This window comes from Botryllus schlosseri, chromosome 16 (genome assembly GCF_051294905.1).
Source record: "Botryllus schlosseri isolate E-star chromosome 16, Bs_hap1, whole genome shotgun sequence".
NCBI lineage: Eukaryota > Metazoa > Chordata > Ascidiacea > Stolidobranchia > Styelidae > Botryllus > Botryllus schlosseri.
Genome location: NC_137251.1, coordinates 10,540,522 through 10,684,101, shown reverse-complemented (window position 1 = coordinate 10,684,101; position 143,580 = coordinate 10,540,522). Strand labels below are relative to the sequence as shown.

At 41.1% G+C, this 143,580-nt stretch overlaps 6 protein-coding genes across 7 annotated transcripts; 2 read left to right on the top strand and 4 right to left on the bottom strand.

Moving 5' to 3' along the window:
• Window positions 1-13,935: 13,935 nt before the first annotated feature.
• On the bottom strand, window positions 13,936-17,458 carry LOC145459308 (uncharacterized). Its single transcript, XM_080337954.1, has 2 exons — window positions 16,270-17,458; window positions 13,936-15,285 (listed from the first exon to the last, which is right to left on the bottom strand). The coding sequence occupies exon 2, from the start codon at window positions 15,269-15,271 to the stop codon at window positions 14,354-14,356; it is 918 nt and encodes a 305-aa protein (XP_080194080.1). The 5' UTR covers window positions 15,272-15,285; window positions 16,270-17,458; the 3' UTR covers window positions 13,936-14,353.
• A 12,301-nt stretch (window positions 17,459-29,759) lies between these two features.
• LOC145458414 (pecanex-like protein 1) lies at window positions 29,760-67,428 on the bottom strand. Of its 2 annotated transcripts, none has more exons than XM_080336778.1 (50): window positions 67,118-67,428; window positions 65,648-65,922; window positions 65,541-65,583; window positions 63,823-63,865; window positions 63,685-63,765; window positions 62,444-62,698; window positions 60,363-60,518; window positions 58,957-59,034; window positions 58,317-58,384; window positions 58,152-58,216; window positions 57,701-57,773; window positions 56,331-57,015; window positions 55,856-55,898; window positions 55,739-55,787; window positions 55,502-55,568; window positions 54,843-55,035; window positions 54,102-54,253; window positions 52,894-53,014; window positions 52,733-52,831; window positions 52,185-52,290; window positions 51,796-51,929; window positions 50,878-51,064; window positions 50,609-50,783; window positions 50,432-50,542; window positions 49,637-49,734; window positions 49,482-49,579; window positions 48,993-49,131; window positions 48,839-48,931; window positions 46,216-46,359; window positions 46,010-46,152; window positions 44,075-44,252; window positions 43,415-43,653; window positions 42,231-42,380; window positions 42,044-42,168; window positions 40,723-40,862; window positions 40,108-40,218; window positions 38,853-39,083; window positions 38,388-38,491; window positions 37,061-37,230; window positions 36,851-36,992; window positions 36,188-36,414; window positions 35,366-35,492; window positions 35,136-35,263; window positions 34,159-34,235; window positions 33,985-34,094; window positions 32,756-32,908; window positions 31,987-32,143; window positions 31,423-31,563; window positions 30,652-30,781; window positions 29,760-30,193 (listed from the first exon to the last, which is right to left on the bottom strand). In XM_080336778.1, exons 1-50 carry the CDS (start codon window positions 67,274-67,276, stop codon window positions 30,006-30,008), a joined length of 7,161 nt encoding a protein of 2,386 aa, XP_080192904.1. In that variant the 5' UTR covers window positions 67,277-67,428; the 3' UTR covers window positions 29,760-30,005. The 2 variants fall into 2 exon arrangements, with proteins under 2 accessions (XP_080192904.1, XP_080192905.1); XM_080336779.1 differs by having other exon boundaries at window positions 32,756-32,905.
• Window positions 67,411-72,767, bottom strand: LOC145458416 (mismatch repair endonuclease PMS2-like). Its single transcript, XM_080336780.1, has one exon. The coding sequence runs from the start codon at window positions 70,521-70,523 to the stop codon at window positions 68,091-68,093; it is 2,433 nt and encodes an 810-aa protein (XP_080192906.1). The 5' UTR covers window positions 70,524-72,767; the 3' UTR covers window positions 67,411-68,090.
• On the top strand, window positions 72,767-74,906 carry LOC145458424 (CCR4-NOT transcription complex subunit 11-like). The gene has a single exon (XM_080336787.1). It carries the CDS (start codon window positions 73,494-73,496, stop codon window positions 74,847-74,849), a length of 1,356 nt encoding a protein of 451 aa, XP_080192913.1. The 5' UTR covers window positions 72,767-73,493; the 3' UTR covers window positions 74,850-74,906.
• Window positions 74,907-76,996: 2,090 nt separating this feature from the next.
• Window positions 76,997-80,484, bottom strand: LOC145458418 (polyubiquitin-A). The gene is made up of 2 exons (XM_080336781.1): window positions 80,330-80,484; window positions 76,997-79,413 (listed from the first exon to the last, which is right to left on the bottom strand). Exon 2 carries the CDS (start codon window positions 79,411-79,413, stop codon window positions 77,128-77,130), a length of 2,286 nt encoding a protein of 761 aa, XP_080192907.1. The 5' UTR covers window positions 80,330-80,484; the 3' UTR covers window positions 76,997-77,127.
• A 7,529-nt stretch (window positions 80,485-88,013) lies between these two features.
• LOC145459498 (uncharacterized) lies at window positions 88,014-142,349 on the top strand. Its single transcript, XM_080338157.1, has 59 exons — window positions 88,014-88,194; window positions 99,972-100,123; window positions 100,180-100,301; window positions 100,627-100,767; window positions 100,831-100,948; window positions 103,585-103,713; window positions 103,839-103,921; window positions 104,427-104,533; window positions 104,981-105,116; window positions 105,460-105,542; window positions 105,974-106,096; window positions 106,164-106,262; window positions 107,936-108,097; window positions 109,260-109,342; window positions 110,282-110,420; window positions 112,877-112,915; window positions 112,974-113,064; window positions 114,753-114,841; window positions 114,901-115,053; window positions 115,923-116,043; window positions 116,918-117,085; window positions 117,841-117,961; window positions 118,030-118,155; window positions 118,215-118,357; window positions 120,590-120,717; window positions 120,791-120,870; window positions 121,333-121,455; window positions 122,189-122,333; window positions 123,226-123,387; window positions 123,951-124,073; window positions 124,463-124,648; window positions 125,184-125,334; window positions 126,454-126,639; window positions 127,210-127,418; window positions 127,474-127,563; window positions 128,235-128,385; window positions 128,451-128,568; window positions 129,373-129,500; window positions 129,562-129,661; window positions 129,949-130,078; window positions 131,010-131,054; window positions 131,121-131,308; window positions 131,425-131,593; window positions 132,007-132,122; window positions 132,246-132,387; window positions 134,267-134,412; window positions 134,476-134,584; window positions 135,194-135,331; window positions 135,388-135,503; window positions 136,233-136,428; window positions 136,490-136,576; window positions 136,667-136,819; window positions 137,283-137,453; window positions 137,521-137,658; window positions 137,961-138,101; window positions 140,834-140,986; window positions 141,045-141,182; window positions 141,922-142,112; window positions 142,178-142,349. The coding sequence occupies exons 1-59, from the start codon at window positions 88,137-88,139 to the stop codon at window positions 142,223-142,225; spliced, it is 7,581 nt and encodes a 2,526-aa protein (XP_080194283.1). The 5' UTR covers window positions 88,014-88,136; the 3' UTR covers window positions 142,226-142,349.
• Window positions 142,350-143,580: the final 1,231 nt, after the last annotated feature.

Below are 143,580 nucleotides of genomic sequence, written 5' to 3'. Positions count from 1 at the left end.
CGCTGGATCAAAGAAAGGATAGCGGGATACCATAAAAGTAAGTGACAAAATGAATGCTGCATGCTCGGAATGCTAGGTCGATATGTCAGGTCGTGGTCCGGTAATCATTGAAGACCAATTTAGAGAAGACAAAAACGTACACACTGTGTTTAGAGTTTTATGCAAGAATGAATCAAAAAGTAGTTATTTACAGAAGCGAAAAACCCAATGCGGAACCGTTATATGCGGGTCCGGGTTACGGTTATATGGATAAATAATATGTCGGTTTCACAAATATCTGTGGCCTCACTGTTGTGTTACTACCGACTCAAAAGGTCCTCGGCCTGCAGATCAAACCCGAATCTCGATTAAAATAATAATAACCCGAATTCCATTGTCTGCGTTTACAGTCAAATCTTTGTATGCTTATTCCTTACGAAGCATAGGCAGGGTTAACGCCAGATAACGACTGAAACCAATAGTAGAGAGCATAGAAATATGGCTTCGCCGTTAGCGCCACCGTTTTAGCGATTCATGACTGCCAATCAGCGTGTTTTGCCAATCCGATTGTTCGCGAATAAAGGTGTTGCAAGAATAGAACTCTGCAATGAAGAACAAGGACATGAGGTAATATTTTGGAATTATTTGACTATAGTCCGGTCGCGAGTGATCTCAAGTTCGATTCCGGCCCGCAACGCAATTCGAGTTTGACACCCCTGATTTCAGACATTGCACAACAATGTTACAGAAATCAATGCAGAATTCCAAACTCGTGCATTGTGAATTTATCGTGACAGTTCGACTGTTGTGATCTTCTTGCGGAAAAAGACAGTGAGCAGTTCAAATGCATCGCTAAACGTGCCTAATAAAGTCGTGTGATTAAACAAAATATCCAACTCTACAACAGATCTACTGTAAACAACCACGTTGGGGTCGAAACCCATTTCCATAGCTGTGGCGGCTACAAGGTCAGATATACCAATTAACGCCGTACACACAGCATAACGTTTGATCTTTTTCCTTATTTTGAGCCTGCTCCTGCTATTACTGTTTTCAGCAATGCGAGACTTCGTCATTCGTACGATAGGGTAAACGAAAAGGCCCAATAGACTGAATTGCAGAACAGCAGTTGCGCTAACAACAACATACATCCCCCCGGGAAAAAGAAATTGCCCGCCCAATTTCCCCTGTCTAGCTGAGTAGCAGCCGTCTCGGTCAAGGTGGTAGGAGTCCGGTATCAGCAAACCGATACCAGTTATGCTGTAGACGACTAGCACCAAGATTAACAAAAAGTAACTGAAATAATTAATACATTTCGGCGTAACGGCAAGAACAAATTTGTTTTCGTACATAATTCGTTGCCTACACCAAAGAAAAATGCCCGAGCACATCATCGCAAAGCAATCCGTCACAACACTGAGGTCTCCCCAAAGCTCGCAATCCTCGTCGGAGCTTGCTTGGTACAGCATAAAATCGGCGGCATATCTTGGAGAAGACAAAGCAATCGACAGGAAGCACATGACGTATATTTTTCCCTTTCTGGTACGCAAATTCCATTTTTCATGTCGTCTGCCATGCTCCACCATGCATGAGAGTATCCACACAGTAAGCGATACGTAAACACACAATGATACTTTCGTAATCACGATAGTCGTGTAAATGATCCCAGTTTCGTTGCTTGAGGTTATCTGAGTTGGGGATACGGAAGTGTTCGACATATAGATATCGTTTTGACTGCTATAAGGTACAAAATATAAAAATATTTATAATCATTATAATCTCTTTCAAACAATAACTAGCACCGTAAATTTGGATCATGGCGAAATTCATGAAATAGCGATTCCCGATACTTGTCAATAGTACTTCAAGTGGAAGTAGAAAATGAACGCATGCAAAGTATATTCAAATAAGTATAGTTTCGAATAACTAGGTTTGATCGAGGGGGTCGCATACTTTTAGCGGTTTCGAAATATTTCGTCAAAGGAGATATATTTAGCTTATATTTTCAATTGTCAATGTCAATCCAATATGACGTCACGATAGAAAATTCGTGACGTCTTGGCTTTAAAAAAACGATAAAAAACATGCTTTGAACAAGGGCCTTTCTTTAAACATGTTTGTTTTAAATTGATTTTAAATACAACCCTACTTATACTTGACTACTCCGAGGTAGTAAAAGTACTTCGTCACTGACTACCTCTGTCGATAGATATAAGTGCTGTCCCTTTTCTAGAACGGACAGGTGGCGATATCGTGCCGCATATACGTACATAATTGTACATCATACGGCACTGCATTGGCTGACTAGACTGTATGTCTTGATATGTTTGGCGCACATAACGAAGGGTTACAAATAATGATCATTATACCATACGGGCCCATAGGTTTGCATTGACAACGTTGTTGTTGTTGTTGTTGTTGTTGTTGCTATCGTTATGGTATTCATGATGCTTCGATTACATTCGACATTTTGAACGCAGGCCCATATTCTTTATCATGACTCCGCATCTGTCGACTTATACAGCAAGGCCCATTTCTGGGCTTGTGAAGACACCGCTTACGCCAGGGGTGTACAACCTGCGGCCGTAGAAGGAAATTTGTTCTGCCGTCGACATGAAAATTGAATTAACGAAATGAATACCGAATTTTTGAGAAATTTTCAACTAAACTTGAAATTTTCTTCTCGCTGGACGCGATTCAATGTGACATCATTTTTCGATTTCAATGTAGTACCGCCCTTTGCAATCTGAGCCCCACGGCAGACGCGCACAGCAGAGTAAAATAATGCGCCCCATATAGTAATACCAACTTGGAATCGTGTGCTCCTCAAGAGAAAAATTGTTTCTGTTACGTTTTAACGATTCCAATACCGGCAATCTTGTTGGGAGGTAAAGAAATTACAGCATATGCAAGAAAGTCACTTATACCAATTGGCTCACCCAAAGATGCATCATCATTTATAACTTGCCCTAATATTCGAAAGCACCCCCTCCATCAACTCTACCCGCGAATCTGATCACATAGGCTGAGAAGGGATAAATATTTGATACTAATCTGTGAAACTACTAATATTCATGACGAAATTTATCCGTGAATCTGAAAAATATTTCGCGCTTCACGCGATTCCAAGTAACTATATACATATCATGGCCACTCGCGATTTCGGTGTGTATATGGTAAGCCCATATGAAACAGTAGATTAGTTTGGAGTTCACCAAAAATGGGCAGTTTAACATGGGAATTTGGCGTCCAGTTAGTTCATTACGGTCATGACCTGGAATGCGGCCGTAGGCTGTAATCGAAATTCAGCTGTAAATAACACAAAGGTTGGCCATCCCTGGCTTACCCGGATCATATAGCGAGAAGGAGCGTAGGTAAACCTCCTACAGTTCGGTTATAAAGCTGGCGTCGACGTTGGTCGGACTCAAACTCACAACCCATTGGTGTTGTAGCTGTGGAACGTACTGTTCACTATCTCGCCTCCTTGCCGGACAACGTCTTACTGAAACTGAACGAGTTACATATGGCGTCCACATGCATTGGACGTATACAGACCTCATTAAATATACATCAGTGTTGGACAATGAAATAACTCAAGTCAACGCTGTAAAATAAGGGGTAATCGGAAGTAAAAAATGACACCTAATTCATAATCCTATAGGATCACAACGGAGTGACCACGAACGAACGCGAAATTCTGTCATGACAACAAACGAGTATTGCCTTTCGTAACGAAACAGAGGTATAGGGTGACTGCAATCCACATTGATGTTTTATCAGTCCTTGTTACAATTTAGTAAGGCCTGGGTCTACCGTTTGCTTCGCAACCGTTAAGGTATGACGACGATTTCATACCTACGGGGCGATTCGTTACGACGTCATCAGTGAGCACGGGCATGGATTTAATGCCTGTAATGTAATGTTATTGCAGTGGCGTTTCTATTGTCAAATTCATATTGCTTATGTATGGCTTCTGTCATTGACCTCGTAAAACCAGAAAATTCTGCAATAATCATGTTATAAAGATTATGAAATTGATTCGATGAAATGACAGCAAATCAAATGCATGATAAAAATGCCTCGTTTTATATCAGCAACTTACCCGGCGTAACCTACCTGTTAACAATTCAAGCTTACAGGTATTCACTGTCAGGCGGAAATGCGTAGATTGATCGCTTGTATGCTCGTGGAAACAATACCACATTGATCCTACTCATCTATGTCATATTCGTCCAGCATTAAATATGAATATCCCAGCATTGCTGTCTCGAATTCTCTACTTACAGACGCTTAATAGGTTAACATAAAGATTGCAAATTTGATTAGCCGGTTTCATGTGCAATTGTAACCCATTAATCGTCGTATATGTCCCTTATCGAACCGTTACACGACAATGAACAACCAGCTTGGTTGTGCACTAGAAATTGGTTTATCTTATCTACCAGTGATTGAAGAGGTAATTACGTGTTTCCAATCCGGCCACCATATATTATGTATGAATATCCCTACGTAGAACCCGTGTTCAGCGTATCCACCATTTCTTTTGTGTAGAGTAGACCATTGGTTCTCAATCGGTACTGCATGGAACACTATAGGGCAGGGGTTCTCCAGCCGCGGCCCGCAGACGTACATATTGCGGCTAGCGTTGGGACCCCGGGAAATCCCGAGCCCGGGATCTCGGGATTTGAAGCAATCCCGAGCCCGGGATTAACCCCGAAGAAATACCGGGATTTGTAAACAGCATCTACCATAGGCTTACGTAGCGCCATATCTCTTATATTGGTAGTAAAGCAGTGTCACAAACTCGACTGATTGTCAAACTCTGAAATTTTGTTTCTTAACCTTTTTTTCCTGCAGCACCCCTTTTTGAAAATTGCCTAGGTCTGGCGCTCATACCCATATTTTAAGGATATTTCGGCAACAAATTACGAACCGTCTAAACGACGATACTCTTGATCAGTGGTTCCACCATTTTGGATGTCGGAGCTGAATTTCAAACTTCAGAGTATACGTAGGGCGCCGCATTAAAACACGCGAGTAGGCTATACTTATGACGAACATTTAAAGGTAGCTGGTAATAACATACCTCTGGATCTCACCATCTAGCTATCTCAAAAGTATGCACCTGCACAATGCACATGGACTTCTATTGATTCTATATCGGTTATATTAGCATCCATTCATAGACGCAGATTGGCAAGTTCTATACATTGGAATAAACTGAAAATGCATATCATTAGTATAACTTAATATTTTGTCGTTATGTGATAGCTCCTCAATCCTCATACATTCCAGCACTTGATACACAAGTTTGCGGGAGAATTATTCGCTGAATAATATTGGACTAATTGCAATTTATACTCGACTATGAGCCGTTATTTTGATGTTAGTAAAATTGTGTCGAAGTTTACTATTCACAAAGTCGATATATAAAGGTGTACGATCAGCAGAACTCGAGATATATCGTTGTCTGGCGGGTACTATTCATCCACGCGTTTGACGCTAGTCTGCAAGAATTCTGTTTCCCTGTTTTCACAAGCGGCCTTGGACGGCTTTAGGCATAACAAATATGCCTCATTTCAGCATTCAGATACATAAATTGCCTATATAACTATTCATAGGCACAAACAACAACTGTCGTCCATTTTATTTTTGTGCCATATTTAGAGGTCACTCAGAGTCGCAAGAAGGCTACCTTGGAGCCACGGTTTGGAATTACTGCTCTTGATGCTCTCATGTTTTGCGTCGATATTACAAGGGATAAATGTTATTCGTGTAGCTTAGCGAGCGGCGCAGTTGGTTAAACACTGTAGTCACGACATCGATGGTTGATGGTTCTAGTCTCGGCTCTGCCATGTTTCTATGTGTCGGAGGTTTATCTGGGCTCCTCATCGCCGATCCCGCTGTAATACAGCGTATTGAAAAGCCCAGACGAAGAGAGAGCCGAACTCGTGAAAGGAGGCAGCAAATGAGCCGAAAAAAGACTGAATTTCATGAAGACATGCCATTATGCGATTATGAAATTTACTGTGTGGGCGCAAATAACCACGAGTTGCAAGCGCCAATTATATGCGTTAATAAAACCAACAACAACAACAATAGTAGCCAACAAATACACGGTCTGCTGCCGCAGCGTATTTTGATGTTAAAATGAGGCCCGTTATCAATGTTCCCTCTAAGCTGCGCACGTGCGCAAATGCGCAGCGCTGACATGGTCTCTGCGCACAGAAAATCGAAGTTGCGCACAAAAAATCAGAAGTGATGACCTTCTTTTTAATCGTTACGCACTGTTGTCAAAAGGTCTGCGCCGTGAGTTGCTGAGTGTGCGTTTGCGCAGACTCGTCAAAAATGTGAGGAAAAATTGCCCCTGATACAAGGGAAGTTGAGAGCCCATGTCCTATAGCATGAAAATACCATCATAGAGAGAAAAAAATTGTCCGGGGCAGACAAGGTCGGAAACGGCCAAAGGTGTCACTTCAGACTCACGAATAATAATGATAATCAATTCAAGTCTACTGGCGTAAATGCATAAATCCATCGATTGTGTGCCCATGAGAACAATAGCCCATTGATCCTAGTTATCTATGGCATCATATTCGTCCAGAATTACACATGGATATCTCGGCGGTGCTGTCTCGAATCCTTTACTTACAGAAGCTCTACTCGATTAACATAAATATTACATTGCGCGTTTCATGCGCAATTTTAAAACAATAATCGCACTATTTGTCGCCTTATCGAACCGTTTCGTGACAACGGAAAACCAGCTTAGTTATGCACTCGAAATAGATTTATCTTATATTATATAGGGATTGATGACCACCATTGACCAGTTAAATACGTGTTTCCATCCGAACACCATTTATTATGCATGATACTTGTTTATCTACTCAGAACCCCTGCTCATCGTGTCAACCATTCCTTTGTGCAGACGGTTCGGTAAGTCATAAATTCCAATGATCAGCCGAAAAAGGTTTCATGCAATCACCTCTACGTGCCCATTGTTGAGTACCATATTCTCAGAGGTGGTCAAAGAGACAAAGTAACATTGAATAATGGCCAAGCTTACACATGAAAGTGATCCCGTAGAGCAGGGGTGGGCAAACTACGGCCCGCGAACGGCATGTGACCCGCGACACCGTTTTGTGCGGCCCGCGAAAGGCTCAAGAATCGTATTTAAAATATTTCAAAAATGCGCAGTAAAAATCTAATTTTTGCGAGGACTCGATTAAACTTTTTCTCATTATATTTCACCATGATAATTATAAGTTATATTCTGACTAGTAGATATTTTTATTTCATTGCTGGTGCGATAGCCCGAACTCACGCCCACGCATTTTAAAAGGTTTCGATTGCTAAACATTACAGAAAGTGAAAATGGGAATGACTTTCGGATCACGAGTCTAATTTTACATCGGCCACTCCAGCAAGTATATTACTTTTAGTGCTGTACTTGGGAAAACCGATTCGTGCGTGTGGTAGGTAGATTAGTTCTCTGTATGTGCAGAAGTATTTATATTCATAGCATCTATATATAGCATATTTGGAGCTAACATGGTTATGACGCTGTCACCATCGTGTGTCCTGGAGTTGAACAAAGAGTAGAATCAGCAAATCTATAAACAGATCACTGCTCACAGATTCAAATCCCCATCCTGTTCTTCCGACTTTCATCTCTAGTTTTGAATATTGGTTATATTGAGGTTGACCAGAAGCTTATGAAATCTCGCCAATGTTTCTGACGCTTGTACAATATCCTCAAATCAATGGTTGGTTTGTTTTAAATAAAAATATATATAATTTCCACATCCTCACTATATAATCAAATACTATTATTGCGTTTTGGTTTATAATCCCATTCTATATAGTGCGGTAGGCGAATGGATTTAGATGTTGAATGATGCTCGGTCCACGAGTGTTTTTCTTTACAACTGGTTACTGATGAAGACGATCCACTTATAAATTATCTCCATATTTCTTCGGTCACTCTATGACAGTGGTTCTCAAACTAGGGGACGTGAGAGCATCTGAAAGGAGGCGCGAAGCCGCAGTAAACTGAAAACATTTTCGCGCTCGGCGCGATTTGACAGTTCATGGTTATTGCTCCGTCTATTGTCCATATTTCACATATGATAATTCTCTCGTCTACAGCCATAACCTTCAAACTATCCGTTGGGATTGCTAGCAATCTGATTTCTCTCTTGTATATTTTGTGATATCACGATAAAGGAGGCGCGAAATTTCCCACTATCATAAAGGGGGGCGTGTCTAATAAAGTTTAAGAACCACTGCTATATGAATAAATAACAATATTGCCTTTTGGCTAATTTAATATAGTGCGGCCCGCGAATGGATTTAGATGTTGAATGCGGCCCGCGAGCTCAAAAGTTTGCCCACCCCTGCCGTAGAGCATTGCGACAAGTACCTACAAGATAGCGTAATGGTTAAGCGTCCGGCTTCTTGAGCGATAGGTCGTGGGTTCGATCCCCGGCCGGGTCAGACCAGAGACCTGATTAGTACCACTGGTATCCATGGCTTCCCTGCTTGGCGCTCATGCATTACTGGGATAGCCTGGAGGGGTGGTGCAAGACTTAGAAAGCCGTACAAGGCTATATCTGCACCTTCCTTGCCCAGCGGCATATGCACATCATCAGCACCGTAACTGCCGCACCCCAAACCCCCCAATTGGGGGGGGGCGAGCTCGAAGGGGGCCCAAAGTTATTTCGTGAATTAGCATAAATTATAGAGTATTTTTTTATAATTTATGCAACTTTTCAAAATTTTTTCGCGCCAGGCGCGATTTCAAGGTGCCAAATATCATGATTATTTGGTACTCTTCCCCCAAGAAAAGAACACGCAAGATTTTTAGAAATGGACATATCGGCGTTGGCCAATACCGCAACACGACGCACCAAGACATATAACGATTTAGGACATATTACATGCGACTCCAAGAAGTGTGCCAGAACGATCGGCAGCGTAAAAACTTTGGCCGGAAAGGACTGCCCTTACGCTGACCGAAAACTTCGTTATATATACAAAATACATATAGCTTTAATTGTCCATAGCCAAGGCGCCTGAATGACTGGCGCCGAATGTTCCTGTCTTGGCAATCTGAACCTCAGAAGACGAATTCCATCCCGCAACGAAAAATTATAAGCCAGTGAAGAAAAACCAATTTAAAATCGTGTGCGTTAGTTAGGTCCGTTTGCCCGATTCTATATTTTTTGATGTAGCAGACAGGAGATCACGAAATAACATCATGTAACGAAGTCATACCAACGGGTCCGCCCGCCGAAGATGTTTAATTATTATTTACGGGCCCTTCAGTTTCTAAGACACCTCACTCAGCTCTACGGGTAAATTTAATAAAGTGAGCAGAGAGGACAAGAAAATGATAGCAATATATATGCAATTCCCGATCTTATTGACCGATTTTATCATTAATTATGGAAAATTTTTGCGCTTCGCGCTGGCTCCCTAAACTGCACGGCTAATTTCGTGGAAAAAGCGATCAACACCATGGGGGGGTCGGTTTATCACCCTATGGGAGCCCCAGACCCAAGTTTTAGGGGGACCTGACGAAGTGCTGTTTCGTTCCTGCCAACGGATATACGCCCGAAGATGTTTAATTATTATTGAGGGGTCCTACCTTTTCAAATACATCTCACTCAGCTATACTGGTAAATCTGATTACGTCAGTAGATAGGGGATAAAAATTGATAGCAATATATATGCAATCCCCGATGATACTGACCGATTCAATTATAAATTCTTGAAATTTTTTGCGCTTCGCGCGTCTAGGCGAGAGTGGGAGGCCCAATACAAACGTTTTTGGGGGGCTGACGAAGTGCTGTTACGGCCCTGCACATCATGCGCTCATGGTATGCATATGCACAGATCGTGTGTATGTCTATCATGAGTCGGTAATATGCCGCAAAAACGTCAAGGACAAAAATAAACTACGTCCTTTCCTTTCCTTTCCTTTCCTCTGCTGTAAGCAGAAGCAGCGAATTTCGAGACATGACATGACCACATGATGTTGCTGTTGTTTTTTGTGGTACCCATGGTATTTGTCGACTGCTATAGTCATTTAGACCATGCCAATTTTCTTCATCTTTATTCGGGGGCTGCCGACTTACAGCACCGCCCATTTCTAGGCTTTTATAAGTCACCACTTACACGGATGTAATAGTGTAATTATAGTGTCCTATATGGCGTGGACACAAGTAAATCTCACGGCTCAGTGAAATTGGTCTACGTCACACTTTCGATTTGGTCAAAGGCATTTTGGCGGTAATTTTTGACCGGCTTGCCGAGCATTAAATTTGATAAAACGGGTATCAATTGAAAGCTACCGCGGTACCGATTGCGAAAATATAAATGTTATTCTGCTCGTGGACCTGGAACCCTCCCAAAATCATCCTCGAATGTTGCATTGTAACGGAGTTTGGTATTGTGACGCAACCATGCCGTCTGGTAGCAGATGAGGAGCGGCATAAATCGCAAGCGTATTGGCCATTGTTGCGCAACCGAGTGAGCATTCACATTCTCACTCTCGTGCGCACTTGCTCCTGAGCTGGTCAGACGGCATGGTTGCGTATGCAGTGAAGTAGTAAAATCTACTGGAGCACCCCAATTAAGTAATAGTACTTCATTACCGTTTGTATCAGTCCTTGTGGTCTTTAGTTAGCTTTATAAACTGGTTCTAGACAGTTGATACGTCTCCACCGTTGGGTGGTTGGTTATGTTATACAATTCGTCACGAAAAAATAGGCTTTTTTCACATATAAAAACTGACATTGCATAACCGTATGTTTATTGCCTTAACCTTTGATTGAAAGAGCGGCTTCGTCATACATGTCAGTCATCAAAACTGCTTTCCTTTGGCAATGAAAGGCGTTTGAAGCAGGTTGCTTTAAATTACTTTGACGCGGCGTGTCTTGTTATTTCTGTTCGCTTTCGATAGTGGGTTCTGTTTCTATTGATGTCTCCCATGGGCGAAAATGGATCTTGGTGATAAACTTGATTATTCTGTTACCAACGTTTGTTGTTCGCTGTTCAAAGAGCACAATAACGGCTATTCCGACCGAGATATAGAGACAGATTGTAAAAATCCAACTAAAATAAAATATAACGTCTCAGCTACACAGGCAGTCAGGCATGCACATTGCACAATGCACATTGCACATGCACACGTATTGCTGATGCTGCTAATGTGCTTTTCAACCTTACAGCTCTAATTTGATACCTATACCGCTAGGATAGAACAGGAACCCGGGCAAGGAAATCCGGAAATAATGCACGTGCGTGTGCGTGTGCGCATCACCCATGTGATCGAATCGTTTATCGCCATTACAGGCAAATAAACATTAATCGAGTCAATAAGGAGATTTATACATTTTACACGGGTGATTTTGCTGCGAAAAGTAGCTTAAACGTTATGCTTCATATTCGGATTTTTAAACGTTGTGTCTATATAATATATACTTTGCTCACAATTTCCGTCGCCCCTTCAAGATGGTCTGAACCCCCAATTCCTGTTGTACGACGTATGATAGGCCTACAGTATCAATTTCCTAATTTGATATGATACTTAATAGGATAAAACGCGCAGGTGTGTTATCTACGCCAGTGCTCTTCAACCTTTTTCGACGTGGTACACCCTTTTAACGTTTGCTCAAAACTCGTACACCCCTGTTCATTAGCGGTCTTCAAAAATGACTTTTTTTCTCAAATCGCATACTGGCTACTTGATAAAATTGTTAGGTTACCTAACTTAAGCCTACACACCAAATTTGGTTCAATTCCAACCAGTAGCCGCATTGCTAAGGGAGAAGAAAGTTTCTATTTATTATATAAAAATAAATAACGAAAAATTTGAAATTTTTCTGTTCACCCCATGAAAGTATTAGGTTGTCTATAAAAACGATGTTCTTCAAATTTGGTTCAATTCCAAACAGTAGAAGCGGAGTTATTGCCGTCAAAAAATTTGGATTTGAATAAAATAGTATTTGGTCAGAGTCTATTCGCAGCCAGTTAGGCCGCCCGCCACACAAATTTGAATTTCGTGTCAGCCCAAAAACAGGATAACAGTACGAACGATACAATGCTGTCTGGCTCTTTTTTTCTTGAGCTACTCTCTCGTTTCACCAGACAGCATTGTTGCGTCCTGTGCTACTCTCTCATTTCGCCGAACAGCATTGTTGCGTCCAAATGCCAATCTCCATAACAATGACAAATTTGAGGCTGATTGTGGGAGTTCCAGGGCCACGAGCCGAATAAAATTTATATTTTCGTAATCAGTGCAGAGTCAGCTTTCGATTGATATCCGTTATACCAAATTTAATGCTCGGCAAGCCGGTCAAAAATGACCGTCAAATTGCCTGTAGCCAAATGGAAATTGTGACGTGAATCAATTTCACTGAGGCGTGAGATTTACTTGTGTCGACACCATATAGGACACTGTGGTAATACACTTGAGATAAAATCGTACCATATTGCTCATTAACCTGTGCGTCAACCTGTACTGACCCATAAACCTGCCTTTGTGATAGCTAGCCATCGGCTCATTGTAATTCGGATCTGGTACACCCCTGTACACCCCATCCGAGTGGTACACCCTTAGCAAATTCTGGTACACCTTAGGGTGTACGAAAACCCCGGTTGAAGAGCACTGATCAAGAGCACTCAAGATTACCGAACCACGACTGACCTATCGATCTCGCTTCCCATGACATGCCGCCCTATTTCTTGTCGCATTAATCTTCTATACTATCTTCTTTACTTTCATTCAGTGTGCATGCCTCCTCTTTACATCGCCTAGGCCAAGGTGGGTGTCAGATTCCATAGACTACTCCTTGTCGCTTCGACATCTTCCTGTCTTTTCATTGTATCGCAAATTTGTGGTGTATTGAACTGATAAAATTGCTAATAAACCAATGATGATGATGATGATCTACGCTACTCCGTTTGTCTGGATGATTTTCGGGGTTGTTAATGTGAGTTAAATTTCCCTGACAGTCTGAAATCTAAAATGCAATTTTTTTAACACTAAAAGCCACGAATGGACTATATACATCCATTATTCCATCAGATGTCAAGTTTGACGTCGTGCCGAACTGCCGAGACACCGGTCTATCTCGTATCTTTTCGCCGAAATGTAGGCCTATTCGTCTTCAATATTGCCTTCGTACAATGCAATTATGTGCATCTTTGACCACACCGCGTACGTTATCTGTCCGAACAAACCCATCGAATGTTAACGATTCAATTATGCTGGTAGATGATGATAACGCTGTCGTTATGGTGTTCGTGTTTATATGAACCATGCCACAGCAATCTGAAGGTATGAATATTGGACAACAGTAGTGGACCACAGTATCCTTCTTGCTTATCTTCTACTGTTTTTTATTGTTTTTTTTTCTACTCATGACGCCACGGATCTTAAATTGTGACGTCACTGTGGATTGGCATTGGCAATTGAAAATATAGGGTTAATATGGCTCCTTCGACGAAAAGGGCTTCCGACTGTCGTCATAAACGGACCAAAAACATTTTTTCACCAGGACTACATCGTTATGCAGCATTTTTACGGTCGGCGGTCATCATCATCAGAACACCTATTCAGCACCAATTATCCATATCTACTTGCTATAACTGTCGAACCAACGACAATTTCTAAGGTTACAGCCACTCCATCGTATACGTCGACTATATATTGAGTGCAAATCGTCCATAGGCTCATACTACATGATTTTCTGAAGTTTTTGCACAATTATGGCCTAATTATACAACGTATGAAGCAAAAAATTCCTAAAGGCAGTTGTTTTAAACACTGTTTGTTTTAAATGCAACCCTAGATTGGGCTCTCTATTTGAGGGTGACCAATGACAGGGCAATACCGTGGAAATCAGTATTACCTGCATAAGCCTACTGAAACCAACAAGATGATGTCTTTCCAACATATTTATTAGAAAATAATATCATAAATGAAGATCAAAGCGTGGCAGTTTTATGTTAATGTCACGATGGTGAACTCTGACAATCCAAGCAAAGTAAATATGAGGCTTTGCAAAGCAATGGACTGATTCATTTAAAAAAGAGACTGAATGATTTTGTTAATCATAAATCCGAAATACATCTGCTGATCACAGTCACAGCGGAAGGAATGATTCATAAATGCAGTACACGGCACACCTAAATAGGTGTATGGTGTGTAGGCTATATACAAAAGACTTGAATGACCAAGTGGGAGTATTTTCGGCATTCCTCAAAGAATCGGCAATATCCTCGTAGGTGATGACATTCCTACGAACTAGAGCTGTACCGTAGTTAGGCTATGCCGAAGAGAATCGAAAATTCACGGTAAAATCTAAACTGCAGTTTCTCTCTTGCGAAAAAATACAGTGAGCAATTCTAGAACATCTCTGAATGTGGCCAATACGCAGACGTGGTTTAGCAAAATATCAAATTCTACTGCAGTTCTACTGTAAACAACCATGTTGGGTTTGTAGTTAATCTCCACACTCGTAGCGGCCAGCAGGTCTGAGACACTGATGACCACAGAGCACACAGCATAGCGTTTAATGTCATCCCTAATCTTTCGTCTTCTCCTACTGCTACTGTTTTCAGTGAGCGGTTCGGTCATACGTATGATCGGATGAACGAAAAGGCCTAAAAGAGTAAATTGCAGAATGACGGATCCGCTAGCAACAACATACATTCCGCCGGGGAAGGCAAATTGCCCGCCAAATTTACCTCGCCTACCCGAGTAACATCCGTATTGGCCAAGGTGATACGAGTTTGGTAACAGCAACCCAATACCAGTCATGCCATAGACTACTGCTATCAAAAGTAACGAAAAGTAGCTAACATAAGGAATATATTTTGATGAAACGGTATACACGAATTCGTTTCTATAAACAAATCGTTGTCTGCACCAAAGAAAAACGCATGAACACATGAACGTAAAGCAATCCGTCACAATGCTAAGGTCTCCCCAGAGTTCGCAATCCTCTTCGGAGTTTGCTTGGTACAGCATAAAAACGGCAACATATCTGGGCGACGATACAACGATCGATAGAAAGCTTAATGTGTAGATCTGGCCTTTTTTGGAGCGCAGATTCCATTTATTTTGACGCCTGCCGTGCTCCACAATGCACAGAACCATCCACACAGTAAGCGACACGTAAAGAAGAAATGCAGCTTGTGAAATCACTATCGTCACGTCAATGATTTCTGTGTTGTTCAGTAACGTTGCCTGATATTGCGATACGGAAATGTTCGGCATGATCTCTGTAGTTTCTGAAATGTATTAAATAGAACAAAATTACCAATATTTGATATCGTCTTCGTCAACTAATATAGGCAATCTCTTTATATAGAATTGGTCACGGCAACGCTATGAATTTCAGGCATTGCATTGACCAACGACCATGAGCTGCAACTACAGTATTAAAATAGTCTCATCTGTAAAATGACGATATAATGTAGACTACGTGTAGTTCTAGTATGTAAGTAGCTATTATTTGGGTGCGACAAGCAGCCTGCACACCTAATCTACGCAATATGGATATGACATTGTTAATGTAAGATGCAAGATTTCAGTCACAAGACTGAAGGACAACGATTGCCTTTTTAATCTCGAGGCACCCTCTGAAACGGAAAATAGTTCGCAGCACCCTAGCAATTCGAGCACTCTGAGTGCAAAATTTGGAAAACTGATGACTAAATAAAAAGGTCAATTTATGAATATATATCATGTAATATCATATGTTCGACCTCATATTCTGATGGTTTTGGCTGAATAAAGTCAGCACATTCAGCCAGGCCTCCATATCATGGCCTCATTGCCGACGATGACCATTTTAAATATATTTTTAGTCATCAGCATCCCAAATTCTAGTGTCCTTAGTCTTCGGTATGTATCAGCGGCAAGCCTCTTTGACCTCATATTCTCGTGGCACCCCCGAACAGTCCAATCGGCATCCCCGGTTGAGAACCACCGATATATTGTAAGATTCGAAATAGACCAGAACACGAATTGACAACTAAAACATCGTACATCAAATGAACATCAGTCCATTCCGTCGCAATCGTGATTTTTAATAATACTTTTGCCTTGCAGTGATATGTCCTACAACGCAACAATGAACCACGACTTCATTATTATAGATAGAAGGGGATGACAGTATATGATACAATAAGAGTGAAATAGGTATAGTCGTGTAAAAGTACTCTAATCCATCACGTTTTACTAGTTGCCAGAACCACAGAAACACAACTTACCTGTCCACGCTACCTATGTCTATGCTCCAACAGAATATATCATTTCATCCGGGAACTTGACATATACATTTGAAAATCTACCATCATGGTTATACTCGGTACGTCATCACCAGTTTACGACGCCGTATAAGGTAACGAGCCATTTCGAACGAGTAAAAACACTTTCCTCCGCAATAGACGAAGTGCGACGTAAAGCAAAGGAGTAACTATGGAGTCGAACTTTTCCAACTCAATATCCAATTTAGCATTTCGTGAGGACATAGGGCGTGACATTTGCTGCCCGTGACATGCATTCATGCGGTTGAATCGCACATTTATTTGAATCCAGTGTTGGGAACAAGTCACTACCTGCAAGTCGCGAGTCGTCATTGCACATTTTGACTCGAGTTAAATCATTTCAAATCAAGTCAATCCGGTACAAAGCATGATAAAAAGTCATTGTACTTTGCAAGATGATCGAAGCACATATTGCATGACTCGATTTATTCTCAATGAAGTAGCGAATATAGGGGCGATCATGTATCCAAGAGAACGTTTTATCGCTCACGCATGCGTAGAACTGCTCAACTGTGTAGGAAACTGGCTATAGCCTCAGTCTGTAATTGTTATCAGACAACATGGAAGATAGATTACAAAACATTGGAAAGTTGAAACGAATTAAATGATGCAAACGTACACAACCCAGCTACACATCCATAAGATAAAATTTAAGATTATATAAGACCAACTGCTACTTAATATAAACGTCTGACGTATGTACTGTATCCGTTCGATTCAAATCATAGAATAAATTCAGGAGTCCATAGAATAGAAATACATTTGCTATAAATAGATTACTACTTTAGTATACGACGACCTAAGCAGCGCTAATAAGTCGATATAATAATCATTTCGTTTACGCTCAATTTATTTGCGACATAGCAATGAAGAAATCAGTAAAACCAGGCTACACACTCTTGAATGACCGGTTGCTCACACAGATCAGGAACATGTATTTGTATACATTGTACGTACAGATGCAACGCGATTTAGTCAACACCGATCACTTGATGACTTGAAATTGTTTCGAAAATTTCCACATTGTTGAAACACCGAATCAAGTCAAGTCCAGTTATTTCTGCAAAGTGACCCAAGTCAAGTCAAGGTATGTGAATACGTTGACATGTGTCATCCCAACACTGTTTGAATCCCATCCGGTAGTACACTTGCCTGTATATCATATCAGCAGAGCTGGTGGGCCTAAGCAACAGCAACATGATCGCTGATCAATATATTAATCTGTCTTCTGACATTCCAGAGAGGACAAACCTGCGGGAATTAATCAGATTATCGGGAACTTTTGACGCGGTATTTTAACATCCTTAACGCTACTCAGGGGCGGGCAACTTCTCCAGTCGGCGGCCTGATATGATTAAATGATACATTAAATCGATACATTAAACGCGTATTTTTCCATCTATGGGATTACTCGTATTTAATGTAAACTTCAAGTTTGAATCATAGATATCAAAACAGTATTCAATGAATTTAATAATAACGTAATGTACTGCAAAAGCTGTTAAAGTCAATGAGACATCTGTGGTCGATCAAAGTTGTTAACAAGTTCTTTGAACTCTTGCTGCATGTAGGACACAAAGAAAACAAAGAACTAAAGAATAATTAGCAATCATTATTATTTGAGTCCGAATAAAGAAAGAATAACATAGAGTCACTATAATTTGACGGAGTAAGCAAGTATGGAGAATTGCGGCAGACTGTGACCATATTACCACGTGAGACCGAAAACTGTATATGCGGGCCGCTCTAAATCCCTGCGCGGACCGTATGTTGCGCACCTCTGGTAAAATGTATTGTATACGAACGACGAGTTTGGATTTTGTTCAAATTTACCAAGATATCAATTCATTAGGATTGAGTTCATGCGTCTTCCCGTGTAGACGAACATGCGCGTAAGATCCACTCTCGTAAGCAATACACAGTACACACACGTACGCTAAAGAATAACATACAGTCACTGAAATTTGACATAGTAAGCAACTGGTCCGGGCTTGCGGCAGGCTATGGTCGCGGGCAACAACATCATGTACGACCGGAAACTGTCCTGCGGGCCGCTCAAAATCACGCCGCGGGCCTTGATGAAATGAATGATAATGTATATCCCGTAATAGTTCTATAGCTACGTAGACACGGTGGTATTCAAGAACTCAAGACTCATGATAGATATACACACGATCTGTGCATTTGCAATGTGCAATTGTGCATACCATGAGTGGATGATGTGCATATGCCGCTGGACAAGAATGTACATGTGCAGTGCAGATATCGCCTCGTACGGCTTTCTCCGTCACCCCTCCGTGCTATCCCGGTATAGCATGAGCGCCAAGCGGGGAAGTCATGGATACTAGTGTTACTAATCAGGTCTTTGGTGTGACCCGGTCGGGGATCGAACCCACCGATCCACCGATCAAGAAGCCGGACGCTTAACCATTACGCTATCTTGTCGGTAAGCGACATGTGTCACTTACTTTTACACGTACTTCATAGAGCCTGAGTTATGCGATTTCTGGGCAATGTACTGATATCTTCCTGTTGTACCTGATTCAAGTGAAGTGAAATTTTGCATGATTGAAAATGTTTATTCGTTAACTACATATTCGATTCGTTTTCATAGCCATTTTTGCCTTGCGCAATTCGAAATAGCGCGAGCAGTATTTTTGGAAAATCATCAAATGTGGCTAAAATCGATATATGGTTGAACAAAACATTACACTCTACGACCGCTCTACTTAGAACCACCAGATTCTGCGAAAAATACGGTACCTCCATAGCAGCCGCGGTCAGAAAATCAGTAACAACAATGGTGACGGTGCACGCAACGTAGCGTCTGACCCTTGTGATTATATTGGTTCGCTTTGCTGCAGCCTTTTTGTTGGTCGGTAATTTTGTCAATTTGATCATGGGATATACAAACAGGAATAGCAACGCAGATTGCTGAAGCGTAACCGCCCCAGCGATTAGGAACATTCCACCAGGGAGTACAAATTGCCCCTTACCAAGTGTGTTTGAACAGCATCCCGCATCGCCGAGACTGTATGTATCTCGACACACTCTTCCTACGATTACCATAGCATAGACTGCTATTATAAACGGCAAGGAACCATTGCTAACTGCGACAACCCATCGCGGTATTGCCGCGCGGTCGGCGCGGACATATTGATCGGCATAAACTGCATATTGTCTGGCCCAAAGAAACGTACACGACATCAAAAAGGAGGAACAGGCCGTTGCGGTGGTCACGTCTCCCAGAATTTCACATTCGGAGTCCGTCTTTGCTTCAAACAACTTGAAGATAGCGACGTATCTTGGTGCTGAGATAGCGATCGCGATAAAGCAATACGAGTACATTTTCCCTTTCTTGGTTTGAAGTTTGAGTTTCGACCGTCTTCCGTGTTCAATCATGCATAAGAGTATCCATACGGTAGCGGACAGGTAAATGCCGAAAAGGACTTTCAACGATGTGATCGATGTGAATGTTGCTGATTCGTTGGACGCATTCCGAGATACTCCGGACGTAAAGTTTACTTTAGTCATATAGAAATTTTTCGTAACGCGGAGAAGATAAACCTGTCGTGTTGTGAATACGTTGAGAAAGAAAATGAAATAACACGACGTTGTGGTGTTGGATTTCCGGAAACAATGTTATCTTCTACTAAAGACTCGATACTGGATCATCATGAATCAACACCTGGAGTGCAGTATTGATGAAATCCAATAACGATATGATAGGCCCACCTTCGCACATATAGTCACCAGGGATGGCGTACCTGAGCAGTTCGAGCCGCGAGCATAAGCGCAAATGATTGCTAATTCGGAGTACTATTTGAAAGAAATTTCTCAGGACCAAGGTGAAGATGTCAATTTTACAGTGTTACATAACGATACACGATGATGAGCTTGATTGCGAAGGCGAACCGTAAAATCACTGAGGTTCACATGCCGAACACGAATATACAACAGCATTGTACCATCCTCATTAAGCAACCTATACCGCCCGCATGCGCCTACTCCTTCGACGGTGCAAACAATAATGAGTCATCTACAAAGTACCAAACGTCGGTGTAACGTGTTCTGTCAGATATGCTCTGACAGGAAAGGAGCACCTTATTTCGTCTGCACCACCGATGTACTTGAATGATGGAGATGCGAAGGAACCACAAGGCTATTGAATTAGCACCACTATCTTCCAGTCATTTGATATTCAGACCATTTGGCCTTGTTCCAAATGTATGAATACCCTATAGTGCTACGCGTAGCAGATTTTAAACCACTTGCACCGGTTTGAACAACGAGCTAACCTCACACGATACGTCTGCCACGGAGCGTCTCCGCAGCGTGAATGCAACACATGCTTTCCTAGTATCGAGCCGGAATTATTTGAGACAAACGGAAAAAGGTTATATGACGGAAAATTGTTTAACCTATCAAAAATTCGCATTCCACATGTCAGCAGACCAGGATAGATCGGAACGAGAATGTGGAGCTTTCACCCATAACGAAATTGCTATACTATAGCTCTATTGTGTTTGCGATTTCAAATTAAGAAAGCGAAATAGTTTTCCTGCCAACCCAGCCAGCATCCCGAGCGTTCTAAACTACGAAACAACCATTTCTGCTTACTGCCGTATGAACCGAGCCCCCGCCCTTGGGCTTACGGAGCTTGGCGGTGGCGATAAATTTACCGCCTGAGTCTGAATTCAGCATCGACATGTACTACATCTCAGTGACGTGCGGTCAATGGAGGCAGGTGAGGCATTGTCTCACCTGTCGTCAGGGTGAGTAAGAGAAAATTGTGAAAACCCTCAATGATGATATATTTTATCGATGTTCATGAATAACCAGATTCGAACATTTTCACCCAACATAACCAATTTGCAAATTTATTATTCAAAAATACGGCGCGAAAGGAGTGGTGCGGCACACGTGAGGCGCACGTGAGGCACGGGAGGGTCGTCCTCACCTGCGGCAATGCAATTCATGATATACAACTCAGAATTCAAAATAACTGGTATTAATCAAATAGTATTGTCGTGCTGATTCTGAAAATACGAATATTATTAATGTCAGAGCACCAGAACCCCTCAAAATCGCCAAGGAATGTTAAATTCGGGTTTATTGTTCACAATGGAATCGCACAGAAACAATAGCCAGGTGAGGCACAAACGAATGTGCCTCATTCATTATTCGCTAACAATCGGACAATCGCAGCACTGTGATACGTGCTATCGATTTCGGAAACCAACAATGTTGTATGAATTGTATAATGTCTATAGTAGCGAGAGCGACGACCAATGCGTAATGCGGAGCAACACAGTCCCTTGCTGATGTCGCTGTTATGTATTTTCCAACCATATTGTCGTATGTGATAGCTACTTACAAAGCCTGCGTTATCGTTTGTCTGTGGCCTTTATGGTGTTTCCGACTGCATTAGTCATTTACACCATGAATCTCATCCTGATTTTTCACAATCTGGCTGATGCCTAACCATTTAGATTTGATATATCAAGTTTTGCTGACACAGGGTGCAGAGAAAATGTTTTCACCTACCCGCTTTCTCTTGCTGCTGCTGCTGCTGCTGTTGTTATCACCATCCTTGTGCAATGTGCATCTATATCAGGTAGCCTACCTTGCGCGTGTGTGAGGTGAAGGGGGGGGGCAATGCCTCACCAACCACGAACCTCACCGCACGTCACTGCTACATCTAAGTCAGAAGGACAACTACGTTTCGCGGTTTACCATCTGGAAGCGAAATGCAGACCAAAACTACCCCGTATGTATTGTATACTGACATTGACAAGGACTACGGTATGTAACACACTGCTGCCCCGCCTCGATAACTGATATCTGTTACATTAAATCTTATCCAAACTGGACTGAACACAGCAGATAATTTCAGAAGATAGGCACACTTACGTGGGTACGGGTACTCTGGTACCACCACCGTACAGTGTGCATGGTACTTAACAATGGGCTGGGCATGGAGAGGTTATTTCAAGAAACCATTTGGACTGATCATTGGAATTTATTAGTTACCGAAATCTGTGCACAAAATACGATGAACACGCAAAACATGGGGTTAACGTAGAGAAAAAAAACAAGTATCATACATAATAAATGGTGTCGCGGATTGGAAACACGTATTCAACCCGCTAATCACTATAAGAGAAAGCAAATTTATTTCGAATGCATATAAATATTAAGCTGGTTTTTCATTATCTTGAGACAGTTCGGTTACGTTATAGAATATACATGGAACGATTATTGGTTCGATTTGCACAATAGATGCGCGGTAATCTACAAGAAACCCGCTAATAAATGTTGCAATATTTATGCTAACCGAGTAAGCTTCTGTGAATAGAAGATTATAGATACAGCACTACCGGGATATTCATGTGTAATGCTGGGCGAATAAAATATTAGAGATAAGCATGATCATTTGATCAATGTACTGTGTATTCACGGACACACAAGCGAGCAATTCATGCATGTTATTGAATATGCCCGTATCAATATTAATAATCTTCAGATTATATTTTCATCTTATCAATACATACACAATGTATACAATGCGATAGGACACAATGCGAATAATAAACAGATAGGAGGATGCCTAACGACCAGTTGCTGTCTCTTAACTATGGCATCCACTACCCGTAAGCCTGAATTGGTAACATGAAGGTTACACCGGTTGAGTTGCTAATACAAAAAAAAAGTTTTTTTCTGCAAAACTAGGTCTGAAATGCTTACTTTTAACTTACTTGTAGATCCCTACTTCTGCTTCTACTTCAGTAGACATCGAGGGCGTTACTTCTTCTTCGAGTTCAGTACCGACTAAAACAAACAAACAAGTTTAAAACGTACTTTTTTAGCCGCGATTTTCAACAGACGAAAATTAACACCTGAAATTACAATACAGTGATACGCGTCACGTGCAACATGGAATGCTAGAAAGGTGGTTCTTGTATTCAGGAAATATTTTCCGGTCACAAAATCACTGGGAGGAGTATACGGCAAACCGCTTGACCTTTCCCACATTCTCGTTGTTGTTATCCAGAAATGGGTCATTCTGCGCCATGAAGACAAATCGTCCCCCTCATTAAGGTGATTCAAAACACTATCCACGCAACTCAAAAGTGTCGTAGTGTATATATCATCGTCTATTTACTTTGGTACTTCTTAGGGTTCACCGATTTATCAATAATTTCACACGATTCTTCCTCAGCAATAATTCGATTCAATTTCGTAAGTATTGCGATTTCTGCGTGTCCATGCGCAGGGTGACCGTTATCAAGATCGTATAACCAACACTTTTGACTTGATTATGACGAACCAATGGAGCCTATAAAACAGTCAAGTCTTGTAGTAAAGCAGCAAATAGATAGAAGCTAAATAGGCGACAACACGGTTAGGCAATAAGATGTAGGCCACGGCATTTCAGGACGTTTCGTAAAATATGGCAATTGTAAATATAACTGGCGACCCCTACGAAAGATTTACTAAAACTGGCCTTAAACGAAAGCAACTATACCGCTCTTATTCCGGAAATTGTCTGGCGAGGGCACATGAAGTCCCCTGAAATCGTGATCGAATTCAAAAATCGGCATTATTATTCCGGGCAATCGGAGCGCCGCAAAACAATGACCTATTAACGTTGATTCGACGAGAAGTTAAATGACGTGAACAGGACCGTAACAGCATTTCGTCACCCCCCCCCCACCCACCCTCCCAAAAAAGAACGTTGGTCTTGGCCCCCCATTGGGGAATTAACCGAACTTCTGCCGGCTTCGCCCCCGTACTTCCCTAAGGCTATACGCTTTCCGACGTCACTTATCACCTGAATTTGGTGTGTTGTTTAGTGAGGTAGCTGATGCCGCCGAAACGCGCGAACCGCGAAAAAATTATATAATTCATGATTAAATCGGCCAATATTATCGGGAATTGCATATATATTGCTATAAATTTTTTGTCCTCTCTCTGTTCACGTAATCAGATTTACCGGTATAAAGCTGAGGGAGGTGTGTTGGAAGGGTAGGACCCCTAAATAAGGCTTGCTCAAAATATTCGTCTTTCCGTTTGTTAATAGTTTGTGACTCTCTGCTGCGAGCTTGACCAACAATCACATAACATCAAGAACAAAATACAATACATGTAGGATAGGAGGACTGTAGGTAGTCAGCGAATGATGCTTTTTCAACCAATCATTCAAATTGATATAGAGAACATCATGTCGTTGTCTAATGTAAAAAATCAAGCAGCCGTAAGGGATCGATCAGCTCAATATAAATGCCGCAATAGTCAGACGCTGAATACATTGTGTGGTCTGGCCTAGACCTAGACCTCGCCCGTTAAAGCGTAAACCAATGATATATATATCATGATATCATTGGCGTAAACCTACATTCCGTTGCAAGTCGTCGTCGAAATTGTAGGCAAGGCGACAGAAGATATTGATTTCATGGGGGTAATTATAACATTTGATTGCTTCAGTTGATGTATTTTGTGACGTTTAAAAAGTCAGCATGTACTTCGGTATTGTAGCATAATGTCATCTGAGTCGTTTCTAGGTATTGTGTAGGACTGTAGGCCTACTGTACACTAATATATCACTAAACTGACATCACGTGACGTCATAAGGTTCACGTTCGCGTTCACCCATAACCTTTCAAAAAGGTTCGCGTTCGCATACGAACCTGAACCTTTCAGGGGTTCGCACCATCCCCACTAGATACGTCTTTCACGTCTATCCGTAGGTTTGTTATCGATATAGTCTTCCATGGACCAAAGAATATATTTGATTATCACTACTTCATCATGCAGCATTTTACGGTCTGCAATCATCATCGTCAGAACATCCCTACAGTTCAAGTATAGATAACTAACCTACCGTAGGTTAATTATCTATACTTCAAGTCCTATGTAACCTGCGTGTAATAACTGGTGAATCGACGACGATGTCGAGAGTTCCAATCACTCACAATCAGTTCATATCGTATATGTCGACTATTTCCAGTGCATGTCGTCGGGAGGCAAATGTTAAAAGTTGTTTCGAAAATATTATGTAGTTAACTAACTACAATTAATGATACACAATTTTTGTAAAAAAAAATTATTTTTGAAATGACTTGTTTAAAACATTGCCACCCCGTGTGTTAAATGCAATTCTGATTACAGGCACCCTATACCGGTGTTTTGTTACCAGAGACATTATTCGTCATGCAAGACATAATCACGCGTTCGTTTGTCCCCATTCTGTTGTGATCGTATTGGCTTTTGAAGTGGGTATCATTCATTATTTGCGATTCCCTTTTTTCCTGCTGCGTTGGCTTCGGTTTTATTTCATTTTTCTACATTGATGTATATTTAATGAGTTCGATATTAAATTGAAGGCTCGTGGACGCCATATGCCCATATAGTTCGGTTTCAGTCAGACGTTGTCCGGCAGGCCAAAACATTCAACCTAATTTGTAAGCCTTCGTCATCTGTGCTAGCACGGGACATTTAAGGTTTAGGCTTGTCAGCCCACAGTAGTACCGTACGTACAGTATATATATACCTACTGACGGACAATATTCAACACTGACATTCTAGAGAAGGACGATAACTCATGTCAAATCCAGTGCGAGGTATTATTTGACACAGATGATACTGACCCTAAACATATCAGTCTATTACTCTATTTTGTGCCTTACAGAAATCATAAGAGCTATGACGAACTTTTCCGCACCCCCAACTGAGGTGGCAACATCACCGAACGAAACTGGAATCAGTTACACGGCTACCGTGATTACAAAAGTGGTGTTTTGTGTTTACGTATTGTTAACTGTGTGGATGATCTCGTGCATGGTGGAGCATGGCAGACGTCAGAAGAAATGGAATTTGCGTACCAGAAAGGGAAAAGTATACATATTGTGCTTCCTATCGATTGCTGTACCTTCGCCGAGATATGCCGCCGATTTTATGTTGTACCAAGCAAGCTCCGATGAGGATTGCGAGCTCTGGGGAGACGTCAGCATAGCGACTAGGGCTGGGCAAAATCGAGTACCTGAGTGATTCGATTCTGAATCACGTAATATGCTTCGAGTCGAGTCGAGTAATCGAGTATCACTCATTATGACGTCACAACAGGATGTACTATGTCGAAGTCCAAATATGAACCTTTTATGCCACCACAAAGAACTTAATGCCTGTTATTCATCACATTAAAGATACTTTGGTATTTTTTCGACCATACCGATTTCATTGCACTTCTTAACAATTTTGTTGGATGATAATGACTTCGGACTTCGTCAGTAAATTAACTTTCAGTTGCGAGGACCGTATAATTTCAGTACTCGAAAAAATCGTCTTTTACTACTCGACTCGAATCATTAAAATTACTACTCGATTCAGATTCGAGTACTCGAATCATTTTGCCCAGCCCTAATAGCGACGGATAGCTTTGCGCTCGTGTGTTCGTGCGTTTTTCTTTGGTGTCGGCAACGACTTATGTACGAAAACAAACATGTTGTTGCCGTTACGCCGAAGTGCGTCAATTATTTCAGTAAATTTTTGTTGGTCTTTATAATAGTCGTCTACGGTATGACAGGTGTCGGTTTGGTGATACCGAACTCATATTACCTTGACCTAGACGGATGTTACTCAGCTCGACAAGGGAAATTGGGCAGACAATTTATTTTTCCCGGCGGAATGTATGTTGTCGTTAGCGGAACTGCTATTCTGCAATTTAGTCTTTTAGGCCTTTTCGTTTATCCTATCATACGAATGACGATGAAGCCTGACAATGCTGGAAACAGAAACAACAGGGGTGTCGAAATAAGAGAAAAGATCAAACGATTTGCTGTGTGCACGGCGTTTATCGGTGTCTCTGACCTTGCAGCCGCTACAGCAATGGAAAGGGGCTTTAACCACAACGTGGTGGTTTACAGTAGAACCGTTATAGAGTTGGATATTTTTGTCAATCACGCTTCTGTACTAGTCACGTTTAGTGATGTTTTTGAAATGCTTACTGTCTTTTTCCATAAGAAGATCACTACAATCGAAATGCCACGGTAAATTTGCGATTCTCCCGACTGTTATTTAGCTGAAACAATACTTGCTTGCTAATTAAGAAAGCCATGGTCATTGCTCTATCAAGTATGGCGGACCCCAAATGTGAAACAGCATCTCGCTAACTATCCGACAGTCGACGAGCATATCGGCATTCAAGTCGAAATATAAGCGATTTCATCTAAATGAATACTAGTCTAGTCACCCTTCAAGATTACCGGACCACGACCTAACGTATCGATCTCGTATTCCGCCACATGCCACCTCATTTTGTCGCTTGCCTTTTATATTCTCCTCATTCAGTGTGCACGCCTCTTCTCTACATCGCCTAGCCCAGGTGGGTGTCTGATTTCAAGGACTACTCCAAGTCGTTTCGACACCTTCCTACCTTTTCATTGTATCGCAGTTTTGAAATGATGAACAGATAGTATGATCACTTTAATCGATGTAACATTGTGATATCACTTTGGAACGTCAAAGATGACACCGATTGATAATTAAAATTCAAGATTCGAGGATGCAATTTATAGTATACCACTGCTTATCTATTTGCGTCGCATTTATGATTCTGTCTGTACTGTATGCTCTGATCAAGATCGAAATGAACATCGCTGTTTCTATGCTTCACAAAAGATACTCTGCTAGCCGTGCATTGGTACAGTATTCGAAAGATTAACTCCTTACTAGTAATCTTGCTGACAGGCAGATACAACTGATTATTATATTTCAGTAATGGACTTGTAGTGCACCTATCCCGCAACCTAATATTAACACATACGCTTAGCGGCATGTGTAAACAACGTAATTCACTGCTTTCAATTTAGAAACAAAATTTCACGCTGCAGAATATAGTCTAACCTTCTGTCTCGGGCCGCCAACGTATTTTCTGCAGAGGTGGTCAAAGTAGTCAAGAAAGCTACTCAAGTCGAAGTAGAAGTAACCACGAAAAAAATCTAGTCAAGTACGAGTAGAAGTACTTATTCAATAAGCCACCTAAAACTACTTGAAGTAGAATTGACTGACTTTAAAAGTACTCAAGTAAGTAAGAAGTTGTGAAAACCATCCTAATTCGTTCACATGGATTGTAAAGAGGTGCAAACTGAGCTATGCGAAAGGTGACGAGCTTGTAAGTAAGTAGTTTTGAAAACAGTCCTAATTCGTTCGCATGGACTGTCAAAAGCTGCGAATTGAGCTATGCGGAAGGTGCAGAGAGCTTGACTCGTATTGATGCATCCCAGGAGGTATCAATTTTCGACAGAATGAGCATTTGTCGCATCACGGGATGCAAATTATAGTATTGATATGGAAATGCGATACTAACCCTTGGTTTACTGGAAGAATATCATGGCATTGCGCCCTACCCCATATTATAAGGCCCCAAGTTTAGGCGAAGAGCAATACATAGAAGTTTTATCGAATACGGTTTCATCACTTTGCGCGATTAGTATACGTTTGTAACAAATATTGTGGACCGTAAAAGTTATATTTAGTGTAGCTTTATTTTCGGAAAATGAGGCATTACTACACTTGCTTTTATGCTTCAACATGTATGTTCTGCAGACAAAAGAACTGAAACTAATCAGAACTCAAAGTATGATACTCGCAATTGAAAGTGAAATAAAAACACCACTTTTAAAAAGCGGAAACTATATTTCATGTCTTTTGTCCATAAAGATTCAAAGGTGATCTGCTAAAGCAGGTGTAACTTTCAAAATAGCTGGATTTTCCAGATTAGCAAGACACGTAATGGGCTGCTAGATTACGATATGATTGGTAATTGCTAGATTGCGAAATGGTAGTTTCAAACGTTATGGTGGGCCATATTTACAGTGATGAAATATTTGATATGGGCGACAATGCGGTGTGAGCGGAACCAAGCAATCCCGTACCTAAATTATATTCACTGATACTCTCCTGAAAGCATATTTGTCGCTCCATAACTACTGTGCGCGAAGCACGAACAAATTTCCTGGCTTTACTTGACTTTTATGAATATGAAATGTTGGTACTCCGTGAAAACAGCCCCGAAATTCCTAAGGCTATCTTTCTTATTGGGGGATTAAACTACTTCTACTTGACAAACTGAAAATAGCGAAAAGTAAGTAAGTAGATCACAAAATATTACGAAGTAGTAGAGAAAATCAGGTCTACTTGAGTAAGTACCAGAAGTAGAGGAAAACTACTTGAGTACTTCCAAAAAGTAGAAGTACTTCGTTACTGACCACCTCTGATTTTCTGTTCCACATTTGGCCCACCGGGAAAAATAATTGCCCAACCCTGGATCACCTTATTTAATACATTGCCCCGCCTGACAGCCGCTGCCTCCTTCATTTACTCTTACCCAGCCCAGACTTAACACAGAAGGTAGGTGTCGGAAAACAGACATATTTCCCATGTCAATAACGAGCATTGATCATTCACATAATAGTCGATAACAACAAAAATCACAGAAAGAAATTGCGCGCGATTTTAAAAACACAGCCAGCCGGCCCACAAAAATATTGCTAATGCGATACAGAACCAAGTCGCCGATCGCGGTCGAAGGCAAAAAGTACCATAAAAAAGAGAGAAGAAAGAAACAATGAGTACCATAGAGGAACACGAAGTCGAACGAGAGAAACGTAACAACAGTGTCAGAGCTGTGTGGTCTCGATTTCGGGTTTGTGCGGCTCGGTGCATTTCTCCGGGATTGGCACGTAAAACGGCGCCTTACCGCCCGGGCTCTTCATACGTAGCAGTAGTATCACTTCTCCGATGTGGGACCTCAAGTTTGGGTCGCGGTGATTAGGAAACCACCGAAAGACCACTTCTCCCACGGCACCTGTAACAACAGAGAAGATTTGAACAACTAAATAATTCCAGTTGTCTAGTTCCACTAATTCGTGAGTAATGCCGGCAATCGAGCTGTAATGCTAATTTGTGAAATCTTTCTATGTTCTGATTTTTATTTTAATCTAATCTCTTGTTTCCCTGATATGCTACAGAACTGTACGGTGCGAAATGAGCAAAGCCTGGCGAACAGACATTTGTAATTCTCATACTTACAAGAATGATCTTCGATTTAATGTGAACTGAACTTCATTATAGTTGTATTTCTTACTAAATTGGAATTTAATTCAATTCAATCCCCAAGTTTTTGCGAAATCTGCAATTCTAATACTAATCTAATTTGGAAAATCTGAAAATTTGATAGTTGTCAACTATGCAATAGGGGGGGAGACTTTCATTCATTTCCCGTGACGAAATCTTGAGCTCGCAAGATCTAGCGTAGCGCCGTACCATTCTCCGGATTCCAATCTTCCCATTTGCTCCTGCCTCCATATTTTCTCCACTCGTCATTCGGCCACTTGACACGGTCCGTGGCACGGCGTATCTCGAGGGTGCCCAAGACGCGACTCACGTCCACGATCTGTGGTTTAAGGTTTGCGACGTGAAATTATGTGCCAGCCTCTCGCTGGCCCAAGCAGAACGCGGTAGGCCGAGCCTAATTCAGCGAATACGTTGAATGGATAGAGGCAGGATACAGAGAGGTCTAGCGTATGGCAAAGTCTAACCAGAGGTGGTCAAATAGTATTCAGCAATAGAAGTAGAAGTAATACTGAATATTTCTACCCCATTAAAACTAGAAGTAGCGATTTCCAAGTCAAAACTACTTCAAGAGTAAGTATGAAATAAAACACTCGAATGCAGTTTAAAAAATTGATTTGGTCTAAAGGTAGCATACTTTTAACAATTGACTGGTATATTCAATATTCATATTGAAATGAACCCGAATATTTTCAGCTGACACTCGTGAGGGGTAATCGTCAGCAACTAGTTGAGAATTGGAAAGAGCATTCTATATCAACAAATTTATCACAAAATATGACGTCAACGGCATGAAATTTCGAATAAGAGAGCGTTCAACGTACTATTTTTAGATGGTACAATAACTCCTTCTGTTCACACAGCCATGGGTTGGTATTAGGCCAATCTCCGCCCTTGAAATACGCTTAAACGACAAGAGCCAAGTAGCAGACCCGCACCGTCGCCAGAGTAGTGAGAACTTACTTTTGCATATTCCCTCTCGGCTTCGTCTGGCGTTCTTTTGGACTGTCTTGATCTGTGCTTCCGGACTCGCTGCGACTGAGACGACAAACGGCCAGACGTCGACGCGTCTCCCTCTACAGCGCCTGAAGATTTATGCGGGGCCTGAAAGCAGAGTAGAAAAATTTCGATGGAGCCACGAACAGACATGACATGGGGGCAATCGTGATTTGTAATAGTAAACAATCACGGCGAATGAAGCATTACAGTAATCTTAACAGCAATAAATTACATTTGAATAATATATTAATGTAGACGTATATTTGTAATCGACTACGAGAATTTGCAGGACAATTTTCTGTAATCGCAATTAGAATTTAGATGTAATCACAATCAATGGCATTGATGCAGCAATCACACAAGTCTGTCCACGAGCACCTTCGGGAATTGAATAACACTGCATAACTCCAGATTTTAACAGCCCATATCTTCAAGAGCAATGACAAACGCTGGCCAGCGGCAACGTGACTCGGGAATTGCTAGCACCAAATCAAGCGAATACCCGATACCTTAGAAAGGATCGCTCACCTTAACAGAAGACGACACGGCGCTGCTGGTTGATGCGCTTTCGGCACGGGTAATCGTCGACAAGGAACCAATTGATCCCTTCTGCCTCTTTCTTCTTTCCTCTCCCAGGGCTGAGGCAGACAACGCACCCATAGCGCCTGCGTCTTCACTAGTCACACTGAAATTAACATCGACACATGAAGGAAAGCAAGCGCTAGTACAGTACAAGCATGACAGAATAAATTGCTAGGTAGTTTTCAACAGGTTTATTGTATACACAAGGGGGCATAATAATCTTTAAATGGTGTACCACTCCCTGGGATAAACTGGGGTGCAAATGATACCTCATACCCACAGGCCAATGACCAGCACCGACTTTTTTAAAGTCATTATTTTTTAAAGTCATCTCCTTCCTAGGCTGCTCAGGGTCAATTTCGCACACTTGCATTTTATGAAGACTGGTCCGTGAAGCTATATTCATTCATTTATAAACCGTTCCGGAGTGCCATTCCGAAAAAGGTGCCAGTGTGTGCCATTCCGAAAAAGGTTTACATGCATGCTGTAACACGCGCCCTGCAGGCAAATGAGGAAATTACACCCGAAAACAGATCTGAAAGTTGTCTCGGATCAAAGTGGCACTTTTTAACCAGTCTTTTCTGTGGCTATCATACTAACATTGTAATGCGTATCTACGCTTTAAAATTTCCGAATTGGACAAGATACATTTCACAGGACAAAGTTTAAGATCAGTTAATCTGTCAAACGGTAGAACCGTAGTACGGTATTCAACCTTGGTCTTGATGATTTCCGGGTCCCGTCTCGTCTCAGGGAGTCTTCAGATCCCTCCCTCCTCGAGTTACCGGACGATCTCGCGCTGTAGAATCTGATCGCGGGCATCTCGCGTGTGCCGTAAGGCGGCATACCGTGCTTCGACCATAACCTGCTGCAAAACACACATAGGTTTGTAATTCTAAGGATTGATTACTTTGGGAGGGGACGTCATTCCAACATAATCACAAGGTTAACGAAAAAAAGGCAAAGGTGGTCAGTTACGAAGTACTTGTACTGTTTCCGAGTACTCAAGCAGGTTGTGTCTTCTTGTAATACTTCCTCATTCTTCATACTACTTCCATACTGTACTAGTTTATAAGGCAAAACTACATATGCCGGTAGCTGAATATATTTTCGTAAATCGAGCCTGTAGCACGCTCCATTGACTTTTTGCACCATGCGATTTCCAATGGCAATCTCTGAGTAACTGCTAAAATTATACTGACCATTGACCTAATATCTACCACTACTAACCAGGCGCGTAGCCAACCACGAGAAAAGGAGGGAGAGGTAATACAAAATGGGAAGAGGAGGGATGTTTTAAAAACATACAATGTTCTAAATAACAATTGTTTAATCGTGTTGAATCGATGCACAAATGCCGATGCAACAAGAATCAGATCATCTTGCTCCTGTCTCTATACGCAGAAACACACCCCAGTAACGGTATATTAAATATAGATTTAGATATATTTTTTTCAATTCTATGAATTATGACCTACTCACAATCAGGGGAAGCAAATCATGAACAAATTTCGGTGCTCTATTGATGGCTGATTGCAGGGGGAGTATTTTGCGTGACGAATGCTTAATCATAAAGATTTAGGTTGATAAGACAGTGCGTGAAGAAACAATATGAACAATATGCATTCAGAATAACATATAAGCAGATTATTCTCTCAGAGAATAATAAGGGATTTTAAAAGGGGAAAGCGGGTTCACCAATTCTACCCCATGTCAATACCACTGCAACTAGCCACTTAAGATCTGAGTAGAGATTTACAGCTTCAATTCTACTTCTGCTTGAGTAGCAAATCTGAATACTTGATCACCTATGCAGAAAACTGAAGTCAGTGTGCTTCACCAAATAAATATATGACCGCTGAATAAGTGTCTGACAAGAGGTTATCAATATCAAGTTGTCGGTATAGCTAAAAATGGATTGCAGTAGCGATCGGCACGTGATACCTTGTCGACATATGCTCTGGCATCTCTTCCGAGTTTGCCCGTGCAAACCTTCCCCTCTCAATGGTTTCGGATACGAGCGACCTGGATTTCGGCACTCGGCTTGAAGAAAACTGAAAAATGCGCGACGTTTAGCTGTGCGCTGTTCGGCAAGGTCATGTCGCAACTAAATTTTACTTGGTCGCTGTAGTCCGATCCCACGACTTGGCTTACGCTGGACCCGCTGCTGCCGGTGACAACGCTTTGGCGAGATTCTGTATTTAAAAAACGCCATCCAGAACACGAGTAGGAATGATCAGGGGTACAGTATTTAGCAACCTCAAAATTCTCATCTTTTTCAAATTCGATTAGTATTAGAATTATAGCTATACAGTTTTTCATGAATTAGAATAGAATGAGACTTATAGCTAAATGTTTTTTTTTTTCAAATTAGATTAGAACTAGGATCAGGTACACAGTTCTTTCTCCAAATGAGATTAGAATTGATATTAGCTACACAGTTTTCTTTTTCAAATTAGATCAGAATTATAGCTATACAGCTTTTTTCCAAATTAGATTAGAATTAGACTTATAGCTAAATAGTTATTTTTCCGAATTAGATTAGTATTAAGATTAGCAACACAGTTTTCTTTTTCAAATTAGATTAGAATTATAGCTATACAGCTTTTTTCCAAATTAGATTAGAATGAGACTTATAGCTAAATAGTTATTTTTCCGAATTAGATTAGAATTAAGATTAGCTAAACAGTTTTTTCCCAAATTATATTAGAATTAGAATTATAGCTACACAGTTTTTTCCGAAATTAGATTAGCATTAGACTTATAGCCAAATAGATTTTTTTGTCGAATTACATTAGAATCAAGATTTGCTACACAGTTTTTTACAAATTAGATTAGAATTACCAAATTTCGCGAAAATTTGGATATTGAATAAGTTCAGCTCATATCAAATCAGAATTCAACCTCATAAGCATGGTTATTGCAAATGTCTGTACAGGAATATATATATATATATATAATATGAATATGCTATCCAATTGTATATCGAAGTTCTGTACCTCCGTGAAGCTCAACAAATGTCACTAACTGTCAGAAATTTCGTTTTCGTGTCAAAATAATAGCCCTACTCATATCCAAACAGAATACAAACTTACCAGAAACAGGCGGGACAGTGACTTGAGTCGGCTGGGGTACAACCGAAGTCCTACCGGCTTGCTCGTTACCGAAATGGATCCCTGCACTTCCCCCGCTGTTACAGCCGGCCCCGCAGCTTTGCAGGATCCTAGTAGAACAGGGTTTATTCAACTGGTGTCGTTACAACTATACAACTACATTGTCCCTATTTATAAGATCTGTCCTTATTCTCGATGTATATTAAACCCACCAGTTCCAACAATTGACGAGCGCGTTCCCGACTCCCTGCAAGCTCATCGGCCGGCCGGTAATCTCTCGGTAGCTCGGATGTGTGTTGGAGAAAGACGTGGTGACGGGCGAGACGTAGATGGGATATCCTGTTGAATTTGCGCGGGTTCAAGTTACTTTCATGACAGGCTACTAAGCGGGAATAACATGTTAGAGATATAACATTCTAGTTTTCAATATCCAAATTGTAAAAAGATTGGTGTAAAAACTGTTCGTGTGGCAGTAGTCTGAAGATATAACCAAGCAGGCAAAAGCTATTTGAGCACACCGACAACAATAGAAGTTGCTACTTCATTATAGATCACTGCAGCACGCTGTGTCCACACATTTTCACGTCTAAGCTACATATCCTATCCTGTATTGTACAGTCGCGTAGTGTAATTACAGCAGTCACAGTATAGTCTACGTAAAAACGAATGTTCAATGCAAAATAAATTCAAATGGATATTTAATTCATCATAGGAATAGGACGTTACGTATTTTCATCCTTATGCGGCATATACATCGATTCACGATATACATACACACGATCTGTCTATATGCATACCATGAGTGCACGAGTGCCGCTGGATAAAAAATGTGCCTAAATAGACCAGTAAGGCTTTTTAGGGCTTGCGCCACCTCTCCATGCCATCCCGGAAATACGGACTGTCAAGCGGTGTAGCCACAAATACCAGTTTTACCAATCCGCCCTTTAGTCTGACCAAACCGGGGATTTAACCCACGACCTACCGATCAAGAAGCCGGATGCTGCACTATTAGGCTATCTTGTCTATTAGCTCACCGATCGGCTGATCGCACGAAGAGTTGATCATATTCCGCAGGACCTGCTTCGCGTTTTGAATGCTGCCCCGTTCAGGATTGCTGTTCCTCAGAAAGACCAGCTCCTGCTGCTGCCCGGCCCAGAGGCCCTTGACGCACTCCTTGTTGACACGGACAACGCGAAATCCCTGGGATCGTTTCCGTAACGTCACAACAAAGTAGGTGTCGACAGCTTCGCCTGCCACATGCCTGGAAGCAAAACATCGTTAGCTAACACAGCATAAGTTAACAACAGCCAATCTTGTGGCTAGACTAAAAATTCAAGTCGGCAGGTGGAAACACCTATTATTGAAATGCCCATTCCATCTCCAATACTTCTTAGCCCATTCGCTATTCAGCAATTCGTAGTACACTGTTTCGACCAAAATATACAAAGGGCTTTGCTCGTATCATTCTCTCGTATGCAGGAACTCAATCAGCCATAAGAAAACAGGAAGAGTTGCAGTGGATTTCTCATTAGAAACACTCGTCAGCGCTGCCAATTAGCGAGCATCCACAACTTACCGCGGTCCGCTATCTGCTGACGCACCATACTCCCATGTATTTAATTTATCACAGAATAAGTTAAAAGATTAATAAACCTAAAACTTGATAAAACCAAATACTTCAACTCCAAGGAACGAACCTTAAAGCTAGCAGGGACTCTCGATTCGCTAAAACTGCCCGTCTCCATTCCGGGTCTCCTTCGTGAGTTATCACCATCCCTTCGGCGTTGGTCGCTATCCTGTCGTAGAGCAGGTTCCAGTTCTGTTCGTCCTCGTCCATATCTGTGAGAATGAAAGGCATAGCCCGTTAATCTCCCCCCTAAAAATCTCCAAAAACGCAGACTTCTCACTTTGGAAATGGTCTTGGTGCAGTTTGATCGCCATTCTGACTCCAGGCACGACGACATTGTGCAGCAGGTCCATGTCGCTAAATATCCATTCGTCCTTTTGAGACGTTATTCGAAAGTCACCCTTGAACAGCGAGTGCAGGCCGTACATGAAGGATTCCATGGCAACGTGACTGAAAATAACAATGAGAATCAATGAGAAGCTATTACTATCATAGCATAGTGTCCTATATGGTGTCGACACAGGCAAATCTCACGCCTCAGTGAAATTGTATCACGTCACAATTTCCATTTAGCTACAGGCAATTTGACGGTCATTTTTGACGGGCTTGACGAGCATTAAAATTGGTAAAACGGGTATCAATCGAAAGCTGACTCCGCACTGATTACGAAAATATAAATTTTATTCCACTCGTGTCCCTGGAACTCCCACAATCAGCCTCGAATTTTTCATTGTTATGGAGATTGGCATTGGGACGCAACAATGGTGTCTGGCTCTTTTTCTCTTGAGCTACTATCTCGTTTCGCAAGACAGCATTGTTACGTCCTGAGCTACTCTCTCGTTTCGCCAGACAGCATTGTTGCGTCCCAATGCCAATCTCCATAACAATGAAAAATTCGACGCTGATTGTGGGAATTCCAGGGCCACGAGCGAAAAAAAATTTATATTTTCGTAAACAGTGGAGAGTCAGCTTTCGATTGATACCAGTTTCACCAAATTTAATGCTCGGCAAGCCGGTCAAAAATGACCGTCAAATTGCCTGTAGCCAAATGGAAATTGTGACGTGATACAATTTCACTGAGGCGTGGGATTTGCCTGTGTCGACACCATATAGGACACTATGATCATAGCATCATAAGTGGTACAATATTATTACGTACACAGCCGTAGGTAAAGTATACCAGAGTTGAGCATGGATTTGGATTTGAAGAAACCAGATGTTGTGATAATTTTGATCGGATTCAGATCAGATACATATTCACAATTGTTCTGAAGCTGGATTTGGATTTATTAAATCAGTTCATCCAGAGGTAAGCCCAAACACTCTTCAGCCCTATACGCAGCTGTTCACTGCTCTTTTGGTGAGCTGATGAGCAGAAAAAGGTCATCACTTTCGTCTGCGACACCTCAGTTTTGAAAATCAGGACAAAAGTAAAAATTATGAACAAATCTTATAATTAAAGGTGGCATGGCAACCCTGCCTATACATCAAATGTAAAACCGAACATCGCCACAACAAATGAAAGCTTCGGCCTGCCTTACTGCATGACATAACTCGGTTTAATACGTGATCAAAAAAGTAAAAGGTCCACAGGCTAAAATCAATACCTTGCCGTAAGGTTGACAGACGCTGTGCCGAGTGCTCTCCTACACAACACGGACACCATAAAGGAAAGTGTCACCAACTTTGATTCATCGTCATTTCCCAGGGCCTGAATGAAACGTCACAGTGAAATACGGCAACCATTCCGATTTGGAATCCAGTATCAGATTCGGTAACGAGCAGATTGAAACCAGTATTATCACCACATTCGATACCACGTCAAATTATCGTACAATTGTTTCTTATGCAGGGTTAGAGCAAACCCCCGGGGTCTGCTGACCCAATCTGGAATCCCAGTACAAGTCGAGTCAATACACAAATTGACTCGAGTCATTTTTCATTTTTAAGAAAATGACCGAGTCAGGTCGAGTGAATGAAGAAGTGCGACCCTGAAAACCACTGTTATAGAATCGTTCGTAATTTATCATGCCAATACCGACACGAAGCGTCTTCGACACGAAGCGTCTTACTTGATCGCGTTTTGAGACGCAGTGACGTATCCACGCGCCGTAAACGGACTTGAACATTGCTCGCGATATGCCGGACAGACACAAGTCGTAATCGTCATGGATGGTGACCGAAAAACTGGTGTCCACGTCAACGTATTCCGCTACCTCGCACGTGTTCATCGCCGCTTCGATGCCCTCGTTGTGGAGCCACGTCTCCAGCGATTTGTGCGTGATTAGAAAATACAGCACGCTCTGAACGCAACAGTAACATTTATATTTTTATTGTTTTTTTTAATCAAAACAGAGATTTTATTCATGTTGGGCCAGTCGCCACACAAAATAGTTAGCAAAAATGGTTTGAAAATACAGTAGCGTACGCTTAATTCGGACACTTTGGTCAGTTTAGGCCGAATTAAGCGTGGAAACGGCTTTGTCAATTGTTCGTTGCATGGCCATGCGTAAACGCACACAGCATAGTATCAAAATACTGTTGTGCTGCGTACTTAATGAATTGCAGCACTGTATCTCGATAGGAAATTATTCAAGAATTACTATATACAATTTACTTAATTACTGTGCAAGACACATAGGGAAGGTTAAAATAGCACAGTAAATCTTCAAGGGCTGAAAGACTATTCTCTCCTGATTAAAGTACTCCACAAAAGAGTAAGAAATTGAAAATCAAGCTTTTAGCTGCAGAACACTTATCAGTACCATTCTGTCCCACAGCACAGACGCAATTGTACCGAAGTAAAAGCCAGTATAAGGATTATACTTATATGAGTTTATTGCAGATTGGTCATGGATGGATCGACTTTTTTTCACCATAATCACTCATCTTGCGTTGAAAGGACCGAAGTACTGTTTGTTGTGTCATAACCTGACCATAAGAATTGCGACCCTGAGTCCGAATAGTTTTTTTGTCTAATTTTTACTTTTGTTCTATTTCCCGAGAATTTTGAACGAATAAGGCAGCTGTCCGGTCTGGTGTCCAGAGTTTAGAGTAGTTGAGTGCAGATAAATATGGTCATAGTGGGCTGCGTACCTCCGAAAGTACAACGCTCACATTGTGACCTTTATACGATGTCGTAATGAGATACTTTATACGATGTCGTAATGAGGTAACCATTAATCGACAGACAAATAAATTTTACAACCAGTAGATGTTTAGCTAACAATCACTATGCCAGTATAGATTCAACGTGATTCATCCCTTTCCCCAGTCGATTACTTCTACAACACCGTATGCGATCTAATTCACGCTGGCGCATCTCACCTTGACCATGTAGGAAAGCAGTACTTTTCTCAGGTCGTAAACACCGAGCATGCTGGTGGCGCTGATATCGGAAATGCTGTAACCGTCTAGTACAAAGTTGGTGGTTTGGATCTGGGATAACAGAAATGAATCACACAGACGCCGGTCTAAAAACGAGTGATTGCTAAATCAGAAGAAACCGCAATCATTTATAAGCACTTGGTGCAGGGGGTCAAAGTAATAATATTTGCTACCAGTAATAGCAACAACGTTGTAAATTTTCACTCAATTACAGCCAGAAGTAACTATTTCAAAAAATTACTTCAAGTTGAGATAGAAAACCAAAGTTATGAAAAGTACTCGAGTATGGTTTCAAAACAGAGGTTTGATCGAGCAAACTTTTAGCACTTGATTAAGGCGGTCTATTTCTAAAATTGCAAGATGCCTCTTCGTGACTAACGCAAAATGAATAATCGCACCATAAATGGTTTGAAACTTCGAAACCATATTCAGGTTGCGTGAAACGTCGTGCAGACATAAGCGCACGACTTAGTAGTACAAGCCAGCAAAACTAGTCATGGCACTCTGAAAAGTAGTACTCGATCACCAGCTACAGACGATTCCATACATGCATACCTGCCAGGCGAGCCATCTCATCTGCATCGCCATGTTGAACGACAGCATGTTCCGCGGGTGCCCTGGCGAGCAACAGCAGCATTTTCGATTTTCGAACGTCTCGACGATTGCTTCCACTTCCCTCTGTTGACAGTAGGTGCCTGGAAGAGGATTGAACAAAAGGATTTGTATCTGATTCAAGATTTTGGCCGGCCTAAATTGAATTAGATACGCAAAGGCACTTAGGAGTACAGTATCTCATAATATCTTTAAATAATTATTCATAATATATGAAGCTTCGAGCTGACACTAATCAGGGGTTATCATCACAATTAGCGATAACCAGGGGGCAACCTGCGGCCGTAGACACGTAATTAGTATGTGTTGGCGGCCATCGCCACGAAAATTGAATTTACGAATTGACTCCCGAATTTTTGAGAGATTAATCAATCTTTGAAATTTTCTTTGCGTTCCGCGCGATTCAATGCGGCTTGGAATCGTGTGCTCGTCATGAAAGAAATTTGTTTCCGATACGTTTGGGAGATTCCAATATCTCACCACTATACCGACAATCCAGATTTGAGGCCTAGAAATAGCAGCATGCAACAAAGTGACTAATAACAATTGGCCACATGCATCATCATTTATAACTTGCCCTAAATTTTTGAAAACAATCATTACATCAACTCTACCGGTGAATCTGATCACATGGGCCGAGAAGGGATAAATATTCGATAGTAATATGTGAAACTACTATTATTAATGACGAAATTCATACGCGAATAGAAAAAAATTTTCGCGCTTGGCGTGACCATAACCACTCCTAGTAACTATTCATTACATGACCACTCGCGATTTCGATGTGTATAGTATGAAGATATGAAAGGGTAGATTAGTCCGGAGATCACAGGAAATGGCCATGGACAGTTTAACATGAGATTTGGTGTCCAGTTAGTTTATTGCGACTATGTCCTAGAATGCGGCCGTAGGCTACATGAGTAATCGAAATCCGGCCGTAAATCGCAAAAAGGTCGCCCACCCCTGGGGATCAGGTTTATCGTTAAACAAGGTTTCCGTATGTGTTTCTGTAAACGCATCAGTGTCAGCTCGAAACGTTTCTGGTGAAAAAGATGAACATCTTATTCAATTTCAAACATCTCCACTGAGTTTCTATTAATTTTGAATTTTCCGTGCTAGCCCTGACCAATAAAACCCGAATCACCGCACCCACCCCTAGTCAGCCCAATGAGTGATACACGAATTTCTCGATTCTGGGAGAGAATCACTCAGCTACTCAATTTCGCCAAGTCAGCACCGGATTCATGCTATAAATCAGAATTACCGCTAAATTCCAGTCCACGGACTTGAAACGCAATCACCCCGTTTCCCTTCTGTATAATGTGCACGAGAGCGTTCAGATAGTCCGAAGTCATGATGAAGCAGTCCCCGGGATAAACACAGCCCCATCTGAAATCGAGAGCCGGTAAAAAACACGTAACACAGCGAAAACATCCAAATTTCGCACTCACCGCCCTATTGCAATGTCTCCGCACAGGCTTTTCTGTAACGACAGCGTCAAGTGCTCGTAGAAGATGGAATTGAGATTGTTGTCGTCCGATGATGGCCCGCGGTCGATTTGAGACGCTAGTCGCGTGTTGGAATGGTCAACCCGTTTGGTGCTTGAAAAATGAAGACGTAAGCCCGTTACAACTAGACTACATACATGAAGTTGTGCAACAGTGTTGAAAATAACAAGTTGGACTCGACACCTTGCAAAGGTCGTTGCTCAATTTGAAGTGAAATCAGTCAAGAAACGTATCCACCACTACACTACCCACTTAGAGCTAGCCAACAGCATAGTTGTTTAAAACTCCGCATTTTGGCTGGCGAAGTTTTATAATTTCTGCACAGCAACAGGATCATGTGGTGAATGAGGCGCTTGGTGAATTTGGGATTTTAAATTCGTCAATTCGTGACCCCTAATCCTAATCCTAACCTGACCCCTAACTCGAATACGTTAAACATACAAACCACGTGCCAAATTGGTATGCAGGCTAATATATAAATACAAGTGCCTTATAGTACAATTAACGCACACATTCAATGAAACATTCATTCTCGAATTTGTTAATACAATATTGATACATTGGTTTCATGACAATAATAATTATTGAATTTTTAATGTAGAATTCCAGATGCCGAATTCACAAATGCCATAACTGACAATCTTTGATAACATTGAGTGAAACATTCATTTTCGAATTTATTAATACAACGTTGATGCATCGCTTTCATATACTAGTTAATACATTTCTAATGCCAACTACACCAAGTGCCATATAATACAATTCAGACTCATATGTAGTGAAACATTCATTTTCGAATTAATTATTACGATAGTGATAAATCGCTTTTACAATAATCATAGTTACTGCATTTTTGTTTGATGCCAAATTCTACGTCGCCACTTGCCTTATATTACAATTGATGCTCACATTCAGTAAAACATTCCTTTTCCCATTTACTAATACAATGTTAACGCATCACTTCAACAATAATAATAGTTATTTCACGTTAATACATTTACTAATACAATGTTAACGCATCACTTTAACAATAATAATAATAGTTATTTCACATTAATGCCAAGTGCCGAATTCACTGATAACCACGGCAAAATTGTTAGCGACTACAAGAAAATCGTAAATCTCACTTGTAATTCTTCTCCCAGAACTTCAGCGGTCTCATGTAGGAAGATACAAATATGGCGCTGCCCAGAAAGGGTGCTAGCGGCGCATGGAACAAAGACGAAATCACAGTGTTGATGAGCAGCATGCCGCTGTGCGGTACGGACACGGGCTGCGCGAACGCGTGGAACGTGGAGCCCCACGTGATTTGCCACGGGGCGATGTAGACAAAAACGAATTGCAACTTGAGCATCATGTCTTGAAACTGAAAAAGAGATGATTATGTGACAAGCACAAATTCGCCATGAGAAACGCACGAGTTAAATAATTTATCATTGCAACCGAATATATTTGCAAGATTTTACCTATGTCTAGTCATTTTTACTTAATCCTGAAGGCATATCTTGCAATTTCTAAAAGTAGCTAATAGTAAGCGACCCGTAGGCCAAGACCAAGTGTTGAAACCTGGCCCTTGGTAGTTTTCAGATGTCTCTGAAATTGCTACTTTCACATGAAATTGATCAGAAATTTACAGCGTTACTGTCTTCTACTTTAGTAGCTAGTTATCAGTTCTCAGTTATCGCTAGTATTATGCTAAACAGGGCAGGAAACATACTGATAATCAGAATGAGATGCTAGAATAAAACACAGAATTCCAGCTCGGAGTAACTTCCATGCCGACTCACCTTTACAAAAAGAATTGTCGCTAAGAAGTATGTGATCAAAATGGAATCGCCCGAGTTTTGTGAATCGTACGTTATGTACAACGCGGAAAAGGCGAGAGCGGCGTAATGCATCGAGGTGACCCCGTACGAGCTCCTCATCAATTTCATACCGACGAACGTCAGTATGACAGTGCCCCACCTGCGGAGAGAGCAACGATAGTAAAATATCAGCGTCACATCAAAGGCTGCGACCCGTGCTAACAACATGGGCTCCCAGACTTCATTAGCTACTAATTGATGTAGTTAGGGTGGAGCCCAATTTCTCTGCTGAGTGGCGATTCTCTACTCAGCAACGAGTTCGTTACTCAACTCACGCCAAAAAGTATACTCACACTCAAATGCGTCCAGATCGGCACTCAAATCTAAGTCAGCGCACCACCAGACTTAGATGTCAATTTTCACGGTCGAGCAGCCAACTGCAGGCAACACCCGCCAAATACCGGAGTACCGGTATTGTCGTATATAGGTACACTATTTCGTGATGTGAGGTTCTGCTGAGCGAATGACATCAGTGGCGCTTGGACGGATGTTGTTTTTATAATTGTATTTGTAATTATCTTCTGTACCCTTTCGACTTCTTGCCGTACGTCATCTCGGTATACCGGCATGGTAACTTCTGCAGTGTCAATGCGCTAGCATCCCCCGCCGTCGCCGTTCTTATGGCGACAAAAAAGCCCAGAAAAAGACCCGACGAAAGAAAGCACTCACAAGGAACGAAAAGAACTTGAAAGGGCCGTGGCTTCAAAAATATCAACATCGAAAAGAACTCTGACATCGGGCACTCTAGCTAGGCCGAGGTGGATGTCAGTATAAAAAAAGAGATCGCAACTGCGTGTCGTTCGATATCCTCATATCTGTTCATTACATCGCATTGTGTCTTATCGCATTCTACATTGTGTGTGACTTGTTCAGATCAAAAATATAACTTAACGATTATTATTAATATTACGCATGCTCTTCCCACAATTAAATAGACGAAGCATCTTGAACAGACCCCTAGCATGAACCTCGATCAGCTGATAGAGTTTCTGCATGATAATATCAGTGTTGGGATGGATTCGCTATACCTTCAAGCCAATTTAGACGATAGCAGCAATAAGCTATTGGAAACAAGAAATACTGAATATATTTAAGGGAGAAAATGTCGGGTGGGTCTGGGTATTTCGGGAAGTTGAATGGTAGAGGGGCAAAGTGAATGGTTCAAGGATAATTGGAAAGAAATCCTGAAAATATGTTAATTTTTCCATTTGTTTTCACGATATAGACGCATTCTTTTGTTCTATCAGGCCTGCACTTACGTGTTCACCTGCTGTGAAACTTATCTTCATAAATTTCGAATGGGTTTGTAGCGTCTTGCAAATATACTTCTGTGGGGCACAGGAAAGTTCTGGGTATCTTCAAGGATTGATATATTTCTATTGGGTCATCTTCAAAGAGTGTGGATCAGCTGAGGGCATTCATTGCATTTAGATAAATCAGTGAGAACTGCGTCTACTTTGTAGGTCAGTGACGAAATAGGGACGACAGCGTCGTGTTGTCAAGACAAAATCGTTCACACGTGTCCGGTCGAAGGCGAAAAAAATCTGGCAACGCTATCTCGGAAAACGACGTCTGGAAATCGATACTTAACTGAGTAGAGAGAATTGGCGCGCACTCAACGCTGAGTACCAATCGATTTTTAGTTGAGTGGGGATTCGCATTTAAGCAGTACTTAGTTGAGGAGAAGAATTGGGCTCCACCCTTAGACAACGCATCACAATGTATCAGATGTTACATAAACACAGGTCAGTAACCAAGTACTGCTACTTTTTGGGATTATTCAGACATCTCGAATCGCACAGTACATAAAATATTCCTCCTTAGTTATCGAACAGAAACAGAACGAGCGGCACTCACCCGAGACCATACAACCCCACAACATTCCCAGCATCTGTCGTCAGCTGATTCATAATAACCAGCGGATAGATAAAGTTTCTCTCTGTGAAAGTGAGCCATATGAACGCCTTTTCGAACCACATAACGCTCGCAGCCTCAGTGATCTGTCGGGCAAAATATTTGTCAAATATTTGCCAAACACGCGGTCAAAACGGATCGAACAGCACCTCGAACAAGGCATACTCTCGCGCTTTCAGGATAGGCTTGGAGAACAGCAGCCACGGCAGGTGCTTGCGTAGCTGTGGCATGAGGTAATGAAGGGTGAAGCCTATGGTTCCGGCGATCACGTATAGTACAATACTCAAGACGGACTGGAAAGAAAAGGCAGATAGGCGACTCAAAATCACTTTCAGCCGATTTCATTTGGCTGCGAAATTAAAATATCTAACAAGCCTATCTTTGTAGTGTATTTTCAGTAAATGCAGTTGTTGTTTTGGTTCATATGTCACTCAACATTAGCACTGCGTACGTCGGTCGAATTGAAATTGTGTGCCGCGGGCAAGCGAAGAATGTTAAAAAGGGAAACGTATGCTTCACTTTAGTGTCGCTCTGTTATATATATTTGGTTTAGTATTTCATTTATGTTTGTTTTATTTTCCTACATAACCAAGGAAAAAGCCTATACGGGTGATATCATATCCTGTCAATATCGTCTTATGACCGTTAAGAAACAAATACTTTCGGTGTAACCTCAGTTTCATCAATATTAAGAATGCTCGTGCTCGCAACACTAATTGCAGTTGTTCTATTGTAAGTAATTGTAAGCCGCTCATTTACTCTGTAAACACTAGGGTTGTCCAAAATTTGGAAAATCTTACAAATCCTTGTTGTAATGTCTTATTCTATAGATTATTGATAAAAAACGACACTAGGCCTAAAAGATGCTCACAAGGAGGCCGTTAAGATTTCGTGCAAAGCGTTTGAAAGTAGCTGCTGAAAAATGGGCGTGCCACCGACCATAGAACGGCGAGAAGACTAGTAATCACGAAACCACGGCTCTTGATTGGCTAATCTGCTATGCTTCAATGACCACGACATCAGCAGCTTGCTGATTAGGTGATCAAGGAGTCTGCTACCGGCGGCGATTCTGAAAGCGCATTGTATGTAGGTTGACAGATTATGGTTTAAGGCTGATTCAGGGTATGTTGAGGTACGAAATACATGATGAACAAGCCACAGCTGCTTCACAAAATCGTCTAAAGCATGACCGCTTTACTGTGAAGGAAACCGCCGTAGCCTGTATGCCTTGTTTACAACGAGGGAAAGCATCGGCGCTTATGCAAGTGGCGACGGATTCCTAGTTTAAGAAAGGATATATCATTATTGAATACAAATATAAAGCTTAACAACGACACTATAATTTGTGTGATCTTATTGGGCTCAGGTTGTAGTACATAGTTGAAGTTGAAGGATCGGCTGAATCAGACGGTTAGGCCTGGCACTTATCAGATGTTTACAGCAAATTGAATTCACTTGTAAGTGTTTTCAAAGTCCCAAATGATGCCGCAGAAACGAGGTGTAAATGTAAGCACACACATACTGTGATTGATATGATATACAAACTATGCTGGATACTATGCACTATGCAGTATTTTCTGTGCTTACCTTTACATCCCTTTTCTGCGCGATTATTAAGGACTTTTCCATATCATTGACATATCATATCCAGCATAGTATGTGCTTACTATTACACCGCTTTCATGGGTCATCATTAAGGACTTTGACAACACTTGCAAGTGAATACAATTTGATGTAAGCATCTGATAAGTGCCAAGCATAACCCGCCGATTCAGCCGATCCTTAGAGCATTCAAAACTTCAACTATGTACTACCACCTGAGCCCAATAAGATCACCCAACTAATAGTGTCGTTGTTACGCTTTATATTTGTATTCAATAATGATATATCCTTTCTGAAACTAGGAATCCCTCGCCACTTGCATAAGCGCCTATGATTTCCCTCGTTGAAAACAAAAGGCATATAGGCTGCGGCGGTTTCCTTCACAATAAAGCGGTCATGCTTTGGACGTTTTTGTGAAGCAGCTGTTTGTTCTTCATGCATTTCATACCTCAACATACCCTGAATCAATCCTAAATCATTATCTGCCAACCTACATGCAATGCGCTTTCACAATCGCCGCCGGTAGCAGACTTCTTGATCACCTAATCAGCAAGCTGGTGCTGTCGTGGCCATTGAAGCATAGCCGATTAGCAAATCAAGAGCCGTGCTTTCGTGATTACTAGTCTTCTCGCCGTTCTATGGTCGGTGGCACGCCCATTCTTCAGCAGCTACTTTCAAACGCTTTGCACGAAATCTTAACGGCCTCCTTGTGAGCTTCTTTTAGGCCTAGTGTCGTTTTTTATCAATAATCTATAGAATAAGACATTACAATGGAGGATTTGTAAGATTTTCCAAATTTTGGACAACCCTAGTAAACACGTTTGTAGCTTGTTAGCTAGTTCAAAATATAAAACCAGTTGGGGGCTGTAAGGTTCGTATATTTCGTACACTTTGACTCTGAATAGTATAGTTCTAGTAATTATTGCCAATCATTATGTCACGTGTGCTTTGATTTCGTGTTTGTAACATGTTTATAACAGAATTCAGGTTGTTGAAGTTTAAATACATTGGATACTAATCAGCATAGCACCATTGGCATAGCCAGTTGCATTTCACAAACTCTCGACTCGCTAAATTTAGGCGGGCAAATTTATCAGAAATATTTCAAACTTTGTCAACAGCTCCATTCATTCTTATTCAGTATCCGGTATAAGAAACCCAAACCCATACCTGCAACACTGTGAACGCGGTACTGCAATGAATGGCGAAAGCAAAAATAGCCAGAAGTGGACAGATAACGATATCAGACTGCAGCCTTTGGCTCTGCGACGACACACATATCGGTAAAACTGCGGCAAACATTTCCGCACAAACAAACACAAACCAAAGTCTCGTGAACGTAACGAGTGCTGATTTGGTCCGGGCTGTCTTCGACGCGTGGGGTCACGACCCCGTTTTCCGCATCACCGACTTCGGAGTCGTCCTCTGTCTTTCCGGAAAACAGTTTTGCGCGAATGATTCTCCTAACAGACAGAGAAACGCTAGATGCAGCCAGACTCTTCCAAGTACAGAACTTCAATATACGGTTGGACAAGATATTCATATTGAAATAAACCCCAGCATTTTCAGCTGAGGCACAGTGTCAAGGGTTATCGTTAGTAACTAGTAGAGAATTCAATAGAACTTTATATATTTTCAGTAGTTAACTCATAACTGCGTCCATACCGGATTTCGACTGTTTTAATATACATTCTTATAAATTCTCTACTAGTTGATGCTTAATCCAGACGAGTGTCAGCTGAAAATGTTCGGGTTTTTTTCGATAAGGAACTACTATTCATTTGGACATTTATTGGTTAAGTGTGTAATTTACCATATATGAACTGGATCGTTAGTCTGCCGACTTAAATGATATGATACGGAGACCAGGAGCCCACAAAACACGGAATACAGAAGGTGCTGGCTTCCTTCCTGAAATCAGCAAAATTTTGATAACGACACTAAAACAGAATCGATATGGGCCCATACCTCGGTCTTCATTCCACCGTAGCAGAACCCGAAAACGGACAGCGAAAAGACGGTGCTTCTCAACAAACTGAACGCCGCTGATTGGAGGCTGTTGGACGCTGCCACAAGAAAAATTGGATCGCTGCGATTTCCGGGGTATTATTTCAATTGCACAAGAACTAAGAACTTCCAAAGTAAGGCAGGACAACGTAACCCTTTATCACGAGTCGGGCTATGAAAATTTGGATGTTTGACTGATCCGTTTTGATCAAGACAGTTGAAATATGTACCCTTTATTAGGTGTGAGAGCCAACTACAACATACTATTATCTCGTTATGTGATAGTTCTTGAACATTCCAGCACTTCATGCACAAGTTTGCGGGGGATTGTATCCCGAGTAATATTGGACCTATTGCATTTTTACTTGGCTATGAGCCGTTATTTTAATGTCAGTAAAATTGTGTCGAAATATACTCTTTACCGACACAATATATAAAGGTCCGTGACCAGCAGAACTCAATATATATCGTTGTCTGACGGGTATTTGTCCGCTAGTCTGCAAGAATTCTCTATCCCAGTTTTCAAAAGCGGCCTTGGACGGCTTTAGACATAACTAATATCCCTCATTTCAAATTGTCTATAATTATTCATAGGAACAAGCGACAACCGTTTGTTACATTTTTGAGGCATATTCAGAGGTCAATCAGAGCCGCGGTTGGGAATCACTGCTCATTACCATTTCACTTCTAAAAGTTATGCAAGCCTATTTAAAACTGCTCCATACTTCACATCAATTTATCCAGTCAGAATCTTACCAGATCCCCCGAACATATGAATCTCCGTTTGCTCCGCGAGATACATCGCAAACGTGTTGATCTGGGGAAGAAGCCCGAGCAGAAATACGAAAGGAAGGCTCATGATAAAAACTGAAAAAAACAAGAGACCGTCGGAATGAGACTTTTTCGAAAACACGGCGCAACGAGCAAGGTTACCTAATAAAACATTTCTTGCTACTAAACAGCTGGCCTTCGTGAAGTAAAGACCTGCATATACGTAAGTGTTGGGGATGCGTACGCTCCCATTGCCGAGATAATCGAAAAGTAAAATAAGTAAAGCGACGACGCAGAAGTAAATCGGACGGCTGTAAGCGATGACGCGATTGAAACCCTGAAAAGAAAAGAAAAAGTGTCGAAACAAATTCATGCGATCCCACCACGATTTTTTGATAAAAGCATCCAGGAAAACAAAAAAATGAAATTACATGAGTGGGCGAGGCGGAATCGGGCTGCACGCTGCTGATGAGAGAATACTGCGCGGTCGCTATGACGACGCAAAACCACAGTGGCCAAACGTCGTAGAAGAAGCCTTTCTGCAACAGAACCAGGCCGAGAACCGCCACCAGTATCGCGAGCAGAGTGGACAGCCAGTTTTCGAAAAGGTAGCGATTCCTAAAAGCACAAGCAGAATAACAATGCGTTGCATTATAGGGCAGCAGTTCTCAACGTTCCCAGCCTTCAAATTCTGTGAACCGTTGAACTTCCAAGTACAAAAATTAATTCAGTATGTAAACGCAACAAAACAAATGACGGAACTTAAATTTCATGACAAATTTGCCATCGTGATTTTGATTTTACATCTGTTACGTGTGTTTCTATTGCAGTTTCCGCAAGGCAAAGGCCAGTTAAAACCACCAACTCGATTTTACCGTCAGAGTTCTATTGCAAGAAATATGACTTTGTCGTTTACCGGACTCTATTATACAGTCAAATGTCGCTAAACTTTTTCGCCAAATTTTGTTTGAGCAGTCATCGTAGCTTTCACACTGGTCTCAAACGAGCAGCTGGCTACTTTCAAAAGCCTTCGACATCCTCTATGGTGCAATTTAGACGAAAATTGAAACATATGCGACACAGTATGACAAAGCTAACCGAGGCTAAGATATGGCCAGAAGAAATGGAATCTTACAGAAACTTGATATTCCCGAGATGTTTAAAGTGGACATCCAACGATATTTGGCGGACTGCCTGAAAAATTGATGCAACCGGCATAGGACCAGGGACCAACGGTTGAGAAACACTGTCATAGTGAGATATAAGCCGAGCGTTGCGAGCTTTCATCAGCCACCCTACCTTAGACGTGTATATAATCACGTTAAAAATACCATCGTAAGCGTACGAACCTGTCCAAGAGATCAAGAAGAGAAAGACGGTCGTATTGCAACACTATTGACTTGAACGGCAAGAGCTTGAACTTGTAGGACAACTTCACTTTGGGCGTGGTCGGTCTGCGACGCGGAGGGGCGACGTGGTCGAGCTAGAATTCCACGTCAGAGGCAACGTTTTATTTGTGTAAATACCGATCAGTTGAAATCATATTAGATAGTTCCTGTACAGCGCCGACAAAATCTTTATATTATGTAGTTCCAAACAAAAGCATTGCGTCACATAACCCTTTTAATTACGTAATAAGCTACTGGAGTGGCCACATTTACCACTAAACCAGAGACAAAAAATGCCGCAGAACATTCACATCAGCAACTGATACGATTCTAAAACCAAACCGACTCACCATCAAATCGATAGGCGACATGTCCTGCCAGTCGTGATTCAAACTGCCGCTTACGTCAGACTCAAGAAAAGCGGGCAGGTCCATGCCCCGGTGCATACGGGCGCCACTGCAAATGCAGACTAGTTTTAGAGGGTCCATGAAAGGCCGATGTTGAAACTTCAACTATAAACTATAAAACTAACTACAATGTCCTTATAAAATTAGTCCTTACCCTGTCCTACCTCCAGTGCTCACCACAGGTCATGATAGCTACACAAATGACACTAATAATCACTGGGGCTGGGCAAAAGTGATCATACCTTTAATCATTGTTTTTTTAGTTATAAGATAGCTTTTTAGACTAGACGAGGCCGTGATTAGGATTAGCACTGGGCGAAATTCATGACCTTTTAGTCATCAGCTGCCCAAATTTTTGGTTAGGCTTCTCAGAACTTAATCCCGGTTGTGCAGTTCAGAAAATTATCACAAAGACTAGGTCACAACAGGTGTCAACGAAATCAACGTTATAACCCCCTACGACGGGCAAAAATGATATTTCGTAAAATCACCTGAAACTTCTCAGGCTTGGAAACTCAAATCTCCTCCGCGAGCGGCTGTCTGAGGCGCTAGGCGGGCTTTTGGCTTCGTCTGACGAGTTACCGGCTTGCCTGAAAGGAACAATGTACGAAAATAAGTGATGTGAAATAGATACAGACGCGAGTGATCCTACGTCGACGATAGCGTTCTACGCCGTCTCCTCGACCTGTTCACGGTGGGGTTATTGGAAGATATCATCTGCGCCGTGCCAGTGGATTCCCCGAAAGTGTACGTCAGCCAATTCCCGTGCTCATCTAAACATTCACGCGTATGACGTACCATTACGAAAAAAACAAGTTACCGAGATTACAAAAATAGGAAAGTCAAAGTTACTCTGAAAATTGGTGGATTAAGGAGCAAACTGACGATTGACAAACTAGTAAGTAAGGAGTTTTGTTGATTCCAGTTAATCTGTGATTCTCAAAATACTCCTTCCTACTTTGTGTGTAGTCTTAAATTGATCTGCAGCCAAATTTAGCTCTTCCATATTATACAATGCCGTTTCCACGATAGCCTGTTGTCGCCAGGTGGTATGTAACAAAGGATTTCCACTGTTTTGCCTCATTTCGTTACTCACTCAAATGATGATGTTCTAGACTAATTACATTTCTACTCGATACTTTTGAAGGCGCAATAAAGTAGATTATTGATAACTTTACAGCGTTATTACGAGTGAAATCTTGTCTCCTTTTTGGGAGTAAGTATGTTTTTCCTCGTCTCGTTACTTCAAGTTCAAGTGAGTTCAAGTGAGTATTGCTTTCACAACTACATTCATTGCAGTAAAGAATTTATTAACTCGAAGACTTTTCGTGTGCCCCTTATCGAGAGTTAACGGCACAATAATAAGCACAATAATAAAGTCTTCGAGTTAATAAATTCTTTACTGCAATGAATGTAGTTGTGAAAGCAATACTCAAGTTTAGTACCGCCAACCATATTAGTCAAGTGATTACGTTCTTAGGCTACTTTCACTTCTACTCTTCAGTTTTAGAAGCGCAACTTTTCGTACTTCAGCTCTTGCTAAGTGGATGCATCTTATTGACGACTTTGCACTGCTATTGCGAGCAAAATCGTATAACTACCCAGCCACATAGCGTTTGTATCTGATTAGCCTAATGCGTGATTTTGCGCTAGACGCAAAGTCGCATCTCGCAATTTAAAAAGTAGCTCCCTCCGAGTCACCACTAAACGTAGGTGTATTCACATTCACTAGAAGAGTACATCACAGACCTCACATTTTCTTCGTCTACTTGAATTATATTCAGCAAGCCATGAATTCGCAGTATTCGTACGTTCGCTGCTCACAAAAACGTCCAGAACAGACCAAAATTTTGTCGGTACCTTGAAATGCATGCGTAGCACCGACGCTGGTGTCGTCATGTTCGACAGCAATGTGAGCGCTTGTGTTATCTTCGGTCTCCTTCAGTTTCCTGACAATCTGAGGCGGCATGTCATCGGGATTGTTGCAATCAAAGGTGGTCGAAGCGACGCCGCTAAAGATATAAGAAATTTCTGAAAGTCGACTTGGTTGAGGATTCGTATAAGGCGTTGACGGGAGGTGGTTACTTACAGAATTGCGCGGGGTGGATTTTGGAAAAACGCAAAATGACACCACGGATGGGTGCAATTTTGGCAGATAAATCCAATTACAGGTTAGTTCGTTCAGTTCGTACGACAAAAATGCAGACATATACAAAAATCTACTTTCTACCATTACAAAATACAAAGCGCAAAAAGGATAGCAGCAGAAGTGGAATTACCGTAAAAAAATAACCACTTCGGTGAGTAGTGTAAGTGGGCACAACTTACTTGAGTACTCAAAAAATGCAGAAGCACAATGTGAGATAACAGGCTATTCAAATAATCGCGAATTTATTCAGTTATTTTTTCACAGAATTTCAATATTGTAAATTTATTATCTATCCACTCACAGCTTAAAGAGCGAATATATTTGCCAACATGATTGTAGTATTGTTCATTGCAATACTCAAATTACTGTATTATTGCTACTTATTTCATTTCATCGAAATGTTCAAGGTGTATTACCAACGTCATATTGCTAAGTTTGGGAATCCTACTTACGTAGAACCGGGGATAGGAATAGGTTTCATCGACGTGACGGAGCCGCTGTCTTCACTAGTGTTGGACGTCACTCTCGACCGAGATTCTCCCGCAGGGTGACGCACTCTCCGCGACCTGGTACGAGGCAAAGGCCGCGCGTCTCCGGCACGTGGGTAAAATTGCGAACGGGCGCCGTGAATTTGATCCGCGTTACCTTGGGAAAAGATGCGAAATTTCACAGTTTGACTTGGGCGGAAAAATAAATAAATTTTAAAAACGCTACTCGCGTAAAAGCAACACCGCCATGATCCGAAATACTCGAGTACGGGCAGAGGTGGGTCAGTATCAAAAGTAACTTTACTTTTTGGGGTACTGGAGATGATTTTTCTCAACTCGAACTACTTCCCCCAAGTTTTTTACGAAAAGCCTGAACAAAACCAGTAATGACAATGCAAACAGGTCAAACAGGTGGACTTTTCTAAAAGACATTAAGTTCACATGATAGAGAGTCTTCATTTGAGTAAGTAGCGCAAGCAGGCAAAGTCTGCTTGAGTACTCCAAAAAAGCAAAGGTACTTCACGCACACGAGGTAGCTCAATCTGATTCACTTTATCATTATCGGCGAAGTGTCCGATAAACGCTATTCGTTCTACAATGCAACCGATAGACAGACCACTCACTTGTGACAGGGTGTGGACGGCAGGACATTCCGCTCAGTGGTGGAAGTGGCGGCCGGTCGAGCGCGTCCTGACGGAAGAAGCGGAAAGTTATCAGTTTGTGGCACAAACAAAAGTTAATAGAACGGGTCCATGTCACAGTCTTGTACTTGATATCAATGGGGCAGCATGCTACTATTTTTACTTTACACTTACAGATATCTGATCTCATCCCGACCTAGTTACAAACTCACAACTTACATCGTGCATCCATACTGCCGACGCCCTTTTGACAACCCTCGGACGCTCCCTGCAAGAAAACGTTCCAACAATATATTCAGAGAAACACTTTCGCGATTAAAATTCATTTCCACGAACCCGCCGCCATCTATTCCATCAATGACGTCTAAGATATTGACATCTGAAACAAAACCGCTACCGTTAAACGACCACCATGATGAAAATTAAAACAGTAAATTGACGATCAGGAAAATATCATCCAGAAAAATGAAAATTCAAATTTGGACCATTCAAGTTCTGCCGTTGAAAAAGCATTCCATGGAATCCTGGGAGATGGATTAAAGGGGCCACGTTTTAGAATTGCCGAAACAGAAACAGTTGCAATCCATGTTCTTAACGTAGAAAATTGGCCCGAGATAGAACAACGCAAGTACCTTGGACCCAAAAGTTCAGCACGATCAAAACTCCGGTAACAGTCAATACTGATTATAATTAGCCATAGTTTTTCCAGCAAATCCATGGATATTTTTTTGACAAAATAAATTTCTATCTCTTTGTCAGTACTACTATCGAAACATGCGCAACAAGGCAACAACCAAAGAATGTAACTGACCAGGGCTGACGGCGTTCCCTTGCCACGCCGCGCTGTCCCCAATCAGTTTATTGATAAACTCATCCGTATCCGACCCCGACTCTCGCCAACGCCCCTTTCCCAACTCCCGTCCACCGTCCCGTAAATATTCGTCCCCAGGCACCGGAGTGCCTGGTCGTTCCGACCGGACCAGGCTCACCGAAAGCCGCTCCCGGTCTGCTTTTTTCTTTTTGACTTTACGTGACCCGCCAGGGCCCGACCCACTCTTCCCCAGCTCTTCCGCCTTCCTTTCCGGGGTGTGGGTCTCGCTAAAGTGTGGGTTTGAATTTCTAGACGAACCCTCCAATTCGTTACTACCGCCCAACCCCTTGCCCCCGTTGGCACTATCCGGGCTTATGACTGGCAATTCAGAGTCATCGACTGAAATCCCAGTGAGCCTGACCTCCCCAGGCGACACTTGCCCCGGCGACCCGGGCACCGGCCCTTCAGATTGTAGGCTAGAGTCCCGGTGCCACAAACTCAGAAGTCTTTTAAGTGAGGATGGCCCGCGTCCCGGCGAGGACCCGGCCCTGCGGCCCCCGTAAGGCGGCACAGTTGACATGCCGCGTCTGCCCCGCCGCTCGGGCGCCACCTGCCGCAGAGAATTGACCGTGTACGAGGAGCGTCTCTGGAAGAAGAGTAGGCGGTCCGACGCGTATCGGAAAGACTTTGAATAAAGACACGCGGTTAGGATCAGTCGGTGAGTGTAAAAGTGTAAGCACTAGGATTGTTCAAAATAACTTTTTTCTTCAAATTATAATGGATATTCGATGAAATTGTTAGGTTGGCTAAAAAAACACGCTGCACACCAAATTTGGCTCAGTTCCAACCTGTAGAAGCATTGCTATAAGAGAAAGAAGTTTTGGATATAAAAATTAAAATACAAAATTTTTCAAATTTGACTGGAAACCTCACGAAATTGTTAAGTGTTCGAAAAAATGATTTTCCAAAAATAAAGCTCAATTTGAGCAGAAAGTTTTGGATTTGAAAAAAATATCATTTACTGTGGGAAATTCTTCAATTATTTATCATAGAACTACCTACGATAAATATTTTTCAAATCCAAAATTTTCTACTGCAATAACTTTGCTTCCATTGGTTGGAACTAAGCCAAATTTTATATAGCCTAACAATTTCAAAGGAAAGTCGGTAACATTTGAAAAAATTTTGTAATGAATTTATTTTATTTATTAACTCTAAAACTTTTTTCTTTTATAGCAATGCTTCTATACGTTGGAATTGAGTTAAATTTGGTGTGTAACGTTTTATTAGCCAACCTAACAATTTTATCCAATAGCCAGTAAAATTTGAAGTAAAAGTGTTTTCCGAACAGCCCTAATGAACGTGCGTACCCTTTGCGCTCCTAAAACCGGGTCTCTGGTCAGCAGCTCTTGATCCGAGGAGGGGTTGTCCTTCTCTGTCTCCCTTTTTGAAGAAAAAACACAAAATCAAAACAACAAGGCAAACACAGTGTTTTGCAGGTTTTACGAAATTTGCGCATGTGACGCAATGAAAAACCACAGTTTATAATGAGACACTTGAGCATACGATACTCGAGCACGTGACTTGACCACGATACTTCTACTTCTGCTCGAGAACAGACGCTCACTACGATGCCCACCTCCGGATACAGCTTAACCCTAATCCTGACTCGGAAATTGCTAAAACACTGTAACATGTGATAGCAAAAATTGTTTCTGCAGCTGGGAAAATGGATCATTCCATGTCGACACGAAAGGTCAGGTATGTATCTCAGGCGTAAAGCGCATCGCGAAAGTGTAGAGTGTAAAAAATAATTCTTACACAGTAGCTTTTTGAATTTGCGTGGCACCAATCCCGGACGAATCCCTCCCTGATTCCTCGGCATTCTTAATAAATGTACATTTGTTGAATTTTCAATCAACGTAACACATGGCCTGAGTTTCTGAGCAATGAAATTTAAAAGGTATTACCGAAGCCGCTTATTACCTGGTCTGTAGGGACCGTCGTCTTTTCTTTGTCCATGGTTGCTGAAGTGCTCGCTGCGTCTTTCACAACTGAAAAATATCGCAATATTTGTAAAATAGAACAATTTTCACACTCAGCCGCGGATGCAGAGGAAGAGCATGAACCCAAGAATACAGTTTGCAGTCTAGTTACTGCAAATTGTATTATTAATCGCATGAGCATCCCAGAGCCTGATATGGGCAAGTTGTCAGTAGAGCGACAGGAAGGAAAATATCAATAGAGATAATATCAAGCTGGAATAATAAATTAAGAAAATACATATAGTAATGGTACAGTGACATGTGCCAGGGAAAATACAGGAATAATGCAAAAGTGTAAAGGTGGATGAACATAAGTTGTGATAAGGCAAGGGTTATGGCAGAGTGCCATGTATTCAGTGTGATGAGGAATTCGAAATGATTGGCAATATCAGCACAATAGAGGACAGATTAGGAGCATTTAAAATAAATTAATAACAATCAAACTGATCTTGGTTCTATCACATCTCCGTTAACTGACTGGCCACGTAGTATCCTAAGATATTTTGTCTTATATCATTACTGATATGAGATATTCAATTGAGGAAAGCATCAAAGATGAAGTACAAATTATTCTCATTTACCTGTGTCCCCTTTTCTTTTTGCCTTCAAATCCAATTCTGTGTAATAAGAATCAGCCTTAGCCCAATCCTCGTCAGTACCTGCAACACAGACGGTTGACGCTAGTAAGTTCAAGCATCGAGACTTCACGAATGCCTTGAAAAGTAAACGTCAGCAGAGACATATAGAGTAGCTACAAAACTTATAGGCTATTCCAAGTGGATCATTAAAATCCGGCTCAAGTGGAATATCAATGCAAACAGGATAAGAAGCTAGCTGAAATATCAAAATGTAAAGCGGAAGTGGGTAGTAGGCATTGCCCGAAGTTTATGCAGGTGAGCCTTAAAGGTTGAATTTGCACCGATAGCGGTGAGAACTGCCGTTATGTGACCATACCGACATTGTCAACAGTTGAGTTGTGACGAGGAGACATATCATTCAGTATTGATCAAAGCAGAACAGGCACAAAATTTTCATCGATTCTCAAATGCCCAGCTATGATTTGGCTTTCGAGAAGTGAAGGCACATTTGCAACAAGAAACAATATAGTGACCGTTGAAGCGTGCTAAAATATTGATGAAGTAATTCCCTTTGGTCTCAGTCGAAATTGGGTAATCCCTGAACAATTCTATTCATTCCAATCAAATCACCGCTCCTATGTCAAAGTAAGAATACCAATAGAAGAGGCTGACAGTTGACACTGTGTCCCGGTTCATAGATCAATAGATATAAGCACTACAGATAAAATATCATGGTGCAGCGGAGGACAATCAATCATGAGTGGTGAAAAATACTAGTTCGGTCCAAGGTGCAGTCATATCTGCCGAGCACAGTCTATCTATGGAGGAAAGCATCTCTACTGTGAGGTTTATCTAGGCTCATCCTCCCCTACATTGCTTTACCAACATGGCATGTTCACAAAAAGAGCAGAGAAAAGCCCAATGAAGCAAGAATACAAGGAAGAGAATGAAAGATGGCCGAAAAATCATGATCGATTACTAGTAGTACCGTAATTTTCCATGTATAATGAGCAAAATTTTACCGATTTTTTGTCCTAAAATCAGGGGGGGTGTGCTTCTCCCTCAAAATAAAACTTGAAATCACACCGTTCTTCATGTTTGTTGTCAATCGCGCATCACATTCAGCCATCGTGCCCAATTATTCACATTACTATTCATGTACTGCGAATGGAGGATGCGTATTATACATGTATGGAAAATTACGGTAATACCAGTAGGCCAAGGTCTAGGTTACATTGACTGATAATACTTGATCATTTTGACATCGTACTGTCTGTTCATAACATCACATTGTGTCTCGTGTATCCCGTTTTACACTGTGTGCCTTGGACTAAATGAAAATAATAGAACCAATGATTATGATTTGGACTTAGATAATCCTGCATTTCCTAGTCTGAGCGCACACATACCTGATGAGTCTGAGAGTTCCCTTTTTCTTTTGATCTTTCGCCTATCCGCGGTTGCTTTTCCCGCGTTTTCGCTCCATGGGTGATGCCGTGCACCGCGTATTGCGCGACGGCGATGTGGCAGTGTAACTGATTTCACTTGTAATGACGAGACGTCACCTGAGAAACCAAATGAAATGACTATTCAATTACCAGACAAATTTCATTGGATATTTCTAAACCCCACAGAAAAAAGAAGCTACAACTGGCACATTATTGCGTAAGTGAAACTTTAACCACAATCACCAGTCGTGTTGCCCTCATTGTCTTTAAAGTAGACCTGACAATTGTGACTCAACAAATTCGATGGGTCACAGAAAAATGATGCTATGATCATGATCATTGATTGAGTAACAATTGGTTTTGAGGTCACAGATTGTTATGTTTGATCAGAAAAGAAAATGAGTAAGTGTCAGACATTGAGAATACCATGAGACCATGAGAATATCAACGCAAATCAATTGAATGTAACTTGCCACGATTGGACATGAGACCCGAAGACAAATAAAATATTCCATATGTATAGCCGTAGTTGAATACTGGTGTGCAGGGCATAAGGGAGCCTACACCGATTTGCTATACTTTGTAGAATCGCCGATGGGCATCGTGATTCGGCAAAACTATGATGACTTGTAAATTGTACCAAGGTCGGCAGTTGTCAGCAAATAGCATCTACTCTTCCCATGTTGACCGAGTGCATGAATTTGCATTCAATGACATTGAGAGACAAGACTTTTATTTATAAAAAACAGGCTTCTCTACCAGTAGCACAATAACAAGTTATAAGACTGAATAAGGGTTCTACTTTTTACTGATAGTTTCAATTTGGATCTATACATGATATTTATCCTGTCAAAAAGAGTTTTCAAGAATACAAGTGTCTACGTGTGGTGTATATGTTTCTTTCATAACAACCGATGATCCATTGCATAACATAATTATCTTCCATTGCAAACTATCACCGACTGCTTGACAAGCTAATTACCAATGATCGGTTTTAGACTTAATAGGACATGATACTGATATCAAAACTCTATGCAGTTATATGTAAACCAAATCTCTGTGTAGCAACTAGAAACAAGCTAAGTAATTAGGCACAGCATCAACTTCCTTTTCATCAGTCACGGTAGTTCAACTTGTGTAAAGGAGAAGTAAAGAGAGAGGTGGCCTGCTCATATCACAATACCAAGAAAATAGTCCCGCCATGCCTCAACAACATTACAACATATAAGCGTTATCACAATATTACGTGACATCATGACTTCGGCATCACAGCAATGCAATTAACAAAGGCGCAGTTCCGACTCAAGGTTCCATGTTTTCATAACAAAAACAACAAAGACTGGCATCTGATTACAGGGCATTTCCCCGTCAGACACAAGTGGGAAATATGGAGGAAGCCACAGGCCGGGGAACTCCCTGTGGTTGGAATTTTCGGTTTAGAGTTCAACAAGGAGAATGCCACCCTGCCACACTGGTATGAACACAGAATATACTGGCATCTAAATTGATTTAAGATAGAGAAGAAGTAGATCTCTCACAGTGTCAGCAGTATCCTAATGGTATTAATATCATTTGTGCAAAATCAGTAATATCATATTACAAAATCTATATTATCAGAAGTTATCAGAGTTAGTGAAAGTGTGATCTGCTTGCAAACAACACAAGATAAATCCCTTCACCACAGTTCTGACTGTGGTTTATCCATGGGGAGCATTGAGAATATATCGATCATTACTTCGAGGATACTAGAACAATGAGTTACTAGGTGGTAACTGAGACTTAGCTTCGCCTTTTACATCAGTAATTCAGGTTTATGGTGAGAATATATCATCTCAAGATAGTTATGAGAAAATTACACACGAAAATCAGCAAGGCCCATAACTTGATTAAGCTACAGTAGATGTTGCGCTTTGATGATGAAATAACACTTGTATTGACCAACAAACTGTATTGATGTTCCCATCAATCACAGCTCAGTAAAGTTTACATAACAATGGAAATGACAGCATAGCAATCTCTCAAACAGAAACCAGCGTGCTCACGTTTCGCCACCCCCATGCTGTCAGACGAGTTGTCATCATCTGACGATGTACGCGACTGATATGAGTCAGCGTCATCCTCAGAGTCGCTGGAAGCCGACGGAAGACTGACGCATCTCCCGACGTTCCTGGAGTTCTCTGCGAAAGCCACAGCTTTTTTTCGAGTTCGCTGCCTGTGTCGTGGTTTACGCGTCGGCTCGGTTTCAGATCTCTCGCGGCCCCGGGCTCGTACACGTCTTCGTTTCGTTTTTTTTGCAGCTGGAAAAGGACGAAAGCGGCTTGTGATTGAAACTGCCTAATTTTTCCCGATTGCAAAACACGCGGTATCCGTGCATAAGTCCTTGGCATTTGGGTTGGCCACAATGATTTGTGAACTGAAATTCGAATCTAGCGTTGATTGCGATGATTTGAGTTGAGTAGCGGGAAACGATTTTTCCAGTGTTGAAATTATACGCTCCTTTCCATTACCAGTTAAATTATCCAGTGTTGAAATTATACGCTCCTTTCCACTACCAGTTGAATTATCAACGAGAATTATAGTTTCAATACTTTTTTCCCAATGTTGAAACCTTGAATTCTTGATTGATCTTTGTACAAAGCTACAGACGTTGGTGGAAATGACATTTTCTGTGAACTGGTGATCAACACGCAGCAATGACATAAAGTGCAACGAAACGCGCATGGTCAAAAAAAAACATTATCTTCCTGTGGTGTAGCGCTAGCATAATTTTCTTTGTGGCCGCATAAAAGATACCGATTTGAACTTTCCATATCATTGATACTTTTATTGTGTCAAAATGAGTGATACTCGAATGCTCAACTTGACTTAAAGCCTGTTCTTGATTGGGATTTGGGATCGTTAAAATACTTATTATATAATTACATGCTTCTCCACTAAATTACACAATCATGTAGCCTATGTTTTCTGATTCAGAGTACTTGGATTGAATTTATTTACATTGTGACCAAGGTGGGCGTTACAATGACGGATGCAATGACATTCTTGAGTCGTTTCGATTCGGCGCATTCTTGCGATGTTTTGAAATGATTAGACTACAAGATGAATAATTGAATGGAGCGAAACAAAATAGATATACATGGAACATTAGAAGTGACAAAATGATCTGCACTATTATCCTAACCTCCTCAACAGAACTTGAGTCAAAGTTATCCCGTGATTACAAATTCATAGACCGACATAATGTTGCATCTAGCAAGAGACGACTGAGACAACTTGGAATTACCTGCCAAAGTGTTATCCTTGTTATTATTGCCTTCGACTTGAAATAAATCAACTGGAGCGGCGTGAACGTCGACTTCCACATCTGAAAAGGATTGTCGTCTTATATTTCTTTCCATAAAATATCCTCCATAAATATCACCTCCAACTGCGAGTTGCCTTGATAAATTATTATCGTCGCGCCCCTGCAAATGAAAATCGCTGAATTTAAAAAGTCAAAATTAAACATACTGGTGGATGTGTCTGGAAATTGAAGAAAGCGTACTGAAAAAATACTACCATAGCATAAAGAGTATCTATTCCGATTTGTCATCACAACAATGAACAATGTCAATGATATTCAGAAGCACAGATGCCACTGATGCTTTTAATATAGCCTATTCAATTCAACCTGTAGGCCTATACGCCTATACATATACAATTCGGCTGCTTTCCCTTAATTAAAGAGGCGATTTTCAAGACCAAATTGATCATGACCATGCTTCATTTCCAAGCTGTATGTCTGACTAGAAAGGAGCAAGAAATGGTGCTCATGGAGATAGGCCTAAGTTGTGTATGAATCACAAAACAAATCAAGCTGGAATACCATAGCCATGGCTCTTCTATCCAATCACCCCAATACATGTAGAAGGAATGTGAGATAGTGTGTGGTCAGTATGGATAACTTACTTAATATGACGTAGATTTGGAGCATATTCAGATAAACCACCTTATATTCTACATTAGCATTGCTTATATAAAATAAGTAGCCTAGCCCAACATGCGGGCAATCAAGAGGATTGGAATATCACACTGTGACCATTGACCAGGTTAATAAAACTATTTTGTATGTTTTGACACGCTGCGTCGCTGCTCCCATGTAACTCATTTTTAAAACGGAAGAATGAGCATGAACAAGATCTGCTAAAATCCCACAGAGGGCTTTACTAAAAGAAATTGATCAATACCTATGGATCTGAAAATCCCACTGCAACAGCACATGAAGCATTCGCGAGCCAATGACAAGATTTGACTTACGAAGAGATATATCTGAATCTGATATTTAAAATCATACGGAGAGACGGCGTTATATTGATCAAATCAATTCAGATAATTTATGGGCTGGGATGCCGCCGGTATGGATCCAAAAACACGGGCAGCAGAGAAACCTAGTTTTCATGAGCAACATGACAAACTTTTGGTAACCTTACCACAATATTTCTTCACCTGACGGCAAAAAATAGGGTCACCATTTTAGCACATTTCAGATGATGACCTCACCAAGGTATATTATTAGTGTTCGTATCACCTGTGCAGCCTATGATGACAACTAAAAACAGGACAAAATCAGTCAAAAATAAACACCTAATAAATAAGGGCAAGGAATATTTATAAGAGAGTGCCCTTCAAAACAAGGACAACTCTCATGAAAAAGGATGGTATGACGACGCTGTTTATAGGCAACTAGCATCAAACGATAACCTCGCGAATATGACAAGCATTTGACATGTCTTCCCCAGCATCAAACTGTCATTCCGACCTACTCAAAGATGGTAAGGTAAGTACTTAGTCTGTTACTCAACCAAAAGCAATGTGGCGAATTTCTCGTAATTACAAGCAGGAGTGATTTGCAAGTGATCCGAAAACTCTTTCAAGTAGAATCAGGAAAAGAACTGCCCGAACATTTGGCCTACTCAATTAACTTGTTTCCAAAAAATAGATGGCTACACCTGACCAGCCATTGCTCAATTGCTGGGATGGTCATGATCAATTACCGGCAGAGGCAGTCAGTATCGAAGCACTTCTGCTTTTATAGAGTCTTCAAGTAGGTTTTGCCCAATTCCTCAGCGGCAACCATTTCAGATTACTTTTCATACTTACATTTCCACCCGCAGCAACGATCGCCATATCTTCCCTGTTATTTCTGCACATTACAAGCCCAACATTACTCATCCCATTCCCTAGCCAACCCGTTTTCGTCAACATACTCATCGGTGCGGCCTTGCAAGTTATCACCGGCAGTCTCTTCCATGGCGACCGGCCCAAAATCTTGTTCGACCAGGGTGGGTTCTTGTCCTGCGTGCTCGGCATGAAATCTCGCTAGCGGGCTGGGATCGACGGCGCACGGCCGTACTTCGCGCTTCACGACTTCCCCCTTGTCGAAAGTCGTGTGCAGTCTGTAGTTCGTGACTTTGATGCTGATGAAAATGGCCAGTATTGCGGCGGAGTAGCTGCATATTGACGCCCACGAGGGTATCGCCATCTGTAAGGTTAAGGGCGTGTCGGTGATTGGAATATCGCAGACTTTCTTAATGTGAATGATACGTCAATATAAGCATTAAGGGGCACTGCACTCATCCAATGTAATGCCAGATTGCCAGTCCTACATCATTTTAAAGATGGTCTGTTATTTGTTCGACCATCCTTCTTTCATTGCACTTTGTGATAATGCTGTGGGTTAATCACGACTTCACATAAATATCATTTCTATTAACAGTTGTAACTTAGTACGGTTTCACAGGTTGCGATACAACCAATCGAGGTTTCAAGGCTTTCACAGTGCAAAATAGTATCAAACTATAATTGTGGTTGAACATGCAGCTTTTAGTGGAATGGAAGTTTCAGTACTCAAAAAAATCATCTATCACTTCTCAACTGGAATCATTACAATTATTACTTATAATATTTACATAATTAATAGTTAATGATTTATTAGTGTAGGGTGGATATGGATGAGGAGTGACATTTTCCGGAAGCATGGCGCAAGTCAAAATGAAATAAATAAGATAGTAGTTGGTGATTTCCTATCAAGGCCAAAACATGACTCAGGAAAAGATAACTCACGATGATTCACAGTCACATGATATACAAATTATCAAATTCACCATGACTCGGCAAGCTTCAGAAGAACATGTTGACCATTCATTGTAGATGTGTGTATCAATGATCAACGTACCTCAACTCAACATCCTAATGTCAAATTACCCGATCATAGCGGTACATTCGGTTGTAAGAGAAGAGATGACTACAAATGCTTTAAAATAAGACCAAAAATTTGTTCATGGACATTGAGTAGTAGAGCAGTAGTACAGCTATGATCAAAATTCATTGATGAGCTTAACCACCACAGCACCACTACTAAACTAAATATGCCCTTAGTTCTCTGGAGCTTTGGTATAATCAATTTTCTGACATATGCTTGTCTGTAAGTTTGATTAGCCTAATGGTGGAAGAAATATTCAACTAATTGGCTGTGCAATGTATCCACCATGCATACCTGATTGGAAAAATTATGCTTTTATTTAAGTCTTTCAAAATCAATGATATTTTATACTTTTTAGTTTTATAAATAGTAATCCAATTCAATAGCAATTCAACCACAATCTCTACAACATGAGACAGCAATCTGACAGTAATTCGCCAAATATTTCAACCCAATAATGTAAATACAAACTCACCGGCACCATATAAAATATAAAAGGCAATATCATCAGCACGAGCCAGGTGTAGAGATGAAAGATATTTGTGAACTTGCTATGCCGTGGATTGTAGTACCATCCGCCCGTTAACGAGCCCCATACTCCTTGCAGCAAAACCTTCTTCACTTGCGACCCCATAACACTCTCCACAGGAGTCAGATCTCACAGTTGATGGAGAGAACAAGGTGGCGATAGCCAGCGTGTTAAAACGATCTGATCATAGTAGGGCCAAAGCACATTTACTATTGAATCCGCATCTCATGCAATAACACCTGGAAAGTTTTGAGAAAATTGTGAATAAAACATAAAAAACAAAAAGTAGAATTTGACAAACGCTTCATCCATTAAAGGGCAAGCAACGGCAGTGACTTAGAGACACGAGCTGGTTCTGAAGTACCGTATTAGGATGTATCCTAGTGTTCGGGTTGCAGATAAGAAAGTTAGATACATCTAACATTCAATAGGCAGGCCTATTAGGCATTTCTAGACCGATACCCATTACCCAATCAATTGCGCCATTTAATAGGGAGAATCCAAATATTACAAATAGGGAAAGTTCAGCAGACTAATGAGAGCTGATGTGGAGTTTGCTATCCTCTGGTCTGTTCCATTGATGTGAAACATGAGCAGCAGAACAATAAGTGGCAGAAATCAAGATGACAAAAAATACAGTCTACTGAGTCTAGCATAGCTAATCAAAACTGATACGACTTCCTAAGTCGTATACAAAATTCTGAAACAGTAAGGTCTTGACCAGTCCTGTTGGAATGTAATTTCTTTGACAGAGAAATCAGCTTCAATGTTTTAATGCCTGTGATTTAGTTAAGTTGACGGAAAGTTTACAGGCATTTAAGTCGGCTAAACTACCTTTGTGTTTTGAATTCTGACTGCTACGGGGATCAGAATTATGTGTGTACCGTATGTACGAGCATAAATTCAAGTCACCGCAGACTCACGCAGGTTTGAGAACCATTGACATGTCTATCAGATGTCGCATTGTTGGTCGACCATGAGGGCAATTCCAAGGTTGATCCATCTCGGACATATGCCTCACAAGACGGGTCATCGTTTCTTTCGTCAGAGCGGTGCCGACCATAATCGATTTGCGACAAGCACGCGAAGCAAACATACTACGAATCCGAGATGGTCGACAGAGGACATTAGGGGAATCACGAAGTAAGAAGATAAGCTCAGACACATCCGACGCATCAAATACTGTGTTCTTACTCGACGGCACTTTCAAAAGGAATACCGATTTCGGTCCAGATTCAGTCTCTCGAATATCGAAACTAAACCCGTTCTGAACAAAAGTCTCCATATTTTCCTCCAGCACCATTATGTCGCTAGCAGTCAACTCCAATTTTTGTGGCACAATCAATACCTGCCCCTTCAACTTCGTGTGTTTGAGTAAATCTTCGAAGTTGTACTTTTCGTCACTGGCATGTTGGTCGACAATGAACAAGTCCTTACCGAATCTCACTAAAATAAAACCGAGATTGAATTGACCGATTACTTCCATGTTTCGAAAATCTTCACGCTCGAAATGCTTGCTGAGTTCTTTTTCCGCTTTGTTATTTTCTGACGCCTTGATTTTGGCTTTGAACAATCCACCAACTTTGGAACCTTCATTCTCACGAGACCTTAATTTATCTTTCAAATTCCAATTGTGTTCCAAGTTTTCAAACGAAAATGCCAGTTGTTGACATGGCTTATGTCGCGATTCACATATGTCGTCGGCAGAGTCAAATGTCTCAGTGCATGAGCTATTCAAATCACTAGCATTTGTGACTTGTGCAACAGATAAATCAGGCCTGTCTTGCATATCACTTCTATTCAATTCTGCCAGAGGCAGTTTGCCACAGTTCAGAATAGCTGATTCGGTCTTGGAAATAAATTTTCCGATCGAGGAAGACAAACGTGAACTTGCGCTTTGTAATTGAATAGTCCTAGTTTCCGAAAAAGTGCTTTCAAAGTCAGAGAAAGAATTTCTATTGGGCGAAACCTTCGTTGGTAATTTCTTTCCAAGTCTTCCAACACCAAAGTCTGTCAAATCAATCCCAGACTTGTCCTCGAGTTGAGTTGGACTCGGTGATGTTGCTACATCACCATCACAATCAATGCCACATAACGCTGTAGGTTGCAGTGTAACAGAACGATCGACTTGGGGATTGGGAGGAATATCAATTAATTGTAGAGGCTTTGAATGAGATATATTTTCCTTGAGATCTGTGCTACATTCCTCAGATCTAGTATTCGGATTCAAACTCCATGTCAGGTTTGACTGTATCAGTCCTTTTGAGGACAACGTTCCAATGATGTGATTGCGGCCATTGTACAACTCGTACAAAGACGACTTGATTATGGCTAAGATGGCCTTTTCGTGAGTTAAAAACACCTGCCTTTTGTCGGGAGTAACATTTATATCAACGTCATCACGCTTGATAGAAATGTCAAGCTGCGTAAAAGGGAAATTGCTTTTGTTAAATAAACGGAATACTTCATTTACAAGCTTTGTGACTTTCGGAACATGGCAAGGGCGTTTATTTACAGATACAAACTGCATATCGGCCGACTTGCGCCCTGCCTCGCATGACGAAATATATCCGGAGATCCCACAGTCTTTGCTGAACTCCAAGCAGTCGGAATGATTTATGTGATATCTTTCACAGTTTTCTATTGTTGGGTCTGTCTGTTTGAATTGAAGAAGAGACTTGAAAATTTTGCTCCCAAAGAGTGAGACAATATTATCTTCAGTGGAGTTATTATTATTAGTCCTGAAAACTTCACGTTTAACAGATTTCACTTCATTAGTGCATGATATTTGCACGTCTGTGCATACCATACAATAGGAATACATGAGGTTGAGCAATTTTGTAAATTCGCGCTTGACATTTCTCACAAATTCAACATGCCGGACAGGTAAGGGCACGAAAATATTTTTCAACAGAACAGAAGTGCCTACTTGTCTTGCAACACACGATTTCTTCAGTATCTTGCCCTGGTGATCATACTCCAATTTATGTCCGACTGTGCAAGACTTACAACGAGTGGTAACCACTAGATTGCTCAACGCGCATAGCGAGCTCAATGCTTCGCCTCTAAACCCAAACGTTTCGACCGATGTTAAATCTGAAAACTCTTGCAATTTCGAAGTGTGATGTTTCATAGTTAATCCTTCATAATTGGATTCCTCAATGCCATATCCATTGTCGGAAACTTCGACAGATGACATTCCATATTCTTTCAACCTGATTTCAATAACAGATGCCCCCGCGTCGATGGCATTTTCCAGCAACTCTTTCACGGCTGTAGCAAGGTCGAGGATGACTTGTCCGGAGCATATTTGGTGCACAGTGCTGTGATTTATAGGCTTGATTGCTGACATTAGTGAACAATCTACCTACAACGCTATTCCGCTGTTAAAGCAATAATATAAATGAAAATCCCTTTAATTAATCAGGCAAAATGAAGATACAAAAACAAAAATGGACAATCTCGTTTGTGATTGATGACATGGAATAGCAGACACAAAATAATATATTCCATAATGTATTCGCTAACATGAACCATCATGCTCTACACGAGTATAAACCACAATCAAAATCTAACAAGATCTAGACCTACTGAAGGTAATATTGTCGGACCAATTGATTGAGTAGCCTGAAAAATTGCACCACAATGTGCTTCCAATATGTATTAGCCCTAGAATAGTTGTTCGTAGAATCAGCTGCTTAAAGCTCACTAGCTAATGCATAGAAAGTTCAGCCTTTGGAACAGAAGTGTTTTATCGCATTGTTTCTTGGATAGATCATCGGTTATCCAAGAGCTACTAGCACACCATGGCTGGTTATTTGACAACTTCAAAAATTCATGCAAATCAAGGACGTATAAAGAAAAGAAAAACAGTAATGGAATTGAAGGCGAAAAAGTGCTGCTTATGATTTGCTGAGCAAGGGACAAGCGACTACATAAAGTTTAACTATATACATTACCAAGAGAAATATTAAAATAGACCTTCACGTCAACAAAATTAAAATTTATCATCTTCTTTTAGAAATATCAAGCAAACAATACAAGAGATGGGATTAAAGGGGCTGAAATAACGGAGTCAAACTTCAGTGAAATGCTCGAGTAACGGGAGGACTCCCAGCATGATATTCTTTGAAAAGGATTCTGCTTATTGTGGAAACGAGCCATCTTAGTATTAATGCAGTTAATAGCAGTCACTAATCATAGGCCTACACAAAATTATAAGCATCGTCAGTTCGTCACAATCATGACCTGTTTTTCAGTCAGTTAGTAAGCAAAGCAACCGACCCTTTGGCCGTTGAAAAGGCCACAAACCGCACATAAATTTCCGGTTGTATTCATCAGGATTCAGGAAAAATGATACACGGTCGTACGGAGATATGAAATCAATAACGATGATCATATAATTATATCGGTAGATTTCTGGGATTAATTTTCAATTCATAAGATGCACTATGTAGCCTACTGAGGCAATATTTTTTAGAAGTTCCGGTATATTGGCCTACCCATATAATTTTCAACAGACCATATCATTGGATCAATGACATCAATCAGATTGAGATCAACTCTGATAGCCAATCGGAATCGCGAGATTAATACTCTTGTTTTCGAAATTAACCCGACTAATTTCGGATTCATTTCAGATTTCAATACGAATACACTATTCAATGCATGTATATTGAAGTTTTGTACCTCCATCCACGAAGCTCCTCTTTTTGATGTCAGTGCTGAAGTGGGGTACATTTGCATACCTTGTCAATAACGTGTGCTAAGTAGCACGATAGCAAACAAACGATCACAATTTTAGAGCATCAACAACAACGAAGAGGAACTATACTCCCTATCCGCTACGCGCTACTCCCATCCGTATCAATTCCTCCCTATGCAATTCGCCGCTCGATGAGATTTTGATTCTGATGCTGAACTCTTGCTAAGCCTTCTAACCATCGAATTATTTTTACAGGATTGGGCATAGCAGCAGTAAACCATGGTATGCTGAGTTCCCGACTTCAGTCTGCAAATTCATCTATATATACCGTAAGCCAGCTTGTATTTATGTTCTTTCCTTCATCTATGTGTCATATATGAGATAAATTTTCCAATTTTACATTTGAAAAACTTCATTTATAGGAATATTGTACTGATCATCACGAGCGCATCAAACCAATTTAGTACATCACTGTCATTCAATCAGGTTGAATGAGGGTGAAAGGAGCTGCGAAGAGAGGAAACAACGAAGTCAAACCAGGCTACAGCACTGCAGTTTACTTGGTGAAATAGTTTCATACTTCGGAATGGCTGCAAGACAAGTTGGAAATTTATCTAAATATATTAAGGAGCTTCGCATACACCTGTGTCAAACCTCCCCATCAAGTCAAGGGGTGCGACAATTCATTGAGACGAGATATGTGCCAATCAAGAAGCAAAATCTCAGATTTCCCATTCTTGTGAGAGAGTGCAGCAACATCGAGCCAAAAGTGTACGCAAGATTTGATTTTGGTGTGGAAAAAAGCGTTGCATTATCGAATCTCTCCGCTAAAGACGTTGAGGAAAAAATTGCAAGTTTGGTTTATGAAAAAGAGTCGTTGAATAGTTCTTTATGACATGCTTAACTTCGTTCACTGTATACTGTTTCAATAGAGTTTTGAAGTTAGAGAATTTTTGATCAAATTGTATGTTCATTGGTGGCTATTTTGCTCTGCATTTCAATTTTGTGACACCAGAAAAGCTATCTTTCACTTCGTTTTCCTATGTGACGCAAATGTCTGGTCTTTAACATGTAATAATTATACAACGCCTTAAATTCAATTCTGGCAGACTCATTTACTATTTATCAATATTGATGATGGTGTTCATACTATGGTTTTAGCAACATTGATGTGCCTGCGCTCCAATTTATAAATGATCTCTGTATTCTGTTGGGATATATATCATAAATCGCTAATGACTGAACTGGCACCAATGGTTAACTATATGTTGCATAGTAGATAAGGTATACTTCAAGACATTTTTCAAAATTCTACTCCGAATTGGATTATTGCTAGATAATTTTTCAAATATCAATATTTCAGTTTATTGAGTCAAATATCTCAATTTGGAATGGTATGTCAAACTATACTCACACATTGTCATTTTTTATATTCCATCACATTATATTGAAAACCCATGTGTGTAGTACCGGTATGCGAAGATTTACTAAAATTGCCATTTGACCTGTTTGTTTGAGCGTAAATAGCTTGTAAAATATTATTGAATTTGTGATCAAAAATAAACGTTCGTGTGCAAACTTTCAGATATCACGCTTCTAAAATAATAAAAACCAACGATGCATTTGAGTACCAAAGAGCTGGGCAATCTGATGACCATGTTGAAAGAAGAATCGGTCGCATCCACATCATTCGAAAACATCGGAGCGGAATTGCAAAAAGTAGGCTTCACAAAGCAAGATCATTTCAGGGTTGGGTCTGCGTTGGTGTTTTTGCTCCAAAATCACGACCACTTGCCTGGATCGCACCAGAGACTAGCGGCTATATATCTATTGTATGATATGTACAAATCGGACCCGACTGCATCAAACCCATTTGCTGGTGTCTTCGTCCATCTCCTACAAAACTCGGCTTCTAGTAATTCGGAAACGATCGGTGGTAAAATAACGCCCATTTCCTCATCCGAAAAAATGTTCTTATCACAGCTCATATCACTTCCAAATAAGGAGTTATTCAAATGCACACCAAAGCAAATCCTTACCACAGACGGCGACTCGGGATCACAACCACCAAAGTCTGTGTACGATGTTAGCGGGCTGCAATTGAGTTTGGTGGAGAGGCAATCGCAAATACCTGTCATCAGTAAAACAAGCATACCTTGTGTATTACCGCATATAGAACAATCTCTTTTGCAAAAAGGGGACCAACCTATGGATGGTAAACCAGTACAGCAGCAAGTGCTTGAAGCTATGCTGTGCGGTAAGACAGCTCCCATTTCTGAAAATCTCCGACCATCTTTTATTCGACCTGTGCCGCTGTTACATTCGTCAAGTAATGAAATGGTTTGGATGAATCCGACCAACCCTGTCCGTCATAAATTTGCATGGGACGCGGCTATGACAAAGAACAGCAATAAGACCGGGGAAGCTAAAAAATTAATGCAAAAGGCTTTCAAAAGCACATTGACAAACAGCCAGCAACAGCAGCTGCAGACCCAGTTGAACGAAGATTCAAAGCTCATCTATCACATTGGATTGACTCCTGCAAAATTGCCAGATCTGGTCGAAAACAACCCGCTTGTGGCGATTGAAGTGCTGCTATTGCTCATGCCTTCAAACCAAATTACAGAATACTTCTCAGTTTTGGTCAATATGGAGATGTCGCTGCACTCGATGGAAGTTGTGAATCGGCTCACCACTGCCGTCGAATTGCCTACAGAATTCATTCATTTGTACATTTCGAACTGCATATCCACGTGCGAAACTATCAAGGACAAGTACATGCAAAATAGACTCGTGCGACTTGTCTGCGTTTTCCTGCAATCCCTGATTAGAAACCGAATCATTAACGTGAAAGACCTGTTCATTGAAGTTCAGGCGTTTTGCATCGAGTTTAGTAGGATTAGAGAGGCGGCCGGCCTCTTTAGGCTGCTGAAATCTCTGGACAGCGCTGAAATGGAACCTTCCAAAAAATAACTAGGCCTTAATTACTTTTCTTAACTGCTGCTATTTTCAAATATAACCTGAATGAAAGATTTTGTCGTGGAATTTTTGCCTGTGCCTGTTATCGATGATATAATCGAAGTGTCTAGAAGGCTACTAGAGGGAACCCAAGATGGTTTGCCAAACAATCCACCACTGTGTCAGAAGAGAGGAAACTATCCACTGCTAGAAAAGCTCATCAACCGCAGTCCAAACATTCTGTTTTGGTGAAATCGTGCACTAATCATACAAAGTTGATTGTACTATGATAAAACTGGTGAAATTGATCACATGTTGTCATAGAAGACACAAAATGATGCATTTGTACTTAACCATGAAGTATGTCATAGTCAACATTGTAGCAGAAGTGTGGATGTCTCAAATTTCCAGGGTTGTAATGACTCGAGTCATGACTCGACTCGAGTCACGATTTTCGGATGACTCGACTCTACTCATTTTCTCAAAATACGGAAATGACTCGACTCGAGTCAATCTGTGTATTGACTCGACTTGGACTCGAGTCATTGCGCATGACTCGAAGCAAGTCATTGACTCGAGATTCAGACAGCCAAGACCGACATTTCATTGTAATTTCGAAGCCAACACATTATTGGGATTTCGTTTGTTGGTACTGGTGCTTGAAAATACGACCAGAAACTGCTAAAAGTGAGGAAAATTGATATATTATAAATGCGAACCATTCAATATCACCAAACAGAGTTAAAAAAGTGGGTGTAGGAAGACTTTAACTGGAAACTGAGCAGTCAACACAATGACTTGGACTCGGACTCGAGTCATAATACCATGACTTGGACTCGAGTCATAATACCATGACTCGGACTCGAGTCATAATACCATGACTCGGACTCGATCCTCTGTTCGCTGACTTGGACTCGGTGGGAATTAAAAATGACTCGAGTCAAAAATATAAAAGTGAGATTGACTTGTGACTCGGAGCCTTGTGACTTGGTTACAACCCTGCAAATTTCAATATTAGAAGTAGGGATAGACAGCAGAAATACATAACCCATGGTCTGATAAGTTCTCGAGGAGTTTTAAGTAGTAGATTGGAATGAGGCGTTTCATAACTCCAGCAGTCAATCGAATTAAGAAATTACAGAATGAGTCTTCGCGACTAGGATAATGACACTACATGTTGGTCCAATCTTACTTAACAAAATGAAGTATATATGAAGTCAGTAATTTAGCTTGAGAAACTCTAGCAGCTGTCCGAAAATGCAATCACTGAATGCGTAGGCATTCTGGAGTACTATGAAACAGTTCCTAACCACTCTTGTCATATGCTTATGCTTAGCCCTAGGAAATAACGCAATGTGGTGCATAGGTCGGCGTGAGACGGTGTCCAAGATTAAGAATGAACTCAGTATATAATAACACCGACTTATCAAACAGGGTGGTAATATTGACTCACCAAAAAATCACGACTCTAGTCATTTTTGTATTGACTAATTGTAACTTCGAAGAATAGTAAGGTTATCACATTATTAGCTTATCGTCTGTCAGTCCTGATACTTGGAAAATAGAGCCAGGAGCTGGTACAACTTTGGAGAATTACAATATTATGAATGCGAGCCATTCTGTATCACTCAAGCATAGTTGAGAACAGTGGGTGTAACCGGATTGAACCGAACATAACATGACTTTTGACTTGGAATTGAAACACCGACTCGACCCTCTAGCTAGGCTACCAGCTGACTTGAATCTGTGGTGAATTGATAACTACTCGTCTATTAAGAGAGTGAGTCAGTGAGATTGACTTGGCATCAACCCCGCTATCTAAGGTCATGTGTAATATCAGCTTCGTCCTTCAGACCATTCCATACATTGCCGCCAGTCGCCTTATATATATGGAACCTTATTCAAGCTAACTCTGTTTTCTAATACTCAGCAACAGGTTTTACTCAGCACTGAATGAGGCGGCTGCCTCGCTTCTGCCAATAAGGTAGCCCGTTTATCCACTCACTGTTAGTTTCAAGGGTTACCCAAATCTCCACTACTACACCCAAATCTCCACTACTACAAACATGAAATATTTTACACGTTGCTAAAACAAGCCTTCACATCAGCTCTCCTGCGAATAATCTGAAACTATATAATCATAATCCAAATCAGCTACAATATTCTGTTAACACACGAGTGTGGATGTATTCTTGTGTAGTGACAAAACACAAAAATGGAAACGATAAATTTAGTCAACAATAATAATAGAGAACACCAAGATACGTCAATTTACCATGCAAATTTTCAATACTTATTGCCCGCCTCGGAGACGAAGTACAAGATGAAGAGTAGATTCTTTTTGAATGTTGTAGTCGCTAAGCGTACGGCCATCTTCCAGCTGCTTACCGGCGAAGATTAGACGCTGCTGATCTGGAGGAATGCCTTCCTTGTCTTGGATCTTCTGCTTGACGTTATCAATGGTGTCAGAGGCTTCGACCTCAAGCGTGATCGTCTTCCCGGTGAGGGTTTTTACGAAGATTTGCATACCACCTCTTAGTCTCAGGACCAAGTGCAAAGTAGATTCTTTTTGGATATTGTAGTCACTGAGGGTACGGCCATCCTCCAATTGCTTTCCGGCGAAGATAAGACGCTGTTGATCAGGAGGAATCCCTTCTTTATCCTGAATTTTCTGCTTGACATTATCGATGGTGTCGGAAGCCTCGACTTCAAGAGTAATGGTTTTTCCGGTCAGAGTCTTCACGAAAATCTGCATTCCACCCCTCAATCGCAAGACCAAGTGCAAAGTCGATTCCTTTTGGATGTTGTAGTCGCTGAGGGTACGGCCATCTTCCAATTGCTTGCCAGCGAAGATCAGACGCTGTTGATCGGGAGGGATACCTTCCTTGTCCTGGATTTTCTGCTTGACATTATCGATGGTGTCAGAAGCCTCAACCTCCAGAGTGATGGTTTTACCGGTGAGAGTCTTGACAAAGATTTGCATACCACCTCTCAATCGTAGAACCAAGTGCAAAGTTGATTCCTTTTGGATGTTGTAGTCGCTGAGGGTGCGGCCATCCTCTAATTGCTTGCCAGCGAAGATGAGACGCTGCTGATCGGGAGGAATGCCTTCCTTGTCCTGGATTTTCTGCTTCACATTATCGATAGTGTCTGAAGCCTCGACTTCGAGGGTAATAGTTTTACCGGTCAAAGTCTTGACAAAGATTTGCATTCCACCTCTCAGTCTGAGGACCAAGTGCAAAGTCGATTCCTTCTGGATGTTGTAGTCGCTCAGGGTGCGGCCGTCTTCCAACTGCTTACCGGCGAAGATAAGACGTTGTTGATCTGGAGGAATGCCTTCTTTATCTTGAATCTTCGATTTTACATTTTCGATGGTGTCAGAAGCCTCGACCTCCAGAGTGATAGTTTTACCGGTCAAAGTCTTGACAAAGATTTGCATACCTCCTCTCAATCTCAGAACCAAGTGCAAAGTAGACTCTTTTTGGATGTTGTAGTCGCTGAGAGTGCGGCCATCTTCCAATTGCTTGCCGGCAAATATCAGACGCTGTTGATCGGGAGGAATACCTTCTTTATCTTGAATCTTCTGCTTGACATTGTCAATGGTGTCAGAAGCCTCGACCTCCAAAGTAATGGTTTTGCCTGTCAAAGTTTTGACGAAGATTTGCATTCCACCTCTTAATCGCAGAACCAAGTGCAAAGTTGATTCTTTTTGGATGTTGTAGTCGCTAAGAGTGCGGCCATCCTCCAATTGCTTGCCAGCGAAGATGAGACGCTGTTGATCGGGAGGGATGCCTTCCTTGTCCTGGATTTTCTGCTTCACATTATCGATAGTGTCTGAAGCCTCGACTTCGAGAGTAATAGTTTTACCGGTCAAAGTCTTGACGAAGATTTGCATACCTCCTCTCAATCTCAGAACCAAGTGCAAAGTAGACTCTTTTTGGATGTTGTAGTCGCTGAGAGTGCGGCCATCTTCCAATTGCTTGCCGGCAAAGATCAGACGCTGTTGATCGGGAGGAATGCCTTCTTTGTCTTGAATCTTCTGCTTGACATTATCAATGGTGTCAGAAGCCTCGACCTCCAAAGTAATGGTTTTGCCGGTCAAAGTTTTGACGAAGATTTGCATTCCACCTCTTAGTCTCAAAACCAAGTGCAAAGTTGATTCTTTTTGGATGTTATAGTCGCTGAGGGTACGGCCGTCCTCCAATTGCTTGCCAGCGAAGATTAGACGTTGTTGATCAGGAGGAATTCCCTCTTTGTCTTGAATCTTCGATTTTACATTCTCGATGGTGTCAGCAGCTTCGACCTCCAAAGTGATGGTTTTGCCGGTCAAAGTCTTGACGAAAATCTGCATTCCACCTCTCAATCGCAAAACCAAATGCAAAGTTGATTCCTTTTGGATGTTGTAGTCACTGAGGGTGCGGCCGTCTTCGAGTTGCTTGCCAGCAAAGATCAAACGTTGCTGGTCTGGCGGGATCCCTTCCTTGTCTTGGATCTTTGTCTTCACGTTTTCGATCGTATCAGAAGCCTCGACTTCCAAGGTAATGGTCTTGCCAGTGAGCGTTTTCACAAAGATCTGCATCTGTGATCAAGAGATGAAACTGTGAATGAAATATTACTTTCACTGTAACTTTCAATGTAGAGCAGATAAATGTTCCATGGTCATGATATCACGCCATGATTGATGGTGTCTAGTCTACTATCAACATCACGAATCAGGGTTCCCCATGAACATCTCAAAACCTATGGCGTTTATAATTGGTTTAGAATTAGGCATTAGGTTGAGGTAACATAAAATTTTGGATGGGGATAAGGATTAGTTAGGCTTGCTAGGGTATTGAAAGGTTAAGATGGAGTAATGTTAGGTGAGGTTTATAGTTCGGATGTTAGTAATTATAATCAAGGTTGTGGGGTGTCATGATTAGGATTGGGAGTAAGGGTAAAGAATGCTCCTACGATACTCTAACCCTCCAGAATGGAATTGGTGGCAAACGTCCCGCGCAACTTTTGATTCAATTCTTCAATTATTCTATGAAGAAACCCCTCTGTCACGCGTAACTTATTGACGAAAACGACCACTGATTCCAGTCTGAATAACCCTTATTCAATTATAAACGCCATAAATTTAGTGATGTTCACGGGGAACTCTGATTGATGATGGTCATGTTGTTACTTATAAGTAGACTAGACCGGTTAATGTTTGTTGCAATTAATGGACACAATGTTTCGGTAAACGTAAATACAATCAAATATTATTCAGCTAACCGAATGTTCTTGGTGAATTCATTCGGTTGTATTTCAGTATGAATATAATATCCAGCGGTGTACTGAAGTTCTTAACCTTCAAGTCTCTACAATTCAGATCAAAACGAAACAGAATCGCCGAGAACCGCGACAAATATCGATCCCAATAAAGGGCTCTAACATTGCTTAGGCCTCAATTTTAGGACAAATTGCAAATAAGTATACTAGGAATAATCAAACCATTAAATTCTTACCTTCAGGATCTTCTAGAATTCTATTTCACGGTAATATCTTGCACAAATGCTATGTATGTATTCTAGTAACGACGCTTTCGGGCATATGAGATCTTCAGTTGTTGAGTTCTTGATCTTTATACTTGTCTGTTACGTCACTGTATTCATCCGCTAGTCACGTGATAAGTGACAAAGAACATTCTGGTTCATCTCGTTTCTTCTATTCTCTTTCGCGGAGCGTTCTGAGAGCTTCCGCTCATTTCTGAGAGCGCTCTCATGTGATATTGATAAATTAATCATATGGTGGATTTCGCAATGTCTGTGAAATCATTTCTGACGCCTTCTGTAAGTACGCTGTTTGCCGTCTTGTACAAATATAACATTCGCTAGTCATGGTGATGTCATGTAAACTTATAATAAGGTCATAGCAATAGCTTCTATGATAAATTGAGTTATTTATCGACGAATAATAAAACTGAGCAAAAAACTAACATCATATGTACCGCATGCTCGTACAGCAGAATATTGTTGAGGTGATCGTGTGAAAAACGTATCGACGGTCTGATGTCCGTGAGCTCCATATCTCTTTTTACCGATGACAATTTAAATGAGATTTTCATGACGGCGATATGCTACATTGTCAATAGCGGTAAATGTCAATGATATGGAGATTTTAGGATGCTAGTGGTGGGAATCCATTTGTCAAATTTTTCCGTTGTTTCTTTTCTAGCACATTTCCATTCTCGCCATGCCATGCGCCGCTGTGATTATCAGCAATATTTACGCCAACCGCGGTTGGTACACATTTCACATCCATGACCGACGTAGCTCTAGTTGAAGCTTCCGACAAATGAAACCAGTTGAAGTTGACGTTGAGCAAAAAGAAAATCACAAGTTTCGCAGTTCCGACAACAGGGAGAAAACTCTTGGTCAATAACAACACGAGATTACAAGATCAACAAACAAGAATTGTGAAAGGATCACGTTGTCCGCGTGCAATCCAGGGCTTTATCCATCGATGTGTCAGATGATAACATATTTGTTTGTATTATATAAACTCGGCATTTACTTCGCCAAAGAGACCATCTTGTCATCGAAATAAGCCTAATAAAGCACGACCTGGTATCTTAGCCTTTGCTAAGGCTATGCAGGCACCGTGGTTATACTTGCTGGTTAAATTTAGACTGGCGACCGTGCAAACCGTCGTTGTGGATAAGGGCTGTAAGCAGTTTTTTGCTGTTTATATTTATGCATACTGATTTCATTCAAAGTGTCGCATTATGGTACACCGAAATTTTGAGTCATTGCAAATTTAGCAGCTGCGAGTCATTCAGCACTCATATCATCAATTATACGATTGCTGGTATTCCGAAAAACAAATAACAGATGGAAACAAACCAGCTATTTTAGCCTACACGGGGCCTACACTATCATTCTACATTCTATTACAATTACACCGACGAAGCGCATGGAAAGGCCCGCAGTTATGTATCAAACGTACGGCTGTATACTTGTTCGTTGGGACAGTACAGTAGTCTACGCTTCTGTTTTTCAAAACAACGAAACCAAGTCGTCTCTGATGTCGGAATGGCGATCTAATAAGTATTCGCAGTTTAATGAGTTCATTCTATTCTAATGACGATGACGGTTGGCGTCGTGGTGATAATATAGTATTATAGAATACTAATTGCAAAAACTGAACGTATACGAAGACAGCATATATACGCAGTCGCAATATTGTTTACAAGTCACATTCCGTGTTTTATGTCGCATTGTGTTTATCGTGTTCTCTGTTGTGCATCGCTTGTCATGAGCGGATAAAAAGCTGCTGATTGTGATTATGAAATGACATCAGCCGAAAATATTCGGGTTCATTTTAATATGAATATACTATTCAATTGTATATTGAAATGACATTCGTGCTCCGCCAATACTTGATAGAAAGTTGCGTCCTCTGAATTCGTGCTGCTAAAGTGCTAATTGGGCATTTGGACACATGGATGTGACAGAGAACAAAATAGAGCTGATTGATGTAATGGCAAAATTGACCGGGCAACAACTTAGTGGCGGCATCTCGCGTTCGATAAATTTGGCAAAGTTCATCAGAAATGTTACTGTCCACGTATGTGTCGATCAGACCAACAAGTTGTGATTGTGATTGTGATTAGAAGTGCACTAATTGGATACGTGCCCTCGACGCTCGACGACCCTCGACATCGTCAGAACGGGGACGATAGGTGGTGCGACTGGTTTTGGCGTTTTAGAAGAGACCTTAACAAATATGTTGAACGATATATTGCACGAGTATTAGACCACAACAAGCGCGTTCTGTAACTTATGTAGGCTAATTTTATCCACATGTTGCCTAAAAGTGGGCGGAAATCCACGCGATGTTAAACAACCACAGTCAACCACAACACGTCTATTCACCTGAACCGTTCGACCATCCGTGGGGATAACTTGTCCATCCACGCGCTAAACGTATATTCTGAGACAGGGGTGTCAAACTCAACTGACTTCGTGGGCCGGATTCAACACTTCAGATCACTTGCGGGCCGCACCAAATTTCTCAATTCCCAAATACCTCAAAATCCATGTTCTTATTTTTCATTTGAATACTTCATTTACCAGCATATATACAAAATAGTATGATATATTACATTATAATGCGGATCATAGGAGTTCGATTCTAGCTGCGCCTTATTCGCAAACAGTGGAATTGGCAATAATATGATTATAGGGGGGTGGCTGAATTCAGTTTCTAAACCGATAAAACAGTGGCGTTATATTATATTGCGATTCGGGTTTTTCTTGAGGCTGAAGACCTCTTTTATATTTTCCATGTAACCATCATATGACGGTTTCGCATTGGCGTTTTCGCTTCTGTGAATAATTGGTTTTTGATCAGTGTAATGAATTTGCTCTTTTGCTTTTTCGGAATTGGGTGTCAATGTCAGCGACCTGCTCCTTATGGTGACTAGAGACCACAACACCTCAGTCGGGTGGTTATAATGTGGCCTATAAACATACTCGACATGTGCTAACTTGAAGGACTATTTGATGGAGGTATTTCTTAACAAAAAATCTCAAATTGTTTTAGAAATATGCTGGATAATACACGCAATTTTCAATCTAATCAGAATTGCTTCGCGGGCCGGATGAAAGCACATGGCGGGCCGTATGTTTGACACCCCTGTTCTATGACCTGTGGACTTCTGCAATAGTGCTTTTACGACATCGGACAATGTCGTAAACCTTCATGTTCCAGTGTCGGGCTGATGTCAAATATTTATGTGATCGAGTGACTCATATAGTGATGTGTCAACAGTTTTTTGTCATACGCGTTGCTTACCAACTTCAGTCATTTAATTACTAACATTGTGGTCCTAGCAAAACACCGAGTTTATTACGTTATGTGCGATAGGCATTCATTGGTTTTTCTGATTACGACACGTGGAAACGCCAGCCCTGTCTATTGTAAAATTCTATATGAGCCAACGCCAGCATGAAAACCATTGCAATGCTTCATTCCGTCGCTTACGCTAGTAGGCCCAGGGCCGTAACAGCACTTCGTCAGGCCCCCCCCCAAACCTTTGGTCTTGGGCCCCCCATAGGGTTATAGACCTAACTTCTGGGGGGCTTCGCCCCCCAGACCCCCCTCCGGCGATACGCTGTTTACCGCTATTTATCATTATCATTGGGAGTTCGTTTGGTGGATCAGCTTTTGTCGCCGAAGCGCGGAAAAAATTCTGGAATTCATGATTGAATCGGTCAGTATGATCGGGAATTGCCTATATTGTTATCAATTATTATCTTCTCTCTGCTCACGTAATCAGATTTGCCGGTAGAGCTGAGCGAGGTGTGTTTGAAAAGGTAGGACCACACCATTAATAATTAAGCATCTTCAGGCGTATACCCGTTGGCAGGAACGAAACAGCACCTCGTCAGGCCCCCAAAAACGTGGGTCTTGGGCTCCCATAGGGTGATAAAACGACCCTCTCATCACGTTGTTCGCGTTTGTCACGAAATCAACTGTACTGTATTGTGAGCCAGCGCGAAGCGCGAAAATTTTGGATAATTTATGATAAAATCGGTCAATCAGATAGGCGATTGCATATACATTATGCTATCAATTTATTTTCCTCTCTACTCACGTAATTAGATTTACCGGTAGAGCTGAGTGAAGTGTCTTGAAAACGGGGTGGCCCGTAAATAAAAATTAAACATCTTCTGGCGGGCGGACCCGTTGGTATGACTTCGTTACATGATGTTATTTCGTGACTTCCAGTCTGCTATATCAAAACATATAGAATCGCCAAAACCAGTGGTTCCCAACCTTTTTCGACTCATCGCCCCCTTTTCAAACTCCACAGCGATCATCGCCTCCCCAAATATTGGGAACCGAAAGATGGGCATACAGACTGAAATCACCGGCGAGTTGGCTAGGAAAAAAGGTCAACTTTTCGGCTCGACCTCGAAATTACACTTTTACAGCTAAATTTTGGTGAGTTGACTCACAAAAAAGGTGATTTCTCCGACTTCATTCCAAGAGGACCGTAACAGCACTTCGTCAGCCCCCCCCCCCAATACGTTGGTCTTGTCACCCCCCATAGGGCGATAAAGCAAACCTCTGCACCCCTCTGACCAAACTCCCCCGATACCTCTTTACCGCTACTTCTCAGCAAAAATTGTTGGCTTCTTTAGGTAGGCTAATTCGCGCCAAGCACGGAAAATTTCTATCATTCATGATTGAATTGGTCAATATGATCGGGAATTGCATATATATTGCTGTCAATTTTTTATCCTCTCTCTGCTCATGTAATCAGATTTATCGGTAAAGCCGAGTGAGGTGTCTTGGAAAATTTAGGGCCCATAAATAATAATTGAACATATTCGGACGGACCCGTGGGTATAATGACTTCGTTACGTAATGGCATTTCGTGGCCTGTCTGCTATGTCAAAATAAGATATTCAAATCGCCCATACGTACTAAACTAAAAGACGCACGCGATTTCAAATTGGTACTTCTGCACCGGCAATTAATTTTTCTCTGCGAGATGGCATTTGTTATGTGGGGTTCTGATTTCCTGGACAGGAACATTTGGCGCCAGCCATTTAGGCGCCTATAGACAATTAAATATATATGTATATATATGTAAAACTTGATTGTAGGTCTTGGTGGGTCGTAGCGGGGTAATGGCCTAACACCCAATAATAAAGATAAATGGCTTCTTGAATTCGCGCCCAGCGCGAAAAAAATTTGAAAAATTGGCATGAATTTTCAAAAAATACTTTATGATTTATGCTAATTCACGAAATAATTTTGGGCCCCTTCGAGCTCGCCCCCCCCAATTGGGGGGTTTGGGGTGCGGCAGTTACGGTGCTGAGTAGGCCTATGCATGAAATGAAATGATCAAATAATTCGCTGGATGCCTATCATCCCTTGGTTAATCACGTTTTTCAGTGCGGATTTTCTATATAGCCTATGATAGCATTTATCACAGTAATTAGGTTTAGCATGTTTCATTTATTAATTTGGTTCCATATCGGGATATCGTGGTAGCAGTAAACCGCGGTGTGCACCAGTAATCCAAGTTTACCGAAGTTCCGGTTCATTCATGTGATCATTGCTCGTAGTTATAGGGGCAGCTATCATGGAAGCAATTCCCCGATCGTCCCCGCTTTATTTGTACCGGAATTTGCGCCACAAAAGAGTTGATCACACAATAATTGGCGTGACTGTAAAAAGATGATAGGCCTACGTCATTTGCATTACAACTACATATGAAGTATGGTCAATGGTCATTCGATTACCATACCGATGAGTCGATAGAGGTGCAATCGTGTATATTTATTTATCATAGTACACCAAAACAATAGATGTGATACCACGGCCTTGTATTATTGCCACACAATGTATCGATCACAAAATTCAGTTAGTATGAATATCTAGCATTGATATGAGTCGACGAGAGAGATGCATAATTGCATCCAGGTGTATATGACTCACATACAATATTGCAACAGCGTTCGTACTGGTGTTTAGCTTCGACGCCACTTACGCTGTTGACCTGGGTTTCATTCTCGCCGTCTGGGCTCCACTTCCCCCGCGTCCGTCACCGTACTTACGACGACAAAAAAAGCCCAGAGTAAGACACGATGTAGAACGTAGGCTTACTCAAGAAGAAATAGAAAGAAAGAGCGTGAAAAATATAGTTGCAATCAAAACAAATGGTGCTTTAAAACACTTTGTCTAAAGCATGTATGTCATTCATTATACATCTTAATTTAAACATTCGTTTAAATATGCCATTTCAAAAGAAACAAAATTGTTTTTTGTTTTTTCAAAAGTTGTATGATGACACCAAAATTGTGCGAAGGCTTTCGATAAAACATGTAGTAGCCTATATGAGCCTTTGGAGATTCGCACCCGATATATACTTCATCTTATACGATGGAATGGTTGTGACCCACGAAAACGTCGTCGGCTCAACAGTTATAGCATAATAGGACGGAATACAAGAAAACGCATCGTTCTAGCCGGACCTCACTTGTAGAACAGCATCTCGCCTGCTACGCGACAGTCGTCCAGCATGTCCCCATTCAAGTCGAATATAAGGAATTTCTTCTAAATGAATAGGCCTACTATATAGTCGGATTATCGGACCACGACCTATAGCATATCGATCTCACCTTCCACCACATGTCACCTCATTTTGTCGCTTGTCTTTTATATTCTCTGCTTTAATTTTCATTAAGTGTTCATGCCTCTTTTTTACATCGCCTGGGCCCAGGTGGGTGTCTGATTTCAAAGACTACTCCAAGTCGTTTCGACACCTTCCTATCTTTTCATTTTATCGCAGTTTTGAGGTGTTTTGAAATGATGAAAGTATTAACAAAACTGATGATACCGATACTGCATAGATCATTGGTACGGAATGAATGTCCTGGTAATGATGTAGGTCTATAGTCCTAGTCAAAGATAATTTTTGGTCAGGGTTTCCTCGCGGCTCAGCAGAGTCGCATGTTGGCCGAAACATCATTGTCAACGTCTTGGTGTGTCGTGATGCGGTAATGGGTGACGCCGGAATTTATATCTCTATAAATTATGCGTTTTTCTCTTGGGGGAGAGGTACCCAAGCCAGCTAGCGACTATAATTTATGTTAATTCACGATATAATTTTTGGCCCCTGCGAGGTCGACCACAATTGGGGGGGGGTTTGGGGTGTGGCAGTTGCGGGCCTGCGTACATGCAGAAATCTCATCTCCTGGCCTTCAGACAAAAAAGACACGTTTTTAACCTGTACCCACCAACTCCCGCAAACTGCACGTGTCTGGTATAATTAAATAGGCCTCAAATATTATCATATTTTACTTGATGTTGCAACAGGATAAATTATATTACAATCCTATAAAGATTTGCCAAAACCTCTTGGTTCGTGGATTATATAACTCGAAAAATAAGCATAGTGTAATGGTAACGCCAACGCACCAAAAGTCATGTATATAATATTCAGACTCCAATATTTGTATGAATAAATCCCAATGCTAATGAGTTCGAACTTTATATTAGTCTAATATTTGATATGTTGTAAATGATAACTCGTGCTCTCTCAGATTGGTTATTTGTTTGTTTAGTGCATTTTCATTCACGGTGCAGGGAGGTCTTCTAATTGCACGAAAGGTTACGACCATTTTTTACCATACCAGGTTGCCATTCCTCTCTCTGTATTCGGATAGACGTGATGCGAGAATATTGAGCCGTACGTGAGAAGGTAGAAATTAGCGACGACAGCCCCGAGATTTCCGAATCTAACTGGATCTGTAAATGATGGTTTCCCGGAAAGACTATTTTCAATTATTTTTATCGTGTGCGATTCTGACAGGTAGAATATTAATGTTTCATTGTTATAAATAAAATAAAATAATTGGAGTAATGAATGATTGTGGAGTGTGTATTAATTCGGTAAATCATAAACCTAATAATTGTCGGAACTTGATGGCTCACCTTGACAAAAGCTCGAAATTTTCTACGATGGCCACCACACTGAAAAACTGATAAGCTGTATATGTCATTGTCTGAGAATAGGTGTAATATAGTCCCATTAGGGCTGTTCGTAGTGAATGCGTAGACATTCGACGACTTCACAGTTTTGTCAGTGTCATAGCATACGACAAAGTCCAATCGACTTTATACAAAAGCAGCACAAATTCGTAGCTTTTGAAAATGAGTCGGATTCGAAATTTAAAGTACTTCGAGTAGGACAGTAGTAGAGAACCTTTTGAGCATAATGCGACATGTGTGAGCCGCATGAATTGCAAACATTTTGGGCGGGCTGCATTTTATTTGTAATTTTAAAGTTTGGTAAGAAATACCGTAACCCAACACACACGAGCGGCGGCATAGTTAACAACCTGACAGAATTCTCAGGACCGGATCATCTTTTCCTTGGTGCGAAGCATACAATGTTTGCTCAAACAAAACATATCGTACTCTTCGTTTTCATCAGTTAATCCGATTATGCCACCGATTATGCCACACACATAGGTTTACCATACGTCTTAAGAGGATTTGTCCTCTTTTTTGAATTATTCGAAAGTGTTCTCGGAGGACGCCCAAATGTCCTATTTTCTGAGATTTTGTCCTCGTTTTGAGAATTTCGGTTAAAAAGAGGGCAAAATCCGACTGAGATACGGTAAACCAGCAATCAGCACTGAAGTGACGCTGCGGCCGCTATTTCGGGAGCTGAGCCGGAAAGTTGACCTTATTTTAGTCAACCAACGGATCATACGGAAGGAAAACCTGTATTTCGGGAGTTCATCATTGGTTTATTAGCAATTTTATCAGTTCAATACACCACAAAAATGCGATACAATGAATAGACAGGAAGATGTCGATGCAACTTGGATTAGTCTATGGAATCAGACACCCACCTTGGAGCCGTAAAGTTGACCTTTTTCTTTTTTTTCGGTCAACCGACCACGAAATGGGAAAAATTTACCATTTTTAAGGATTTACATCCGATATCGCAAGTTGGAAAATTTTGAAAAAGTGTCCTCTTTTCAGATTTCTAAAATATGGTAACCCTACAGACACATAATTTGAATTCCTTACTTTTCATATACGTCGGCCTGTTTAATGCCACATTTTCTCACGGCACCCTCGAGCAGTCAAATCGCTGGTCGAGAACCACCTTTCTAAGGTTATTACAGAAGCTCCCATACTACAGCAAAGTAGGCTATGTTTTTGGAAGACGATATGCTAGCTATAGATGTAGCAGTTAAAACTATACACATATCATATACTTTCTAGTAGCCAATTCCCGGTACAAAGCACGAGCCTTACCAATATTTACCATTTTCGGCGTGAAGTTCCTTAGATATTTCGTTATTTAATTGAATTTTACAGAAAGTAGCCTGCATCACGCAAACATACTCGTTTAACGTTCGGCACTCAAATAATATCGAATATTTTATGAGAACAGGTACACTATATTGCGATCCCAGGCAATTTACTTTATGCAAGGTCTCACAGGGTTTCTTTCCGGTAGTGTTCAACGCGTACTCAATGCAAGACAAAGCACAACCTTCTCTGCGTCTCTTGAATTTTTAATAAGTTGACACAATGTCTTACGAATAGAATACGGTAAACTGAAATCAAAATACTCCAATAAATACACAATCTAATCCTAACCCTAACTCAAAACTTACCAACTTTCCCGGCTCTACTCTCACTACAAATTCGCGCCAACTACTATACGAAATGTATCCAGCCGGACATGACGTCAAAGGGTCCTAACTAAATGTGAATGATGCACAACTGCACAATCTAAACATAGATACTACGTCTCTAACATGGCTTCCCTAGAAATGGTGCATTTCTAAACACTCAAACGAAACTAACACAATATACAAAGTGGCTCCTTGTCGGGAATCAATCCCTATAGTTCTCAGACTTGAGGTACAAAATCAATTTTTGGATCGGTCGATCCAATAAAACAGTCTCAGTCATAGGCCTCCCTCTGTTATCCAATGCATGATTAGCCATTCTGCATTGAACTTTGCGAACATGACCATCTTCATCAGGATACACCTTCACGATTCTTCCCAACTTCCAGAAATTTCTTGCCACGCTGTCGTCAGCTACGATCACAATATCACCAATTTCAAGATTTCGCTTGGTGTCATTCCATTTGCTGCGTAGTTGCAAATTCTGCAAAAATTCCTTTCGAAATCGTTGCCAAAATTCATTTGCCAAATGTTGCACTCTTCTCCAACGCTTTCTCACGTAAAGATCAGGTCTTCCGAAGTATCCAGGTGGAGACAAAACCAACTTTGACTTCCCAGTAAGTATATGATTAGGAGTCAACGGTAGCGGACCATCAATGCTTGATAAATTCTCCACAGTCAAAGGTCTGCAGTTGACGATAGCCTCGGCTTCAGCCATGAATGTGGACAAAGTATCTTCGTCCAATTGCTGTCCATGTTTGACAAGAAGCGTGCTTAGTACAGCACGAATTGATCTGATTTGACGTTCCCAAACTCCCCCTTGTGAACTAGCCAAGGGTACATTAAACTTGAATGGAAAATAATCACAGTTTTCTCGTAAGAGAAATTCACGAACTTTATTTTCATTCATCAATTCGAATGATTGCTTCAACTCTCTTGAAGCGCCAATAAAATTAGATCCTCTATCACATCTCAGTTGTCGGATTGGTCCATTTCGACATATAAAACGTCTCAACGCATTTATGAAACTGTCAGTCTCCAGACTTGGAGCTACTTCAATTCTTACTGCTCTGCTAGTAAGACAAGTAAACAGAACTCCATACCTCTTTAGCTCCTTTCTTCCTTGCTTGATAATGAAAGGTCCAAATATATCGCATGCACAAAACGAAAATGCAGGTCCAACTTCGGATCTATCGGACGGGAGATCAGCCATAATCTGCTCCACGAACTTTCCTCTCTGTCTCTTGCATGTCACACAATTTGCAATTACTGTGGAAACAGAAGATCTTCCACCAACTATCCAATAACCATTTTCTCTGATGGCATTCTGTGTTATGCCTCTTCCTTGATGATGTGTTCTTTCATGAATATCTCTGATCATCAAAGTCGTAACGTGGTGTGATTTTGGCAAAATCACAGGATGCTTCAATTCTTCAGACAAATTGGCAGCATCTAATCTACCACCAACTCGTAACACTCCATCAGCATCCAAACACGGCTTCAGCTTATAAAGAGGAGAGCTCCTCTTTACATTACATTTTCTTTCCAGAACTTCAATTTCTTCAGGATAGGCTTCTCTTTGAGCCATCTTGATCAATTCTATTTTCGCACCATGTGCATCTTTAACAGTGAAATTACTTTTGAACTGTTGCTTAATCACAGCTGGTGACTTCCTTCTCAAATATTGCACGAATTTTTTCATAACCATGACAAATCTTACGGCCTTTTCCATTCTTGAAAACTTCAGCATCAACTCTGACAAGTTGCGCTGTTCCTGACATTTTGTCTTTAATACCGTTTTTCTCACTTCGGGATCATTGTGTTCCAATTCACTGTGTTGACTTGCTCTTAACTTCTTGGCAAGTTCAATCTCGTTCCACAAAAATTCCGGTCCATTTACAAATCGACAAGTTGCTGTCAGTTCAGACGGATTCATGCCACGAGATACTTCATCTGCAACATTGCACTTTGACTCAATGTGATACCAATTCGCTGGATCACTCTTGTCACGAATCTCTTGCACGCGATTAGCAACATAAATGTGAAATCTCTTTGATTCATTTGATATGTATCCAAGAACTACTTTACTGTCAGTCCAATATACTTGAGTCACATTTTCATATTCAAGCTCTTCTTCGAGAATAGTACTGATTCTTGCAGACACCAAAGCTGCAGTCAATTCTAGTCTCGGTATCGACACAGATTTCAATGGCGCAACTCTTGCCTTCGCCATTACAAGTGAGCAATGAATGCGGTCATACTCATCAATTAATCTCAAATAAGAACACTGACCATATGCATAACTTGATGCATCACTGAAGTGGTGAAGCTCCACCTTCTTCAACTTTCCAAAATCTTGAGGCTTGAAGCATCTTTTGATTTTAAGATCTGCCAACTCTGGTAATCCCATGCGCCACTTTTCCCATCTTGGACGCAGTTGTTCTGGAACTTCATCATCCCAATCATGATTGTCCTTGGTAAGTGCTTGCAATATCTGTTTTCCTTCAAGCAAAACAGGACTGAGAAATCCCAGCGGATCCCAAACACTGGAAACCGTTGCCAAAATACCTCGTCTTGTGAATGGACGGTCCTTCAAAGTTATGCGAAACATGAAACTGTCATGTTCTATTGACCATTCAACTCCAAGAGTTCTCAAAATGGGAGGAGGTGCATGCTCTCCTTCCAAGTTTTTCGCTTCAATACAACATTCCTCAGTAGGAATTTGTTTCAAAATCATCGGATGATTAGCAGCATACTTTGTTAGTTTGAAGCCGCCACGTTTGCACATGTCCTTCGTCAATTTGGCATAGGATGCCATCATTTCAATATCATCTCCACTACATAAAATATCGTCAACATAGGAATTGCTCAATATTACCTTAGCAATTGAGTCTCCGAATTCCTTCTTATTTTCTTGCGCAGTCTTCATCAATGCGAAGATGCTACAGCCTGGACTACTGGATATTCCGAAGCTGTGAACATTCATTTTATACTCGATGGGTTCACCTTCAATATCATTTTCCCAGAACAGGAATCTGAAGAAGTCTTGATGGTTGGGAGACAGATTCACTGAATAAAACATCTGCTCCAAATCTGCGGTCCAACAATAACTTCCCTTACGGAATCTCATCAATACACCAATCAGCTTATTGGTAAGGCAAGGTCCAGTAAGCAGTAGATCATTCAGCGAAACGCCTTGGAACTTAGCGCTGCCATCATACACCACTCGGATTTTTCCAGGTTTCATCGGATGATAAACTCCGTGATGTATCAAGTACCATTTCTTGCCAACAATTCCATGGTCATTCTTGTCTACTCGAACAGCATGACCTTTCTTTATCAGTTTGTTGACAAACTCAAAATAATGCATCTTGAACTGAGCGTCTTGCTTCATACGCTTCTTGATACTCTTCAAACGTTGCAATGCAAGTGGCTTGTTATCTGTAATAATTGGGTTGTCACTCTTAAACGGTAGTGACAACTCGTAACACCCTTGCTCAGTGAACTTGATACTATTTTCACATTTGTCCATGAATTTTCTGTCCTCCACTGATATCATTTCATTCGCAGGAAATGTACCTCCCATGAACGAATTTGAGTTCTTCCTGTACTCAGAAAAATCAAGTTCAAAACTTTGAGCAATTGCTTTAGGCGATATCATCTCTTTGGTACTGTACAATGGCACCAAATTACTTTCAGTCATCTCTTGACTCTGGATTCTATTACAGTATCGCTCATCAGGTTGTCTTGCTCCTGATGTCAATCCAACTATGCTCCAGCCCATTAAAGTTTTTACAGCATAGCTATCAGACTTCATACTTGATATGACTTCAGTAGGCTTGAGTGCCTTAGGACAATCGGTTCCCAACAGAAGTCCGACTTCAATATTACCATCGAAATCTGGTAATTCTTTCAAAATCTCAGCATAACTTGGATCGCTCGATGCAATTTCTCGTGTCACAATTTGTTTTGTATTAACTGGAATCTCTTCACGAGAATAGCAGGCTGGCAAGGCCAATGAGTTACAGTCCAAACTTTCGATGAATAACGACTTAACCTTCAATGCCTTTGAGGTACTTCCAGTACCCAGGCAATCAACTCGGATCGTGGTTTCGATACCTTTCACATCCATCACTTTACACAAGTTTTCCGAAATGAAACAGGCATCGCTGTGCTCATCCAATGCACAGTAAGTCTTCATTTTCACGCTAGGATTGTCTCTTTGAAAAATGTACACTGGAACTATTCTAGTAGTTCGAACTGTTTTTGTGGCAGACGCCATCAAACACGTGGCTCTCATACCATCTGGTTTATCCCTTTCAGTTTGCAAGGATTGCGTCCCATTGCGTGCAGCATTTTGCGACCTTGAATTATTCGAGTGCAGAGACGTCGGGTGATTTTTCTCACATACCGAACAATGAAGAGGATTTCGACAAAACCTTGATATGTGTCCATGTCTCAAGCATCGAAAGCATAATCCTTCTTTCTTGATGAATTCAATCTTTACTTCGTATGCTTTGTTTTTGAATTCAATGCATGCATCCAGTGAATGCAGATTTTGGCAGAATAGGCACGACTTTGTATGACTATGATCATTCTTTATCTGCTCATTCTTATCAGAATTACTCACATTTGTGGCAAATGCTCGTGTTGCTTTAACATATTTGTTGCGGCTCTGCGGAGGGTTACTCTTTCTTTGCTCAGCAACAATCTGATCCAATACTGCAGTCCCAACAACAGGTTGAGATGCAATGAAAGCTTCTTCTTCTACGTGTTCGGTGAACATCTTGAATTGAGGAAAGCTAGGTATGTCAGGTACTGACATGCCCCTTTCTGCAGCTTCCTCAATTGTCAACTTCCGTCTCTCTTTGTAAGCGAATACCTTTCTAGACCAGGCTTCTCTAACAGTTCTCGGAAGTTTGATTGACAATTTCTGATTCAACTCCTCATCATCCAACATAGGTCGGGTACCTTCCTTCGGTATGAGACGCTTGCAACTGTTCAAGAAATTGGAAAATTTTCGAATGCTTTTGCCTCCGTCATTTGTCGAAATAACTGGCCAATTCAGAAGTTTAGTCTTGTACTCTTGATAAATTGCCAATTTATCACCATACCATCTGTCCAAAGTTGCCATTGCTTCGAGATAGCTTTCATCAGTGGCATCAATAATATATCCTTCAATTGACTCTCTTGCTTCTCCAGCAGTATAATTCATGAGATAATTAATTCTTCGACTAGCTTCGAAAACATTACTTTCAATCAAGTCTCTAAATCGACTTCTCCAAATTGGATATTTCAAAGGAATCGTTCCATCAAAGACACTCAACTCTTCTGCTGGTAATACAACTCTTGGCTTGACATATAAATTAGCGTTACTATGTTGATTTTGAGGCAATGAGCCAACTGACACGTTACGCATAGGAGCAGTTCGTGGCGAAATAACAGTGGTAGGCTGCTGCAGTTCAATCGAGTGCGGAATCAGACTAGAATTATGATTACGCAACTTACTTGAGTTACTTCGACCACTCAAGGATCTGTTTTCCTGGTGTTCAGCGAGAACATTCTCTCTAGCTTCTGCCTTCGCTCTTTCTTTCTGAATCTTCAATTTGTCCAGTTCTAATTGCATTTTTGCTCTGGTGTCTTCCATATCTGCTTTCAATTTATCTCTTTGTCTGGCAATTTCAGCCTCCATTTCTCTTTGTTTCCTTGACATCTCAGCTTGGAGCATATTCTCCTTTTCGACAAACAATAGTTCCGTTTCACAAACAGCTTTGTCTGCAGCCGCTTCAGAAATCTTCAACACCATTGATGAACGGGACTTATTGGATCTTACTGACCTCCTGGAGGAAATAGAGTGCGCACCGCTAATAGCACTTTCTCCTAGTGAAATAGCATCGTCTTCCTTCATTTCAAGACGTTGTATGGCATCTTCAATGCTAGCCATTGTTTTATTATAACATTCAAGCAGTGAATTAAATGACATCATAGCAGTATGAATTTCCTGCGCATCTTCCAGACTGTCAACTAATTCAGTGTGGATTGCTGTACAAGTCACAAAGTCAGTTTCAACGTCAGCCTTATTGGTTTTCCAAATATGCAAATCGGACTGCGCCATAGAGACTTGTAGTTTGCAGATAGATCTATTACATGCAGAAAATGCTGACTTACGTTTCTGACGTAACTGCTGTATTTTAAAATCCTTTCCCTTTTCTGTGGGAATCCTCTGTCTTGTTTCTGTATCCACTAGCGGTACAGCTTGGGTACCGGCTTCTTCATGTTGTTCGACATGAGATAACTCTTCTGTATCATTCATGATGCAGTCTTCTATACTTCTTTAACAATAACGTGGCCCAGTCTTTACCGCGAAGTGTCTGTAGTTGTTTCTTATCAGGGGCTGTAGTCCGTAACTTGGCCCAGTCTTTACCACCAAGTGTCTGAAGTTGTTTACTTGGCCCAGTGTTTACCGCCAAGCAGCCTTAGTTGTTTACTTGGTCCAGTATTTACCGCCAAGTACCGTAAGAGCAGTTCACTTGGCCCAGTCTTTACCGCCAAGTGTCTGTAGTTGTTTACTATTGCGATCCCAGGCAATTTACTTTATGCAAGGTCTCACAGGGTTTCTTTCCGGTAGTGTTCAACGCGTACTCAATGCAAGACAAAGCACAACCTTCTCTGCGTCTCTTGAATTTTTAATAAGTTGACACAATGTCTTACGAATAGAATACGGTAAACTGAAATCAAAATACTCCAATAAATACACAATCTAATCCTAACCCTAACTCAAAACTTACCAACTTTCCCGGCTCTACTCTCACTACAAATTCGCGCCAACTACTATACGAAATGTATCCAGCCGGACATGACGTCAAAGGGTCCTAACTAAATGTGAATGATGCACAACTGCACAATCTAAACATAGATACTACGTCTCTAACACACTATGACGTCGTCGGTGTCTCGCGATTTGCCAACTTTTTGATATAATCTTTATTTTATTATTATGATAGCAAGTCTAAATAGCCTATACATCGTATTGAGAGTAGAGAGAGAGATATGATATTCTTTTTCGCCTACACCATCGAGATGCTTTTGACGACGGAGTTGCGATACGGCCCCCATGAGGTCATCTAGTCTGCGCCCCCGGTTTTTTTCTCCTCCATGCTATCCGTTATTGCTGAGCGCCTAGCAGGATAGCTGCGGATACCAATTTTCGAAGTCTTTGGTATGACCCGGCCGGGGATCGAAGCCACGACCTACCGCTCGAGAAGCCGGACGCATAACCATTGCACTATCTCGCTCGAAGGCAGGACGTTGCATATTGAGCGTCGTAAAAGCAAAGGAAATTCACCAAAACTGCAGCAAATTTTGCAAAAAATACTAGTGTTTTGATCATTTCAAAGCTAAACTACCGGATAAAACTTTTTTTCCGGTAAGAATATCACATTATTGGATCACAGAATCACTGGGGTAAAATCACTGAGCTATATAAATGTCATTACTGACTGGGAATTCCAATAACACGACGTTAGAATCTTCTGCCAGAATCTCAGTGGCAGCATAGCCTATAGGTCGGGGATGGATGTACTGATCCTCCATAATGCAGTCTGACTGACTAACAAAGTGTCTCTCGGAATCCTTGAATTCATCTCAATCTGTCTCGGGAATCAGGATGGTCCCGTCATTCATTGTTAACGGGTTTTCTTGGCATATGTCATGGGAAAAGACTGCGGCCAGGGATTGAGACTGGAATAGAGATCAGGAGACAAATAGAAAGGCAATAATAACGACAGAACAGCTGACTTTCCACCGGACTACTGGCCGGAGGCAAAGAATCAAAATAGAAAAGAATAGTGGACGTTGATGATTATTCAAAGCCGTAAACAAGTATAATGTGAGATTGCGCGTCACATTATCCGTGCGGCGGGGCGGGACCGAAAACTGTCCGTAGGACTGTGTTGTCCACTGTAAGGCAGTGGTTCAGACTTGGACAACTAGACAGTTTTCAAATTTTGCGAATTAGATTACAGAAAGAGAGAGAGATATGATATTCTTTTTCGCCTGTACTATTGAGATGCTTTGACGACGGAGATGCGATACGACCGTAAGGCCGCCTAGTCTGCACCCCCGTTTTTTCTCTTCCATGCTATCCGTGGATGCTGAGCGCCTAGCAGGATAGCTGCGGATACCAGTTTTCGAGTCTTTGGTCTGACACAGCCAGGGATCGAACCCACGACCTACCGATCGAGAAACCAGACGCATCACGCATCATTACACTATTAAAGCTACACAATATTTTCCAAACTAGATTAGAATTAGAATTAGAGCTACACAGCTTTGTCCAAATTAGATTAGAACTAAAATTAGAGCTACACAGTTTTTCAAATTAGATTAGAATTAGAATTGCCGAATTCGCAAGAACTCAGAATTAGAGCATAAGAACTTTTCATAAATTAAATTAGAATTAGAGCATAGAAACATTTCACAAATTAGATTAGAATTAGATTGGTGGCATTTCGTTCCAATTTATTGAAATTAGACTACTAGAATTATCTAGTTGTCCAAGTCTGCAGTGGTATGTGGTCTGACTCCAGAAGTTTGTTCCAGGAGGCCTGGATAACTCGAAGTATCACGACAACTTCTATCTTAGACATATAGACTCCTAGAGCACACCGATTGTTGTTGTTTACCGTCTCCAGAATTTATTGTCTTTTATTGAATCAATTGCAGATTTGAATGTTGATATATCCTATATAGTTTGCACAAATATATCACGTAACACTTCTAATCTACATTTCTCACAGCAAGCACATCGTTGAAGTTGTAACATTACCTTGACTCGACTGATACCAGTGTTGTTGTGGGAATATGTTCTCACAAAATAGAATTTTAACTTTGTTGAAAGTTGGAGTGTAATTAGTATTGTTCATGTGACTATTGTGACATGCTGTGAGCTCTGAAAATAAGACAAAACGAAGATCAGTCTAAATTAAGGTCAAGGACATATCTTTTGAATACGGACTATGTAGCTGGATATTTGTAGTTAATACATTGGTATTTGATGGGTCCATCTACTTTGTGAATGTCGGCAATGTCGGCAATGTCGGCAATGTCGGCGCAATGTCGGTAATGTCGGCGCAATGTAGGTGCAATATACGAACTTATACCGTGCAATATACTTATATTCAAATAATTATAACTGATTTATTTTGTATCTACATTGCGCTTACATCATCCACATTGCGCCGGCATTGTCGACATTGCGCTGGTATTATCGACATTGCGGCAACATCATCGACATTGCTATCGGTCAAGTAAAATATCAAGCATAGCATACTCACCCAATTAAACATGAGCCATATCTACTAAAAAGTTTTTTAAATATGTCTATTGTAAGTTATAAGGTCGTATTTTGTATCTACATTGCGCTTACATCATCGACATTGCGCCGGCATTGTCGACATTGCGCTGGTATTATCGACATTGCGGCAACATCATCGACATTGCTATATGTCAAGTGTAATATCAGTTATAAATATTTGAATATAAGTATATTGCACGGTATAAGTTCGTATATTGCACCTACATTGCTCCGACATTACCGACATTGCGCTGACATTGCGCCGACATTGCGCCGACATTGCCGACATTCACAAAGTAGATGGACCCGTATTTGATGGACCCTCGACGACCAGTCTTCTGGACCCTGGGCCCATGCTAATAATCCCTGGTCTAGTCCTATGTACCTTGAATCATATATTTGTTGCCAAGAGTGACACTGAGTGGTAGTAGAAGTATTTGTCAGAGACTATGATAGAGACAAATGATTGGTTATACGGAGATGGACGAAAACTTCCAAGCTCGTTACTCTGCCCCCCTTCCATCCCTTATACAGTCATAATTAATGATACAATATATAATCATACATATATTTCTTAAGAATGCTGTTTGGCCGTATGCCCTACCGATTGGACGGAGAATGCTGGTCAGTGTTATTTCAGCTCAAGCGCAAGAGTGTCTTGGAATATAGCTCGCTCCAATTGTCAGACAATGGGTGGAGATCTTGTGAGCCTCGCAGATGCCACTGAAAGGGTAACTCATTATTGTCTTGACTTCTTTGACTGCTTACTTATTGAGTTATGTTTCAGGATTATGTTTATAATAAGTTCATTGCCAATACGGGAAGTGACTATTGGGTTGGAGCTAATGATATTTCATTCGAAGGCTCAATCGTTTGGAGTGATGGCACAGTATTTGATAACACCATACCGTGAGTATATGTCTTTCACGTTTCAGGTCTAATATAATTGTACAATATATTGGTGATGGATCAAGCACTCTACGCGCAAATCTGTCACATTGATGTTTATGATTTCATAACTATTCCTCACTTTTTAAATTTTCTTCATATTCTATGGTAACTCGGTCAGCATGTGTAATTGTTATTCAATTGTCATACTGGAAATGACTTACGGTATCATACTCCATTTTATTGTATTGCAGTATGTGCCTACCCACTTGATTGCTAACTTACTGGGTGATTTTCGACCATCATATTTTCTATCATGATAACTGTAACTGATCTCATTCACAAGTGTGTGGAAAGCTGGACAACCTGACAATGGAGCCAACACAGCTGACGCTTCAGTCCAAGAGGATTGCATCGAAATCACAGATGAAATAAACAATGCACAATCTCAGGGATCTTGGGATGATACACAGTGTGATAAATCAAGGTTTTTAAATGCAGGGTGCGAGCTGTTATAGTATCATTGATAATGCTTATCCGTTGTTAATAGGAAGTACATTTGCAAAAAATCCAACCAAGATGTACCAGATTGTGACGAGGCAGCAGGATTTGAAAAGCATGGATCGTACTGCTATAGACTGGTGGTGGATGAATACGACTGGCAGACTGTAAGAAAATATTTTAATCTGGAGTATTGTAGCATAAAATGCAGTATTGTAGACCATTAGATCCTGAACTGGTCGTTGTGACTCAGGCTCCCTGATCCGCTGTGAGTACATTCGAAAAAGCTGTTGCATTTTTGACTATTCTACTGTTGCATGTTGGTATGCAAATGGTAGGTAGCGTTATGACCCCGGGAAATCCCGAGCCCGGGATCCCGGGATTTCAAGCAATCCAGATCCCGGGATCAACCCCAATGAAATCCCGGGATTTGTAAACAGCATCTACCAAGGCTTACGTAGCGCCACATCTCTCATTTTGGTAATAAAGGAGTGTCACATACTCGACTGATTGTCTAACTCTAAAACATTGTTTCTTAACCTTTTTTCCTGCTGCACCCCTTTTTGAAAATTGCCTAGGTCTGGTACCCCCACCCATATGTTGAGGATATTTCGGCAACAAATTACGAACCGTCTAAACGACGATACTCTTGATCAGTGGTTCTACCATTTTGGATGTCGGAGCAGCATTTCAAACTTCAGAGTATGCGTAGGCAGCCGCATCAAAACACTCGAGTAGCCTATATACTTATGACGAAAATTTAAAGGTAACTAGTAACCTACCTCTGGATCTCACCATCTAGCTATCTCAAAAGCATACACGTGCATATGGACTTCCATTGATTCTATATCGGTTATAGTATAAGGTTACCATACGTCCTCTTTTAAAAGGATTTGTCCTCTTTTTGACTTTTGTGAAAGTGTCCTTGGAGGACGCCCTTTTGTCCTCTTTTTTGAGATTTGGTCCTCTTTTTTGAAAATTTAGGTCATATTTAGAGCAAAATGCGAGTGATATGCCGTAAATTAGCACAGAAGTGACGCTCCGGCTGGACGAAAAGTTGACCTTTTTTTTAGTCAACCGATCACAAAGTGGGAAAAATTCACCGATTTTTGAGAATTCTTTTCCGGTCTTGCAAGTCTCAAATTTCTGAAAAAGTGTCCTCTTTTTAGATTTACAAAATATTGTAACCCTATTATAGTAGCATTTATAGACGCAGATTGGCAAGTGTTATACATTGAAATAAACTGAAAATGCATATCATTAGTATAACTTATTATTTTGTCGTTATGTGATAGCTCCTCAATCCTCATACATTCCAGCACTTGATACACAAGTTTGCGCGAGAATTATTCGCTGAATAATATGGAACTAGTTGCAATTTATACTTGACTATAAGCCGTTATTTTGATGTCAGTAAAATTTTGTCGAAATTTACTATTCAGAAAGTCGATATATGAAGGTGTACGATCAGCAGAACTCAAGATATATCGTTGACTGGCGTGTATTCATCGATGCGTTCGACGCTAGTCTGCAAGAATTCTGTTTCCCTATTTCTACAAGCGGCCTTGGACGGCTTAAGGCATAACTAATATCCCTGAATTCAGCACATAGACACAAACAACAACTGTCGTCCATTATATTTCTGTGGCATATTTAGAGGTCACTCGGAGTCGTAAGAAGGCTAACTTGGAGCCGCTCTTGATGCTCTCATGTTTTGCGTCAATATTACAAGGGATGAATGTTATTTGTGTAGCTTGTTTTGTATGTGTATTTTACTATTTTGCGATCCCGGGATTTCAAATTTGATCCCGAAGTCCCAACCCTAATGTTAGGCCTAGACTCAGCCAGTGAGCCAATGTATGGCCAAGCACAAAGACCAAGTCCCCTCTCTCTCTCTCGTCTTGGATGTGTAAACATACACCACGGCAAATGGTTCTATCCGGCCCGCGAGGCAATTCTTAGAAAATTTATTAATTGTGTATTGTCCACACATTTCTAACAACTTCATATTGTTCCTGATATATACTTTGACGTAAATAATGCCTCAAGAAAGCAAATGTTGAGAATGTTTGTAGGCCACAATATAGCCATCTGTCGGCAGTGTTGAGTTCTCACTCATGTAGCCTATAACCGAACCATCAGGTACATTGACACTACATTCTGAGAAGGCAAAAAAGTTCACACTCAGTTCTGAGTTTTCTGGAAAAATGGACCAAATAGTAGTTATTCATGGAGACGGAAACGTCAATGCGAAACTTTTGGCTGCACGACTTAACACCTTACTCCGACCCAAAAAGGCCCAACCCAGCCCGATCTTCAAAGAAACTAGAATAGTGAATTTGCGACATAAAAAATTAACAAAATTCCAGCATCCGCATTCGCAATCTTTTGTATTCCTCACCACTTATACGCAGGGCCAACGGCGCATCACAACAAAAACAAGGGGAGCATAGAAATCTTACAAATTATATCTTGGCGCAGATTTCAATTTTTGAAATTCCAGCAGACTATTGTAAAAGCTTCCCTAAAAGATTCCCGATATCCCAAATCTCGTATCTCAATATGCTCATTCGGTACTTCTACTTTTGAAGCACGCCTTCCCTATCTAGCTGCTCTATTATCACAACATAATAGGATTTAACTTGGTTTTTTCACACTTAAGAATTTCATTGCTAGAGTTAGAATACAAAAAAGAAAGCAACCGAGCAGTATAATACAGAACAGAATGTATCCTGAGATCAGTTACAGCATGGTTGGTGAATTGTAGTAAAGCAAGTACAACTGGGATTATGTTCTTCCACAGGCGGAAAAAGACTGCGAAGACCGTTGGAATTCAGAGCTAGTGGCTATAACTTCCGACGCAGAACAAAATGTCATCAACGACATGATGTTATCAGTAAATAAAGACATCTGGATCGGACTCTCCGATATTGTAAGCAATTATATAACATATGGTAATATACCATTCAATAATTATAATATTAAATAGAATTCTCTACAGTCTTTTGGATTAATAAATTGCTGATATGCTGGTTCTAAATGCTATTCTCTATGTAGAGCACCCCTGGAACATTACGTTGGAGCAATGGACATGATCAACTTTCGTACACAAATTGGGCGTCGGGAGAACCTACAGCAGCGTAAGTCTATCTTATTTATTTCGCAAGTACTCTGTGATTGATACGATGCTAATTTCGCGACAAATCCAAACCATTCATTTCGGAAAAACCTCGACACAATCTAGATTCAAGAGTCACCTGGTAGCTTATCTTATTATATCTACTGCTCTGCCCTAGTAATTATTTTCCAATGAGTAATCTATTGATCCGAGGGGGTTTGTAACGGGGTTGTAACCAAGTCACAAGGTTCCGAGTCATAAGTCAATTCTACTTTTGTGGTTTTGATGCGAGTCAAGTCGAGTTACCAAAATATCGTTACTTGAGTCGGACTCTAGTTGAGTCATGACCCGACTCATTACAACCCTGGTTTTTAAATCCATACAAAGCCAAGTACTTTGGTCATCATAATTTGCTGAGTTGTAAGGTAACAAGGGAAAGTGACTATAATTTTCAGAATTATTGATATGTGCACCTTTCAGCACCTTTGTCTTGTATATTATATAAAACCTACTTGCTTCAATTGCAGGGTGGCTGGAGGTCAATGTACACAGTCAACTTTGGTTGCAAATGGACAATGGAATATAGCGGATTGCTATGCCCAAAAACCATACATATGTCGAAAAGGATTGAGAGGTAAGCTTCAACAATTATACTGGAGTAGTTGCCTTGTTATATTCGTTCTCCCTAAAGCAGTGTGAAATCAGATACAAACATGTTTGTGAGATGAGCCTCTTCGAAGCACATATATTGTTTGTGGTATAAACCAATTTTGCTTTTTGCGTTTCTCGATCAAGTCCGCTCAATGTGAAGTTGCCTTCATATAGAAATTCAATTTTGATTTGCACCTATGAAGAGTAATATTAAGTTAAAGAGAGGGATTTATACTGTATACAGACTTCAGTATGGGTATTGTTCAGTCAAGACACATTTGGGCACATTTTGGCTTCTTGAATTGTGTGTGCTGTCAACTTGACATTTCGATAAGATGCGTGCAGTTTGTGATTTGCTCAGTCACCGTTTTTTGCAAATATAAAACCTGTTAATTACTACTGGTAGCTAATTTTCGGTTGAATCTTTTAGCTGTGTGTCCAACCGGTTGGATCTACGGCCACGGGAAATGTTATGAAATCGTGCTGAATCAAAACTTTTTTCTTTCCTGGAGTCAAGCTTACAAATATTGCACGGCTAAGAACGCACGGATGCTGAAAATACAAAAGTAATTTCCAGCCATGGAAAATATTCTCATGTCTGCTGTGGTTCTTGCATGATGTCTATTGCGCTGTCATTGTGTGAGGCACACTCAAAGAGGTCAATTTTGGTACATAATATCCCCTCAACATTTGGAGTGTTTTTCTTTTTGGTATATGAGATAAATCTTCATAATGATACATTTATTGTGGTTGATTCAAATGCTGATGTGCACTAATATTAAATGCACTGTTTTCGGGCTCTATGTGAAAAAATATTTTTATGTATGAGTGTGATAATGTTTTACGGGATGTGAAGATTACTACATATATCACTTTTTTCTTGCCTTGTTAACATTGCTTGCTTTTTAGTGACGATGAACAGCATTTTATTGCCTCTTTCGGGACGGAGCTGTACAAAGAAGGTGTTTTACAATTATGGCTCGGAATTTCTGGTAAGCTTTGCTATCGTATCGAATCTGCGAAAGTTGCAATATAGGCGGTCGCATGTGCAATTGTACATCTTTCGAGATCCTGGTGTTTGTCATGAATCATTTCTTGTGCAGCACAATCCAACGACTCCCTTCAAAACATGCACTTCTTGTATATCATGTCTTCCAGTTCCTTTATTTCCGTTCGATGTGCATGCCTCATTTAGACTTATGAGTAGTTCTTCTCTTACTATCTGCAGGCCAATGTGGTTGTTGATCAGCAGACTGTACGGTGCCTTTTTGATTTCTGCCTCTCTTTTCATCATGTCGCAGTCTCTTGCGGTGTATTGAATCGATGAATATAGTTTAATTAATTTAATTAGGCATATCTACGCCATCGCAATGTCGTGTCTTTTGAAATCGTGAGTAATTGATTTCACAACTGCCCTATTTAGACATCGGTCACGATCAAACACTGACATGGAGCGATCAATCTACGGTTTCTTACCAGCAGTGGGACGGCGCACATACACCCCGTGCGGGTCAGGACGATTGTGCGCAATTCTATCTCGGCAAGGGTGAGTTGATCTTGCAACATCCAGTGTCGCATATTGTTCTCGGTTTGACCGCGTGATATTTTTTCAGCCCAAGGCAATTGGGAACTTCTCACGTGTTATTCGCAACAGGCTTTTGTGTGCGAAGTCACCGAAGGAACAGTGCTGTCTGATGTTGAAGTACCTGACGGTACTTGGTTTTCTTTTACTATCTGGCATTTAGGGCAGGGGTGGCCAACCTATTTGCTATTCATGGCCGCATTTCGATTACTTATGTAGCCTACAGCCGCATTCCAGGACATAGTTGCAATGGACTAGCTGGACACTAAATACCAATGTTAAACCGTCCATGTTCGTTTCAGGTGAACTAGGGACTAATCTACTTTTTCTTATCGTCTTACGATCCGCATCGAAATCGCTATGGTCATTATTTAATGAATAGCGACTGTGAACGGTCACGGTCGCGAAAATCTTCTCAGGTTCACGAATGAATTTCGTTATTAATATTAATAGTTTCGCATATTAATATCAAATATTTATCCTTTCTCAGCCCATATGATCAATATTCACCAGTAGAGTTAATGGAATGACTGTTTTTGAAAATTTGGGGCAAGTTATAAATGATGATGCATATTCGGGTGAGCCAATTGTTATTGGTCACTCTGTTACATGCTGTTATTTCTTGACCTCCAATCAGGATTGTCGCTGTCGGTATAGTGGTAAGATATTGGAATTTTCTAAACTTACCAGGAATGAATTTGTTTCGTGAGGAGCAAACGATTCCAAGTTGGTATTTCTATATGGGGTGTATCATTTTCCTCTGATGTTCGCATCTGTACTCCGGGGCTCAGATTGCAATGGGCGCTGCTATATTATACTTGAAAAAACGCCAACACATAATAATCAAATCACATGTACACGGCAGTGTTGGGATCAAGGTGCTACCTTCGAGTCACAAGTCATTTCGAGTCATGCACATTTTGACTGGAGTCAAGTCAAGACAATCAATTTTCGAAGGTGACTAGAGTCAAGTCACTTGATTTTTGAAGGTGACTCAAGTCAATTCAAGTCACGAGTCAAGTCGCAACTCAAGCCAAGCTGCCTTTTCGAAGTATGAGGCATGATTACGTCATTGCAATTGGCTAGGTGTCTGAAATACAGATTGAGTAGTCATTGATTTCTAACCGATGAACGAATATAGAGTTACATTTACATGCAAGAAGGCGCTGTATTGCTCCCATATACGTAGAATTGTTTAACTACGTAAGTAATTGCATAGCCTCGGTTTATAGTCACCAGCCAAAATAGGGAAAAGATAAACGAATTGACAAGATGCAATACATTACCCACTTGCATATTGACATGATACAATTCGGGCATGCGTCAATGGTTGAGGAGTAGGATTCGAATTCAGTTTCAATGAAACAAGAGGTTTGGTTAAGGTAACAGAGAACAGAAAAAATGTTTTGCTATTAAATTACTTTGCTAGTTTACGACAGCGTAAGCTGTCAGCTTCAATCACTTCGTTTGTGGTCAAATTATTTGTAATTAAGAGAACAATAGAGGCTCAGTAAACACACGATCATTGAATGATTGATCGCTCTCACAGGTTACAACAGTATTTCGCGAACACATGCAAGATACAGTGATTTCTATCGACACCAATTACTTGACGACTTGAAATTGACTCGCGAATATTGATCACTGCTCAAGAAATAAAAAAGTTTATATCACCCTTAAATAGTCCTAGTATCTTCAAGTCATATTACCCCGTTACATAAGCACAGGAGTGAAATATACAAATAAAATTGGAATAGATACGCGCAAGGCAGGGCTTTCATTACACTGTTTGCATTGTTACAGAAATATACTATCAGTGTCCGAAAGGTTGGCGACTACGTCCACCATACTGCTATGAATTCGGTACTGAAACAATGACATGGGATGAGGCAGAAGCGTATTGTGTAACGATGTATGGACACCTAACTAGCATTCATGATGGAGATGAAGCGTCGTTTGTTGCTGGTATAGTCAAATTTTATGATCCGTTCCCATCTCGCTCGCAAGCAATAGGAGAGTTGTTTCTCACATTAGACCCATATATTGGTGTCAATATGAATGTTACAATACTACCAGAGGTCTTCGTGTTAGTCAATTTTACGGCATAACTCTTTTTGATAATGAATTGGTGTGTTAACTTGTGTTTTAATACATGAATGAAACTGTTGATTGATTTTTACGGATCATGTAAGACGCCTGTACCAAATCATCGAAATATTTCAGCATTTGATCGTTATAGTAATAGTAGTTGTAGTACATCATTGCGATCCCAGCGATTGCTTGCCAATATCAATGTTCGTTTCTGCGTCCATACAACATGATCATTAGGGCTGTTCAAAAATAACTTTTTTTCCCGATTCGAGCCTGTCACCTTTTAAATCGTCAGGTTACCATAAAAGACGCTGCACACCAAATTTGGTTCAATTCTAACCAGTATAGGGCTCCGAAGATCCAATTGAATTTTTTAATTTAAACAGGAAAACTAAAAAAAAAAAATTTATAAATTTTTCTGCCTACCCCATGAAATTGGTGAGCTGTCTTCAGAGACAATACAAAACAAATTTGAGTCAATTCCGACCAGTAGAAGCGGAGTTATGTGAGTTTTTCGTTGATAAATCGCGGATTGTCCACCAATCAAGGATAATCCGAGGAATATCAACGAAAAACTCCAATAACTCCGCTTCTACTAGTTGGAATTGGGTCAAATTTGTTTTGCATGGTCTCTGAAGACAGCGCGACAATTTTATGGGGTTGGCAGAAAAAATTGGAAAGTTTTCCTGTTTAAATTAAAAAATTCACTTGGATATTCGGAGCCCTATACTTGTTAGAATCGAACCAAATTTGGTGTGCAGCGTTTTTTAGGGTAACCTGAAGATTTAAGAGGTGACCTGCTTGAATCGGGAAAAGAAGTTATTTTTGAACAGCCCCCCTAATGACCATGCTTTACGAATGATAGCTATGAATGATGAACTATGTGCGCATGTGCATTATTATTGATTGCGAGTAAAATATGTCTTATTGGTAAAATAATGTATTGCAACAGTTTAAACACATTCAAGTTTATTTTGCTCAAGTATTTTGGTTAAATATGAGCACGAATGAATATAATTGATATTTTCAATTCTAGGGCACAACCTCGGACCTTCATGGATTGGAGCGAATGATATAGTTTTCGAAAATAATTTTGGATATACTGACGGCACTGATTTCGTAAGTTGTGTTCTTCGTCATTATATCGCAGTGATTTATTCAGAATCCATGCTTGGAAAGATAGATCCGAAGAACACCATATTTTCAACTTAGAATTCATATCATATTTTTGAACGTCGATTTCCCCAAATTCTCGTGAATGGTGTGATGGCGCAACCCTCTACAGATTCGTTTCTTGCATAGCCAATAGATGCAGTGATACGATATGTGAAAGCCATGGCCTGCAGTATACAGCGAGCAAGGGCTGTCCATCTATTTTGGGAGGTGTCACAATATACTTGTCACTAACAATGTCACTAACCGGCAGACGTCTGATGCTTCTAAAAGGGTCTCCACATACTGTTTTAATACTATTCATAAATTTATTACTATTTATGTAAATCACACTGCGGCTTTCCATCTCTATAATTGGATTTGATGTCTTGTAGATTTTGTGATAACTTCAGCCGCAAGAAATGGTAATTTTACAGGCACATGCACATCACAGCTACAGTCTTGAAATATGCCAGAGTGTGCAATCAAGCTTTCCGGTTGATATGTTTCATAAATTCGATTCTCGGCTCATTTACTATATGTTGTTTTACATATTAGTATGTGTGGTGTGTCGATGTTATATTTGATGGAAGTAATTTGAAATCATGTGATGAAGTAGTCGCTGTGATCTTCAAGCCCCACATTTGACTTTTACTAGACTTTACTTATGTGTTTTTTGGTAATAAATTGTTTCGGACATGCCTTAAGTACCTTCAGATCAATGTGAATTCAAATATATTACCGTATGACATTATCATCTCGTAGCAAATTTGCAAACAACAAAAACTGATATTTTCTACTTGGTTTTGTTATTTCCTGGGTCAAAGTGGGTTAGTAGTGATGTCTTTGCTGGTCTGTTGAATAACGTCTCATGCATGCATGCCATGGCACGAATGCTTTTTTAAGGATTTTCAAAATTGGGAATCGAACGAACCAAACGGCGGATCAAGCCAAAATTGCGTAAATATGTGGGCCAACGACAGAGGGACTTGGAACGATGATCCTTGCGTGAGACCGTATTCTTATGTCTGCAAAGTCAATGCAGGTTATTATGCTTATTCCGAGTTGTACCTAATCAAGAATCGTGAATGTTCGACAATTTATTATCGAAAGAAATGGTTCGTGGTACGGAACTTGAAAATTTCTTGTAATAAAATCTCAATCTCAATATATATTATATATATTATTATATTGTGCTGAATATTCTTTTACAAGTAATATATTATCTAGTTGATGTTGGTTCTATGTCAATTAGATGTTCTGTTTTATACGAAATCTTTAGGGATTTCTTAAAACCAATCGTTGCACGCATTGCCTGCGTACCTGGATTTTAAAATGCGGCAAATGGTTTATGCTTCCACAAATACTAATTTGATAGTTTGAAGTTTATTTTCGATAGATATAGTTACAGTTTTCTGATCTGATAACTACTTTCTCCCATTCTCTCTCTGTTGAATGATTTTGACAGATAAGATTTAGGCCTAGGCAAAGTGTGGCCCGTGAGGCTATTCTGTTCGGCCCGGGAAAGGTATGAGTAACAGTTAATGTCACAGAAAACCACTCTCTCCATATAGCATCAAAAAGGGGGCGCTAAGCCGAAGTTTATTGAAAATTGTTTTTGCTCTCTGCGATTTACTCCCACCTTATAGTTATTGCCTTGTGTATTGTCCAGCTTTAATATTTCAGAATTCTCTAATCAACAGCCATAACCTTCCATGCCATCAAACTATCCAATGGGATTGCTAGCATTCTGGTTGCACTTAGGATTTTGTGACATCATGATCAGGGGGCGCAGAATTTTCACTATCATACAGGGGATGCGTGCCTAAAAAAGTTTTGAGAACCACTGTTTAAGAGTCTTATTAATAGACGATCGTGACTATGGGTTTAAAGCAGGGTTGTAACCAAGTCACAAGGCTCCGAGTCACGAGTCAATCTCACTTTTATATTTTTGACTCGAGTCAAGTCGAGTCATTTTCAATTCCCACCGAGTCAAGTCCGAGTCCAAGTCACCGAACAGAGGATCGAGTCCGAGTCATGGTATTATGACTCGAGTCCAAGTCATTGTGTTGACTGCTCAGTTTCCAGTTAAAGTCTGCCTAAACCCACTTTTTAAGCTCAGTTTGGTGATATTGAATGGTTCGAATTTATAATATATCAATTTTCCTCACTTTTAGCAGTTTCTGGTCGCATTTTCAAGCACCAGCACCAACAAGCGAAACCCCAATAGTGTGTTGGCTTCGAAATTACAATGAAATGTCGATCTTGGCCGTCTGAATCTCGAGTCAATGACTTGCTTCGAGTAATGCGCAATGACTCGAGTCCAAGTCGAGTCAATACACAGATTGACTCGAGTCGAGTCGAGTCATCCAAAAAACGTGACTCGAGTCGAGTCATGACTCGAGTCATTACAACCCTGGTTTAAAGAGAGTTAAAAATGTATTGTGTTTAACAAAAATGTATCGAGTGTATCGTGTTCAACATTGTTTCAAATCATGACGGCAAATAGATATATTTTCAATTAACCATCACCTTCTCATTACCTATAACATCAACACATTCACAGAGCAGCATTTATTAACCATGTGATTTGGAAATAAAATTAACATACGCTCGAAAATATAGCTAAAAATTTTTACTCGGCCCGCCAATGTATTTTCTACTTCTCATTTGGCCCGCGGAGGAAGATAATTGCCCACCCTTAGATTAGATATTGCCCTTATTAATGTAATGCGGGTGGTACACTGATTTTGCACGGAGGCGGTCAAAGCAGTCAGCTTTGGGAGAGAGAGATTTCATTGCTTCATCAACCGGAACATTAACAGACAAATTGAGCATGTAAAAAATACCCAAAACACATATACAATAATATCAGTGCGTAACTAACTAAGTAACGCCTTAACTTTCTACTCAATTGCATATAGAAGTAGCGATTTGCGAGGCATGTCATGTCTATGTTAAGTAGAAGAAAATGTAAGATCTGACCAGTAGTCAAGTGAGTAGGTTCAAAAAAATAGCTTTGGTCGAATAGTCGCATATGTTCAGCAGTTAATAGGAGATGGCTACATTTGAAATTGAAAGGCGCTCTTGACAGCCAACGACGAATGACTCATGACATAACAAATAGGTACAATTTTCGAAAATTAATTTTTTTTACCGGCTTACTTTTACTAATACTTTACAAAATACATGTGAAAAGCGTAAGCAGTTTCTCTTGAACAATGTCAAGTAGAAGTGGAAGCTTTTCAAAAAAATAGCCACTGGGTTAGTGGTGATGGTAGGCAAATCCTACATGAGTACCCGTGAATATAGAAATAATTTGTTGCTGACCAACTCTGGTTTCAGAGTCTGTGATTAATACCTATTTCAAAGTTCCATTGAAATCGATAATATTTACTGATGATTACGCCTGACGACTGTCAGACGAAAATATTTGGGTTTATTTCAATATCAATATTCAAGTGCATATCTGCGATTAATGTTGATCCCGATATCATTCAGTGCAACTCCTCAACCCGAAGCCTCTGCCGACATTGCCGCGTAAGTTTCTGGGTGTATCGTGACGAGCCTGTCTTGAATGCGACTAATTGTGTTTCAGCGGACGTAAACGATATTCTCTGTGGTTCCGACGGTTACATTCACAATCCGGCCACTCATAAATGCTACAGAATCGAGCAAGATTTTTCCAGGTGTGAATGCTTCGAGTGGTAGTTTTAATATTGGTCTTTAATATACATTTTAATAATATATTCATATTAAAACCCGAAGCTTTTCGAGCTGACACTTTTCAAGGGCAATCGTCAGCAAATGGAGAATTTCAAAAACATGCATCTAGCTACATTGCATACAACCAATTATGACGTCATAGAAACAAACAACATGAAATACAGGCAAACCGCGAGCGCAGCTAGTGGACAATTTTTAGATTCACTAAAAATTCCTTCTGCTGACACAAGCGCGGTCAGTGGATTTTAATATAAGTCGATTCCAGTGCAGACAGATGGAAATTAGTGCGGCCTCTACCTAATATCGAAAATCTTTCATCGCGATAGTTTTTAGCGCAAGTTGCATTCTCAGCCAAACGCTTGCCGATGCCAGAGTTCATAGCCATGGCCTGATTACGTTCTAGTAATCGGAGATCAGTTACAGCTGCGTCTTCGCGAGAGTCCAATATGCGTGATCTAATAACGCTGGGGACATGTTGTTTGATGCGTTCCTGCAAGCGCTGAGTTGTTCTTCCCACGTACCGACAATCACAGTGCCACGCATCAATCGCATCAAACAACATGTCCCCAGCGTTATTAGATCACGCATATTGGACTCTCGCGAAGACGCAGCTGTAACTGATCTCCGATTACTAGAACGTAATCAGGCCATGGCTATGAACTCTGCCATCGGCAAGCATTTGGCTGAGAATGCAACTTGCGCTAAAAACTATCGCGATGAAAGATTTTCGATATTAGGTAGAGGCCGCACTAATTTCCATCTGTCTGCACTGGAATCGACTTATATTAAAATCCACCGACCGCGCTTGTGTCAGCAGAAGGAATTTTTAGTGAATCTAAAAATTGTCCACTAGCTGCGCTCGCGGTTTGCCTGTATTTCGTGTTGTTTGTTTCTATGACGTCATAATTGGTTGTATGCAATGTAGCTAGATGCATGTTTTTGAAATTCTCCATTTGCTGACGATTGCCCTTGAAAAGTGTCAGCTCGAAAAGCTTCTGGTTTTAATATGAATATATTATTAAAATGTATATTAAAGTTCTGTACCCCAAAGAGTCTCTTCTAATATTGGTCTGTGCGTAATCGCGCCCAGAGAGGTTCAAAGACTCAAAGTAGTCAGCGTTGATGCTTAAAGTGGAAGTTACGTAGACGCAACAATGTGAATTTATGCTCAAATACAAATAGAAGTACCAATTCCCAAGATGGGTCAAGATTACGTCAAGCAGAAGTGGAAATTTAAGGAGAGTAGTTCAAAAAGTATGTTTGGTCACGGTCAAGGTACCACACTTTTAGTAATTAATACTAGTAATCATTATATGATACCTTATAGATCATTATATTATCTCTCCACTAGGGCGCTGTACGCAAGTGCTAATAAAATTGGGCATATATGCGACTAGCTCAAAATGATCAATGATGCTGCAATTAGGTGAAATTTTCAAAAATACATTCGTTTCCTGTGATACTGTGACTGTTTTGCACAAAACTACTTTGTGTACGAAACCCAAAGTGTTACACGAAGCAGTTGTGACGAAAAACTGTAGACGCAGAGATAGTCTAAAAGCATATTCGTTTGAGTAAGTAATACTATGAAAAAGTAGAATTTTTTCTCCATCAATAACCGCCTCTTATGGTATGTCCCCTTTTTATGCAGAACTTGGCAAGACGCGAGGATCCAATGTCAAAAAGAAGGCGGCGACTTGGCCAGCGTGAACTCTCCGGATGAACAGGCTTTTATCGAAAGTAAGCTATTTGAAGGCCCGATTAGATTAGGAAACGTCGTAGTAAACCTTTTTCTGTAGCCTATGCTTCGTTGGCTTCGAAGCAAATTGCCTTGTGGATCGGCGCTTTGGACTCCAAGAGCGGACCGATTAATGCGCCCACTGTGGATTTGAACGATGGCGGGTGGAGATGGTCTGACGGATCTCCGTTCAACTACATAAATTGGAACCCGGGTGAGCTTGCGGCAGGATACATAATATGTTCTCCCTGTTAAACCTGGAAACAATGTCTACATACCATAAAGGTTTATTGCAGAAAAGTCGGCCCAACACCACGAGTAGTCGTTATAAAAGGCAACTGGCACCAATCCTATCATTAGTCTACTAATTAATGGAAGCCACAGAATACTGACGTTGAATATCGCTGCATGACCGTGTGTTTGGCTGTGTAGGTGGTTGAAATAGTGGCTGTGTGCCATATGACTGCGATGTATTTCCTGTTGCAGCCACAGGTGGTCAAAGTGGTCATTGTTGGTCGGCTGACACTCGTCATGGGTAATCGTCAGCAAGTAGAAGAAAATCAGAAAGAACATTGTAGGACGATTACCCCTGAGGAGTGTCTGCTGAAAATATATGGCTTCATTTTCACTATGCAATCGTATATTGAAGTTCTGTACCTCCAAGAAGATCTTCAGAAGTAATATCGTAAATTCTTGCTTAATTGCCAGTGAAAGCAGCAGTATCCAAGTAAGTAAAAAAGTTAGCTGTTGCGTTCTGCGGTCAAATCGTGGGCATCATTGTGAGTTCAATTTATAAATGGATCATAAGTATAATTTTAGTCAAGTTTAAGCAGTTTTACTGCATATGCATATCGTGCGCTCATGGTACGCATATGTATGCGCTGCAAACTGCACGGGTCGTGTGTATGTATATCATGAGTCGGTGTAGGCCTATATGCCGCCATCATGAATAGATGTATATGCTGCCATCTCTGTCTAACAGCTTGCCAACCTATCAATGGACATTGCTTAGTGCAGATTCTTATTCTGGTATTCCTTTTATCGGTATTATGTATATTATGGGGGGATACTTCGGGCTTTCAGGCGAGCCCAACAACGTGAATGATGAAGACTGTATCGAGATGCAAGTTTACGGCGGACGATGGAACGATCTGAAATGCACCGATTTCAGGGGTTACATTTGCGAGAAAAAAGATCCAGATTAGTGAGTGTCTAGTTAAATCAACTATCGATGAAAGCTACTTCGTTAATCATGTTATCTTTGTGTGTTGTGAGTTGTATCAAGCTTTGAACTGCTCTGTTACTTTTGGATTGAATTACTTTGTGTGTGTGCAATGTGTGCATGCCCCAGCTGAATTATTGTCCCCTTCCTTTTTGCTGACTAAAACATGGAGTGGGCCCATACTTTGGTGGATGGGATATTATACTTTGTTCCATGGAACGCGAGGAGAAACACAAGATATTGCTTTGAGTCGAGTCGTAGGGTTTATTCAATTTCACAAAGTAATCGCATTATTTCTCTAAACAGAGGCATTGCTAAGATATTGAAAAATTCTGCTTGCCAACATTTACAATTGAATAATATTCATATTGAAATAAACTTGAATATTTTCGGCTAACACACATCAGGTGTGATCGTCAGCAACAAGGAGAGAATTGAAAAAACATTCGATATCCCCCTGACGAGTTAGCTGATAATAGTCATTTTATCTCAAAATGAATATATATATATATATATATATCAATTGTCTGCTGAAGAGTCTCATGCCTACATTTGTAGTTCGGTTGCATGATTTTTCAATTTACACTGCACAGTTATTTTGTGGATGAGTAAAGAAGCGTGCTGACGATAAAAGCATCGCAGCCGTAGTCAAGGTATCTGTAAAATCCATGCATAAAAATTAACAATTACTAATTATATCTGAGTCCGAAGTCGATTAAAGTACTGTATAATCTTGTCGGGCATAGAAGTCTAGTTGAATTTTTCTCTAAATTCCCACGGCCGTGTCCCTCCATTGTGCGTTGGTATGGTGGTATGTGTGCTTGTGTGAAATGAAATGTGAGACATATATTCTTAGCTACACTCCGGCACCGGCCAATGACTGCAATGGAGTGGATTGCTGTTACCGGCATCTCGGCGTAGAGAGAGGAGGCTCCATCAAAGACAGGCAACTAACTGCGTCTTCTCAGATGGATTCGGCCTCCGGACCGGATAGAGGCAGACTGAATACGTACGATCAGTATATGTGAGTGAAGTTATCCAATAATATTGGTTTGGAAATGGGCAATATGGACCAATCTATATCATTATTTTGAGCAGACACCAAAACCTTCGATATATTGTATCTTCACCGATATTTCCTGCCGATATTGAAATTTAACTCACAGGTCAAGAAACAAAGCTCCATCATATTCAGGATGAAGTGTATTGTAGCCCACGTGAAACAATCTGACGGTACCGATGACCCACTCATTGTAAACAATTGTAGTTCTACACTCCTGCGTTATGGGGCCATTGTACGGGCAGAAAAAACATCGACAGATGTTGGCCGATACTGATATTTCTACACAGATGGCTATTGGTTGAGCCTAATTGATTTCAGGAGAGATGCTTTGTATCACAAATAGAACTCTTTTCGGGCAGCAGGGCGCCGAATGCGTTGAAAAAAGTCGATGCAAAGTCAAATTACAAATTTTGCTATCAATTTGATTACAAATGTGTCGATGATAGGAATCTTGGCTGAACAAGAGAAGATTGTGTTGTGATCCTAGTAAAGCTTGTGAAAAAATGCTACAAAATTCGTGGTATTTTGCCATGTTGGGTGTAATAAGCCAGAGCGCTTGGGTTAGATATATCAGATGTTATGATGCTGGTAAAACTCCGAAAAAATTGCATGAAAAGTCAAGATAATTTACCGTGTTGATTGTAACAAGTAAGAGCACCTGGCCAGGATGAATTGGGGTGAGTGATTCTCTTCTCACTAGCAATGTAAACATTCAGCGCCCTTCCTTCTGTGGGTACTGGTAAGGGAGGATGGATACCGCTGCAAGACCAGCAAGAAACGCAATGGATTCAAGTTGATTTGGACGAGTTTTACGAAGTACGAGGTGTCATTACCCAGGTAGAATGTCGTTGGGACATTGAATTTGAACCGGACGCCCTTAGACCATTGCTATTCTCTGTGGTCAGGGTCTTAACGGAATTAGCCAGCCCGTCAATCAAAACATGTGGAGCAAGACCATATCTATTCAGTACAAGACTCACAAAGTCCAAGACGTCTGGGAATGGGTTCGCGACCCGCTCGGAAACAAAATGGTGACATCATGTTCAAAATCGTTTCATGACGTACGATGTGGTTGGCATTATTTTTTCAGATTTTCGACGCCAATCACGACCAAAACACGCAAGTCACCAATATATTCCAACGGCCGGTGATTGCAACTGGAGTTCGAATTTACACTGAGTCTTGCAGGCTGGGATGCGCTCTCAGATTCGAAGTTGTCGGATGCTTGCCGGCGTGAGTGATAGGGGACATTTTGAAGTCAATTTTTTTCTAGTCTGCAGAGGTGATCTTGGTAGTGCAGGGAATCCCTGCTATCGTCCAACCATGAAATTTATATCTCGTATATTTATCGTGCCGTATTCTGGCAATTGATAGACATCCTGTCGTAATTCTCGCTGCTCAGTTAAGTATCGATTTCCAGACGACATTTTCCGAATGTGCGTTGCGGGATTTTTTTAGCCTTGACCCAGACAGGCGTGGACGATTTTGTCATGACAACGAGACGCTTTCCTCGTTATTTCGTCACAAAACCTGCTACGTAGACGTCGATCTCGCTGATTTACCTCATCCAGACCCTTTCAATATGGCCCAATAGAAATAATAGTAATTCTTCAAGATATTCAGAACATTCCTTTGTCCCACAGAAGTATATTTGCAAGATGCTACAAACCCATTCGAAATTTATAAAGATAAGTTTCACAGCAGACGACAACGTAAGTGCAGGCCTCAAGAACAAAAAATGCATCGATATCGTGTAAATAAATAGAAAATTGACATTTCTTCAGGGTTTCTTTCCAATTGAAGCTCTTCTATGCACGATTCACTTAGCTCGTCTACGATTAAACTTTGCCATATCCACCCTACATTGTCTCCCTGATATATTCAGCATTTCTTGTTTCCAAAAGCTTATTGCTGCTCTGTTAGAGAGTCTCGTATGAATATTGAAAGGCCTGCAGCAGGGCCTAATATCGTAGGCCCCGCTTGGAGGTATAGTGACTCCATCCCAACACTGATATCACCAAGAACTCTGTCAGCTCAGGTTCAAGATAAGATGCTGCATCTACTTAATTGTGGGAGGAGCATTCGTAAAGTACCGGCAGCGTGAAATTCAATAGCTTGCAGTGGCACAAAACATGTCGGTTTTGCTTGACGATCGACCTTTGTCGCCATTTCTGTATCCATAAATTTCAAAAAGCAGTTGACATGACTTTTGTATGATAAAATTATATGAAACAAAATCCACCCAAGCGCCATCTCACTCATTCACTCAACGGAACTTGACGCTAGCGCATTTATTTTGAGAGAGAAGTTATCATTCCGGTATACCAAGATGCTGTACGACAATAAGTCGAAAGGGTACATAAGAGAATTACAAATACAATTATAAACACAAAATAAGAGAATTACAAATACAATTATAAACACAAAATCCACCCAAGCACCACTGATTTCATTTGCTCAGCAGAAACTCACATCATGACATAGCGCCGATTTACCTATACGGCAATATCGGTACTCCGGTATTTTGCGGGTGTTGCTTGCAGTTGGCTGCTGGATGGTGAAAATTGTCACTTAAGTCTGGTGGTGCGTTGACTTAGATTTGAGTGCCGATTCGAACGCATTTGAGTGAGAGTATACTTTTTGGCATGAGCTGAGTAACGAAAGCGTTGCTGAGTAGAGAATCGCTACTCAGCAGAGAAATAGGGCTCCGCCCTAAACCTACTTGCATCAACGCCTGAAAATATATTCGTATGTTTTGAGTAATATCTGTGTCTAAGAAGATCTCACGCAGGAGAACAGGACTTCCAGGTTAAGTAGCCAGCCAGCTAAACCTCTAATACTTTCGTTAGCTCTACTTCTACTCCCGGGAAACCTTAAAATCTCCGCAGTAGTTCAACATTGGTAGTCAACGAAAATTAACATGAATTTTTGCTCAATTACCAGAGGTATCCATTTCCAAGACGTGCCAAAAGTGGAAGCACGAAATGACAGTTCAAATAAGTGTAATTTTCGAAAATTTACTCCGTTATTGTGACGCAGGAGCTATTTCGTCAGTTATTATGACGATTTTGCTCATGACTGTGACGCAAACATTCAAAAACTAATTTATACTTGACAAAATCAAAGTGTAAAGAGTAGTGGTTTGGCCGAAAAAGTCTTCAAGTAGAAGTGGAAATAGTTGAACTATTTAATCACCCGAGATAGTGGTGCTAGCAGGCAAACCTACGTTATTGACTACCTCTCCTTGTCACGTCGTATATAGTGTTTGCCTCGAAGGGTTTAAATGTAAACAATCAACTACAACAACTACTTTTATCATAGAATATAATATGTATACGCACTGGTACTTTCGTTGATGTGGGCTAAAATTGAATTGTTTGACTATGCGACACAAAAAACAGCAGCTCTGGAGATGAAGGGTACAAGTGGACGGTTCGAAAGGACTCTATCTATGATATTTTTCAGGTGTGCTGACTCCTTAGTCGTTCAGAACGATGGTCAATACCCGCAGTTGCCCGACACTTTGTATATGTCTTCTTCGTCTCTATCTGGGTATGGTCCGGAAAACAGCAAGTTGGATTATTCCGAAACAGGTATACTGGGAAATAATCCCATGAATGCGATCTCAGCTTGTTCAAGTTTAATTCGTTTTGTTATTATTTGTAGCTGGGGCATCAGGTTGCTGGAAACCTACGTCAAACGACAAAAACCAATGGTTGCAAATCGATTTGAGCCAACCCAGAAAGGTATGATACGGTTCGGGGGTGTGCAAATCGCAGCCCGCAAAGAAGTTTGTGACCCGGCAAGAAGCCGGGAGTATTGCTACTCAAGTAGACGTCAAACCATAAATTCCTACTCAAGTACATGTAGTAGTATACTGTTACGACCAAAATAGATTTGTAACTTAACTTAGTCTGACACATTCAGTAAATATAATGCATATACACACTATGCATAGATTTTTGACTAAATTTATGCAGTACCCTCAAACTTTGCGTGATTTCACAATTGTTATGTGCAGTTCGATTTCAAACTTCATTGACAAGTCACGCCATGATTGCGTTACTAACCTTTCAAGAGATGATAGTCTGACTGCTAAAATGCCTATGTCTGGCCTGATGTTTTGTTGAGCTCTTAATCGGCTAAAAAAGGAGACGCAAGATATATCATGATATTTTATGTGATCGCGCATTTGAAATATTCTGCAGCTCGCCGGCATATTAACGCAAGGAAATCCGGAGTCGCCAGAATGGGTCACGGAATATTATGTACAGTTCAGTAACGATGGCAGCGTCTTCACCACATATCTGAATACCGACGGAAGTAACCAGGTGAGTAATTTGTTGCAGAGAGAAGTCACAAATTTTAGTCTCCGGTTTTGTTTTGGCCTTCGAAACACAATCCATTTCTTATCTAAATCTGGGATTACATTTGACAAAAATCCACTCGTGTTCAAGATCAGAAGTCGAGCCAGAAGCAGAAATTATGGCAAAAAACGTGTGCACCATGTGGGACCCCACGTAAAACTTGTTTCTGGCCACACTCCTCATATATCTTCTGTGGCTCTGATGCAATATCTCAATCCAATCAACCCCCATATTTTTCTGTGACATCGTGCTCGTTGATTTGCGGCTTAAAAGGTTGCCGTTGACATGGATGAAAAAATTAGGACGGGCTAACACTGTGAAATTGGAAAACTGATTTTTCCAGTCCGAATGTTACATATTCACAACCTTTTTGGTAAGCTGATGACTACATAGAAGTACGTCACGGTCTCATTGCCGACAATAATGACTTGCCGTAAAATAGTACACAAGTCATAAATACAAAGCAGAGAAATTATGAATGACAATGTAGTTTAATTGGACACTTCCCTTCAAAATAAGGACAAATTTGATTAATAAAAACGGTATGGCAACCGTGCTTATAAGCCTCAACTTCATATCATACTATAACTGGCAATATAATCGATGAATGTCGGTGGAATCTCGTTATTGCTCTGACCAATTGATAAGGGAAGGAGAATTGGGTACATCCAGCACAACTGTGTTTGTATTGTTTTAGTGGTTCCCGGCTAACAGTAACCAGAACACAATCAGCGAAGGATTTTTGCGTGAACCGATCACTACGCGATACGTGAGGATCGTCCCGCAGGCCTGGAATGTCGCAATCGCTTTGCGCTTCGATATTATTGGATGCAATAATGACGGTAATTTGTAATGGCTTGTGTCACGAGTCTCTCGGGCACCGAGAAGTCTTGTTCGGATTTTCAAAGTTGATGCTTGTTGATTTGGTGCTTTAAATTATGAATTCTTTGGTTGTGTGACTTGGTGAAAATCGTTAAGAACTAATTTGCAGTGACTTGAGTAGATGTATGTATCACACGTCTCTCAGATACCAACAAAAGTCGGTTCGGATTTCAATGTGTTTGTCAATTTGGTGCTTTTGTAATTTTGAATTCTTCGGTTGTGTGACTTATTGAAGGAATCACAGACTATAAATATGGAGAAATCGATTGCCGTCAATTAAATAATATTATCCCGCACAGTTGTATTTCAAGTGACACCCTGCCAATGTGCTGTGGAATCCTAGTAGACTGTATATCAAACGCCTACAAGTTGGGTATTTCTACATTTCAGCGTAACGCAATGTAAGCTATATCTGTTGACGTGACACTAGTTTGAATGAAAAAAATGCGGCCTTCCATCTTTAGAAAAATGTTAGATGCAAGACTACTCGTAACAGACAAGATAGCGTAATGGTGAAGCGTCCGGCTTCTTGATCGGTAGGTCGCGGGTTCGATCCCCGGCCGGGTCATACCAAAGACCTGATTAGTAACACTGGTATCCATGACTTCCCTGCTTGGCGCTCATGCATTACTGGGATAGCATGGAGGGGTGGTGCATGTCTTAGAAAGCCGTAAAGGCTATATCTGCGCTTCGTTGTCCAGCGGCATATGCACATCATGCACTCATGGTATGCATATGCACAGATCGTGTGTATGTGTATCATGAGTCGGTGTATATGCCGCAAATAAACATCAAGGACAAAAATAAACTACGTCCTTTTCTTAATTAGTAACTCTGTCAAATAAATTCCAGATTTAGTGACATGCAAAGATACGGCAGAAGCGAGGCCGGATTCCTTCACTGTGGACTGCCCGGCTGGGTGCGATGTCACTGCCGCAACCGTGTACGGGACTCAGGTCTACGCTCAACAATCTTCGATATGTGCTGCCGCTGTTCACGATGGGAGAATTCTTGGTACTTGACTTTGATATATTCATCTTGATATTGGTCACATGTGGTAGTAGGGCTGATGCAAAAGGTGTTTGTTTGGTCTGATACCTTTGACTTTACTGTATTTTCATGGTTCCCATTGATAATTGTCCTTCCAACAAAATGATTGCGATTTCGGCGTTTTTCTCAAGTGAAAACAATTATGGTCGATTTATAAGGTTTTGGTTCTCTTAGTGATGCCAAGTAAATGAAAAACAGTTCTTATATTAAGAAATGCATTCCTGTCGAAAGTTGAGATTTTTATCAAGAGATACTCCTCTTTGTAAATAACCTCTCAAGACGGCAAATGTTGAACATGTTCACGTGTCAACCGTTTGGCGAGAACGTTCCGTTTCAAATCTAGTCACAATTTGACTGGTCCCTGCTTTAGGGGTATATGATGCAATACTGGTTATGTCTGAATCTTTTTATTTTACATCACTACATTTTATTGATGAATTGTCAACGTAGATAGTGCCATTGTGAGTCCGACCTTACTTGGGAGTTAAAAAAATGAAACGTGGTTTGAAAGGTATTATATTCTTTAGGGGACCACGGCGGCACCGTTGACGTGAAAAAGATTAATGGAAAGCAAAGCTACACTGGGTCGTACGCCCACGGCGTTACTTCTCAGGATTTCGGAGCGTCGGACAGGTCTATCGTTTTTCAAGGTATGGAATCGGCCTTCGGTTCAGCATCACTATATTTGGAGTTGCGATTAGTAGTCGTCATTTGGCGTTGTGTGATGTTCTTGCAGCCATGCTAGCTCAGTCATCAATACTAACAGTGGCGTAGCCAGGGTGTGGGTTTTGGTATTTGGAATCTCTACCGTTTCAAACACTGAACCCCGTTATATTGAAATGCCAATTCTATATCCAATATTTCTTAGCTCATTTGCAATTCAGTATTTCGTATTAGTACTTTGAAATTGAACATAGTTAGTTGGTTGCGGATTCTTAAAGGCTGTTAGTTCCAGATCTGGTTGCGAATTTTTATATCCCAGTAGTTTGTAGGCCTACAAGTCGAGATCGCATACTAGCTCTACGTTGTGCCCTTGCAGGGGATCATCTGGGCTGCTCGAACGGCTGGCAGGGCTGGCAGGACTGGTGCTACTACACACCGAGGATGTCGGCCAACCTGAGTTGGGCGGACGCTCGAGATTATTGTCAAAGGCAAGGTGGCGATCTCGCCAGTATACACAGCCAGGCCGAACAGGACTTTGTGTCCACGTTGCTGTTCTATCAATGTAAGTGATGTGTTACTTCTTAGCTCTGTGCTTTCCCTCGTTGGTTTTGTTGCCTTGCTTATTTGTTTCAATCATTTCAAATCGATTAGACGAATTTGTGGATTTCAGACCTAAACATCAAATTGTAAATAAAACACTTTGTCGTATCCGTGTTATTGGCAAGAAGGGTTTAATTTTGCGGTACAGGCTCATATCATCTCTGTGCAATTGTAGTAGCTAATGTCCAAGTCCATTTTGAACATCTTGGGAAAATCACAGATTTTAAAAAATGAACGTAAGCTAATATGATTCTACTGTGACAATATGGTGTCTGGCTTCGAACATGGTTGAGAGATTTCTTGATTTATATGCATTTTTCCGCAAGCAGTTTTTCCTGCTTTCATATTTCGTTTGTCTTATGCATTTTCATTTGCAACGATACGTAAAAATCCTGACATCGCAACTCAAAGAAATTACACGCCAGAATACGTATGCAAATCCTATGTTATGTCATATGCGGGTTTTGTGTGAGAATCTTTACTGTGACGGTTTCTAGATAACATCCGGGACACGTGGATTGGTATGAACGATTTGGACCAGGTGAACTATTACCAATGGTCAGACGGAAGCGATGTCACCTTCACGGCGTGGAGACCGCTAGCGCCAGACGGTCAGCATGAGCGTTGCATCCATATGTTCCGCGAAGGGTAGGTCTGCGACCGATCAATATCAGTTTATCTGACAAAACAAGGATTTTGGTCTTCTGATTAAAATTTGTATTGTGTCTTGATATGGCATATTATCTTCGACTGGGATGAATTGGTGCGGTTTTCCTAACAGTCGTATAAATCAGGGGTGTGCAACTTTTTTGACAGGCTAGCCAGATATTAATAACGCCGTTAAGTAAATATCCGGCTTCTTCGGCCATAGTGTTGACATTCTTTTGGTAATAATGTAGCCACGCCCGTGGCTAGTGTGGCGAATATTGATCTTTATGTTCACTGTTCAGTCAGCAGACCAGCAGCACTAAAAATTCCTATGGCTGACGTAATAGAAAGTAAAGAAACATTGTAAGTAGGGTTACCATATGTCCTTTTAAGAGGATTTGTCCTCTTTTTTGACTTTTTTTAAAGTGTCCTTGGAGAACGCCCCTTTGTCCTCTTTTTTGAGAATTTTGGTCATATCTATAGCAAAATTCAACTGACATGCCGTAAATCAGCACCAGAGTTATGCTCCGGCGGGTCTTTCGGGAGCCGAGTGATCAGTTGACCTTTTTTTTTAGTCAACCGACTACAATGTGGAAAAAATTTACCATTTTTTGAGAATTCTCCTCCGGTTTTGCAAGTTTGAGTGTCCTCTTTTCAGATTTCCAAACTATGGTAACCCTAATTGTAAGCCCACCACTCAGTATCTGACAGCGCATAGCAATAGCAATCGTGAAGACCCGAAAGCAAGTTGCGCGATAAATTTATTGAAATATTCAGGTGCCAAGTCAGACGGTTTTAGTGTTATTTTGGCCATTCTCTTGGCCTCCGGAGCTTAGCTCAAACGCACTTGACCAAGCTTAATCTGAAGAGCGGCTCCCACCTTGCACACGCCTGGTATCAGTGACGAAAATCAACATGGTTTTATTGGCTTATAGTGTTGTTTCAGCCTTTTAGCCCATTTCACGTTAGCCCAAACAAACGAAGCCAAGTTAAATCAGAAAAAGCTGAATTTTCTCCGTGGGCCGCATATGGCTCGCGAGCCTCACTTTGCGCCCTCCAGTATAAATGATGAAAATCAAGTTGGTCGTCACTTGCACATGCGGCTTGTCTTCTTTGCAGGGGCCGCTGGAATGATAAGCCGTGTCAGTCTCTCGAAAATTTGGTATGCAAAATGGACAAGTACCCCGTCAACCAACAGCAGACCGCGGTCGACGGTTGTGAGACCGGCTGGATTGCGTTTGAAGGGTCTTGCTATTTCATCGACCTCACCAGAATGGTGTGGATCAACTCTGAGGATTATTGCAAGTAGGATTTTGTTTTTGTTGCTTTTTTATCGGCGTCACCATCGACGCGACGTGAGTTGGTGAGTGTGCGCAGACTCGTCAAAAATTAGAGGGAACATTGCTCATGACCCTTTAACCCCTATATTACTTGTACGGACTCTTGTAGGTACAGAACTTGAATACATATGATTGAATAATATACTCTTATTGAAATATACCTGAATATTTTCGCCTGACTCTCGTCAGGGGTACTCGTCAGCAACTGGTAGATAATTGAAAAGAAATTTGTGTATTAACCGAGTCAACGAAATATATTTGGGTTTATTTCAATATGAATATATAAATCAATTATATTACTCGTGTCAAAATTTGCAGTGACTCGAGATGACTTGCAATTCAAAGGCGGTGACACGATCCCAACACTGTCTGAACCGCAATCTGTGCATTTTTCAAAATTTCAATGTCATAAATATTTCAGATGGCTCGACTCGGGTTAAAATTTGAAGAGACTCGAGATAACTTGCAATTCTTACTTATACTGTTTTGCCAGTAAATTTCAATGTTTCTTCATGAAGTCGTAAAAAAATTTCAGAGGTGTCGGAGGTCACCTAGCAGCGATCAACACGGTTTATGAGCAAATGTTTCTTCTGAGTCAAATCGCGGAAGCCACCCACTCTTCGGACAGCGAGAAATTCTGGATCGGACTCGGGGCCTACATCAACCCCAACAGCGACGCACTCGACTACATGTGGTCCACCGGCGAACCGGTCACTTTCACAGCCTGGGCGCAAAATCAACCAAGTAAAATCGCTGCTCTTGGGAGCGTTCCACGTGACGCATTTCAATTTGTTTCCAGATATTCAGCACACTTGCTCATTCCCATTTTTGTACAATGGCATCGAATATTATAACTGCATTGAAGAAGGCCAACCTTATGAGTTAGTGGGTGAGATACGAGTTTTGGTACAAATTGACGATACTGCTGATGGTAATCAGTTGGCCGCGTATTACAAGAGTACCCGAATCCAAATCGTGTATTATTTGTAATGGTTTGAATGGAGTAGCGTCGAGCGAGATAGTATAATGGTGATGTGTCCGGCTTCTTGATCGGTAGGTCGTGGGTTCGATCCCTGGTGGGCACAGACCAAAGACTCAAAAACTTGTATCCGCGGCTATCCTGCTGAGCGCTCGGCATCCATGGGGGTGCAGAATAGGTGACCTTACGGCGGCATCGCATCTCTGTTGTCAAAGCATCTTGATGGTGCCGGTGAAAATGAATATCATCTCTCTCTCTCTCTCTCTCTAGTGAGAAACGTTTTTTTTCGAATAGTGAAACTATGCCCATCTTTCCATGAAGAGTTACTTATATTATCAACAAGAATTGTAATTGCAATGCCTTTTTGAAACCTTGATTTGTCATATCGTAACACCTAAAACATAGTTCAAAGGTATGTGATACGATTGTTGATATACAATGTAGAAACTTAGTGACTGTATAATAGGAATATATTTGAACTGTCCGCAATATCCACTGTCCACACTGATATAATGTCGCAATTAGTGATACTCGGAGGCTCGATTTAACTTGAAGCCTGTTCGGATTTTGTGTTATTATAGGGCCATGGTGCTCTGCCGACCCTGTTTACACAAATCATTTTGTCGCCTGCGACGGATGGTCCGACAGTCAAGTTGGGTGTTTCAGAATGGACAGCGTCACCGGGCTGTGGTCTCAGGGCCAGCCGATTGCGTGCGGGTCAGACGCATACAAGTATGATCTCTTTCACTGTCCTATATACGCCTTTTTATGTTATTATGGCGTCGCTTGTTCAATAGGATTTGTGAAAAGCCACGTGTAGGCTACACTAATCCACCGCTTCCAACGACACCTTCTCCGAATGGTAATTGTCCGTACGGGTGGTACGGCTCTGGAAAGTCAAGCTATTGTTATCAGGTATGAATGCTGATTTGCGGAAAAGTGTTAGCTGGAAATGAGAGGTCTGTCCCCGATGATACCTGGGTATTTGTAGCAAGTAGAATTATTGCTTTAAGAGGTAGAACCAAGCCACTTGCTGTTGACAGGTGGAAAAGGCAATTTGAATTGTGTTCAATCGCTTGCAAAAGTGTTTTGGGACGATGAGTTGCAGATTGCAATGTCTATGTGATACGTTTTGAGACGAGATATTGTGATGCTAGATATGGATTAACGATTAGGATATAGTGGGAGTATGACACAATAAATGTTTGAATACTTTCACCCTACCAATCCATACCAGTACAATGCAACAGAAGTGTGAAAACGATACCTTATTTAATAAGGTAGACAAAATTCAATCATTTACTTTGTTTATACTGGAGATGGTTAGAATCGGAGTACTTTTCACTCAAATTGGTTTGTCTACTTTTTTTAGATTTGGATTTTGTGAAGTAGGAAGTAGTTTTCCGATAGATTCGCATCTCTGTCACGAGTGAAATTGCCATGAGTATTGCAGTTACTCCGAAAATTGCGCTTATCACCATTGCCATTAATTCATTCTGTGTTAGTCTCGAAGACGCATCTTGCAATTCGGGAGACCAATGATTGACTAACAATTCAGTGACACCTTGTCCCAGTGTGCTTACTTCCTACTTATTGAGTTTAATTTTCTGGGAACACTTTAACTTCTACCTGAGTACCCGCGATGTATACTTTCACCACTTGTTAATACTGATAGTGAGCAACTCATCGCTACACACGCGCGCACACACACTTTTGCAGATTAACGAGGTACCGGCTACTTCGCGACTGACTTGGTCTGAAGCGGACGTGTACTGTAAATCTCAAGGTGCCGAATTGGCGAGCATGCACAGTTATCAGGAAGAACAGATTATCGCGTCCGGAGTACAGTAAGGGCGTCACTTACTCGATTTTATTTTGCGTTTGTGTAACTCTCGGAATATCTTTCAGACATTCGAGTGGCAATGATTACTTCTGGATTGGCTTGAAAAGTGTAGACGGGGGTTCTTATGGTTGGACTGACAGCACGCCGTTAACGTACACGAACTGGGTGGGTACAGGATATAATGAAAACTCTTATGTACCACTAACACGTGTACAGGATTCTTGGTTGTGAGAAGAACTCACATTCGAGCCAATAGGTTTTGACTGGTTAACGACCGCCTTGAATTTAGCAATATCCCAAATTATTTGAATCATGGTCGATGATGATGTTTTACCAACTATGTCAGTTCGAAATTATAATTTAGGTGACTTCCTTCTCGAAATACCGTGAAAAGGAGATATCACTTGAAACATCGATAAGATAATCATTCTCGAGTTGCTATTTTTTGTCAGAAATCGGGCGAGCCGAACAATCACAACGGCCGAGAAAACTGTGTAGAAGCCAATTATCCCGGCGACGGCGCCGGATGGAACGATATGAGTTGTGACTCGGTCCAGAACTGGATTTGTAAAGTGCTACGCGGTAGGTTACTCATCCTTTTGTACTTTGTCAGAGAATCGCTACTCGACGTTATAGCACATGAATTTGCGTTGCTCATTCATTGGCAGAGAGTATTTTTTGCTAAAAACGTTGAACTACGTATCTGTGATGCACAAGGAGCCCGTATTGACTCATTGCAAATTCATTCTCACTTCTAATACATCGGAATGAATTACAATCAGGGAGCGGTCTCAACGTTTGTCAATTGATGATCGGCTGTTATAGTTTTGCAGTAGTACAACTACAAAGCTTTAAGATGATCATAATATAATCCTGTAAGTCATTTGGCAGACAGTGGCCGTAGATATCACCGAACGCGGGACCTTCAGCCGCTAACCGGATACGTTTTTTGTATTGAAAATATGTGTAGTTATCATTAGAGTTACCAGTAACACGGGGTGACTTTGTACCACTTTTCACATTCAATGTTAAATTATTTTATGATATGTTATGATTTTCTGCCTTCTTCAACTTTGTTATGGGCGGAAGGGTTAGATCTATGGATTAAACTGCAAAAAGAAAATTATTGTCATGTTTTCGATCATTTTTTTTTCAATTTTTCTGTGGTGGCCAAAGTCACCCGGCAATGGGGTGTCTTTGGCCGAGCACCATTTTTTTGTACTTCCAGGACAGCTAGCAGTCATATATGCCAATGACACAAGCTGAGAAGTTGACTTTGGCCATCTACAGTCTTTTAAAAAAGAAGTATTCAACCAATAGTGACTTTTCAGACTTTAATTGACCGCAAAACCACAAAATTCCGTGAATTACCTGGTGTTTGCACTATAAAATCACCCGACTACATCGTAAGTTTGGTTGACACAATCTCACATGTAGGCTGGAACAGAAAATATTTTATTGTAGAAGATAATGTTGGAATGAAGTCTTGAATCTCTTTTTCATATCGTATCAGGCACGGATCTGCTACCTCCTGTTACACCGCCGCCAGCTCAAGTCTGTGAGTGACTCACTTATCTTTTTTTGTAAAAATACCCGACACTTTTGTGTGTCCGTTATATTCCAGCGTACGAATGCGGCACCGATGTGCCGTGGTATGCCTACACGTCCACGTCGGGCAACCAACCCAGATACTGCTACTCGACGTTCACGGAGTTGACCGGGTATTACGAAGCGAATCAGAATTGTAAAGCGTTGGGCGGAAATCTCGTGTCTATCCACGCACAGGATGAGCAAGCGTTCTTAACCGGTTTGGTGAGATCCATGTATTCATAATTCCGATTCCTGCTTTAATATTTATTTGAGGTGTTGCACGGTAGAGACAGATCTATATGCAACGCAGGTGTAAATTTATCCACTCGATTTATCAGACTTCGAAGATCGATCTGGCCTCATTCTGGATTGGTCTCATTCAAGACGGACTGGGCGGGTATTATATATGGGTGGACGGCTCACCTCTCGTTTACACGAATTGGTGGCTAGGCGAGCCCAACGATTATAACGGGCAGGAATCCTGCGTTCAAATAAGCAACCTTTACGGTGAGATTTCTTTGTGAAACAGCACCTTATGCACAGAATTATACACCTCAAGAGAAATTAATTACAGCATTCAGGTGATGATTTGTGCTTTGGATGGGACCTGCGAAAAGTCTTGTTATCAAGGACCAAAAACAAATTTCAGTGACTTGATTGCTTGTGAATCCTTGCGTTTTTTTGTTAAGTTCTAGGTTCGAGCTCATTGGTTTCTTTTCGTTTACATGGGGCTTCAAGTCGAACCCAAGACTTGCGATTTGTAATTTCATCCCTCTTGTATTTGAAATTTATGTTTAAATTTGACACAGTAGATTAAGGAAAGAATACCGATGCTCAATACTTGTGGTTCGACACACATTGATATGCTGTTAAGACACATGTGTACTTAACACACATTAATGTGTTGTTCTACGCTACAGGCTTGTGGAATGACGATAATTGCGGGCGAAAACACGGATACATCTGCAAGAAACTGATCGGGTCAACACCTGGTCCGGTCCCGCCAACACCAGCAGTCCCAGGGGGGTGTCCCGACGTAAGTAACAAAAAGTTTGCCAGTATTTTCAACCTCTCTGCTCAAAAATAACGACACCTGTGTTCATTCACACTCAAAGCAAAGCACTTACGTAGATCGTTGTTTTATTCCTCTCGGCGAAAGGGCTGGAGTCTCTACGGCAGCAAATGCTTCCTTCTTGCTGGATTTAGCGATACGTCTCTGAGAAAAACCTGGCGAGACGCAGAGACGTACTGCAACGAACAAGGCGGGTTTCTGGCATCAATTCCAAATCAATATTATAACGGTGAGTCTACTTGATAATATGATGCCAACGACACGTACGGGAGAGGAGGCAATGATGAGACACTTTTTTTGATATTTCAACCAACTCAAAGAGTAATCTAATGCCTTCCGAGCATTAATTTTGGTACCGATAGAAAGCTATTGATCTGTACTATTAATTCATACGTACGTACGTTTTGAGTTATATTGAACAACACACTCCTGGATTTCTTGGCCCTCAAAAATCCTTGCTCAAATGTCTCAACTTACCTCCAGGTGAAGGTAAGATGAGACACACTGTGTTCAAGATGAGACACCAAGCAATTGTTGTTCATTACACCACCAATTCATCCCAAATGATGAATCAACTAGTAACATCATGAATTAAATGTAATTGTCATGAAATAATTCACTGTAAAAGGAATTTGTTCATCATATACGAGTTTGAATGACATCAAAAACAAATTATCCACGTGATCCCGCAAAAATAAGAGTTATTATTTTGTCATGTACTGTCACATGTGGTCAACCACTATATAAATAATCTATTATATGTGCTGCGAACAGTAAATTTTGAATATTGCGAGGCTTTCAATGGAAAAGTCCTCTTACACCCGTGTCTCAACTTACCCCCACGGCTTCTTCTCATCTTACCCCCGTACCTTCATTATTGTATAAACTTCCAGAAAAAAAATCTGTCTTTTACTTATCAAAGGTAAGTGCATGGTTACACTGCTAATATTGCACTCTACCTGATCCAGTAATGTCATTTATATCATGAAATATTATGATCGGTATGCCCTTACAAACATGAATCCCACATGTCTTACGCAGACTATAAAAATATAGTTTTTGGCATTTTTCTGCCCAACCTCAAAGCTGCTTGCCTTTTTAGTATGGTAGAACTATAGAATGACATTATGGTAGCAACATTGTTGAATGAATCTGTCCATTAGAAAATTGTTCTATGAAAAAATTGCATGTCTCATCTTGCCCCGTGTCTCATCTTTGCTCACCGCTACATCCCCTTATGTTTTTGTGACATTCAACGTGGAATACACATATTCCTAAACAGTAAGAGAGTTTGTCAAAGCATTCCTTAGTTGTACTTGCATAAAAGTTTACAGGATTCTGTAAATGTGTGCAAGTGGTAGCGTAGTAAGGAAAGGAAAGGACGTAGTTTATTTTTGTCCTTGATGTTTTTGCGGCATATACACCGACTCATGATACACATACACACGATCTGCGCATATGCATACCATGATGTGCATATGCCGCTGGACAAGGAAGTGCAGATATAGCCTTTACGGCTTTCTAAGTCATGCACCACCCCTCCATGCTATCCCAGTAATGCATGAGCGCCAAGCAGGGAAGCCATGGATACCAGTGTTACTAATCAGGTCTTTGGTCTGACCCGGACGCTTAACCATTACGCTATCTTGTCGGTAGAACCAGAACCAGTATAATTTAATTCAGTCAATACTTTCTACTTGGAAAAAATCCAAAATGCAAATGCTAACCGTGGCTTCAAGAACTACGGAAACGGATGAAGTTTATATAGACAGTCAAAGTAGTTACCCTTGATACCAACAAGTAACAAAGTAATTTTTCTAGGTCTGGTTTTGCCTTGAAACTGAAAACAGTCGAGTAGAAGTCAAACTAACGTAAAATCATAACTGCTTGAGTGAAGAATGCAACTATGCAAAATCTACTTACTATAAATATGTAGAAGTACTTTTTTACTGACCAAGTTACCAACGCTGATAATCTGTTCCTGACCAGTGACCCAAGGCAACCCGCCAAGGTAGGTTGGTCGGTGGGAACAATCAGGTAATGTCACACGATGGATTTGGGTAGAGCGGTGTGTGTTGTGTGGGTGGGTGACTTATTTTCTGTTACAGCATTCCTGGTGGCTCAGATGCTTTACAAGCAGACCGCCGTGTGGATCGGGCTTAACACGATTGGAAATAACCGAGTTTTTCTGTGGTCTGATAACGAAGCCGTGACTTACACCAACTGGGGTACTGGTGAGCCAAATGATGTCGGGGTAAGGTTTGCATATCAAAATTTAGATTTTCCGAGCCAAAACCAAGATAAAATTTATTTTCAGTCTGAAGAGTGCACGGAGATGTACGCCAACGGAAGGTGGAACGACCAGGGTTGCGAGGACTCAAAACCTTTCCTGTGCAATGTTTGGCGATCTGACGCATATGCAGAACGTAAGATATGGTAGCCGAGTCTAATTAAATGCAGAGTTGGTGGCGAAATACTGTTACTTGTGTGGCTAAATCAAGTAGAATTTGTCTACTTGCAGTGCTTTCTCAAGTTGTTATGTACTTAAACTACTTCCACATCTATTTACGCAGTTTTTCAGCGAAACTAGGTACTTTTTACAATTCTGATTTTGAAAAGTGGAAAGAAGTTTTGGGATGAGTAAAATTTTGATAAAAGCCTCTTGAAATAGCCCCTGTATCAAGGTAACTGAAGATATTTCCACCTATTTGTAGCTAGCATCATTAGTCATTTTACTTCAGTCGTGAAGAGACATCTTGAAATATGCCAGCAGCCACCACCAATCCACTGCTTAAAGTATGCGACCACTCGGCCAAGATAAACTTTTTGAGACGACCTACTTCAGCACTTTTTGTACCTTTCATTTCTGTACTTCCTCTTGATGTCGTTTTTACGTGTTTTAGGAATTTCATTGGCATTAGGTAGGAATTTATGGCAGTGCGTAATACTTGGACCACTGCTGCGTATAAATATATGTATGGGATAACAGTTTACCCACACCACAATGTGCGAAGTTATTTGCCTACGTTTTTCAGCCAATCCCGACACTACCGGATGCCCGTCTGGTTACATGCGGTGGCAGACCGGTTGTTACCGATTATATTCGGACGCGTCCGATCAAATGTCATGGGAAGACGCAAGGGATAAGTGTAGGGCGGACGGACAGCAATACGGTGGGATCTAGTTGCGATATCACAAGTGTTTGATATTTACGGCCGCTGTCTTTCAGGTTTGAAGATTGAACTTGTCAGTATTTGGACTACGATGGAGGATATGCTGGTGAAGTCTATGTTTTGGCCGGATATCGACGATGAGTACTTCTGGATCGGGCTCTACTATAATCACGTCTGTATCTATACCACTTAATTATTTGGAATTATAGGGGCAAAATATTCAAAAATTGTCCAACTGTTATCAATTAATTGCCACCACAATTTGACTAAAGGTATCAGCACATGTCAAACGCTACTATTTTCTGTGAGCTTCATCAGCCAAAGCACATACACTTGATCAGAAAAGTAAGGAGGCCAAAGTAGTCATTAAATATACTCAAGTAGAAACTGAATTAAGGCGCTAGATGTGTTCTGAATTTACAGTCATGGTAGATACAGTGCAACTTATTCCAGACCCAACTTTCTGCACAAATAGCCAAAATATATTAAAGGTGTGTGCCGGTGGTGTGGCTTCAAAAACTATTCAATTGGGTTAGGGTTGAGTTCGGCTATTAACTGTAACACATATCCTACAAAGGATGATCCATGCCATGGCTTCATTGCGACTTAAGTGTAAGCGTCTTGTTACCTCGCAATGCTCTGGCAAGATGACAATGTAAAGATGCTTTATACTCAGCGATAATGAGATAACACATGAATTGACAGAGGCTATTGCTAGTGTGAATCGGTGAACGTTATAAATCTTTGGCAGAACTGCCAGAAATTATTGCAAATACTGATGCATCTGACTGTGAAATGTGTCAGTGCAGAATTAATTCAAGGCAAATAAATTGACAATGCAGTTTGATACAGTTTTAAAACAGCATCGATTAGGAAATGTAGACGGTACTTGTGTGTTTAGAGTCAAACCAACGGCGAGACCCAGTTTATATGGGTGGACGGTTCTGCAGTCTACTACACAAACTGGGACACCAACGAACCGCAACAAGCCCAATCCGACATGGGTTGCATCCGCATGAGAAATTATGGTACCTGGTCTTTGGTCGATGACCAAGCGTGCGATATTAGACGTCCGTTTGTATGCAAATACGAGGAATGTAAGTTATCGGCTAAATTACGGCTGTGTATTTTCTGTATATGAATCTGTTGAAATTGCAGATGAATTCCCGACACAGACTCCGGGATTAGGACTGTGTGACCCGGATTGGATTGCTTTCGGAGACTACTGTTATTTTGTGCGACCAGGTAAGTGATCCCCCTATGTAATTCTAATGGTAATAGACTTTCTCTCTTGCAAACTTGAACCCGTGAAATGTGTTTATGTTTTGCGTGTAGACAATCCCCTGGTATCGTGGGGTGATGCTGAAGCGGCCTGCAACAGCCGTGGTGGTTTTCTGACGAGCGTTCATTCCGATCTGGAGAACAAGGCCATTATGAGCTGGAATGACGGTCACACGGTCTGGATGGGGTTGAAGAGAAACGCTTGGGGTGAGAAAATGCGACGTTTGTTGCAGACTTGGAGAACTAGAGAATTCTTGTTATCTAATTGACTGATTAGACCAGGGGTGTCAAACATAAGTTGTTGCAGTAGAAAATTTTGGATTTGAAAAAATAGTATTTACGGTGATTAGTTTTATCATAAATAATGACATAATTTGCCACCGTAAATCCTATTTTTTTTCAAATCCAAAACTTACTGCTGCAATAACTTTGCTTTCACTGGGTGAAATTGAATCAAATTTTATATACATCGTATTTCTACACAGCCTAACAATTTCATGCGGTAGCCAGTAAAGTTTGAGGAATTATTATTTCATAAATCCATAACTTTCTTGTCTTATAGCGATGATTCCATATTTTTAACCTAACAATTTTGTCAAGTAGCCAGTAAAATTTGGAACAATCCTACTGTACTACGCCACTCAAAAATTCATTTGTGTCTTTGCAACAGGGGGTTTTGCTTGGAGCGATAGCAGCCCGGTAGACTTTACTAATTGGAACGCGGGCCAGCCGGACAACTACGGGGAAACGGGAGAGCCGTGCAGCGAGATGCGAAAGGACGGCACTTGGAACGACGTGGTGTGCAGTTACTCGAGGGGATATGTTTGCAAGAAGCATAAATGTAACCGCAGCTTGTTTTGCTGTGTTTTTGAGTTTTTGGTGCGGTTTCAACTTTGACCTTGTCACAGCATACGCCTCGTGTGCGTTTCCATCTTCGGAAAGAACCGATTGCGGCTACGAAGGAATCAGCGAGTACGAATGTTTGGAGAGACTCTGCTGCTGGGACTCGAGCAACTCGGCGTCGAGCACTTGCTATTATTCTAGAGGTACGGTGTCTTAAAATTGGACGCGGGACCTTTGTCTCACGATTACTCGGAGTTGGTCGGAGAAAAAAAGTCATTTTTGCTTTTCAGGAAAACCAGAAATTACATTAGAATTAAAATTAGAGCATAGAAGCATTTCACGAATTAGATTAAAATTAGAGCAAAGAAACGATGCGCAAGTGAGATTCTACTAATTTAGTCTAATTAGACAACTGGGATTATCTAGCTTTCCAAGTCTGCCTAGCAGTACTTGTCAAACTATCTTAAAGTGTAGCATCCCACGGATCTGCTTTGTTTATATTCAGATGACGCTCAGTGCTTGGAGAAAGGAGGTCAATGCAAGGACTACATGTACAACACGTGCGAGCTTGGCTACGAGCAAAATCTGTGCAGCGGCGGTGACGGCAATCGGTGCTGTTTCACTTGCGATGCAGATGATGACACATGTACGTATGTTTAGTTGTCGGTTGTGACGCCGCTCATGTGAGGGTGGTAGTTGAAAATTTGAAAATTGAAAAATACAGGTTGGTCAACTTGATAAAAACGTAATAAACGTCATTTTCTGTGTAGATTTACAGAAAGGTAGGAGTTAGAGTTCTGTGAATAAAATATTAGGAGTTGGAGCCATAGGCGCCGACTTTTATTTTTTTACGCGGTGGCGAAGTCTTGTGACGTCATAATTGTTCCATATCGATGACGTCATCGTCGCACGAAAACGCACTTTACTGCATGCCGCTGGTGTACGTGCACTCGTGCAGAGTTAAACCACTCGCGTGATGTTTTAATATCGGCCTTGCACTCAATAATATCAAACCATGCAGTCGAGTTATTAAATGGAATCTTAAAACGGTACGATCAATGAAGCGTAACTGCCTGCGCTACCAGTCCGTCCGACGGAATCTGCAGTTACATCAATGTTATTCACGCGCAATGCCCAGTTTGACTAACGATAAATACAGTAACTACGCACTGGCCTTGCAAGTAACACATGGCAACTCTCGAATACTTCAAGCAGACAATAATGATGATTACAAACGCGAAATCGCGCAGCCAATCAGTAATTGTCTCTTGCGGTTTCTTGCTTCGCGTTGACCAACTCCCATCGCGGCAATTGTTTGATGATTAAAACATTGGTGCATTTCCGGATTTAAGTTCGCGAAGCATTTCGGGAGTACATCTGCCAATTCGTAAATTCATTCTGCATGTCGAGGGCCGCCAACGCATGCTAATTGAATTACGTGTTGACGGCCGCACAAATTTCGTTCTACGGCCGCGGGTTGGCCACCCTTGGGCTAGAATTAATTCCACTTCCGGACGCATACCGCGATCGTACCAATAGAAATCCACTGTCTATCTAATGCCTAATAGTTTAGTATTCGATGATGTTGTTCTCGATCCGAGTACATCCAAGCTGGAGACGAAGTCAGTGTGTTTAAAGCAGTGGTTCCCAAACGGTGGGGAATTCGATGGTGTCTGGTGGGGAATAGACGCATTCGTTCAAAATTATATACAGGACAGTCGACATATTCACGCAGACCTCATGCGCAATAACCGCTACCAGTTAACTGCTCCGGAATGTATGTATCGAAAATTATATTGTGTGTTGTTCACAAAACCTCATTTTTGACTCTGGATGGCCAATGATGGCGTCACAAACACATCCAGCACGACTAATTTGACGTGAAATAACGCTTTCGCGAAATAATGAACGTTACTGGTATCGGTTCACAATTCGTTTTATGTCACAGTTATAGGCGATTTTCTTGCGTACTGGTGTGGTTGTGTCCTGTCTAGTCAAACCAGCAAATAGCTGCTCTGTGACGACAAAAGTGCTAGGTAGTGGGGAACAGGAGCGTAACTGCCGCACCCCAAAACCCCTGATTGGGAAGGGGGCGAGCTCGAAGGGGCTCAAAGTTATTTCGTGAATTACCATATATTAAAGTATTTTTTTTAAATTTATGCCACTTTTTCGAAAAATTTTCGCGCTGGGTGCGAGATTCAATATTGCCAAATGTCTGATTATTGGGTACCCTTCTCCCACGAAACTACGTGGAATTTATAGAAATGGAGACTTCGACGTTGGCAATTACTGCGCCACGACGCACCAAGGCATAAGAAGTTATAGGCCATGTAACATGCATCTCCGAGAAGTGTGCCAGAACGATCAGCAGCGAGAAGGAATGCCCGTGTGGTGACCCAAAACTTCGATATATATGTTTAATTGGCTAGCTTTAAATTGCTGGCGCCGAATGTTCCTGTCCTAGCGATCTGAACCCCACAGGACAAATTCCATCCCGCAGGGAAAATAATTTGCCAGTAAATCAATACCGAATTGAAATCGTGTGTGCCTTTTAGTTTTGGCGATTCCATATCTTTTTACATAACAGATATAGGAGGTCGCGAAATAACATAATGTAACAAAGTCAATACACCAACGGGTCCGCCCGAAGATGTACAATTCTTATTTAGGGGTCCTACCTTTTCCAACACACCTCCCTCCGCTCTACCGGGAAATCTGATTACGTGAGCTGAGGGGGGATGAAAAATTGATCGCTAAATATATGAAATTCCCGATCATATTGTCCGATGCAAACACGAATTAGATAAATTTTTCGCGCGTTTAGTCGTAGTATGGCGACGCACTAAACAGTAGACCAAATGCATCTGATAAGTTCTGGGAAAAGCGTACAGGCTCAGCGGGGCTGAGGGGGTTCTGGGGGCCCAAGACCAACGTTTTTTTTGGCGGGACTGACAAAGAGCTGTTACGGTCCTGGTGGGGAACGAAGGCTCGGAATAAATCTGAAGTGGGGAATGAAGACAAAAAGGTTGGGAACCACTGGTTTAAAGTTTCCTGAGTTGGTATATTGAATGTCTTAGAGTTTGTCGGAATTGGTTGTGACGTAAACCGACCCTGCAGCCAATGTTTCCTCTAATTTTTCACGAGTCTGCGCGCACTCACAAACTCACTGTGCGGTCTCTTGGACAACAGTGCGTAACAACTAAAAAAAGGTCACCACTTCGGCTTTCTTGTGCGCAGAGACCGTGTCAGCACTGCGCAATTGCGCACGCGCGCTGCTTAGAGGAAATATGATCTGCGGCCATGATTTACATACCAGCCCTGCCGTGCTTTCGAGTACAAACATCTGATCTTTGCGTTGGTTTATCCGTCATGGCGTAGGTAACGAGCAAGTCGACGGCTGGGAAGATGGTGACGATGCATGCGAAAACGACCCTACCATATCAGGGACGTGCCAGTACAATTCAAACTACTGCAGCGGGACTTATCTGAGTGGAAAATGCGGAGGACCGGCTCAGCGTCAATGTTGCTCGGGTTGGACATTGAACTAAGATGTATGGACCGTGGTTTTATGCATCTCACTTATTTTCAGGCAATTACGTACCGCCAACTGATCCACCCAGGACCACCAAGACCCCGTCCACTGACAAAACTGTGACGGTCACCCCGATAACCGAGACTACGAAACAAACGACGGGATTCGCGCGCACGGAAGAAATCCCGGCAGCTGGTACATAACTAGCTTGGTTTAAAATCTGAAGATATTTTGTATCGTGTGAAAGTTTATGTGCGTGGATATTGTATCAAAAGTTGCATTGAAGTTGTAAATTGTATCTACAAATCCAGCACATATCCAATTCTGCCAAAATCGGCAAATCTGATATGGCTGGAGTCAGCGGTGGTCTAAGTAGCCAAGTCGCCAATAGAGTGGAAAAATAGCGATTTTCGAGAGATACCCATACTACTTCTAGATGAAGTAACAAGGAAAGATGTAAGAAGCACTCAAGTATGTAATATAATAGTAGAAAAGTCGAGTTTAGGATCAACGGCAATGACTGACTGACGATGCTACTCTAGTCGGTGCAAGTTTTGAAAACATACTCGCGATTTTACAAATACAATTCATTCAAAATTATCCATAAAGATAGACTTTCCACAAAGTAAGAAATGTGAAGAGTAAGTGGTTTTGTTCCAGTATAAGTGGAAGCAGTCGAAAAACAGAAGGCAAAACCTGAAATTAGGAGGGTCTTGCCAGCTCATTTGCATCGCTTGTCCTTTTTACGTTATCTTCTATTACTTTCCGTTCATTGTGCCCAGGTGGGTGTCTGATCTCAAAGACTACAAGTCGTTTTGACACCTTCCTGTGTTTTCTTTGTATCGCAATCTTGTGATGTTTTGAAAGGACAAAATTATTAAGAATAAACTCAAGGTCACGTCTGACTGACTGACTGGTCTCGTTCTGTTCAAAGGTAGCGGATTGAGCGGCGGGGCCATCGCCGGCATCGTCATCACCATCGTTTTCTTACTCGCCGGAGCCGGACTGACTTTCTTCTACCATCGTACCGGTCAATTTCCGACGCCCACTCACTTAGCGAGCAGTTTCACGCGGAAAGAAGCCTCTCCCGTCGGCGGATACGATAACCCGATCTCTTACGTGAAGGTAGCTATGTCTTTTGCGTCTGCGGCTTCTCGAATATGTGCATATTGTTTGTTTGTTTTTGCCAGGAAACGGAGGATGATGGCGAGGTGGAGTTCGGGTCTTCGAATGCGTAGATTTAATCGTTGCGGCTGCAGATCGCGAAGATGTCGGTTTCATATCCGTGCAATATTAACGTGTGTATTTAAAATATAGAATAATGAAATGTTTGTACAATACATATCCAGCTCCGTACCGTGATAGATGTGTGTTGTCCCCCGTGGAAGCGTATATGCGAGTGTTCTCTGGGCTTTGCCAAAAATAATGCATGAATACAGTAATCGCATGGGGACCGCAGAGCAGTACGAGTCCAGCAGAAGGAACAGAGACAACGTAACACCATATTAGTATGGACACATTGGACAGATAGGTTACCGTGAGCCCTTGTATTCGGGCTTTCAGATGTCGAATGAGGCCACTCCACTAGCCCTCTACTTCGGTTCTTCAAACCAGAGAAGTCAGTTTCTTCAGTTTTAAGGTTGTGCAGGCGCAGTACGAATAAGACCCAGCCTTGTGGAGGCTATGCAACTCTAGGGTTACCATATTTTGGAATGGGGAAAGGAGGACGCTTTTATCAAATCGTAAAAGTTAGTTGATCGAAAACATTCGAATTTGCAATATTTACTGGAAATTTTATTGAGTTGACTAAAAAAAGTCACCACTTTTACTCTCGACTCCCAGCCCACTTTTTACTTTAATTTTGTGGTGTTGACTAAAAAAAGGTCATAACTTTCATTCGACTCCCAAATGAGCCGCTCGAACGTCCGTATTTGCTATTTCACGTCATTTATGTCGATTTTCGGTTGAACCTGTATATTATCCTAGCTGTAAATGCTGTAGAGGATCGAGGACTTTAGGTGTCCTCGGAGGACATTTCCAATATCCTGAAAAATAAGGTCAAATCATTCTAAAGGAGGACGTATGGGTATGCAACTCGCTCACACAACCTGGATTTCGACGCTCTAGACTTGCACGTTGGGGTTCAAACCGAGTCAACGGCGAATGTCGATTGGCATCAACCGCCTACCGGCCACCATTTGCTAATTTGCTTATCTTGGCTCCTAGCAAGTAGGCTATCGATTTTGACGAGCGAGTCTATATTTCGACCCGCGCGATCGAGAGCCTAGTCGTATTACCAAGAAGAAATTGATCATTCGCGTCAAATTAAGTGATTCAATATTTGTAACGCTTTATTCGAAATGACGGTATTATCGAACGGAAAAGCGTCAAAATGTGTTAACAACAGGACGTTAACCCGAGTTGAGTAGCGTCAAGATTTACATCCGCGTGTACTGTAAACACGGCAGTAATTATTTGTACGTTGCATCACGCATGAAGTTATTTATCCGCGCACTTCACTGGATCGATATTCGAAAAACCGTGCGTACGTACGTACCCGTACGTGGGTGGGTGATGTAATAACGTTAAGATA

Excerpts from the sequence above, each read along its gene's own strand:
- LOC145459308 (XM_080337954.1), bottom strand. The coding sequence starts at position 15,271 with ATGCCGAACATTTCCGTATCGCAATATCAGGCAACGTTACTGAACAAC.
- LOC145458414 (XM_080336778.1), bottom strand. The coding sequence starts at position 67,276 with ATGGGGTCGCAAGTGAAGAAGGTTTTGCTGCAAGGAGTATGGGGCTCG. Across the intron at positions 53,015-54,101 it reads TGCTACGCATGCATTTCAAG|ATGAGCACGGGAATTGGCTG; the intron begins GTACCGACAAAA and ends GTGAATGTTTAG. Across the intron at positions 40,863-42,043 it reads CCGTGGACTGGAATTTAGCG|GCACCTACTGTCAACAGAGG; the intron begins GTAATTCTGATT and ends ATCCTCTTCCAG.
- LOC145458418 (XM_080336781.1), bottom strand. The coding sequence starts at position 79,413 with ATGCAGATCTTTGTGAAAACGCTCACTGGCAAGACCATTACCTTGGAA.
- LOC145458424 (XM_080336787.1), top strand. The coding sequence starts at position 73,494 with ATGCATTTGAGTACCAAAGAGCTGGGCAATCTGATGACCATGTTGAAA.
- LOC145459498 (XM_080338157.1), top strand. The coding sequence starts at position 88,137 with ATGATGGTTTCCCGGAAAGACTATTTTCAATTATTTTTATCGTGTGCG. Across the intron at positions 128,386-128,450 it reads TGCGGGTCAGACGCATACAA|GATTTGTGAAAAGCCACGTG; the intron begins GTATGATCTCTT and ends CTTGTTCAATAG. Across the intron at positions 142,113-142,177 it reads ACCCGATCTCTTACGTGAAG|GAAACGGAGGATGATGGCGA; the intron begins GTAGCTATGTCT and ends TGTTTTTGCCAG.
- LOC145458416 (XM_080336780.1), bottom strand. The coding sequence starts at position 70,523 with ATGTCAGCAATCAAGCCTATAAATCACAGCACTGTGCACCAAATATGC.